This window comes from Anomalospiza imberbis, chromosome 3, assembly GCF_031753505.1.
Source record: "Anomalospiza imberbis isolate Cuckoo-Finch-1a 21T00152 chromosome 3, ASM3175350v1, whole genome shotgun sequence".
Lineage (NCBI taxonomy): Eukaryota > Metazoa > Chordata > Aves > Passeriformes > Viduidae > Anomalospiza > Anomalospiza imberbis.
In genome coordinates, this window is record NC_089683.1 from 55,458,957 (window position 1) to 55,589,450 (window position 130,494).

The 130,494-nt window shown below is 38.3% G+C and overlaps 2 protein-coding genes across 4 annotated transcripts; one reads left to right on the forward strand and one right to left on the reverse strand.

The window, feature by feature from the left end:
- Nucleotides 1-29,360: 29,360 nt before the first annotated feature.
- MED23 (mediator complex subunit 23) lies at nucleotides 29,361-67,055 on the reverse strand. Of its 2 annotated transcripts, XM_068184485.1 has the most exons (30): nucleotides 66,919-67,055; nucleotides 64,154-64,185; nucleotides 63,962-64,049; nucleotides 63,046-63,170; nucleotides 62,794-62,905; nucleotides 61,909-62,007; nucleotides 61,262-61,363; nucleotides 60,246-60,315; nucleotides 58,379-58,491; nucleotides 57,119-57,214; nucleotides 56,558-56,575; nucleotides 49,476-49,676; nucleotides 47,969-48,112; nucleotides 46,458-46,603; nucleotides 45,645-45,890; nucleotides 45,303-45,445; nucleotides 44,595-44,769; nucleotides 43,380-43,543; nucleotides 42,145-42,269; nucleotides 41,446-41,651; nucleotides 40,341-40,521; nucleotides 38,658-38,828; nucleotides 37,216-37,432; nucleotides 36,169-36,405; nucleotides 34,887-35,052; nucleotides 33,893-33,965; nucleotides 32,569-32,783; nucleotides 31,938-32,058; nucleotides 31,155-31,286; nucleotides 29,361-30,467 (listed from the first exon to the last, which is right to left on the reverse strand). In XM_068184485.1, the coding sequence occupies exons 1-30, from the start codon at nucleotides 66,976-66,978 to the stop codon at nucleotides 30,294-30,296; spliced, it is 4,152 nt and encodes a 1,383-aa protein (XP_068040586.1). In that variant the 5' UTR covers nucleotides 66,979-67,055; the 3' UTR covers nucleotides 29,361-30,293. The 2 variants fall into 2 exon arrangements, with proteins under 2 accessions (XP_068040586.1, XP_068040587.1); XM_068184486.1 differs by lacking the exon at nucleotides 56,558-56,575.
- A 6,943-nt stretch (nucleotides 67,056-73,998) lies between these two features.
- Nucleotides 73,999-111,100, forward strand: ENPP3 (ectonucleotide pyrophosphatase/phosphodiesterase 3). 2 transcript variants are annotated; one of them, XM_068184490.1, is made up of 26 exons: nucleotides 73,999-74,090; nucleotides 75,395-75,713; nucleotides 78,744-78,822; nucleotides 80,912-81,034; nucleotides 82,328-82,453; nucleotides 83,531-83,591; nucleotides 84,785-84,882; nucleotides 87,366-87,445; nucleotides 87,997-88,116; nucleotides 89,497-89,606; nucleotides 90,947-91,012; nucleotides 91,907-91,979; nucleotides 92,438-92,546; nucleotides 92,700-92,828; nucleotides 94,223-94,254; nucleotides 96,984-97,111; nucleotides 98,036-98,102; nucleotides 99,542-99,629; nucleotides 100,376-100,545; nucleotides 100,655-100,712; nucleotides 101,458-101,612; nucleotides 105,076-105,211; nucleotides 105,723-105,800; nucleotides 107,171-107,303; nucleotides 108,842-108,998; nucleotides 110,516-111,100. In XM_068184490.1, exons 2-26 carry the CDS (start codon nucleotides 75,597-75,599, stop codon nucleotides 110,687-110,689), a joined length of 2,667 nt encoding a protein of 888 aa, XP_068040591.1. In that variant the 5' UTR covers nucleotides 73,999-74,090; nucleotides 75,395-75,596; the 3' UTR covers nucleotides 110,690-111,100. The 2 variants fall into 2 exon arrangements, with proteins under 2 accessions (XP_068040591.1, XP_068040592.1); XM_068184491.1 differs by lacking the exon at nucleotides 73,999-74,090 and having other exon boundaries at nucleotides 75,142-75,713.
- Nucleotides 111,101-130,494: the final 19,394 nt, after the last annotated feature.

Sequence of the window (130,494 nt, forward strand, 5' to 3'; positions counted from 1 at the left end):
GCACCTAACTGCTAATGTTACCACTCTTCTTAAAGGTGATTGCCAAAAACAAGTCAGTGAAATGAATAAATTGGTTACTGTGTAAAGAAAATTAACACCTTTGGAGCCAAAGTCTGAAAAATGAGGGAATGCCTTCACTATTATATCTCTGTGGAAGAGGCAGAAATTAATCTGTGTGGACAGAAGTGTATACTAAGTGAGAAAAGAAGTAGTAAGAGCATCTATTACCCTCTATTACCACTAAGGGTATTGATAGGTACAATAGATACTTTGCTTTAGCAAAGTCTCTCCTTGTGACATGGAGAGATTTTAAAAATAAAATAAAATAAAATGAAAAAAACATATAGAAATATGCATTTCAAAATGACATTGTGTACAACTGAAGTTGGTAGTTCAGTTACCCAGGAACTTGACATTAATCTGTTTTCTAGTGCAGTATGGAGATCTATCTCAACACTATCTTTTATTGTTCATGAAACATATCATTATGGGTGAGCTGGATGCTACTATTCAGTGAAGAATACTTGCTCTAAAGTACTGATTTCTTCTTCTTGTGTTTCATCAAGTGTAAAACTCAAGCTGTTTTTTTAGAACAAAAGTCTTAACAAAATTGAAGGATTTGCTCCTTTAAATGTCCATTGACATGAGTGAGTCTTTTGCACCTTCCACAGTACAGCACTCAGCAGGTCTTTGCTTTCCTTTCTGCCAATCCCTCTAACTAAGGGTGTTAGAAGCCTAAAATATGGATCCAAAAATCCATTGTAGAACAGACTTTGAACAGCAACTCTTTCATACAAACCATTAACAGACATGGGTGATTGAATAGCAATCTCCACCCAGCAGCAGGAGCATTAAAGCTGCAACAGAACTTGTGACCTTTGAACAAGTCACCCCCAAATGATTAAACAAACATTCCTCCTTTCCTTCTATATTGGGAGCATTACCTCCTGATGGAATAATGATCCTAATTGTGATAACAGCTGTGACAGTTACAGAAAATGGAGGTCACAATGCATAATTGCTAATTCTGATGCAGTGTCTGTACTCTCGGTTGGAGGTTTCCCTTCATTTCAGAAGCTGAGCATCACCCAATGAATAATTACAGCTTTACAACTATTCCCTACACAGTGAAATGATTTAAACTGAAATCCCTGTGATCATTGTTTCATTTCAGGCTTTTGAACAAATGTCATCTGAAAGGTCTAGGCAAAAATCCTGGTTACCAAAGGTAACATTTGAATGAAGCAAAATGTCATTGTATATACAGAAGAGTTCCTTCAGATGTCATTGTCAGCTAACTATGTTTTAAATAATGTCCTCAGAGCACTTAGAGTCAAGCTGCTTTTTGAAAACTCCCTTTGCTATTCTATCAAATGAATTTTACATCTTGGAAATGAGTCAGATTTCTACTTATCTGGAAATAATGTGCCAGAGGTCAACATACTTGAATTAATGTATAAGATTTCCACTTATTGCCTCTGACCTCTGAAGCCCTTTTCAGTTCCTTTTGGTGCACCTGCCCAATCAGATTATTTTTAGTCACTGGGGTTTTGGCAAGCATCAGCCTGGCTGGATCTGGGCTGTCCCTGCAGGTGTCTCTGTGGGTTTCTGGGAAGGGACAGGCTACTTGTTTATTTCACAGCTGCACAGACTAGTGCAGAACATGTTCCTTTGGCTAATACAGTCTGTTGTAAGAGATTTTCGACCCCATTCTTTGCCTCCAAGATTTCTGCTGAGAAATGCATGCTTTCTCTCTTCCATGCTCTGTGAGCATCACTATTTTTGGAAACACAGCTCTGGAGATGAAGCTCAGATCTCCATGCTGTGTGCTGTGGCAGGGCAACGCAGCCCACATAAAATAGCGTCATTGTTGGGGAAAGAAATGTCCACCTCCAGAACACACCATTTGAACTGTCATCTAATTGGATGCATTCTCAGCCAAAGAGCACTGGACCTGAAAACTCTTAGAAATCTTGAGGACTGTAGGATAATAAAATTCATTAGACACTTAGACATTAACTTATACTTCAGCTAAATCCCTCTGGTCTTGACTCCTCTCTCTCTTACCACTACACTTGATTGGTTGTCCATCAATACATAAGGTCTGATGATGGGATCGTTGTTCACACAACCGGCAATTTACTTGTGTCACATCTGGGGACTTTTCACTTGAGCAGGACAAGAAATACCCCAATGTAACCTCAGTAGATTGGAGCTCAAAAGTGCAGCTCATGCTAATGTGACTCCCCATGTCCCTCTCCTTGCCTGTAAGATGTCTATGAGTGGCATCCTTGCTACACTGAGAGTAGCCCAAAATCCTAGCTGTACTTGAAGCAGATGATGCCAGGAAATTTTTTTGTACCTAGAAAATTGCAATCCAAGAGTCAGAAAAGGTTCTGTAGAATGTGACAAGACTCATGGTGGCTGCAGTCAGAAGCAGGGATAGGAGGTATTTCAGCTGATGCCAAGAGATGAAAACATGGTTTGTTTGGGCAGGGAAAATAGGCTGCAGAGTGGGGAAGACAGGCACCCTTGCTTGAAGAATCACCACAACTGTGTGCCACGTAGACATATCTACTGCTGTTCTTGGATCTACCTCTAGGTTTTGGCCTTCTGGCAAGATGGATCCCATTGAGAAAAGAAAGTAGCCAACAGCTGAGGAGAAGGGAAATGGATGGGAATGAGGAATGTCTTTTTCACAATTTCCCCACTGCTGTTTTTAAGCTGTGCAAATGACTTTATCATTAAGCTAGTGTCCCCCCAAGAAGTCTCTGGCCTCATCTATAGCAGAAATGTCCTAGTTGCAGATTTCAGAGGTCTCTGGCTGAGCAACAACTGTTTAACAGACATAAAGAGGAGAACAGGCTGAAATAATTAAAACTAAACTTAAAACTAAAATACTAATACTAAATAAAATACTAAAATAACTAATACTTAAAACTAAATGCACTGACATTTTTGTGAAGTGAAGTCTTGGAGTTATTGACCAGTCAACATAAAAAGGCTTAAAAATGTCACTAAATCTATACAGAAAAGCAGAACAGGATGTGTGTTGGACATTTGCATTGCACAGAAGAAGCCTGGGTTCTCTTATCACAAGACTGACTTGTATCTCTAATTTAAATCAGAAAAACACTGAATCATAAAATAACTTAATTTGGAAGTAATCTGTTCCAAATTTCCACTCAGAAAAAGGCTATCTTTAAAGCTAGAGCAGATATCTCAGGGTTGCATCCATCTGAGTTTCACTACTTGTGAGGATGCACAGCTTCACTGGAATCTGTCCCAGGGCCTGACCAAACTTCCTGTGAAACATCTTTCTTCCTATGTTAAATCATATTTTTTCTTGTTGCAGCTTGTGTTGGTTGTCTCCTGTCCTTTCAGTGTGCACCTCTAAGAGGAGCATTTCTGTGAGGTATAACACTACCCATAATGTGGTTTGTTGAAGGAAACAGCTCCCTTCAAAGCCATCTCTTCTCCTGGCTGAACAAGCCCATCTCTCTCAGCCTCTCCTCCTATGTCACATGCTCATGCATTCCTGACCCAAACCAAAAACGTATATTCCTGTTCCAAACCAAGAACCTTTATCAAGCTCATGTGTGAGAGCATCTCTCTGTGGTGTGAGCATAAAGGCAATATCAAGAAGGTACTAAAGATGTGAACAAAGGCAGAACAGAAAGAGAAGAATCGCTTCATTGTATTCATCCTTGTTAAGGACCCTTATCACCGCCACTACTCCCCTGCAGTAGGTATACCTGGAACTAGGAACAAATACCTTCAGTAGAGTCAAACCTGCTTTTTAAATTGCCACTCACCCTATTTTGTACTATATGTTGGCAATTCATATATGAACTTACATTTTTCCTCCATATTTTGGTTAAGTAAATTATAATTTTAATTCTAATTTAATTCTGAAATACCTTTAGAAGCTTTACCAAGAGTGACACTCCATTTACCATATATCAAACACAACCATCTAAAAATAGTCCTTATTAAATTTACAAGTACTTCAAGCAGCTGCAGGACCTCAGTCTGTAGGAGGGTTTTGTCTCTGTGCAAAAAGGAAACTAATGCATTTGTTTCACATCAATACCTTACGTCAATACACGCCATATCCACAGTCTAGTGAAACCAAAAGCCTGAGGCTGTTGGGTGTGGTGGTCTCTGTGGTGGATTGGGCCTCCAGCTACTGAAGTCTGAGTAATCTGTTGGAAAAGAGAACATCTGAGCCCTCTGAAAGCCGCTTTAATCAAGTCTTTTAATAATCAAACCATCAATACCACCACTTTCTACTTTCTACTTGACATCTGCACTTCTCATCACCATGACAACATAGCAATGTGACCTATCGTAGACCCTTCTAAAATTTAGAGCAAAGTATTTTACCAGCTTGCTAATGCTGATCTAAACCTTTCTAAACAAAGGGAACAGCAAGGCTTCTGTTTGCTAAACTAAAGTGTAAATACACAGGATTTCCAGGGTTCCTGGTAACCAGAAGTCTGCAACACTTTCAGAAAAAAATGTTAATCAATATGAACTACTCTCCTGTTCAGTGTAGAACATCAGAGAAGTGATGGTGTTTCTTTTTCTTTCACTCTCTCAAATAATTTATTTCAGTGTTTGAGACTGAGGTGTTTGGTATAAAAAATACTAAGAAACGACAACATTTTGGAAAACATCCACCAGTTTAAAAGACAAGCTTGGATTTTAAATATGATTTAACTAAAATTATGCAAGATTTAAAGACTGTGAAATAGATTCTTTTCTTCCCTGAAGTCCTATGTGCTATGTAGTATAATTTAAGAAAAATATTCTGTTTATTTATCTATTGATTTATATAATAAACAGGGTCAATTCCAAACAAGGAGACAGATTTCATAGATGGATTAACTGCCTGCTAAAATGTATATGATCTTCAAAACCTTGATCACTGCAACCTTCCAAGTGTCAGCCATTCCCGGGTTTTGACACTCCCTCTAAAAATCTCCTTGAATTCCTGCCTGGGGAATCAAATCCTCACAAATCCCCTTTCTCAGTCAGATCCCTTCCCTCTTTGCTCCTGCTGTGGCACCTGCTGGGGTTCGTATAATCACTCTGTCACATCTGGTGAACAAGAGCAATTGCACAGCTGGGATCCTGTCCTATTTTCTGCCTTAATCACTTATTAGAAGTCTCACCTGAGATGGGAAGAACAGGATTATTCTCTTTGTTGTTTGCATCATGTTAGACCCACATCTCCTATGTAGTTGTGGATAACAGTTGTGAGATACTCTACCAGAGAGCTCCTCAAGCCTTCTGGTTTGAACTGCACCATTTTGCATGGACAGAGGAATTGCAAACATCACTCATTAGCTATTTTACATATTCCTTGCCATACTATCTTGAACTAGGTCTTAGATATTCAATCAGCCCAGTGAATTCAATCAGGATTTTAATGGCCTAGAGAGAAACATGACTAAAACTGAGATATTGCAATGTCCTGTTGTCCAGGAATACTATAGGTACCAACTTCCACCTGGGTTCTTACATAGAGCTGTTCTTAAAAGCATGATATTGCTGCTTTCCAAAAGGCCCCAAGAGGGCCACTTGTACCTGAATGTTGGATCAGACACGAAAGCCTCAAGAACTTCAGGGAAGGTTAGACCTAAAACATTCCTTCAACATCCTTGAATCATCAGCCTTTGCAATACCAAGTTATGGAAAACCTCAGAGGGAGGGGAAAAGTCTTAACATTTAATCTGGCACTTCACAGAATCACAGTAAAATTTAGGGTGGAGGTCACCTAGTCCAATCTCCTACACTAAATTTAGTTAGTTGTCATGAAACTGCAACACTTGCACTGAGAACAAGATCCTAAGGCAAGCTTATTCTATGCAGTGAAGCCTGGAGGTTTCTCAGTGGCTTCCATACTCACATGGACCAGACATCCAGTTCAGCTGTGAGGGCCCAGATGGTCTTGGATGGTCTGTCATTCTAGCATCAGCAATGCTGCTCAAGGGCCCCATCTGGGGAGTCTGCATGAATCCTATTGGCCATGTTACTCTACTGCCTTTGAAAACCAAGACTACACAGGCTCTAAAAAGACCTCTGCCCAGACTCACCTGCAAATCTCCTTGCAATCGGTATTAAAGTATTAAACTTAGGTCAAAGGTTGGACTTGATGGTCTTGTAGGTCTTTTCCAATCTTAGATTCTATGATTCTATAATAGTAAGTAAAAAAATGTATTTCTATTGAGGATAAATGGGGAAATAGTTGGCTATCCAACCTTTTATTTTCAGCTGCTGTTTAGTAGAGAAACATAAAATAAAGAATGGGTTCCACAGACGGAAGCCTCCATCTACCCTTTGTTGTTCCCATTTTTCTCTCATTTTGATTTTTTATTGTATCCTCAAATAATACTGTAATATCTCAGTGCTGAGATTTCAACATGTCTGGATTCACATAGTACGGTGGTCAATATACAGAGATTTTTGGCTTCTTAAGTCTGGACCTAGTGCTGGGCTCAAATCCTACTTCTGTTCAGACGGGCCTTTCTGCAGACATTAACCCTGTGTGCACAGGAGTGGAACACCTTCAGACAGGTGGATGCAGAGTGACAATGGCAGGCACAGCTTTTCTGTGCCTGTCTCAGTGGCTGCCATGCTTTCCTGTGGGTAGAGTGTGGTATGCAAGCAACTAGATTAAAAATCATGATTCCCTTAAAATAGCATTTTTGAGAGAGATAGGGTACCTGGTACAAACAGAGGAGAAAAGTGGGTAGAAATGAGTAATGTCACAGTCTGGCTACCCACAGCAAGGGACTTTGCCTGATACTAGGAAAAAGTGCAGATCTGTAGGAGTCAAGTGCACTGTACTTCTTTAAGAGCCTATGAAGAAGAGAAGGCTCAAGGGAGGTGTTCTGGCTGTCTGCCACTGCCTGATCTGAGAAGACAGAAGACATGCGAAATTCCTATTAGATATCAGTAAAACATTTTTTTGGCATGAAGGTGGTCCAATACTAGAACAGGGCCCAGGGACGTTAGAGACCCTCCATCCTTGGATGACCTGACTGGACACAACCCTTGGAAAAGGTAATCTGACTAGATCCCAAGCAGAAGGTCGGAGTAAAAGGGACCTTAGGAGACGCCTTTACACCTAAATTATTCTGTGATTTTTCTGAGTCTGTGTTTCAAGACACACAGAGCCTGTCAGGGATAAACCTTCATTCTTCGGTCATGAATTGTTTTGATCCCTTTCTGAGTTACCTGGTCTAGTTGGTCTCCCTGCCCATGGCAGAGGAGTTGAAACTAGGTGATCTTCAAGGTCCTGTCCAACCCAAACCATTCCATGATTCTATGATTCCTTGATGTGTTGAACACACGTCACTTTCAGCGTCCACACATATAAGTGGACGATCTAGACAAGGTCATGCTTTATTTTCTTTTAATATTTTCAGTGGAATCAATTAGAAAAAAATTAATTTCTGAACTTCTGTGCAGTACTACTGCAGATAATAGTGGAATGTTGATCCAGACTTTTTGAAGGTTAAAAAAATTAAACTAGATCCCAAGTCTAGATTTCCAAGATGAGACTTGGAGCCTGATGGAGCCTCAATAATTCCGAAACATGAGTTTATTGTAGTTTTCAATGACTTTTTGACTGAGGAATTTGTGGAGGTAATTTCCTCACAGATATACTAAATTTGTTGTTGGAACATTAGTACATTATGGATGAACTCCTGTTTATACTCCAATGCCCATTGCCCTTTACATGCAGAGGTGTAGGATTTTGCCTCTTTTGCATGTTACTTGTAGGTTCTTATTGGAAGCCTACAGAAAATAAATTATACTGAACATGACTAAATAGTCACACTGTTGAAGTCTGTCCATTGTTCATACAGGCGTGCTGCAAAAATCTGATACAGAAGTTGGTATCAGTTCAGAAGAGGCTGATATTAATTTCTCCCACAGCCTGTACCATGAAGGAACATTTGCCCCTGAAAGCTTGTGTTTGCTGGTGGTCTCTCTTCAAGCTTGTGAGCTGTGCCTGAGCTGATGCAGACACACAAAGCTTCATGTTCTCATCTGTTCCCATTCTAAACTAATAAAGCCTTAATTATACCAGCAGAGGAACAGAAACTATTTTTGAACTAATTAAAATACTCGATCATGTGCTTTGTGCTTTTTCCTAAGCAATTGGGTTTTTTTTCCCTCTTCATTAATGCTTTTCACTGACGATGCTAATGACTCACTCAGCAGCAATGCCTTTGCTTTTAGTTAATCAGTGAGTTAACAGCCTCTGTCGGTGTCAAAAGGAAACCAACCTCCCTGTCTTCCATTGAGTACAATTCACACTGTGAATGTTAAGCAGTGGAAACATCCACAACAAAAGTTGTGTCGTAAGGTAGCTTTTACCAGATACTTTTCTGTTGCAACCATCAAGCCAAACTAATCTCGAACTATTAATATTTGTTCTCAGTAAGAATAAATTCCTCTGCATTTTCCTCTCATCTGTAGAGGGAAATATTTATACAAACAGAAAGGAGTCAATCCCTTTATAAAATGGAAATAAATAGTTTTCAGTTGAATAGTTTATCTAAAGATTATTTAATGCATACAAGGAAACGGGCAACAGTAGAAACTTTTGAAGAATTGTGCATTTACATATTGGTATTGTCAAACTTTGACAGCTGGAACTAGGGATAGAGAACTTCACAGAATCACAGAATCACTGGGTTGGAAGAGACCTTTAAGATCATCAAGTTCAACCCATGCCCTAACACCTCAACTAAACCATGGCACTGTTATGTGTATTTTAGATAATTCATGCTTGTGAGAAATAGATGTATGAAATATATTATGTTGATAAGAAATATTCCTGTAAGTTCTTTTTTAAGCACTCAAACCGGGGATGGAAGGTTGTTTCACAATACTTCGAAACCGCAGCTGGCAGCAGGGAGAAAAGGACCTAATTTGCAAACAAATGGCTCGGAGATGGGTGCTTCTCCAAGGTAATCCGAGGAACACCCAGGCGATGAATACTTGATAAATATCTCAGATTGAGGTAGCCAGAGCCATCAAGAAGACACATCTCAGTGTCGAGATTTCTGATTGGCATACATCGCTTCCCAGACACAGTTTTGTTCAACTCAGCGCAGAGAAAAGAGAATCTATGAATATATGAGACTTTGAATGGAAAGAAAAGCCCAATCGCTAAAATCCCTGCCCCAAGTGAAATAAAATGTATAAAAACTGCTTGAGCAGGATGGCCAGTGCGAACATAGGGGACCCTATGCTGTAGTGGTCAAACCTGTGTCTCGCTCAGCGCCGATCCCAGGCTCGGCACTGACCCTTTTTTTTTTTTTTTTTTGATAGTGGCTTTTCGTTGTTATTCTCTAAATTTATATTTGGACCATTTAATAAATTTTCTTTAATTAATAAATTGGAGGGTTCATTTGTAACAGCACTGAGTGCCACATCCAATCTTTTTTTAAACACATCCACTACCTCCCCGGGCAGACTATTCCAGTACTTTATCACTCTTTCCATAAAAAAACTTTTTCCTGATATCCAACCTATATTTCCCTTGGCGCAGCTCAACACTGTCCTGTCATTTTGTCAGTTGCTGCCTGGAGAAAGACACCAACCCCCACCTGACTACAACCACCTTTCAGGGAGTTGTAGAGAGCGATAAGGTCATCTCTGAGTCTCCTTTTCTCCAGGCTAAACACCGCCAGCTCCCTCAGCCATTCCTCACAGGGCTTGTGTTCCAAGCCCCTCACCGGCCTCGTTGCCTCCTCTGGACACGCTCAAGTGTCTCAACGTCCTTTCCAAACTGAGGGGCCCAGAACTGGACACAGCACTCAAGGTGTGGCTTCACCAGTGCCAGGTACAGAGGAAAGATGACCTCCCTGCTCCTGCTGGCCACACTATTCCTGATACAGGATGCTGCTGGCCTTCTTGGCCACCAGGGCACACTGCTGGCTCATGTTCAGCCAGCTGTCAGTCTGGTCAGGTCCCTTTCTGCCTGGCCATGAAGCGATATGTGGAATAAATAAATAGACTCCATAACCTCGTTATGAAGTGGGTATGTATGTCAGTGCCCAGCACAAGTGAGATAGCTCTCCAAAAACTTGTGCCCCCAGCCTCAGTCTGACCCACACCTTTATTCCCAAAGGTGTTCCATATGCAACACATTACACAACTTTTCCATGCATATTCAATCCCCGTCAGAGCCTGTCCTCGCTTCTCATGCCAAATAGGTCCACATCCTTCTAGGCATGCGTGGTTTGCTGTGGTGGTCCTGTGGGGTGGGGGTTCTCTCAGGTGTCTTTGAGGCTGAAGATCGTGGCCTTCCTCATGAGTGAACTTTTGAACTTTTCCTCTCTGCGTGTGTGCTTTTGGTCCTTTGGTGTTTATCTGAGTAGTCTGTCAGTCTTTATAGGCTTGGAGACAGAGGAGCTTTTTTATCTGGGTTCTTTGCATCCCTTAGTATTGTTCTTTATGCAAGAAATTTGCATTTTCCTATGCCCTTTCTACCAGGCAGAGGTTTCTTAAGTAAAAGGTTAAAATTCAACACATAACTCTTCAAGCTAAAATATAAATGCTAAATTCATTTTGTTAACTTAAGTGAACTCCAAAAATCTCTATTTCAGCCACTGTCCAGCCACACCGCTCCCAGCCTATAACACTGCAGGGGGTTATTGTGGTCAAAATGCAGGACTCAGCACCTGGACTTATGAAACTTCATCCTACTGGACTCTGCCCATCCATCCAACCATTCCAAGTCTCTCTGCAGAGCCCTCCTACCTTCCAACAGATTGACACATGCTCCCAGCTTAGTGTCGTCTGCAAATTTACTAATGAAAGACTCAATCCCCTCATCCATGTCATCAGTAAAAGTATTGAACAGAACAGGGCCCAGCACAGACCCCTGAGGGACACCACTGGTGACTGGCCCCAGCTGGATGCAGCACTGCTCACCACCACTCCCTGGGCCCGGCCATCCAGCCAGATCTGAATCCAGCAAAGAGTGCTCCTGTCCAAGCCGTGGGCTGCCAGATTTTCCAGGAGTGTGCTGTGGGAGACAGTGTCACAGGCCTTGCTGAAGCCCAAATAGACAACATCCACAGCCTTTCCTGCATCCACCAGGTGGGTCACCTGGTCATAAAAGGAGATCAGGTTGGTCAAACATGACCTACCCCTCCTAAACACATGGTGGCTGGGTCTGACACCCTGCCCATCCTGTAAGTGCTGTGTGACTCAGTATAAACTGATCCATAACCTTACTGGGTACTGAGGTCAGGCTAACTGGCCCATAATTACCAGGATCCTCCTTCCTGCCCTTTTTGTGAATGGTGTCACATTGGACAGCTTCCAGTCATCTGGAACCTCACCAGTGAGCCAGGACTGTTGGCAAATGATGGAGAGCAGCTTTGCAAGCTCATCTGCCAGATCCTTCACTACTCTGGGATGGATCCCATCTGGGCCCATCAATTTATGAATATCCAAGTGGCTCAGCAGTCCTCTGACTGCCTCCTCTTGGATAACAGGAGCCATTCTGCTCCCTGACAACATCTACTTGATACTCTCAGTTTTTTATTATGGTTTAGGTACCCATTTTTACAATAATTTATCTTTAATAAAGATGAGAAGAATACTGATTTCAGATTAAAAAAGGCCTGGGTAACACTGGCAGAATATGGTGAGGACAATTAGCAATACTGACCCCTTGTCTCACTATCAAGGCAGACAGAGAATATGAAAAAAAAACATGAATCATTGAGGAGTGAACTGAATTTTACCATTTGGTTCTCTTGTTAATACTTCTACAGGTAGATTGGCAAGAAATCATTGATAGCAGGACTCCCATTCAATGCTGAAAGTAGGGAGACACCCTGCATCAGGGAGAAAATGAAATTAAGTGCTAGCCATAACACTTCTTGTGTCCCCCAGGCTCCGTGCTGTGCCTCTTCAAGGGAAAGGATTAGATGGAGGGGAAGGAAGAGGGATATTTGGGAGGTTCAGGGCAGGAATAATGGTCTTTGCAATCCCAGACCTCAGAGGTGCCTCAGAGGAAGGACTCCAAGTTGTTGTTCCTCAGGAGGGAGGGCATAAACACAACCTGAGAAACACACCCATGCATAGTTACACTCACAACACACAAAAAGAGCTTTCGTTCTTGTGAGAAAGACATGCAGAAGAATTTAAGACAAGTGTGTTTGCGGTGTGCTCACAAAGCATACCAGATATAAATGCTGACTGGTGGTGCTCTCCTTTTCTTGTGTTTTCTGAGTCATTTAAAACTGAACCCTAAAATTAGAAAAGTATTTATAGCTTGAAAAGTCAACCTTGCATCTTATGCCAGGCTGGATTAAATTCAGAGTCTTCTACTTTGCCCTCATGAATTTGCCATTCTGAGTGCTGAGTACTGCTCATTAGCGGCTTCTTATTTCAGATTTTATTTTAGATTTTACCCTATATTGCTGTAATTTGGACACTTTGTGCCAGACTTTTCACACATGTCTTCTTCCATTAAAATCCCCTTCTCTGGCACCAGGCTGAGGCATCCAGACAGATTGCCCATGAGTAAGGACTAGACTGAAGGGTACAGAAACTTTTGAGGATGTTTTTAATTCCAATTATTATCTCCTACCAGAGCCAGTGGAAAGACTCCCATGAACCAGGGGCAACAGACAATTAAAGTTCATCAGTAAAGAAGGCAATTTACAACTGATCTCAAGGGTACTGAGTAACCAAATATATTTGTAGTTATTATTTGTAAGACAACCCTATTTATTACTCAGTTCTGTCTGAATTTCCACTGAAAATCTTTTTTGCAATTAGCCTTTGTTCTTATTGAAACTTGCAAAACAAAAAAAAAAAAAATAAAGCAACCAAGGGGATTGTTGACAGAGCATTCACTTGAACAAGCAGAGCCTTTTGAGCAGTCTTTAAAAATACATATATGCCTCTTGGAACAAGGCAAGTCTTATACATTATTGGGTACCTTTAGAATAGTCAAAAGTATCTATTTAGAAAGAGGAGCTATTATGAGGATTGTGTGGGACACATTTGTCATCAGTTCCTTTTTCTTTATTCAGATGCAGTGTCTATGGGAGCATTTGGGCCTCCAAAGCTTTATCTCCCTAACATGTATCATGTTTCCACACTCACACTTTCAAAGACACCTGCCTTTGCTGGACTTTATAAACAAATAGGTGGAATTTTGCCCCTCTGTAGCTTTGCATGAAATGATTGCATGTTCCAGCTCAAACAGGAATTACACCATCAGAGCATTTGTTGCCATCTCCCAAGCAGCCATAAAAGCCTCATAGCTTTCCTCCACCATCAGACTGTGGTGCAGTTGGTCAGTCAGGCAACCTCTCTCTTTTTCTCTCTCTCACTCAAGACACAAGCTGTGAGTATTAGAACCATAACATAAAAGGTTTCTCCCTGACTTTGGCTTCTGGCGACATGACTGTTGATGAATACAAACTAGAAAATTCACTGCCAATTAACTCACTAGGTAGCTGCTTGTTACATAATTTGCTTTATTTGTGATCAAAATTATTTAAGGGTAAAAATAAGGCTGTTGTTTTTTACAATTTTTTTAAAGCTGGATTGGCAGCAGTGCTGCTGTTCTACTTCTTCATATAAAAAACCAAAGACCCTACTGAAAAAATGTTTCATCCTAGAGGACGTTTTTTGGTAAAATGATCTCACCAGGCAGATTTAGGAGGGGCTGGTCCTGATGAGGGGAAAATACACAAAAACCACTGTTAAAAAGTGAGTTTTGTGCAAACAAATGTACTCAAATAAACCCTTCAGTGTGCTCTCAAGCTGCATAGATAGCAACCACTGATTAGCCCAAGGACACTTGATGCATTTTTAATGGTCCATTAGTAAAGGGCTGGTTAGAGGAAAGACTCATGGGGAAGCATGGCAGAGTCAAAGCGCCGGGACAAGCCACAGGGAAGTATTGAGGCCCAGGAGACCCAAACCAGGCTTTTTTGGAATTTTTCAGAAAGGACAAAGAGTGAGGGTGGGTCAGGTGTACAAACGTCAGGTGTATAAATGTAGGTCCCATGTGAACTGCAGAGACTACTGTCTGCCCCCACTCTTTGTAACAAACATCTTTAAATACACTTTGGTGTATTTAAAGTATTTCCCTCTCAGATGAAAACACCCTAAACAAGTTGACGATTCATTAACAAAATGACAATAAATAAAATAAAATATGTTGTGCACAATTAAACTCCTTGCAATTTTGTTTTTCATTTTGCTTCCTTTCTATATCAAAAACTGTTGCTTTGAATGAAACAAACCATTGTAGTTCCACAGCATTAAAATTAAATACTTTGGCATTTTCATACCAATATTTTGTTTCCATATTCCCCTTTTTTTATGTTGAGGGAATTTACAGGTCTATGTTGCGAGTAGAGCGAGTACAAGCAGAACTGACATATATATATATATATATATATATATATATATATATATACACACACATGAGTTTTCTGAGATACTAGTATGCTATAGCACTGAAGGCTACATAAAATTGTATATGCGTGATGTACAAATAGATTTAGAGGAATTAGACAAAAATTCATTAATCATTCCAGTACAGGACCCTATAAACACCACTTTCAGCAGCAAATTCTTAAATGCAGATTATGTTTTTATAGATGTATTAAATTATTACATTCATTAAGGTATTAAATAGTGCATATTAAATATGCAATTATTGAATTATTTAAATACAAATAGAAAATATTTTAACAGGGTTTCAGTTCTATTAAGTTCTTGATTTTTTCCCCAATCTGATAGGAGCCTACATTAAAAACTCTGACTTTGGCCCATCTGTTGGTAGAGGAAAAAAAAAAATCTTTCCAGAAATGACTTTTACAATTCTGGCATTGACCTGCTATATTACCACATGGTCCAGAAATTTCTTTTGCCCTCCAATAGCTTTTCCATAATCTGCCTTCCACAGTTTTTCTATTGACAAGGGGAGTGAAGTGTTTACAGAAATGGGAAATGTGCAGTGGCAGTGTAGCAGAAAAGGCTCCTGGTAAAGCCACATCGCATTTGTCAGAGCAAAAGGTGAATGTTCCTTGTCTGTATGAGGAAGATGTAAAAGGTGTGCTGGTCTCTCACAGTTTGACCACACTGAGCATGGCACTGTGACCTCCCTGCTGGGCAGGACTGGGCAATGTGCCCTGTGGTCTCTGACCAGCCTGAAATGTGGCAGGTCACGGGGACGTGACTGGACATGCCCACAGTGTTTGCTGCATTGCAGGTTTGCCCTCCCTGCTCTGCCACTTGTGACACCGTGTTTAGGCTGCAAGGAGCAGCAGCGCAGGCCACTAGCACCAGTCTTGGCTCTTTTTTGGCCTCATCCCAGTTCTCCTGGAGCCATCTCACCATGCTTGTCTTACCTGGGGAGACTGGTGGGCATTGCGTGTCCCTCTACCTGTGGCATTCAAGAGACAAGGTCCTGCCCACTAACAGCCCGTTCAGCCTGAGAAACCCTTTAGGCAGACCAGCCAGTGTTCAGGTGACAACAGACAATCTCCAGTGCTCTGTGGGGTTTGCTGTCCTGACCCCCAGCCACCGCAGGAAAACTCTCTGCCGAGCAGGAAAACACAGCAGTACATCTTATCTTCCTTTCTGTTTTGTTTTAAATCACACTGAAAAAGAACCACCTTCTGCTTTCCTTTTCATTTCCTTGCAATTCTAAGTCCTAATCAAAGCACTCGTGAATCCCCCACTGTGCTATCACAGTGTTTATGAGTTGGAAAAATTGTAATAGTCTTTCCTTAGCTGAGAAATAATGAAGGAACATCTCTGATCTTTATTGCTAAAATAAACCCAAGAAAAGAAACTGATGAGTATAAAATCTTGCATGTCATATACTTCCTTACCTTAATGTGGGATTTGCATTTGTGTCACAATTTGACTGCTGTTCAACACGTGTCTGACTTTCCTCCTTTCTGAAGGAAAACTGTGAGAACTGTGCTGTTTGAATAAACTCCAGGTTTTCATTTGCAACTTTTGTGAATTTCTAAAAAAAATTACTGTAATGCACATATTTATGATTCTGCATGTTACCGAATACTTGCAACATTTTTACTTTGCTAAAACAAATTCCACATGGTTTTAAAGCAGTATGACATCAAGATTTTTTATGTCCACAGCACTACTTCATATAAAGGCCAACACCCAAGACTGGATGAATGGAATACATTAAATGAAAACATGACTAAGCTGACATCTATAATTTGCTGGGAGTTTATACGACAAGGATATAACACCTTGAAAGAGCATGCTTTCTGAAATGGAGCATGTACCCAGTTTCATTCTTCAAAAATATTCTTAGTGAGGCAAAATCCAGTTCCCCTGGAAATCAGGATTTTTATTGAAGTGGCAGCATTATCATTCTGATGAAGGTTGCTATGCAAGCATAAATACCTGGATTTAGTTCCCCCTCTTCAGAAAGCTATAAAAGATCCTTCTAAATTACAATTTATTTACTTGGTTTCAAGGTTCTTTGTCAAAAGCATGAACAGCAGAGGACTATTTAATAGCATTCTCAGTAAGGCAAGCAAAGCTTTTGAGAAGTACTGTGCAGACATCTCAAGAAAAGGGAAATGTCAGAATCTGCATATTTCTACATCTTTGAAGGTCTCGGGTTTTCAAGCACCTAATGCTACAGTATAGCTGTGCCTAAAAGCCCTGCTGAGAGGAATTAAAGCTCTGCTTTACAAGTTACTGAGAACAGATGCAATAAGAAAGAGAATTTCTGTCCCAGGGAACTTTAGACCTCATATGTGATGAGACACAATGGACAAACACACTAAATATCTAGGGAATTTGGCTAATGTAAAATGATCATTTAATATGAGCATCATTTGCAGTTGAAAGATAGTTTAATATCTCACTTGTAAACTGAGGGGAATACTAAAGCTGAGCATAATATTTCCATGTGACTACTGGGACACCTAAAGCATCTTAAAAGCAGTATGTTATCTGTCTTCCCTCACACACTCCTGAACCTCCACACAGTATTCGTATGACACCACTCAAAACTTTTTCCCCGCCACTACCTGCTGATATAAGCAGCTGCTGTTTTGGAAGCTGCAACTTTGGCAAGGCTCTACAGTACTCTGCAAACAAACTCTTCCGAATGTTCAGAAAAGTAATGGAAATATCTTTATTATGAAATGGAGAGGAGGAAAGGGGGAGGAGGAGAGCTGGTAGATTAGAAAGTTTCTCTGCACCAGGGTTTTTGACAACAAATTCCCACTGGTACCTGTTTATAAACAAATGGTAACAGTGAGATGACAGAATCTGGGGAAATCAAGACTCAGCTCTTCATGTGATCAGAAGTGATGCTTCTCAAGTCACTGTAGTCTTGCATAACTACATGTGGGAAAACATGAGCTCTACCTGTGTAAGGGGTAAGAGGAAGGAAAAAGGGAAGATAAACGTCTTAATCCCATCTTTCACTTGAAAGGGTAATTAAGTGTTAGGCTTGGCTTTTTTTTTTTTTTCCCAGGGCACAGCTAGGAAATTCCTGGCCAGAAAAAATGCTGGTTTGAGGAAGAGGAACAGTGCAACCTAAAGCATGATCCCTGCTACCTCTTAGGCTCAGGTGGAGAAATCCCACCCAAATTGCTTCTTCACCATGAGAAAACAAACACTATTATTATCATCCATGAAAAAAATCCATGTTATTGTGTTGAAAGTATAGTAGATATCCATGCTGTCTAGTCATGACTCGCTTGGCAGCAGCCAGAGCCATCACACTGTCCCTAGCCTGACACCAGGCAGGGACTACAGAGTGATGTTAAGTCACAGTCTGGCCATGCTTCCACGTCATATCAGCCTGCTTGTTCATCCTGTTCACTGGACTCCTAGTAGTAACACAGAAGTGCTGTTCACAGGAAAAGCAGCTCAATACAGAACCGAGAAAATTATGTGTCCAATTTTTCCTCATTTGTACCTGTGCTGCTGCTTTACCACTCTGTAAACAAGAAGGTTAAAGAAGCTTAAAAGCACCTTGGCACAGCACATAGAAGGACAAGGAAAGTGGAAGAACAAGGACAGCAACCTCACTGCAAGGTGGAAGAGCTTAACAAGGGGCATCATATATCATCCACTACATGAGCTATGGAGTTGCACCACTCTAACACACCAGCCTGGCTGAGCAGCACAAGTTCTGCTATAAACAAGATCTTAGTTCTGTTCTGGACAAATTCTTTCTGACAGTTTCAAATGGAGGGGCTTGACTAAGTTAATGCAGGGATAAATTTAATTGTTTGGTTGTAGAGAAGTTGTCAACAGTCTTCCCATTAAATACTGTCATTAATTTTTTTTTGTCTTTTCTCTGTCACCTGGCTTCAGGATGAAAAGCTCAAGAGTGAGGGGGCCATCATGCATCTCCTCTGGCTAAGTGGGGTTCCTTGTCATGGCCTGAGGCTGGAGAGGGTGGGACATGTCCTGGGGGTGATAAATAGGATTGTGGACAGTGATTTCAGTTGGAAATGTCACTCAATTTGATGTCTGAAAAATACATAGAAGAAATATGATCCTGTCCTTTGAATGCTTATGTCCCTATCTGAAACTTCTTTTTCTACCTTCCTTCCTCAGAGGAAAACAAAACCCACTTCCATCTTTATGGCCATTTTAGATTTTGACCTACCTGAATTGTGGTAGATTTGCTGTGGGGCACTTAAGGATGATTTCAGATACTACAGAAAACTGAAAATTTTCTCTAACAGGCAGAACCAGGGTAGCAGCTGACAGTGGCAGTGGTGACAGCACAGGAGCGCAAGTTTGAGAACCTCTGCAGAAGCCAAAGAGGACAGTACCAGGCTCAAGGGGAAGGATGCACCTAGCAGTTCATGGTTTTTCCTGTTATTTCCCTATGGCCATCGCATGGCCCAAATTACTGCTATGTACATGAATACTTTACAGCCTCCATGGCCCAACCGGGAGGTAGGGAAGCATTGTCTGCCAAGTTTTAATGTGAATTCCAAAGCTTTGTCTAAGATAATTTGGGAAGGCTGTATCAGAGAAGGAGAACAAACCTGCAGCTCCTTCCCATACCTGAGCCATGAGCCTTGGTAGTCAGCATTTTATACTTCAATTTCTAAAATACTTCCACTCTGTAGTGTTTCACCCTAATGCTTTTTTAATGCTGTCCTACTTATCTGTCTTTTAGTTTGTCTAATTTCAGGGGGAAATATAGACAACTGATGTCAAGGAAACCTATAAATCACTTTATATAATTTGTAACACTACTGAAAAATCTGTTTGAGATTTATGTCACTGCAAATGAAATGTGCCATTTGCAAGCTGCCTTTTATAATTTATTAAGCAAGCTGAAATGTTTGCTAAAACAAGCTTTGTTAGCCTGTCATCTACTGGAGTAGAAGAAATATTTTGCTGACAGATCATAGAAACTGGATTTTTATTGTCCCCCATTGACTTCAAAGGGTTTTATTTTTCTCTGACAGGGTTGACACAGGATGCTACTTCAGAAGCATTGCATGTGTTCTAGGGGACCATCTCTGTTTTTAATTCATACAACAACCCATCCTGCATTTTCCTTGAGTTAGCTGAATACTCTATGTTCCAACACCTTAATCTGGAAAAAATAGGTATCTAGAAACACAGGTTAAATGTTTAAGGCTGATGTAATGCACACTTGGAAAGTTTTAAATCGATAATTTATGCCACATAACCTGCTTTGGGCCCTCATTCAATTGCAGGTAGCTGCTGAGCAACCCCAGCAGGCAAACCTGGCGACTGAGCTGTGTGTGCCAGTCTGAGAAGGGCAAATCCCAGATCCAGATCCCAGTGAAGTGATGACAGGATTTCCCTGGGCTTCACCAAAGCTTGACAGAGGACCCAAAGGAACAGACATCTGATCAATCTCTTCACTTCAAGACTTTCTTTCTCGAGCCCAAACACTGGGGAGGTCCCTAGAGCAAGGACTATCCTAGGGGCTGTGCTGTTGTTTTGGAATACAACATTAGAAAAGCCTCCTGTGTAGGACAACTTGAACATCCTGCATACAGTTACCAGTGCAAGGCCCAGAGCAGGAATGTTCATAAATAAATGTGTTTCACAGCTTGCAGTGCTGCAGCTTCTGCTTGCACACTGGCTGGAAATGTGCTCAAGCCAACATCTTCTCCAGTGTTAATTCCACACACTGAGAGAAAAATTACAGCACTCTGTTATTTTCATTTTGTTAAAGAGTGCTCATTTTGAAGAGAAGAAAGAGGTGCCCCAAACTGCCTCTGAAAGAGGTGAGAACACTATCAATGTGCTCAATAAAACTCTTTGCAGGCTGGAGTTTGGACCACTGCCACAGTTCGTGGGATGGCACATCTCTCAGAAAGCTATGGAAAATTAAATAGTGACATTGCTTTCCAGGTGGCAAATATCCTGATCCTACTCACATGTTATGGTGACTGAGAGAGGGAAAAAAAACAAATAAATAAATAATTTCTTTTAAAGTTCCATGGCAAAAAATGGGTCACTGCATTTTCCCAGAATTCTCAAGGGATTTTTGTACTTTCTCTGAAAATAGTAATGATAAATTATAATTACTGCATCTATTATTTTCTTGATTGTTATAATTTCTCTTGTCCTCTTCTAAAGACAGGAAGTTCCAAGTCTTCACCAAAGGATTGCTACTATTTGCAATATGTATACTCAGCTCTTGGCTGATTCCCATGCTCACAGGGGTGAGCAGCTCAGAGCTGGGGGAGGTTGAATACAGTGGAAGTTGTGGTTGCTGGCCACTGAGGCTCTGCAGAGGAAAGCTGTGATGACAGCAGTGAGAGTGGGAGCACGGAAAAGTGAAAGAAATGGGATAATGCCAGCATGGAAGCTGCGGAAAAGCAAGAGACTGCATTGCAGTGGCTCACGCATGACAGGGCCACCCTTCATGGGCTGGTCTGGAATCTCCCCACTTGCTCACTGGGTGAGAGAGGAGAATGCTCAGGGGTGCAAGATCCGAATGCAGGGGAGCCTGGGAAGGGAGGCATGGAAAGGTGTCCCTGCTCTGCAGAGCCCTCCCCAGGTGTGCTTGCCCAGTTGTGCCCCACATCTGGGGCAGAGCTTCTTGCAAACACTGAAGCACAGGAAATTTTCTCTGACATGTAGCAATGCTGTGGGGAATCATGGAAGTCCTCCGGCCTTGATTTTGTGAATCTTTTCCCACAGAAAATGCTGAGTGAAAAAAAAAAAAAGATAGGAAAATCCCCAAGGAAATCTCAAAGGGAATCTGAAAGAGTTGCTCGAGTGCAGGGGTGACAGACTTGTTATCTGTCAAGAGTTATCCATCTTATTAAAGCAAACACCGAAATCTACTGTAAAATGGAGCTGTTGAGGAGGAAAAAGAATAAAGAAATGAGAAAAAAAAAATAAAACAAAAAACCTTGACCTAAATTATAAATAGCAACATGAATCACAATTTGTGAATGCATTTTCCGTTCGAAGATACTCAAGAGGTGCTGCCCAGCACTGTATATCATGGAAACACATATTTCTTAAAATCTGCTAAAGTGGCATTTCAGTCATATGACAGATTGCAAAAAGACAATCTAAGAAAACAGTAGAACAATTGCTGCCCTGCAAAAAAGCTTAAGGACAAGAAAGCAGTAACCGCTGCTGCTGGGCTTGTGCTTTTGTTTTTCCTGTGGATGGAAAAAAACCTACATTCCTTCTTATAGCAACTTCACCTCAGTTGCAGGTGTCAAAATGAGTGTCAAGTTGAAGCAGTGAGCTGGAGTAATTGGTGCTCCTCTTTCCAAGGGACAGGCAAACAGCATCTCTGGCTTCTGTCAGACCAACCTAGAAACACTTTTACTCAGAGTGTGTGAGGCTGCAAATGATTGAGTTGCCACTGGCTGTGACCTTTCTTCAAGGCTGTTCATTCCTTTTGTACAAAAAAACCCCAGAGCTTAATGGAAAATACAGAAAACTCTCAGCCGCATTTTTTATAGTGGGAGGATAAGGAGTTTTTGTAAATATTTCTTTCAGGATTGACATTTTTTTTGAACTTTCACTATTGTCTTTGCTTTGATCTTAACACAGGGGTTGATTGGGGAAATGGGGGCAGGGGAATGGGGAAAATGACAAGTTAGTTTTGCCCAGTGTTCAAGACAATTGGGCCCCTCTGCAGTATCTCATCTCACTCCTCTCTTTTGGCTTGTTTCTCCAAACCTCAAACCGGTCAAAAGCAGCTATTAAAATATGTAAAACTGACTCTAAATATTTGAGAATGCATTTTTATTAAGAAAAAAGGGGAAGATAAAATGAAATTACTATGGTGGCTGTTCTCTTCCATCTGTAGTGTGGGAGTTTTACTTATCCTAGTGAATAAAGAGAGTTTAACATTCTCCACTTGAAGAATGGAGATAGACAGCTGTGTACCATAACATAATAAAATAATCTGATTTGAGGTTGCTTCTTCAGCTAAGTACAGCACATACAGTGCTTCTGACATATAAAATTTGAGGTCCACAGGACTCCAGACAACATCTGGGTGCTGTTCAGGTTTCTCTTAGTTGCTCCTTTAATTCTAGAGGTGGGAGGCTCAGAAAGGCTTTGCAGTGCACTGTCAAAACACAGCTTGACCTGCAACATGTGAGCCCTCAGCACCCTCTTGCCTGCACCTACAGCCAGGCTCCTCTGAGGGACAAGCAGGGCATGGGCCAACAGCCAGGAGGTAGCAGGAGAGGTGAAATCCATCCTGTCCTGTACTTGGGAAGGCCATGATATTTCCAAGGCATCACAAGTTTCAATCTGAGATCACAGGTATGAAAGAAACGATACTCTGTTTCCTGCTTCTCCTAGAATTTCTCTGGAAAAATCTGATTCACCAGGCAAGCTCTCATAAGGAAAACAGGCACAAAGCCATCAAAGAAGAGGAGGTGACATGGCTGATGTGCGACCTGCACTTCCAAAGCGTGGGCGCATGCAGGCTGAGGGACCCATTACCAGTGTGGGCTTGGTCCTCTGCAATTCCAGCACCAGTCTGTGCTGTGGCTTAGTTAGACCAGCAATGCACCCACACTTCCTTTCCAACCTCACAGGGCTTCCCCTGTCCCTTCTAAAGCTACTAAGTACCCAAACATTCCCAGTCCACACTCAGGATGTAGTCTTCCAGCAGCACCTTCATCACATGTTGCACTCCTGCAGCATGGAGGCTGGGAGATGCTCGTGAGGCTGAGAGAAGCTCATGATGCTGTTCTTCCTCCAGGCCCTGGTGCTCAGCCAGCCTCTCCCACGCCAGATCCCAGACAGGATTCACTCCCAAAAGAGAAAAGCAATTTCAATTTTCGCAGGATAGTTCTGCAATTAGGGAGGAGAGGAGTCACTGGGGGCACAAATAGAATAGGTGGGAAGGGAGAAGCAGAAGATAGTGGTACTGCTGAACTCTTTTTATCATGTAGTTTAACATGGTTTCACCTACAGAGCAATGCTAGTTCTGCAGTGATAGAGAGGATACATTCTCTGACTTTCCTCTTTCTATCCGTAGTCAGAGCACTGCTGCTGCTTAAGACGCTCAGTGCCTGCTGAAGGCAGATGACAATCTGCTCTGCTATCATGCATGGAGTCAATCTACACTCCTCTAATCATTTTATCTAACCTTTTAAAGAAAGGCAGCAAAAGAAAATGGGAATTGCCCCTGTAAGGGCCATTAAAGGCTGGTTCAGCAGGAGCTTGATAATATGAACACATAACAGAAAAGATAATGATGTGATAAGCTACAGCCAGGACTCCTTTCTTCTAAATTACATCTTAGCAGAAACAGAATCAAGGAAGGAAAGAACCTATGAGGATTTTTCTTAGGGAATTTAACCGCACAACCCTTCGGAGAACATTACAGTTTTCCATTCCCACATTAATCTCATCCTCACCTCTTAAGGCCTTTCATCATTTGCCAAACACCTCCATAAATTCATTCAAAAGTATCACACATAGATACTGCTTTTGCAGCACTCACAGGAAAATTGACATTATAATAGGAAAATCCAACAATTTTTTTCTTCCTCAAGTATATGATTTTTCTCTTTCTGCACACTGTCATTTATAGGTTGAAAGTTCCCCAGGGCAGGGACTGGCTCATTCAGGACTTTGTTTTGTGCTCTTGACTTTGACATATTTACTAAATAATTGCGTGCCTTGGGTTATAGCTGCAGTGGGAATTGCCACTGAATTTCTCAATGCCTCTCAAATCATACAGAGAATGCTATCTGTTCTGTGTTATTTCTCACAGAACATGCTAAGTTTATTTTATACAACTTTCAGTAGAACTTCACTAATTTTAAATATATCTGCTGTTGATGTCATGACAGATGTAGTCTTCAAATCAGCGTGGAAGAGGCCACCCTAGCACAAATGTTAAACAGGACTGTCAGACTGCTTTCTGTCTGCTCTTTTTTCACTGTTTGTAGCCACCTGTCATCTGTTTATAATGATGTGAGACATAACTCATAGACACTTGCTTGTCCTCTCCTTGCTTGTTTTGCAGTATTTAACATGCCCTACAGCTCACTAGATATTATATCCCATCAACAGGACCATAAAAATATGAAGCATATGAAAGTTGTTTTGTACATGTGAGGAAGGACTTGCACCTGGGACACAGTAACTATGACAATGGCTCTTCTAGATGTGCAGTCTGATATCACTGTAGGCTGAGCTGAGCTAAATCAATAATGGAATCCTACCTTAAATCTGGAATATCAAAGTTTCAATTTCTTTTTAGAATAACATGATCAGAGCCTTACACAACATGTAAATTGTATACCTAGGAACTATTTAATAATAGTTTAATAATAGTGAGTTTTTTCCTTTGCCTGCATAGCCTCCCTCAGTCTTTCCTCCGTCATGCAGCATTTTGAAGTTTTTTGATTCAAAGGTACCTGGGTTGCTTAAGAATTTCCCATGTAGCAGTGATGTGGGGGCAATTAGATGCAGGTACTTTTCAGCTTTTTAATTAAAAATTAAACTGTAAAGCAGCTTGGGCCTGTTCAAAGCTGAAGCAGGGTTGGGACAGAACTACAGATCCTCTGCCTTTGATGGCTGACAGGAGCTGACTGCACTCCTCTCACCAGGACACAGGATTCCCTCACATTTCAGGAAAAAATATTAGAAGTTGCCCACTTTGAAACAATTCACTCCTATTGAATATGACATCAGATGCACACACCAAGTCCTAGAGCGGTCTCTGTGTGAAACACAAACAAGGTGAAGGACCAGACCTGAACAGCAACACAGCTCACAAGAGCTTATACACAACAGATATATAGGGGAGGGAGAGGAGGAAAAAAAAAATAATTAAAAAAAAACCACGACCAAACTCACCCCCTCTAACAAAGATCTTTCTTTTAATTGAAATAATTATAAGAATGATTACATTATAAGAATGATTATATCAATGTAAGAGATTCTTCCTTTCAAGAAAGGGAATGAAATCTTGAAATTGGAGGTCAGAGTTGAACAAACACTCCAGAAAGGAGATATGGTCCATCAAAAACGAAATTGCAATGTCCTGAAAATTAGAAATGGAGTGACTACAACCAATTGTACTGAGATGAAATACGGTGCAGGGAAAAGGACCAAAACTTGCCCAAATTATCCCCTTTGAAATGCCTAAAATCAGGAATGAAAGGGAAACAAAAACACAGAAGAGAAAAAGAAGGATTGAAATTTCAAAAGGAAAAAACTGCAAATCCTGCTAAGTGGGGAAAACAAGAAAATCCAATGGGATGACCTGAAGTGCAGGAATATGGCCTGAAGCATGCCCAATTGATCCTCACAGAAATAGCAGGATTTAATTCCTTTTCCTGAAAGGAAAAATCTTCCTTGTTTTGTATTTCAAATTGCAGGCAGCCAGTATGGAAGAGACATAATAGCACCAGACTTCCTCCATCCCACCTGACTCTCACAGAGTATTGATTAAGTAGGACTTGAAAGTCTATCAAAATGTGACTGGCTGAGTCAAGAGATTACTAAACCTAAAAAAAAAAAAAAAAAAAAAAATTAGGTCAGGAAAAATTTGAATTCCCTTTTTAGCCACCAGAGGGATATTTCTTCAAAAAATATAATCTGGTCTTCAACTGTTTCTGAGTATAATGGTATATTCTGAACACTCAGATCTTCCTTGGATCTACCAATATTTTTATCTAAGATTTATCAACATATAGGTGACATTACACTGTTGCCCTTGATATTTGAAATATGTATTATTTATCTTCCTCAAAAGCCTGCTGGAAGACCCAAGTGAACTATGGGATTTGCAAAGTCTTCCAAACAAATACAAAGATTTTTAGTCATTCAGAATTGTCTCCGATTTTTTTTTATAAAAGCCAATCACTTGATTTATGCAACAGCTACCAGATTTGACGACCGACTTTTGTCTTGATTACAAAAAAAGCAGTAGATAAAAACCACGTATTTGGTTTTTAGCATTAAGGCTTTTTAGGAAATAAATGCATACCTGTGGCTTGGCAGGCTGTCCCTGAAATCATGCAGCCTTTTCTAAAGGTGAACCAAACAAGGGTAACGTCTCTGCAGCTCTAAAAGACGGTGAATATTTTTTGCCTTCCCTGGGCTTTTGTTCCTTCAGCAAATACAAGCACAGTAGGGACTCTTTCTGGTTCAGGATCCAGAAATCCAACATGGAGAGGTTCCCATCCAACCCCACTATTTATTCACTTGTGCACCTGCTGTTAGCCATAATCAGAGAGATACCACTATGCTTCTCCATTCATTCTTATAATCATTATAAGGTTTATCATTATAATCATAGTATCATTCTTAATCATGATTTCTTTATTGATTATAAAAGTCAAACCCTGAACCTCAGACTTATATGACTCCTCACTGCTCTCAACCACTCTGAGTTCAGCAGACAGACAAATTTTGCCTGACGTATTTTGAATTTTAAAACCCAGCCATATGACAGCCATAATCATTAACAAACATATGTCTGAAACTACACTAGAATTTTTTCTTGCTGTGCTAGGACTTTAGAAATTGGTTAGCTGGACTTTAAAGGGCAAGATGCTTAACTCAAATAACAAGTGTCAATAAGAATTGATTTTTAGACCAGTACTGCTGCTGAAAATGCAAATGTAGATTATTGCAGAAGAGATACCTTATTCCAACTAGTGAGGGTTAACACCTTCAGAAACTTGGTGAGTTTTGCAGAGAAAAAGTGTGCATGTTGGGAAGAACAGATGGTCTTCCTTTGCATTTTGCAACAGATAGAACATGTAAATCCCTAATCCAACTAGGTGAGCAAGGGTCCCAATTCACAGCACTGGGATGCATAGCCTTTAAGCTTTGGGACAAAAGTTAAAATCGAGTCCAGTACTGATGAAACCCAGGTTTTTCATTGATTTGCCAGTGCCAGTCCAGTTGAAGCAAATCCCACCCCTCTAGTGCCAGACCAGTGTTCCAAATTTAGCTTAACATGTGGCAAAGACAAAGAGCACAATGAGGGAACTTTTAGAGAATTCCAACAGCTTTCAGGATTTGCTGCTGATGACAGTTACCCAACTTCCTCAGTACACCCTCTGAAATCCCTGTGACTGAAAACAGGTGCTAGTTTAAATATTAAAAGGGATACTCTGGGTGCCACATAAAGCACAAAAACTATTCCAATATGAAATAAGATAATTCCAGAAGATGCCCAGAAGAACAGTTAGAATGCAGAATAGCAACGAAACACTATTTCTACAGGCTTTTCTATTCATGTGCTGCAAAAAGCACTGAAGGAAGAGAAGTCTCACTGCCAACAAAAGTCTGCAAATCCAGAACCAAAATTTTGCTTCTTGGATTTGCCCAGAAAGCCTTTGGGAAGGCCTGCACAGAACAGTTCAGTGAATTTTTGGAGACCAACTATTTGACCAATTATTATTTGTCTGTCTTGTTATCAAAATGGAGCCCAGTAGCACTAGAATGACTTGACTTTGGAATGGAATACAAGATGTTTAAAAACAAACATAGAATCATAGAATTATTAAGGGCTGAAAAGACCTTTAATATCACCAACCTTTGACCAAGCACCTCTGTGTTCACTGCTAAACCACATCCCCAAGTGCCACATCCTTGAGCTTATTAAAACACTTCCAGAGATGGTGACTCCACTTCAGCAGTGTATTTCAGTGCATGAACAACCCTCCAGTGAAAGAATTTTTCCTAATATCAAATCTGAAACTTGAAACCTCTCCTGGCACAACTTGAGACCCTTTCCTCTTGTCTTGTCACTTGTAAATTGGGAGAAGAGACCCACCCCCACCACACTACAGCCTCCTTTCTGGCAGTTGTAGAGAGGCATGAGGTCTCCTCTGAGCCTCCTCTTGTCCAAGTTAACAACCCCAGCTCCCTCAGCTGCTCTTTGCAAGACTCCAGACCCTTCTCCAGCTCCATTGTCCCTCTCTGGACATGCTGCAGCACCTCTGTGTCTGTCTTGTAGTGAGGGGCCCAGAACTAAACAGGATTTGAGGCGTGGCCTCCCCAGTGCCGAGTACTGTTGACACTGTAGTATCTCCCAGTATCCTGCTGAGTCCTGGGCAGGATACACTATTCCAGATCCAGGCCATGATGCCATTGGCCTCCTTGGCTACCTGGGCACAGCTGGCTCATGTTCAGCTGCTGTCACCAGCACACCCAGGTCCTCTTCTGCAGAGCTGCTTTCCAGCCACTCTGCCCCCAGCCTGTAGCAGCCATTCTTGTGACCCAAGTGCAGGATGTGGCACTTGGCCTTCCTGAACCTCAGTGGGCTTCAGACCATGGATCCAGCCAGTCCAGATCCCCCTGCAGAGCCTTCCTGCCCTCCAGAAGGTCAACATTCCTCCCTAACTTGGGTGTCATCTGTGACCTGACTCAGGATGGCCTTGATCTTTGTCCTGATTACTGATACAGATGCCAAGCAGGACTGGCCCCAACAATGAGCCCTGGGGAACGCCACTTGTGACCAGCAAGGACCAGCATAAATGTGGTTTTCTGTCAGACTACAAGTTCATTAAAGAGCACTCACAGCTCTGTTACTCAAATTACACTTGGTAGAATTTAGGATCCAAGTACAAGAACAGCAAAAAAGCAGACTAAAGAACTTGCACCTACTGAGTTCACCAACCTCTTTCCATAACTGTCACATTTTTAGAGAGATATAAATCAGATGAGATCTGAGTTTATTAATCTGGACTCTATATGTAACATGTTAAAACTGTCATTAATTCAAAGCTGATAAAGAACTTGGGACATGGAATTATCCTTGCTATGGTCAATCCTTATTTTTAAGGTAATGAGTATGCATAAGAAATAAATTTACCAATACTAATATGGACTTTTAAACTGTGGGGGTTTTTTAATTACAAATTTGCCCAAAAAGATGATTATTTACAAAATATTGAGCCTTTCAATTCTGTCATCAAAACTTGCTGAGCGCAGTACAGATAAACTCTAAAGCAGAATATTATACAAATCCAAAATATAGTAAAATCAGTAAAATTGATGTGATTGATTTAATAAAAACTACACCATTTCCCAAATAGGAAATATCAAATATGAACCATCACAGCTTGAAGTGAATAAGCAGACTTCCAATAGACTCATTGGAGACAGCCTCCAGGGTGTAACCCAACAGTCTAGTAACTGACACTACATCAAACCCACTGAGGTGTGTTTAATGAAATCTGTACACACAAAATTTACAAATATTTTCAAAGGTTCATTCTTAGTCTTTGGAAAGAGGTCATAATTAACTCATTAAAACTGATGTAATCTCTCTGTCTAGGAGTGTTTCTGTATAAGGGCTTAAACTGTCTGCCCAAAAGACAAAAAGGATTTAAATTCTTCTGTTGGATGAAAAAATAGAAATTTTTAATAAAGCAGAACCCAAATTTTAAAAGGCTGTTTTACCCACAATGAGAGTCTTTTCATAACACAGGCAGAAAAAAGGAAAAATCCAGATGACTCAACCCAGGATAGGGAGCAAAATATGGTAAACTCTTCAGAAATCCATGTATTTGTTTGCAGAGGATCTTTACTCAGTGCTTTCAGAGAAAGGCAACACATCCGTTATCTAGTGTCTAGCATAAATAGCTAAGAAGACTGGCATGCACAGAGCAAGGCAGCTTCATGATGCAAAAGAAATCAAAGCAGAAGTCTGTGTGTGGTTCTCTATCCTTTTATAAAGCATCCAGATTTCAGATTAGATGCTGCTTCCTTTGGTCAGCGAGGAAGCCCTCATACCAAGGTCAGCCCAGAAACTCATTTCACTGGGTTACTGGCAAGGCCACGTTGACGGGCACTTGGCTGGGCTGTTGTGCTGGGGACCCACTGCTGAGAGGCTGCTGTGAAACAGCAGCTGGTTCCATTTTGCTGATGTGTGTTATGAAGCGCAGCCGAAGTTTCAAAGCTGGTCTTAAATTACAAATTATCTTCTCAACCTGTTTAAAAAAAAATGCAATCAGTAAAAAACAGGTGTATTTTTACATGCCACTACTGTACACAAGCATCACATTAGCACAACAGAAAATGGGAAAAGTTATAGTAAATAGAGGTATTTACATAAATATTTAATTAAAAATGATAACTTTTGGACCTCTTCTGATAACCAATCTTAAAAAAACCCTTCCTGTTGTAAGAGTTGTGCACCAAAGCTTTGTAACACAAATCACACAACTGACACTTTTAAAAGTTCATACTGTTATTAACTAGAGACAAATTGAGTGAATAATTTTTCACTGAACATGAATGAAGTCTTCCTTTTGTCACATGTCAAGCTACACTACTGAATAAGAAATTAAGTAAAACTTTAAAGAAATAGATTTAAATGAATAAAAGTTATTAAATATTCAATAGCTTTATTTCTAGCAATAGCTCTAATAATAGTACTTAAAGCACCCTGAAGCTGTATCTTACATTTCAGACTACATAAATTAATCTTAAATCTGAGATATCCAATCTACTCCATATGAAGCTTTTCCTGCACCAATTTCTTACTTTGTATATGGAGACTAATCAACTGTTAAGCAATTCGTTGTACTGCTACCTATGACAAATAGTTCACAAAAAGATTAAATTATTATATGGGAAGAAAGATAACTGAAGTATCATATCTACTGTTTACTTACTTGGTCTTTCACACTGTCACCTGTAAACATATATTTCATATGATACAAGAAATCACAGATGGGATCCATGTAGTTCAGGTGGGAGCTGTACCGATCTGCATTCAGGAGCATTTCATAAAATGCCACTCCAATCTGTTTACACAGACACAATGAGCAACCCCAATGAAAACAGGTTTTAAAATGCTTTAGATTAACAATATAATAACTATGTACTGCTTTTTAAGTAGCTGAGATTCCTAACAATTTACTTTCTTACACAGATGAATGGACAGGTCCAAGTCATCCCAATTATGCTTCACTATATGATTCTGAAGTTAAGCTCTTCTTTCTAGCAGGGTCTCTGACTAATCTGTCTACTGGTGAGCTCTATCTCTTTTTTCCTCCCCTAACCTTATCCACAATGACGTGAATGTAAGAAACAGCTCATGTTCCTCCATCCTCACAATTCACCTCTTGCATACTCCCAGGCAGTAAGACTGATGTATATTTTGCAAGTAGTTTGAGAGCCAAAGTAAACATCTATTATTGCTTGATATTTCTGGGGGTTTATTTCTTTTCTTGCTAATAAAGGAATGTACTAGGTGTTTTATCCAACAAGATTTCATTTAACAGGGTAAGGTGAATACCAACTCAGCAACTCAGATCCTTGCAATTACTGTTTAATCTGTATAGAATTTAATTCTGAATATTTATTACAGATTTCCATCCGATTCTGATTCATGAGTTAATTGCAAAGGTAAAATAATCCATACAGTATAAAACAAAACATGAGCCAGACATTACCTCTATCATGCACCGTGTCCTCTCCTGCTGGAATCGTTGCAGGAAAGGGCCAACAAGGTGGTAAACATAGAGCAACTGGAACTCTGTTTTCACAATGGGTATCAAAGCTTCTGTGAGGAACCTGCAGTAGTCAAGACACGTACTACATCAACTGTTTGGTTATTTGGGGTTATTTCTTTCACCTCTACCAAATTCTAGCCAAAACATCAAAGTCCCTCTCACAGATTTAGACCTTTATTTCAGGAAAAAACAGCGTGCCTCTGGAAATATGAACTATTTGAAATAGGGCAGCTCTAGAATTAAGAATAATATTTACTGTTACAGTTACAGATGCTTTAGGAACGTGCTACAGTCCATGCTCTAAGAAAAAATTTAAATTAATAAAAACTAATCTAGATTTAAAAAGGCTTATTAAAGGCAGTCACACCACATGACAGCCCTGAAGCCTACAGACAACCAGAGTTATGTCAATGGAAGAGGGAGCTGGAAAAAACCTTGCCATCTGGCAAGTCTTGGAGCTCCCTTGTACTTATTTCTTCACTGGTATAAGTGCTATAGGTGGAACTCTGTTATCTACATTACGTGTGGAATTTAAAAGACAAATTACATTATCAAATACCATTGCACCTACTTAGGAATGAGAGAAAGTTGTCCAATGCTGGAATGATGCCAGACTGCATGTGCCAAAGCCAAAGTGTAGCTACAACTCATCTCGGAGTAAGACTGGTGACATGCTGTGAAGTCAAACAGCTGGAATGGGTAACCAACCCACTCTGTCTCTGATGTCAAGCTGGGACTGTTGATGACATTCACAATGCAATCATGGAGAACAATCCAGTATGGCTCCTGGGGGAAAAAAAACAAACCAACAGAACAAACCTAAAAATTCAGAATTGTTTATAAAAAGAACATCACCTAAGACGACGCTTCCTCAGCTCTTTCGGCTATTATGGCATTTCTAAAAAGTGTATATACACATATATATATATATACACAACTGTTGTAAGTGACATATGGTATACAAATGGTAGTTCATAATCATGTCTGATGAAGATGAAAATTAAAGACGCACGATACAGAAAGCATCTATGTTAGTGGGTATGGCACGCTCAAGAGTGTGGCATTATCAAGACATATCTCATGAATTAATTATTTAGTCACCTGATATAAAGGTCTTGAAAAGAAGCAAAGACAAGGCAAAAAGATTTAGTGAAAGAGGTCTGAGAATTACATAGTTTTCTGAGTGCAGGCACAAACAGACCAAAAAATCAAGATGGCAACAGGAAATAAAAAAAGGTACAAAAGACAAAGAATATAGATGAAGCTATGAGGAGATTAAACAGGAAGAGTAAGTAGCATTATTATAAAAACAATAAGGATTAAATTCATGTTGGCTTCCCTCCAAGAAGAGGAACCATTTTATTGGGGAAGAGAGGTCACAAGGGAAGGACAGCTGTGACACACACAAGCAACACACTGGCAAGATCATTGGCAATATTACTCGGGCAATCTTTGTCAAGTACCAAAAGTCATGATATTCAGAAAATCAAAGTTTCTACTGATACACAAACTGCAGTACTGCAGACATTTCATTTTGCAATCTTAGCCACATCTCATTTACATGGTTTAAGAACTACAGGATGTGAAAGCACAAGCAATAATCAAAAAATAACTTTTCTCAATACTACACATATGGCATTTAACTATATATTTAAACAAGAGTGATTTACTTCTTTTCATCCTAGCCTCAAAACATAAAAGAAAAAAAAACCACCTGGTCAATTTTTCTATGCTGGAGGAGTAGACTTTTCTCAAACATGCACACAGCCTTGTAAATAGCCTGCTATGGAATCTACAGATGTTGGCTGTAAGTTTTTACAATGTACTCTAGAAATATGATAAATGTTTCATGGAAGAGTAGTTTTTTTATTTTAAAATACTACATAGTGACTCACTGGTAAGGCTGTGATAATCAGTCCAATTGCATTCATCCAAGCCGTGATGTTCTCTCTTGGCACCAGGGGCTGACTAGAGACAAAGAAAAAGAAAACTAAAGCTCCAAAGTACACAACTGCAATTTATGCTTCTCATGCATCTACAGACCAGGTCTACTTACACCAAGAATGTCTGTCAAGTTGAGAGAACTACAAAAACACTTGCAGGTATTTACAGAGACAAAAGGTGGTATAAATGCTATTGGGATGTTGTGTGCAAAACTTTATGCAGGGGTGTTTTGCATTAGCAGCGGGTTTCCTTCAAAGGCTTCAAACTTCTTTCCTTAAGCTTTGGTGCCTAAGGGCTGTTTGTCTCTTTACCGACTCCTTACCTTCATATGTCCCAAACAGAGCTAACAATAATATATTACTAAGCCAAATGAGGGTATGCCCAAGCAATTCCAGTTTGTCATTGCTCAGTGATGTCAACTGAATGGCTACAAGAATACCAGGTCCTGTCTCTCACTGCAGGTTTTTCAGTGGTTGCTTAAGAATCAGCTATGGGTCAAATTTAATGCATCGTGACAAAAGGTCAGCCTTGGCACACCACTCTTTCAAAGTACCTCTGATCTACATCCTTGCATTCAAAGATGCTGTGGTATCGATTGACCTCCTCTCAGCACAGCTCAAAGAACAACAGATTTTCTCCAGGCTTTCCTGCTGAACCCAATGGATAAGATCTTGGCCTGTGTGATATCTTCCCTCTAACTTTTATGGGCATCATGCCATGTCAACTGTTCCTGAAGCACACAATCCACTACACCACAGCAATCTAACACATGATGTTTCTGCTTGATCCCTGTCACCTTGCTTGTCGTCCAAAAATACTTTATATATAAAATGTTGCCTATATCCATATTTTTTTTAAATAAGAAATTTAGTATCAGAGACTACCTTAGCAATCTCTAATTATGTATGATATACTGCAGAAAACCATTTCAGAAATCCAACATACCTCTTCAGCACAACATTCAGCAGAGCATTGCCCACCTCCTTCCCTGGAACAGCCAGAGCCATGAGCTCAACACAGGTAACGTGCAGAGCATGGGCAGCTGGGTTAGGAAACTCATTGAATCTCCAGTCACAGTTTGGAAATGGACCAGGTGATTTGCCTGCCATAGGTGGCAATGGTTAAGGAAAAAAAGCTGCCCCAACACAGACAAGTATAAGCAGCACAGTGATTAAAAACAGATGCATATACCACATACTAAACTGAACTGAAAATTATTGAAAATAAGTAGAACAATCACATTTTCAAATTATTGAAAACAAGTAGAACAATCACATATATCAGCATCTTATATTCATACAGAAGTATGAATATAAGATGCTGATAATCATTGAAGGACTGCATGAATACATAAGATATAAATATATTACACACACAAAGGATAAACTCCCCTGATTAAGAGGTGGAAAAAACACCAACCGTCTCATTCACTGTCTGCTTCCAAGAGGAGAAAAAACAAATTAACAGGAAATTTCTATACTCATACTAAGAAACCATTAATTTGCCTCTCTGTAAGACCTTCTAGCAGACTTCTAGGGTAACAGTTTATGCAAAAGGAGTATCTGCTTAGTCTCTGAAAATATTCCACTTTCCCAAACAAGACTTACTTATCTGAAATACAGAAAAGTTCTCCAGAGTTAATATTTGCATAAAAGCATGGGTTGATATAATTTTAGCTTTCTTTGGAGATACTGAATAGACTTCTTTGAAATTACACATTTAAGAAAGGGAAGTTCAGGAGAAGGAATGAAAGAATTTTTAACACCCTGAAGACTGGTCAACTCTTGTAAAGCTCCACCAGAAAGAAGCCGAAGTCCCAGAAGATTCCTATTCTCTTATTTGCCAGCTATTTCCACATCTTAAATATGGCACTGCTCTTAATATTTTATTCTCAGTAATACTAATAAATGTCATTAGAAAACACTAATAGTAAACTCATTTTTGAAAAATTCTTTAAAACTCACACTTTGCATCCAGCTTATTTTTTTTGACAATCAAAATTCAATTCAGAAAGCATAAACATCAGTAATTGCATTTCTAAGTGATGCTTAAACAGTGAAATATTTATCCAGCTGTACTGTACTTCACTTTCACCATATCTTTTAAGATGTCTACTAGGGCAGCACATCCCTGATATAATAATAAAGAAATGGAATTTCATATTTTGATGAAATGAAGCTGTGAGACATTGTCACAGCTTACTTAAAGCAAACTTTTAGAAGGATATTGTCTACTAGTCTTCCAATGAGCTTGCAATAGTAAGCATCATCAGGAACCCATGGATTTTCTTCTCGGGGATTCATGGCACATTTGAGGTAAGTATCACTCAGACACCAGCCTAGTGGACGATTATCTTTGAGGGAGCCAATTATGGCATGAACAAGTTTTCTCTTGAGGTTTGTGCGCTCTCTCAGATGCCCCTCATAATAGTGAAGAGTGTTGTACAGGTAGGTCACTGGTCGGTCTGCCAAGAAGAAAGAGAAAACAATAAAAGCCAGAAATAACTTCCAGCATCATTATCTGTGGCAAACAAAACTAAAATCAAGAGCTCTGCAAGACTAAGTTGCATTTATTAAAAAAACAGCACATATGGAATTGATTCACATTCTTTATTTCAATATACTCTACAAAACTGATTTTCCTTTGTCTTGTACATACTTCAGTGTTTGTGCAGAACAAAATAAGTGGAACAAAAGATCAGTATTACTAACAGTTCACACCTTAATATTAATATATTTGTAAGTAAACTGACTAAACATATCTCTTCATATACAAGGTATTAGGTAAGAAGAATCCAGGTATGAAGTCACAATAAAGAAAGAGTATTGTGAATTGTCTGAGCATAACATAGCAATGACACCTATAAAAGCATTAATATAAAAGTGCATTTCTAAAAGTATTCAAGTATCAGGTCAAGTTATTTGAATCTTAAGTAAGGATAGAGAGAAACTGATTTTCAATTGTTTCAGTCTTGGTAACAGAAAGTTTGTTAGGACAAAGGTGCAAGTATTTACTACTAGAAGGAAATGGAAGGGAAAGGTGTGAAGGAAGCATCAATTAGCAAGAGATAGCTGAATAAAAACAAGTTCCCTGTTAGTAAGCTGAAATTGACTAAACAGGAAATGCACTTCTCTGTGTAAATGTGCACAGGGTTTAGAGAACAGTAAGGGAATAAGGCACTGCTGTGCTAACACACGAACATTATGAATGAAAGGTGAAGAGGACATAATGATCACAACAGAAATATATCTGACTGTATTAATGGATAACTTACCATGGAATTTGTATAAACCTCCCAGATGATCCAATAAAGTTTCTAGTGATTTGGACACTGGAAGCAATTCCAGAAATCTATGAATTACAATGTCAAACACTGGAAGAAAGCGCAGGCATACATTTCCAAAATAAATTGGCAAGTACTGAGGCTGGATCTGAACTGGGGGATTCACTTGCTCTGCCAAGCCTTCAAAATACAGCTTTTCAGGGTATTTCTGGAAGGAAAGAAACCCACCTAAATCAAAATCTCTTTCTTCATAAGTAATGGATCAAACATTCAGCATCTACAATGCTTTAAAAAGACACTTCAGAATCTTCTTTATCACATTTGAATTCAGTGAAGCTTACTGTAAACTCACTGAAGAAAACTGAACTCTGACTTAAATGGATTATTAAAATAGCAGATAACATCTTCAAAAAACAAAACAAAACAAAAAAAAACCACAACCCAGAACAAAGTGTCACTCAAAATGGGCAAAAATTGAACATTAAGAACATTAAGCAAAGCTGAAAGCAGCCAGTGCTAAAGTGTCCTTTGTCATGTACTTGAAGAGAAAACCTAGGGGAAATCAGCACTACTGGAAGTTTCTGCATCATATGCTAAATTAGAACACTAGAAATAGCATGAATGAAATATTTCCCTTGGAAAGAACTGTAGTGTACTCAAATAACATATGAGTACTGCTGAGGGCTGAACTTATGTTTTACCTGTGACTGAAATTTCTATATGCCAGGTTGGATGCAGCCATGTCAGAGCACTTCCCAGGCTCATTTGCTTCCCTGCAACACTTACACTTTTAGTCAGGCACTGTCAAAACACTGTACAGCCAAATTAGAGGGCTAATATAGACCAAACAGCTCCTGCACCAAACTAGATGGCATGTATTGAGCTATATGACAGCTTGTTTGTATCTGTTCCATCTCACTGTTTATTTTTTGACAGAACAGCTCATTGGCACATCCTTTTCTAGCTAGCAGGAACCAGTATGTTTACGGGAGCATTAAAGTCTCAGCAACTCTCTTACCTAACATATCAGGCTATCATGTTCCTGTCACACAGAAGACAGAAGTTTTAATAATTAGAAGAAAATGTACATTTAACTACTGGTATAGTATTAAAACACCAGAAAAAAACACCTTCTCCCTGATGCACAAAAACTGTTTTAAGTGAATTTCTGTGTAAACAAGATTTTAAAATTATTTGGTTTAGATGAGCAAGAATAAACATCCACCCAATTCTTAAGCTACTCCTATCTTTTAATATTAATGCATTATAATTTCAAAGTCATTACATACAGTGATTTATTATTTTCATACTAGCCCAAACAAATTACAGCTTATTAGGCAAGTCCAAATATTGATAAAGCTGCCCTGTAAATCATGGCTGATATCAATTCCACAGAAATTATTGCAATAAAACAATATTATTAGCTGCGATACCTTGTGGTAACTCATATGCTTTGTGTGCCAGTCATTCTGCAGCCAGTGTTCTGGAGAATTCTCCTTCACAAAGTCACTCACTCTGTTTCTGAAATCATTAGGCTTCAGTAAGAGTAATTGGATTATGAAGTAACAAACTTGAGCTTCATTTCCTTCATGACTACGCATAGCCTTAAGTGAAACAGATCAGATAACATGAAATTACAGTTGACACTGCTGTCTGCTCTATAGCCCCAAAACATGGTAGCCAAATTTACTACATCTGCACAGAAATTCACACTGAATATATGGTCTTTCAACTCTGTTTTTCAAGTGAAGCCATAAAAAAGAGGCAGGTTCAATCCCTATCCCATTTTCTGTTCCATGGGCAGAAGGTTTTACAAATTTCCCAGTGACAGCACTTTCTGAAGGAATTCTAGCTCACTTTTATCTATCAGTTGTCTTATTGAAAATAACCAATTAAGTGACAATGAAGTTAAGATGGCTTTTAATCTCTGGCCACTCTGACATGATTAGACTTCAGCCTGAAAATCAAATTAGAATTCAAACAACCAGCTTTACATTAGGATGAGATTTAAAATTAAATATAAAGGACAATTACTTAATGCAAATGTAGCTCTCTCTAGGTGAATACTGCTTTATTTTACAGGATAATATGAAAAGCAAGAGAATGCCATTTCTGTCTTACTATGATGAAAGAGGCTGATTTCTAAGGGAAAAAAAGCATACTCAAATGGGTACAAGATTTTCCATATGCTTGTGAATGAATGAATAACATGCTATATCTTATCTACCTTTTAAGGCTGCAGGAATCACACAACCATAGAATCATTTAGGGTAGGAAAGACCTTTAAGATCATTAAGTCCTACCATTAATTAAGCAGTGCCACTAAACCATATCCTGAAGTGCCACACCTACACATCTTTCAAGTATCTCCAGGGATGGTGACTCAACCACATCCCTGGGCAGCCTGCCCCAACACTTGACAACCTTTCAGTGGGGGTATTTTTCTTAACATCCAATCCAGCACAACCTGATGCTGTTTCCTCTGGTCCTATTGCCTGTCACTTCTCATGGAGAAGACGCCGGCCCCCACCTGGCTATACCCTCCTTTCAGGCAGCTGTAGTGAACGATAAGGTCTCCCCGGAGCCTCCTTTTCTCCAGGTTAAACATCCCCAGTTCCCTCAGCTGCTCCTCACAGGACTTGTGCTCCAGACCCTTCAGAAGCCCTTCTCTGGACATGCTCAATGTCTGCCTTGTAGTGAGGGGCCCAGAATTGCCCAGCCTGTAGCACTGCACGGGGTTGTGACTCAAGTGTGACCTGGCCTTGCTGAACTTCAGACGACTGGCCTCAGCCCATTGATCCAGCCTGTCCACATCCCTCTGCAGAGCCTAAATAACTGCACGGCTCCGAGGACAGAGACTCAAACCACCAATCACAACATTTAATAAAACCAGTTCAATGGCTGCCATTGAATAACCAAGAAATGCTTCCCTGAAGACTCAGACAACTGTAAGAGTTGGAATTTTATGTCACTTAAAGAAATAATCTACTATTTTCTTGATTATTAACTTAGCAAATAGTCACTATTTAAGACCAATCTCTTTTTAAAAGAATCCTCCTAAAAAATGAGTCATAAAGAAGACTGCATGAACTGTCATCTTCTGAAGTGATACTTACCAAACAGAGTATCAACCTATCCAGTGTTACAATATTGTATTTCCACACCATGTCATTGAGAATCTCAATACATTTGTTGAGCTGCTGTCCTCCTGCAGATGTAGAGAATTCATACACCAAAAAATCTGCAAATGTCCTGACATGTGCCACCAGTGCTCTGGCCCCAATTCTTTCTAACACTCTAGCAGAGAAGAAAAAAAAAAAGCAACAAGAAATTGTTACAGTTCCTAACACATTCCTAACTGGTCTATTTGATATGAGTAAGCAGTTTTTAACACAACTGTCTTAAAAAAAACCCACAAAATTTCCTCCCTTTTATTAAATTACTGAAGTAAATGCCAAAGCAAAGCAAAAAAACCCAACTTTAGAGCAAGATAATTCCTAAGTCAAAATACTATTCAGGAGAAATCCTTCAAGTTCACCAATTTCTTCTGTAGTATTCTGCTCAGAACTCATGCTTTACTTATGTAATTGTAGTTATACACTGCTGAGGACAACCTTCTGCAAGTCAGCTTTATTCTCCTATGCTATGCACAACCATGGCATTATAAACTATTTCCTCGCTGCACACAAGAGTAACACATGCTATCATAAATACTGTTTCAGCAGACCTAGGAAGGACTGAAAAGAAATAAATCTCTTTTTCACATGTGGAACTGATGCTATTTTGACCAGGAACAAATTTTTAAAAATCAGATAATTACTACTTCTGTAATGAATTTTCATCTTAATCCAACATTTGATTTTTAAAGAAATATTTATCCCTTATTCATGTATAAAGGCTAAGTAAATGAATGCTCTTTATTTTGTGTTCTCATTCAGATTGCTTGAAACACTGCTATTACAAGTAAACTGCTTAATTCAAACACCTCACATCCTTGTTTCTCATCAGGAAAAACACGCACTGCAGACCACTGCATGGTGGAACCAATCCTAAACACTGCACAATGATTATGGCATGCTGGCTATTACCTAGTTCCACTCTCTTTTTCCATGCTATGCATGCTCCAAATTAATTAAAAGAACAAGCTGTTAATTACGAATTATGTCCTCAGAGCTGAGAAGGCTGCTGTAATAACTTTGAAATGGCACTTTTTAAGCTCACCTGTACCCAATTTGATTAATGTGATCAGTGTCTAACAACATCTTCCACAGGAGACAAAGGAAAAGCGGGGATGAACCTTGTGCAGAGAAGTGTGTGATTATTTCATTCTCACTGGTCATCGACTTCCACTTCCGGTATTCTTCTTCTACATTCTTCTTCAGATTAAAACGGCTTTCCTGAGGAACGTTGTTCTGCTTGAAGAACACCTGAAAAAAGTAGGCTTTTCTGTGACTGAGAGCCTACAGTAAAACATTTGAACAAGAAAATGTTGCCTGATTTAGTACTGTATGGGTTCCTACTTGCTTGTACCATACAGCCTACTAGGGCAGGTTGTTATATTTCACTGTGATGCCACAGTGACTGTTTTATCACTAACAAAGCTACATAACAAACTGCCATAAGAAAAAAATGGCTTTTCCGACTTTTTATTTTAGTTTTTAATTTTTAAACCATCTGGTCTGCCTTGCACCAGAAGTATCAGTTGACCAAATCTGACTTTAGAATACTCCAGGGGAATGTAGCTAACACATTTCTAAAGAAATAGCAATGTTATAATCATGCTGCATTCTTTAGGGACTTGAGATTAATGCCGTTAAGACAGGGGAAGAATCTCACCAACCCACAAAAGGCAAAGGATGTGGTTAAGAGAACAAATGCACTGTATTGCCAATTGTAAAGTCTTCAGGTTTAAACTATTACCTGCAGAGGAGCTGGAAAACAGCTTAGTGTATGTGATGCCCAGTTATGAGGAGTGAAACTCATGATAGTCTGCAGTATGTCCTTGCACCAAGTTCCCTGAATTGAATCAGAGCCTGTGAAAAAGTCTAGAAAATGGATTGATGGTATTAGAATTTCTCCTTTTGTCATCATATGCATCAAGGCTTTTCTAGTCCAACACAGTTTCCTGGTTTTGTCAAACTTATCCCAGCCCTTTTCTTTGACTTTATTTGCTCTATAAAAGATGTTGGATATTAACTTTTTTATACTATTAACAATAAGAAAATTATTTATAAGGTTTGAGCTAGAAATAAAGCAATCATTATTTTAACATTTTGTATTTAATTTCCTGTAATGTCACTAAAACAAGCTTTGGCTGATTAACTGATTAGACTTTTAGAAAAAAATCCTGAGGAAGATAATGATGGTGAAATTGCCAGATGCCATTTTATTTTGCTTCAGAAAGGCTGTTCAGAAGTACCTGCCCCAATTAAGCTGTAGAAATGAAAGCCTCATTACCCCAAACCTTGGGCTGATTTCATCAAAGGCTGAGAAATGGTTAAGAAATAAAAAAGAAACCAACACATAGAAGTTCTTTCCCTTTCAAATCACCTCCACCTCCAGTCTTTGTGAATCAGTTGTTCTCACTCTCCAGTGTGTCTGCAGACTAGAACCATAAAAAAGGAGAGAGAAAACATCTCCCTCAAAGCTAACAAAATCCTGATCCATGTCACTGCACACTGTTAAAACTTTAAAAGACACAATGAAAGATTCAGTTTTTCTCTTCCCAAAAAAAAAAGAAACTCGAAATTCAGACTAAGTTTTCTTAAATGCAAGCTACAGAGGGGGTGGTTTCCACATGAGCAATAGAGTTGCTGTGAGTATTTCATGCTATTTAAATAGCATGTATCAGTAATCAATCCAAACGTTTAGATTTACAAAAATGAAACTCAAAATAAGACATTACAATACCTCTAAACCCCAGTCACAGTGTACCTCTGAATACATTTTTAGAGAATGTCTCATTGTCTCTTCAATAATAAATACAAGTAGTATTTTTGCCTAAATACAAGTAGTTGGAAATTAAAATTACACTTTTTGTTCAAAACCAAAAGTGCATGGGGTATGTTTTATAGGTCATTCCCACAACACTCTTTTGAACAGTACTTCAGAGAAATAGTTTGACTACAGCTTTTACTGGGATGTACTGCTATTACCTGTCACATGTGTTGCCCTTGCCAGAGTTAAAATCAAAGCCCTGTTGAGTTCTTCTGATTCTGCTGAAAGAACTGTTTTGGGATCATTGAGGAATCGTGTGAATTGCGGTTGGACTTCCGAGCTGCCCAAAGCTGTGATCAGCCTTAGAGCAGTACTCTCAACACTGAAAGATGGAAACAGTCCAGTTAGCAAGTAATACTTATGCTGATGCTTCTAACATTCCAAAAATACCTATTTTTTTCCTCCATTTACTGCTTCAAATAATATAGAAACGTTTTGTTTTAAAAATTGTTCTTAAACCTTTTGAAAAAGTTCACTTTTTCTACTGTTTATTAAATTTATCAACTAGTTCAGTACCTTATTTTCAAATAAAGCACTCAAAAGTAGATTTAGCAAAAATTCCAAGTGCAGAGACCCTAATAAAGAGCCCCAAGTACCTCCAATTTAGTCCCCCCTTATTATTTCTTGCACATCTTCATCTAAAGAAGGTAATATAAATAAATATATGCAAAACCAAAAATAAAAAGGCATGAATAATACATAGGAAACTTCAAAGCTAAATACTATCTTCAAGTAGTCAGTACTAAATTGTCCTTATTAAAGAAATTAGGAAGCTGAGGAAGTATAACTTTTGATTAAAAGCACTTTAATTTCCATTGCTTTAGTTGGAAGCACTTTTCACACCAGGTAGTTTGAAGTCATTGGAAAGATTTTTATAACATTGTGTCTTTGAAATGCCAAAGCCATAGTTTAGTTTATTCTATTTGCATGCAGTGCTCATTAAAACTGACTAACATCTGTATTTTACAGACTAAATGACAAAACAAGACTGAGGTCAATAAAGACATCAAGGCCTTGAATTTAAGGAGAAACTTGTTTTAACCTGTTTTCTTTATGCTTGGTAATGGATAAGCAATTTGAATTTGGACTATGAAATTGAGAAGTACTTATTGGACATGACAGTTCTGTCCAAGAACTGTCCTGTGTGCTGACTTATGACACTGCTGCCATGTGTGTGCAGACACTGTCTCATGTGTCTCCGCAGAGCACTACTGCTAACATCCAACAGTACTGCTGAAGCATGCCCTGCTGAGACACCCCAAAACAAGACAGTCACAGAAGTAAGACTAGGAAGTGCCATTTAAACAGTTCTCATACAGCTTTCGACAAGAAAGAGTCTGAGATTATGGACAAATATGGCAAACGCCACTCACCAGAGATGAAGCTGGTTCTGATTAGTCTGTGGCACAGCAGCCAAGGAATGAAGATGGCTGAGGAGCTGGACTCTGTAATGAGGCTGGATGTGATGCATCCGATAGCTAAACATTTCCAGCAGAGTATGCAAAATTCCCCATGCATGAGATTTGAACACTGTTGGCAGGAGTTGACCTTATGGAAAAACGTTTGAAAGGTAAGTTTTACAACTGATCACACCGTGAAATACAACTACAGAGTACACCGGTTTTATTAGGCTGTAAGTCACAGACATTTGATTTGAAAAGTGTATTACTTCCAAAGAGCATATGTGCAAGTGCTGTCTGAAGATGCTGTAAATGTATACAGCTTGCTAATCTTTTGAACGAACAGCACACATACCGTAGACATGCAAATTATTTTAACAAGAGCAATTAAATATCCCATGTGTCTCAAAGTAACTTTGCTTATGCTTTTCCATTAAGCATGTTTTTACAGAACACAGCACGACTGGAAAGGTCCTGGATGTACAAGATGTAAAGGGACAGCAGCACTACTAGTCTGGAATTTACTGCAGCACTAGGACAACCTTCACACTTTCTTTTATATTAAACTAATTTAGACATGCTGCATCATTATATTTTCAGTTTTACTATGGTCTCCAGTTGCCATTAAACAAAAATACTACTTAACAGAAAGAAAGGGGGGAGAAAGGTTTTCTTTCTTACTGATGAAGCCTTTGATGCCCAAGGATTCTATTTCCATATAAACCAATAGGCGACTATAGGTTTCCACAAGAGCAGGAGCCAAGGCCACACTAGATTTTGCATGAGCCAGCTTAATGACCCTTGTAGCTATGCTGTGAATCAGACTGAGGAAAAACAGAAAGTGTTTTTGAATCAAAAACATGGACTTGAAATTTCAACACATTTTTAAATCATGCTTTAATTTTTAAAGTAAATTAATAGATCTATATATGACATGTCCAGCCACAGGAAGCCTTTCTGATGATAATTAGCTACACACAGATTGACAGGTTAAAAAGAAAAAGCTAGCTGCATATACTATACCTCATTTTGGCATGAACTGTGAGTGAGTCCAAGAGGTTCATTGGCAATGGAGTGATAGACCCTGATGCCATGCAATTAGTGCCTGGAAGAGGTGTTCTCATGTTGCCGTTTCCATAAATAGTCTCTACTAGCACACCCATTGGCAAAGTGAAACACTCTGAATTGGTTGAGTAAGCATTGCACAACAGGGCAATTTTGTAGTCATTCATCTGTAAACTCTTATTCCTTAAGCTCTGTTGCAAAAACCTGTGTGGCAGAAAGATTAAACATTAAGCAGAAAGAAGAATACACATGCATTAAAGGAATACAGCTACAACAATCTCAGTCATAAAACCCATTATAAAATAGTAGAAAAAATCAAAATAGTTATTAATTGCACTACATCAAAACAATTACTTCTTATGGACAGTTTCAACATGTTATGATTTTTCTACATTGGAGAAATAGCTCAGGAAAAAAACACAGTTAAAAATCACCTTTCCAAATAAAAACTGAACCCAACTGCTTATCCAGGCTTTCCAAACCACAGAGTAACAAAGCAAAATTGTTCATTTATTTTCATATGCTCTATCAGTAATATAGACTGATTATTCTGAGATAAAATATATCATTTCTGCTAGCTGGATAACAACATTTCACTTTTTATGAAATATTTTGAATTGGAGCTCTGTCTTTTTGAATTACTTGAAGTCACTCTATTGATAACCTTTATACAGCATCCCATTACACAACACATTTTGAATACAGACTTGGAACTGCCAATTTCATTATTCCTAAACATAAATCAAAACATAACAAAACCCCCACACTCACTCATGGTGAAGTTTAAGAGAATGAGGAATGGGAATCTGCAACTTGGAGTTGTCACTATGGGCCTTCCGGTTCAGATGAATCCAAATGCAGGTCATTGCAAAAGCATGAGTTGACTGGGGTTTGTTAATGTCAGGGACAGGAATATACTAAAGAAAGAACACATGAATGTGACAAACCACATGGATTAATGTGCAGAAAAACCAACTTAGATAGCCAGTATTCACAAGATCAGGTTTTCAGTAATTTTAACAAATTATCTAAGGCCTTGGCAAAAGGAAATTCATGCTTAAGAGTATACAGTTCCCAGACATATATAGTTACAAAGCAAATGCTTTTTCTCTCAGCCTCACACTTACACATTATTCAGAAAGTAGTTATAGTATCTGCTTCCATAGTAGGTACTCAGTGGTTCAACAGTATTTTCTGAAAATTCTGAATTATTCAGCGTCACAGTCAATCCTTAAACATTAATACACTTCTCATGAAAAGGTACAGATACAACACAAAATTTAAAAGTTTTGGATCCAGACATAGCTACAGTACTGCCATTGGAAAAGGAACTCTGGCTCTCCCCTTTTGTCAACATCCAAAATTTCTTTCCCTTTGGTACAGTTACTGCTGCAGAAACACCGCTGACAGTGCAAATGAGACAGCACCAATACATCATCAACACGATAGCAAGGCAGATCCTTTTAAGAGCAATGTCCAGAGATAACACTTTAAGTGCTTGTGAAACTGAATCTTAAAAAAATGCTTCCTAGGATTCAGTTTCACAAGCACTTAAAATGTAGCACTTAAAAAGCACAAGTCAAACAAAGACTTTGAGTAAGTGTAACTTGGAGCCATCACTACAGCTGACCTAAGTCGTCCTATTGCTCTTCCAGTATCTGATGCTGACAAAAGCAATTGAAATCTGGCAAAATTGTACTGAAGAATTTCTTTGAGTCAAAACTAACGTAGCAGGGGAAAAAATTGTTACATATGAGTTTGATACATCACACACCTGTAATTTTCTATCCATTTACCCAAAGTAAAAAGCACTGTGATAAGAGTAAGCAACCAGGACTTCACACTGACAGTGCTGCCAGAATAAAAGTTTAAGAACTTCATAAAGTCCCCCTTCCTCAGGAACTTTAATTCGAGAGGAATGTACAAAGCACAGATATGATTTGATCCGCCCCTACAGAATGAATTTAAAGTACTACTCTGTTTCAGCCCAGATGTAACAATACAATCACACATTTTTCCTTTACAGTCTCCTCAGTGCTTTAATAAACACCTCAAAACCTTAGTCAAACCAAAGCCAAGGAAGAGAGGACTTAAAACAAGTCTTTCTTGCCCCTAAAACAAACGTGGTTACATGGATATGAAATCCTCAAAAAAACTTATGAAACATCTCCCTCCAACTACGCAGCACACTGTTCTAAGAGTGACTCAAGAAGGATAGTAGTATTGACATATGAAGGTCCCACGTTGAATTAAAAATAAAACTTTTAATATCAGAGACTTACTTCTTTCTCAGGATACAGGAGGTCAAACAGCTTCATAACTGGGAGGAAGTCAGCCAGTGCATTCTTCTGGATGCTGCCAGAGATGAACTGGAGTAGCACCCACATCAGGTGGTCTCTCCCTTTAATGAGACCACGGCCTGCCAACTGTCAAGAACACTCAGTAACAGACAAATACTGCATGCAGAAGAAAAATCATTGCAAAGATTCTTATGAAGCTAGAAGGGCAGACTAAAACAGTTTCAGCAGAGAATTTTATAGCAGGACTTAGGCAGAAACATACATCATTTTCAGAAAGAAGGGAAATAGGTACATTAGTTGTGACACATGAATGGACTCTGTGAGGGCCACAACAATTAATGCTAAGACTTAAAATGCATGTAACTCCTGAGGATCACTGCTTTGAAGAACTAGCAATACTTAAATATTGGACTTTAATTGTCACCTTGTAAACCTGTAGTGAAGTACAGTATTGCCACTACTAGCATCAGGCCACAGGTTTTATAAACTCCTACATAGGAAATCCCAGACCCAGAACAACTTTGGTTTGCTTCATCTGGACTCACTTGGGATTTTTTTTTTTGTTAATTAACTTCTTTATCTGTAACAGCAACTTCCTAATAACTAATATACTACTCTTATCTTGCTTGCTGTAATTTTATACTAGATTTGTACAATTGTGTTGTATAATGCCTATTGTTTCATTAACAGTATTTACAGGAATACAGCCCTGGTAAAATTAATTTCAAACAAAGACAGCAGAGAATTACAATCCATCACAAGTGTAACACAACATGTATAGAAAATTTTTATGTAACACGGAACTGTAGACAAATGAAGATGGAGCAATGTGTTGTGCATGTTGGAAACTGCATCTAATGAGCAAGGACATCCCTACCCTACCATCAACAACATACAGCTCTCCCAGCAAAGAGCTCTGGAGGACTGGCATCACCACCCTTAGAGCTATAACCCTAAGCACCAGAGAAAAGGGTGTTCTAGTATCAGTTCAAATGCAATTAATACTAGGAAGTAATAACATCTTGGGACTGTGATTGCCAGTATCATCATAATTGGACAAATTACCTTTGATTGCTTGAGTAGATTGATTAGACAAACAGCAAGTTCCTACATCCATTTCCATTGCATTTTTTTTTTAGTCCACAAGCAGAACAGGGCATTCACTCTGTTCAAAATTTGTTTGTAAACTGGATACAACAGCACAGTACTTAGATCTTCTGAATTATGCCATTTTATCTCTTTATTCTAGTTATTAGCCCACTTTGAATCCAAATAAAATGCAATATCCCGTAACTGAAAACACTAAAAACACACCTAGTTCACAGCACCACAACTTGAGAATTTGACTTCTAGAGAGAACAGTGATTAAAAATTTAATTAATTCTTACACATAAGGTACTTCTTGCAGGGATGAATGACACTTTAAAAAAAATACTGGTTTTGCTTTTTAAATCCCTCTTACAATGTGGGAGCGATACAAACAATTTACCTTTTGATGGAGTGACAGGACCATATGAGGAAAACTTGCAAACTGAAAGAGCACAAAGAAAATGAGCTGGCTGGAGAGATGCTGCCACAGAAGCTGACTGGTTCCACCATCATCAAACTTCTCTTCAGTCTCAGACCGTTCCATGGCATACACCACAAGATCCACCAGCTGGTCCTCCAGCACAGGGCAACGTTGCTTATGCTGTAAGGCAGAGATCAGACACAGTATTCCAAAAGCCTTGCCATTAACTCCAGAACTTGCACAGTTGCAGTTACAGTACAGTATTTTGAGAGAAGGCTGGGAAGCATGAGATGAAGTCTGAACTTAAGTTAAGGATAAGCCAGTATATTAAAGCTGCACTATGTTACAGGTCACAATCATTTTTATATTTTATCATATATTCCAGAATTCCCCTACTCAGTTCCAAAACACAGCTCATCAGTGCACAGATAATATCTGGGTTTGTGTTGTTTCTTTTTTCTTTTTTTTCCTTTTTTTTTTTTGCTGTTTTATAGCATATTCAGGCAAAATGTTACTTCTCTGATCTCACACTCACAGAAAACAAAGCCCATTCTTTAAACACACAGGTGGAGGTTCTTTTATTTGGTTTGGGTTTTTTTGCTGGCTTGTTTTTGCTGGCTTTTCTCCATTAAGTCAATTTAAAAAGTAGGGATCACCATAAAAAATGTATCAATAATACCATCAAATTCAGAGAAAACATCCCAATACGTGATGAAGTTATTTGAAGACTATTCTCTTTTTCACTCTCATACTGGATTCACCTACCACCTGCAACTAGCAGTAGAATTAACATCTGGTTAATACCCCTATAAATAAATGCTGTCCTATTGACATAGCACCACAGGTTACAACATCAAAAAGGCTTGAAAATTAATCAGTGCTGTGTTCTACATACTGTAAATAGAACACAAATTACACATCAGAGTGAGAAATCCCTCGGATGTTAGACTGCCACGGTGAGCTATGCAAACCCAGAAATAATTTTAAATACACACCACCCCTAATGATTTTTAATAATGAACAAGTAAGGAATGCATTATATATTCAGATATATTCTGTTAGTACAGAATATATAAAATAGAAATATAAAATGTTAGTATATAAAATAAGTCCACTACCAGTAATTTGGAACTCATATTATAAAGCCACAGTTCAAGACTAGTATAATGTCACATGTTGTTGATGTCGGCGAACCCAATGGGAAGAATGATGATGTCTGACTCAGTTCAGAAGGCTGAATGATTTCTTATAATTATGCTATAATACATTAATATACTATATAAAAAAGGATACTCAAAACTACATGCTACTCTCTCTATCATATCTAATTAACTCACAACTCGTGACCCTGTGTGCCAGAGTCCAGACACGGGCGGATCCAATTGGCCATCAGGCCCAAACAATCCACCATGATCCAACCAAGCGATCACTCCAGATAAACAATTCTCCAAACACATTCCACAAGAGAAAAACAAGGAGCAGAAACAGAAATTGTTTTCTCTTTCATTTCTCTCTGTGTACCTTTATGAAAAATCCTGAGAAAGATAGAAATGTGCTTGTCACAGTCACATGTTACAAGATCTTCAGTGCAACAACTTTTTGTTATTATCCTGCATTTGTATTGTAACACTCATATAATGTACTATAACTAAGGGAAAAAAAAACACGGAGATTTTAACTTATCTCAGAAAGTGCTAGCACTTTGGAAATAATCAAACCTGTTTGTTTCAATGCAGTCTTTACTCAGGAATGGTTACATTTATTCATTTTTTTTATTTGGCCTGATGCCTGTAACATAATGCAGCCTTAAAGAAAAAATTATTACTTTATGATAGAAAAGAAAAGGAACTGAGCTGCTCAAACACTAATCAAGAAAATGCATTATCCCTTTCTAGAGGCAAAAAGGTGTATGTAAAAAAATTTTAAAAGATCACCCCACTACTCATAAAACATTTCAGGGATGCCTTAGATGAATTCTTTGACTTACTAGCCAGGCAGCCTAACAAAAGGCTATATATAAAGATATAACAAAAGTAAAGAGAGATGCTGAAAGGAGATGCTTGTTCTACCTTCATTGATGGTACTCTTTAGCTATGAAAAAAAAGAGATTCTCTTCAATTAAAAATAGAATGCAAGAATTGGAAAAGTTGACAAAATACAGTGAACAGCATCCCCTGTTGCATGCTCTTTGCCAGCTCAAAACTGCAGAAAGCTACAATTCCAGCTGTGCTTTCTTGAAGCATGCTTAACACAAACCTCTAGCTAAGACAGAAAGCACCGATGATACCTCTTCTCCCAGTACGCAACGTCATTATCACAGACCAACCACGGTACAGGTTACAGAGAGCAGTATTGGCACCATCATTTCAGAACGCTTTGGGACTTTTGTGGCTCATTTTTCTCCCCCTCCCAAAGCAACTACTTATGAAGCAGAGCAGGGTGCAACAGACAACACTACAGACTAGTTCATAATCCAGCATGCAAAACTACTATGTACAGGGCTTGAAATTTAATAGTTTGCTAAGCACTGGGTTAATGTCCAAAAACCTAATCATGTTAGGCTATATTAATTTGGAATAAAGTTATTCAAAGAATACAACAGGAAAAATATTACTGTTAAAAAGAGAACCAGAATTTCCAGTAGAAATTTTTGCTATTCTGAATAATTCTAAGATTGGGAAAAGTTTAAGGGGCAGGAAATTAAAAAAAATGAATTCAAGCTTTTATTCTAAAAACCACACTTTCATTGCTTTAAAAACAGTTTTCCATGTGAAAAATAGCAGTACATCACATTCTATCCTCATTAAATTAATTTTCTGGCAATTTTTCTTCTCTGTATTTTCAGTGAATATACATTTTTGCAAAGATTTTGTATCTAGAGTTTCAGAACTCTTGGAAATAAAATACCATGCTGCACAGGAACTCGCAGGATTGGGCCCTTGTTTTATAAATTGCTCGTAAGTGGAAGAAAAGCTCAGTATAAACTGAGATGAAAATTACAGGTGAGAGCTGATTACCCTCAAAAATAAGTAGGAATTCATGTTTTGGCATGGCTTAGCTTAAATAAAACAAAAACAAACAAAAAACCTGCAAACACTGTTTTGGATTATGTATGAAAAAATGTAGAATTCAAAAATCTCTGTGCTTTTCCCTTAAACATGACTCTAATTTTTAAAGTTTGGTTGTACAAACACATTCTACATTTTATTCTGAGAATAACATTTAAAGATCTGAAAATACATAATTTCATTGAAAACATTATTAAACTATGACAAAATACGGGGAGGGGGAAGTGCTTTCACGACAACTTGACACTAAAATTTCTCAAGGCCAGCACTCTAACGGACTAGTGGTATTTCTTTAAGTGGATCAGAGCTTCAGTTGGATGGTGGCTTGTTGTTCTAATTTGGGTTTGAATTTTTAATTCCTTCTGGGGTGTCGAGACAGGGTAGGTATCAAAGGGTGGGGCAGGGGCATGGCTAGTATTAAAAGTATTTCCTTTAAGAAAAATACTTTAAGGAGTCAGTAAGGCTGGCTGATGGCTATGATAGCTTTTCAGTATTTTAAGCAAACAACATTTGGTAAATATCTGCATTTAAAAAAAGGACTCAGAAGACCAAATCACAGAGGCCAAGATCCCTACAAGAGTAAATGGTGTCTCCAAAAGTCCTATTCAAAATGCCTAAAATAGTTAAAACATGGCAGAACTACTCCCACACTTCCATTTTCAAAAACTGTATGCTATGAGGATACAAAACCTTAAAGCTTATTGTTTATATTATACCTGATTCTATCATCTCTTCCAAGTTTGGCAGCCATTCTCAAGTTTCCCTCATTAAAAAAATGAGTAAGTTTCAACAAGGAACATATACTTGAGTGTTCTCAATGCACACCCTTACAATCAGAAATCTATAAAAAATAATCACAGCTCTTAAACTAAGTACTTTGCCATGTTATCACCAGTAAAATTGGACAGTAAGATCCCAGCATCAACTGAAAATTTAAAAATAAAAGTGAAAGTCAATTTTTAAATACTGCATTATGTCATTCCTTTCACTTAACAGCTCAGCTTACAACAGCTTACCCATGCTAATTATCCTGGTTTGTAGCTAGCAGAGAACACAACTACACATTCACCTGCACAGAGTAAGGCACAGGTAAGCTACAGATCACCACTGCTGGTTTAAAAGGTGACTAGCCAAATACACTATTTAAACAGCAAAATCATTAATTCAATAGCTGCTAATTAAACACTTTTACATTACAGAAACAAAACACCTGAAAATTACCTCCTCTCTCAAATATTCCCCAAAATAACAGCTTTTGATTGATTAGAGGACTGCAACAAGAGCCTAACAGCAACTATGCGAGCAAAAATGGCACTTTATCCTTTATGCAAGTCTGTACATACAGAGAAGGTAAAGATGTAAACCAAAACCTCCAAAGAGAGTTCATGTACTTAAGACAATACTTTAGCTCCATTTTAAGAAACAACCGTAAGATCCCTAAACCAAATCTTAATGTGGTATCAGTGCACTATGACACTCTGAACTGTTAATCATTTTCCAAAAAAAACAAGTTGTTATATGGTTCAAAAAATTATTTCAAAAAATAACTAAGAATCGAAATTGACACCTCAGCTAGCAGGAGAAAATAAATTTACATAGAATTGTTGAGTCATTTAGGTTGCATAAAGACCCTTAGGATAAGATTTCAACTGCAAACCATGATAATATACAGGATAAAATACAATTTAAATCTCTACTTCCTATAGACCAATTCAAATATATACAAGAGTATGTCCACACAGAAGTACACAGTAGCAAAAACTCCGAGTCCCCAGGCACCAACAGAAGAAACATTTTGAAGTCCATATTATTACATTTGGACTTAAAACCATCTTCTTGATAAGGTTATTGGAAAACCTTACCCCACAAGAAAACTTAGAATCCTGAAAGGAACATATGAATCTATAAACATACGATATTTTACCTTCATTTTTCTCCCTGCAAGGTTAACAGGACAGCTGGATTTGTGTATTTTTTACACAACTCAGAGATGGCTTGAATGAATGGTTTTCTAACACAGATCTGCTTAGTTAAGACTGAACCACAAAATTTCGTTGTTCATCTTCAAGAACTAGGACAAATCTGGCTGAACCATACCTAGATTGTGATGCCAAAAGATTCAAATGAAGGCTCCAATCCTGCAACTGGATCTGTGTAAATAGTTGACAGGCATACAAGCAACTCCACACAAATAATTAATGATCATAAATAAATAATGATCATTGCGTTGAGGTGTTTCTGAATTTATTCTGACACAAACTTGGCACTATTTGCATTTCTAAGTGTCTTCTATTATAGCGACAGTTCAATTTCTGCAGGTTATTTCTCTAATAATAAAATACAACATTATCAGCCATTTTACTGAAAGCATTGATATAGTTACACAACTTCTGAAAAGCATGCTACTATTTTTGTCAGGCGGCTACATTAACAAATTGAAATGTGACACAAAGGTAATTCGTACCTAAAAACAAGTAAAATTTTAATGTTTTCCACAGTTTAATGCAGAGTATATTAACGTTTAAATGGAACATATTTCCTGTTCTATACCACTGTACCACCCACCTCTATACCTGCATTTTCAACTCACATATTTTCAACTCACAAATTTTCAACATCTTTATGATGGTGTAACTGTAGTAGCACAGCTATAGTTCATGTTCTGTCAGCATTTCCTTTATAAGCTACATTCTTCACGTTTGTTCCTTGGCCATAAAAGTTCATGCCAGGATGAAACTTTGTGTAGGAATTCCTATACTAGCAAACAAATTTTAGAAGTACAATTTAATACATTTTATTTCTTCAATTACTTTTAGAGGACGGTGAAGTAGGAGTTAAAACCCAGCATTAACATAAATGGGTTTTTGTACATGAAAGGACAGACCATCCATAGTTAAAAGAATAAAATGGGTTCAACATAATTTTTGTCTGTATCTTGTATTATTTACCAACTGCAAGACGGATAGAGGAATAGTCTCATTTATCAAGTCAATGCAGACACAGAAAGACACACAAATACTACTAATTTAAACAGTAAACCTAGCAGCTCAATTCCAAGGTTTAACATTTCAGCTGCTTTAAGTCTCAGGTACAAAAGATCATAATATACAACACAGAGTACTGTCAGCCAAGATGTAGGAATCTGTGCATTCAAAAACATTGTCCCAGTTCAGAAAATGAACTGGTATATTCCATTACATTGGGAAATGTACACAAGGTTTCAGGATCATGTAAATTTTATAGTCAAGTTACAAACCTGAAAAAAGTTTCTTAAATGGAAACACTGACACAACCTTCACTATAGTATTGCAAACAGCAACGCTATTTTATAAATCTTAAACGCTGTTTTTTTTAAAGTAGGCGTGGCAATTATTAGTGTAATGAGGAATAAACTATAACACCCATGATTTAAAATTTCAAGCAGAAGTCCATTTGGTTGACTTGCTCAGGTGTTTATTCATTTAAACAAGTAGTCAAAATTTTAAAGAACTACTTTTTGTGTGGTATTCTGCACTACTCTTCTTTCACCTAGATTGGAGAATATTATAATTGCCTATTGGGAAGTTCTTTACAGAGGCTTCCTAATGATAAGAAAATTGCACTAGTAAACCTTTATTTTTTCAATTATGTATTTACACCCTTATATTTTTACAATTAAGTCCAGTGGATGGTTTTTCCACTGGATTAAGGAAAGAAATTTTGAACTAAAAATCTCTCCTCATCTGAAAATTCCAGCAAAGTTAACGTTATAACTGGTAAGGGAAATAGTAGCAGTCCATTCCAACGAAAATTTTAGTATCAAAGGACCACTGACTGTCAGCATCATGCTGTATCTCTCATATCTCTAGAGATTTCTAGTGAGAATTTGCCCTTGACTAATGGTCCTGCCAATTTCAAGCCCTGACTGTACATGTATTTTCTACCTGGAATCAGTGGCTACAAAGCGGCCAGCGTATCGTTAGTCACAATACAACAGTAAGGTTGTGAACATACCTGAGCAATGTTCAAGGTCTAGAGCATTGGAGGATGGGCAGGACAAGACAGGACAGAACAAAAATAAAGGAAGAAAAAAAGAAAAGACAAAACAGTGACTATGAGGCCAGCCTCAAGGATCCCCAAGTCAGACTAAGCCCCCCCATTCTAAGGTTTCAAAAGAAAAAATGTAACAAAACAAAGCCCAGCTCCCAACTATTCTAGTACTATAACATTCCAATATAACAGAGTAGAACAATGCTTTAAAAACCAAACGAACAATAACCAGTCTCCTACTGTCTGTCAAAGGTGTACTTGAGGCTGGCCTTATAGGAAAAAAAAGCAATGCAAAAAAAAAATCATATTTTAAATCTCTACTTTTCAATTTAACATTCGTAAAGCAATATACAAATGATAGGAATAACAGTGTCCAATTAACCTAATATGATCTCATAAAAAAAAAAAAAAATCACTCTCTGTACCTAAACTGTTTTGCTTAGTTAGCTATAGCAAAGAAAAGAGAAAAAGAATAGTGCAGATTCTATGCAGAATTGAATCACGTGTTACAGCACAGTACAGTACCTGCTTATTCAGACCTAGCATATTGCAGACCATATCCCTGGAATACGGTTGTTCCAACACATATCTCAACAAAGCAGTCTGTGGCTCAAACAGATCCTTGAAAAAGAAACAAGCAATCACATACAAACATATATTGCCTCAAGATAATATTTAATACTGAGCTTACATTTAACTGAATAAACAATATAAGAATGAATGTTTAATTTATGCAGGTATGTACTATCTGGGAAACTGTCTTGCTCTCTGGTAACTAAAAGAAATGAGGCGATAATAATACTTAAGAAGTGGCATATTTTTATGAGGTCCAAGTAGAAGAACCTTCTTCATCCAACAGAAGGATGGCACACTTCTTGGAAAAGCCTTGAACTCGAAGGAAACAAGGTAAGACAACTAAGGAAATGCACCAAAATGCATAAAAATCAAGACTGATGTGAAGAAATCAGATATGAAACAACTGCTCACTGCATCTTCCTGCAGCCTGAATCACTTTAAATAAAAATGTTATCTGGAGTTGGGTTCAAAACAAACAGAAGGAACTGATTCCTCAGGCAACATGAAGCTGAAATGCGGCACTCCTTGTCAAAGGAATGTTGTGGATACTAAAAGCTTACAGGGGCTCAAGAAGAGTCTGAAAAAGTATTTGGGATATGAAGGTTTACTAAATACAGAGAAACCACATCTGTATCAGGAAACACACAAAATGATAAAGGCTGCAGATTGTGAGCACTGTACATGTCACTAGACATACTGTACTTCCTTTCTTAGACATCTAGGGTATGGGGAATGGAATGCAGGAGAACATGGACTTTTGTCCTGATCCTTTTAATTCTTTCAGTACACCACTACTTTATATTCAGAGTTTTAAGTTTAAATATGCAAACTTTAAGTCTGAATTGTAAATTACCTCTCCTGTGGAATAATAACGAGCACATAAAAGAAGAAATTATTTTACCATTCTCTTCCATCTAGCCAATTTTCCAATCAATTCTCTGCTCTCACTTGCTCTCTCACATGCACACATCCACAAAGCATATTAAATTATGTCTCATGTTCTTCAACAATCTGGACAGCAGTTATACCAAACACTGCTTTCCAGGTCCTCTATATATAGCTTGAAATCATTGAAATATAAAACATCCACACATTCAAAGTTAGCCTAACTGGAACGGATATTCACGGTTGAAATTTTTCCCCGCTTTAATGACACAAAAGTTTTGTTTTACTGAATATAACAGGTTTAAGAAGTTTAATAAGGCATACCTTATCATATGGTAAGAGACCTTTCAAAGGAAAACGAAGCGTAGTAGGATCCAGCTTCCATGAATTACACATGGCACCAGAATTATTTACCACAGGAAGGAGACTACAGCGACCTATATGCAATGAAACATAAATTCTCAACCAGTGAAACTGGCCCATTGCCTAATCGTTTTGATGCAAAAACTGGCCTTAGCCACTTTTATGCTCTCCTTAAATTTCCACTGTTTAAAGGTTTTACCACAAGGATTGCTTCAAACTGATTTTATTTTTCTTACCAACTTTCAACTAATAAAATATCTACTCAGTAAAGTCCCCATTTATTCACACTGGGTACCCCAAAAATAAAAAGTGTTTGCAAATATCAATCTCTAAGTACCCTTAGATATTACCCTTAGATATTACCCTTAGATTTACCACAAGGATTGCTTCAAATTGATTTTATTTTTCTAACCAACTTTCAACTAATAAAATATCTACACAGTAAAGTCCCCATTTATTCACACTGGGTACCCCAAAAATAAAAAGTGTTTGCAAATATCAATCTATAAGTACCCTTAGATATTACCAGAATACTGTTCCCCTGCCATTGCTTGACCTAGGGATTTGATTTTGGCAGACTGAACCTTTCCACAAAGAAAAAAGCCTTATAAACCCAAGTATAATATAGTCTTTCAATTTCCCTTCATTGACCCAGTGGGCAAGACTGTGTTCAGTAAAACAGCTGAACACAAGCGTGTGTATTCCAATTAAAGTCAATGAAGATCCAGTCATTTAGTCAGTGTAGCCTAGTGAGACCAAAACACATTAAGTGTGTTTGGTAGGCTGAATTTACACTTGTTAGTCAGTGTAGATTAGACAACTAGCCTTTATTTTAGTTCTTAAACATAAGCATCTGAACTGAGCCCCAAGGAAACCTCTATATCAGCATGTAAATTTAGGTGCCTCAATTTTTACCTCACTCAGTTCAAATTCCATGACTTCTATTATCCAAACTGGTCATATTATTATCAGATAAAACAAGATGTAAATAAATATGTATTTCTTCCCTTCAATTTTATCTATACAGGTCATTTACACATACAACACTTGCAAAAACAAAATGTGATCCCTGTCAACCATATAAATAAAAGCTATGCCACACTTTCAATACTTCTGATGCTTCTGAAACAAAATGCTTTGGGAGCATTACAGATGAATTTACATTTTTAATTTCTGCACTAAAGAAGCTCTGTCACAATAAACCTTGCTCATAACTAATGCAGCTCTTATTAAACTACTCAAAGCAAACAGAAGACATTTTTTTTTGAAGAAAAATGCAGCAGGAATCATAGTAAAACAAAGCCAAATTTTGATCATCTGATTTCTAACAATAAATGAAGACAAGCATTTCTTTCACAGAAAAGTAGAACGAGTACTCATCTGAACTAGGAAATGTTCACCCAGAAGCCAGCAACAAGAGAGAAGAGGCTGAGCAGCTACAAAAGCTCCAGTGGAAACTGAAGTCAAAACATTCCAAGACTAACATTCCAGTGGATATGCATTAACTTGGGCACACAAAACCTACAATTTCCCTATCTACTAGTGACCTGTAGTTACAAACCATATGACCATGTAACAACTAGCACACTTCCACTACCAGCAGGTAGCAAAGAATTATTTTGATCTCATCAGTAAATTTTCCCTGTCAAAACAAAAACTGAAAGGAAACAAGTCTTAGAACAAACTGACAAGGGCAGAGGTACTAGATGAAACATAAGACTTTAATTATTTTGCTTAGATGATATAGGTCCCAAAAGGCTCTAAAAAAAAAATAGTTCAAAATTAAAATGAATTCATTTTAAAGTCATTCATTAAGTCATTGTCTTACCACAAATAGAATTTATTCTTGCTGTAGGTCTGAAGGTATCCACAAAGTCTGACACTAAATTACCTAGTAACTGGGTGAGAAGAGGAGAAAAAAATTAGTGTTTAAGTTCCAGGCATTGATAAGGAATATTTAAGACTTAAAAATATAAACGTGTATGGATTTTAATAAAATATGCAGAAATCTACTAAAATAACTGGCTTCCTATTTCAAAAAGTTGGAAAAATCATCTGGAACATAAAACCGGAAAATGAAAACTGTGGCATTAGAAAGGAGGTGCAGGAAGCACTCTTCCCCATTTGCACTCAAGTAGGTGTTTTATGTAAGAACTGTTTCCTATGCAAACTATCTTATTTGAATGCATAACACTTTGAAACAGATTATTTAAAATAAACTATAATTTCTGCTCATAACAAATCTCTGCCACTCAATAACAACTCCAGATAGAAGAATTACCCAAATGAGTACAATCTACTTTAAATCTTCTCTCAAAACACAGTAACAATTTTCCCAGTAATACAGGGGAGTTGGGATTTTACGTTTTTCCAAACACCTAGTTATTTTAATAGAATACAAAATTAAAAACTGGATTGGTATTACTTTTTTTTTTGAAACAATGACAATTTTCATTCCACTAGAGCCCCAAATATCTCTACATAACTGAGTTTAAACATAGAAAACATTGGTCAGTTATTTAAAGTGATTTTTCTTATCCTGAAGCTACAGAGAAAGCACACAGTGGTAGGTATGCATGACCTGCACTTCCAAACATATTCAATAAAACCAACTCAGTGCTTCAAGAGTTTTGAACATCAGACCATAGGTCAAAATTATAAGTTTCATGCAAGAACAAAGGGAGCTGCTGCTGCAATCACATCAAGCCTGTATCTTCATTTACGTGACTAAACACAGAGCTTACTGTTGAGCAGATTTTAAATTTTCACATGAACTTTGTTTTAAAATATAGGTATTGTGTGCAACAAAATTCCAGGGTACATTATTTTATATCATATCATTACCCAGTGGGGAAGTTTTCCTTCAGGATATAGTTTTCTGATTTCTGTAACTGCAAAGTAGGCAGGCAGCAAACAAGCATTTCTTTCCAAGATGTAGGCTACCACCTATAAATAAAAAAAATACATCAGTGTAAAACACCCTGGAGAAGGTAAATGAATGTGTAATCTGTCTAATAGTCTGAGACAGCCCACTAAAACAGATACAAGGATTAAAATACTTTTTCTTAAGTTGTATTCTGATAGCAATACTTCAATAATTCTCAAACCTGTTTTTAATTGTACAAGCCTAAGTTAGATTGTTTGAGCCTTAGTAAGACCATGCCTCTATGTCTGCCCATAAAATACTGAAAAAAACCCTATTTTTATTCACTAATAAAAAACTATTCATCATTATTATATCCTATACATCTTGCCTTAGTCAAGTCCAGCATTGGGCCTGACTCTCTTATTAGGGATTTTAACACTTAAAATATCCCACAAAAGCACTTTGTTTACTGCATAAACTGCAATAGCAGTAAAGAATTTGAAGACAAAGAGTAAGACTTTCCTGTTGAACTACAATCAGAGCTATCCCAACCATCAGAAACTCACAAATAACAACAGAATAAGGCCTATCTTCCTCTATAGTGGTATAAAATCCATATAGTTACCTCTCTTGCTGCTAAAAGCTGCTGTACAACAGCTGAGCTCACAGTGTTTGGAATTGTTAGGATTTTCTCTAGGATGACTTTCAGCAGATCACGCACACCCTGAAAGATAGCATATGAAATTAATGTTCCTAGATATTCTTTATTTCTGGCAGAAAGATTACACAATCAATACGGTCAGACAATATTTTGACAGAAAAATTAGTTCTTGCAGCTAAACATCAGAAAACAAACTGCTACTGAGAATATTAATAATGATTACATTAAATTTTAACACCAATTACATTATATTCCTTATGGAATGTCTCAGTCTTAGGAGGCTCCAGAAGAGAAAGTAACTGCTGGTATTTTGATGCGCATGCAGAGACATCCAACCTACAAAGCCTTTTGCAGCCTGACCAGAGCACAGTGCTGTATTTTGTGTTTTCTGCTATATCATCATCATCAATGCAGTGAGGTGATTCTCTGCAAGACATGCATGGTCTCCTACTCCTTCTGTTGGAGCTGTACCATGCCAAGGACTCAGCTTTCAGGAGCTTTTTTGCTGTGTAGCAACAAAGGTAACACAGATGACAGAATTCCAGCCTTAATGCTTGATAGTTTTTGTTTTCCAGTGTTCACCACTTCTGCACCTGCATTAGGGTTATTTAGCTTGTAACTGAAAATGGAGGAAAGGGACTGAAACAGAAATTGTATGAAGAAGTGTTACACTGTAAACACAAAATTATCTCTTAGGGTAAAGTTCAAGAAGCACTGAAAGTGCTCACTAAATTTTCTTTTGTAAGAAAAGCAGACTTTGAAAAATTGGATGTCTCTCAGATAAAATCACATAAACAAAGGTAGCAAATAACATGTCTTTGCAAAGAGAAAGGATTGAGTGGAAGATACCTTGTAGTCTACACCTCCAATAATCTTCCGAACCAATTTGAATGTTAATGCCCACAGCTGAGTCCTTTCCCACTCAAGTGTATCAGAGTTTATCAGAGATTCACAAACCATCCTAGCAGAAGGAGACAATGCAAGAATGAACAGCAGATAATAAGTACATGTTTTCCAGCAGTAACTGTACAATGTCATTGCAAAAATATCTCCAGTATAACATCTTCCATGTAGCTAATCAATTACTCCAACATGGCTCACCTGGGTGGCAAAAGTCCAGTTTCTACTGCCATTGCTAGGCAGTCATAAAGAAAAGAAATTCTTTTAGGACTATGTTGGCTATGTATGAATCTTACAATCCACTGGACACACTGCTCATGGGACTCCTGAAAAAACAACAGAGGGGAGAAAGAATGTATTTACAGGCAGCGAAACAAACTATAAAATTAGTATAGTATCCTACTATGAAAAAATGAAACACAAGAACAAGACTATAAATTGGTAGAAGTGATCCAGCTGCCCAACCTATAGTTTCTCCTACAGGTCTTCTTATCTTATTTTGAAGAAACTCACTTGTCCAGCATAAGCTGAGGTCAGTTGTCCAGCAGAGGAAACATTTCCTAGCTTAACCACTCATTTCTATAGTCTACTTTGGTTTTCACAAGTAAGCACAGTTAGCACAGACTAAAGTAAAATAGAACTGTTCTACATTATTTTTTCCCTTTCATAGTTATTATCAAATTCAGTGAAAATAAAGATGAACAGGCCTCCAATTATGGAGCAGTGTCTGGAGGTATCTAGCTTTTGAAAGGTGATTTTTTAACTTAACCATCTTATTTTATTTTTTCTCTTTTACCTATTTATTCACTTCTACCAAAAATTCTGTAACAAACTACATTTTATTGTTTATTTCTTTACTGTTACACTTCTAGTTGCTTATCGTTATTTGCACTGCACACCAACCTCTGCTGAACAACTGTGTAACTTTACAAATCTCAAAACTACCTTTTTTTTCTTGCAAAGTCTTCCTATATTCTTTACTATGCCATGTCTAAAATCAGATTCTGAATGACTGGACACAGACCTTACAGCTTAAGTGTTTGTCTACTAGAAAAGATATCTTTATATTAAAAATTATATAAAGTACAAAGATGTAAGCAACAAATCAAATGTTAACCTGGGAAAGACTGCTCCAGAACTGTCTAAAAGCTCCCAGGCAGCTGATCAGTTTGGTTCTCTCATCTTCAGGAGTGTCCATAAACATCCTAATGCAAACAAGAATATTAGTTATTAGCAGTACCCAGTGAAACAAGTAGAAAAATACATTTACACATAAAACCTTGCACAAATAAAGCAGTATTACACTTACCCAGGAAAAGCTTCTTCAATTACTTCTGTTTTCTGTAAGAGAAAAACCCCAAGTGAGCTACTGTTAGAAGGTTTTCTATGACTATCATGGCCCCAGGATGAAGCACAAAAGACAAAGTCAATTGTTATGGGACTCTACCAGAGAACGACAGGTGTCTTCTGCAAAATCACACTATTCCAAAGATGAGATTGCTTTGTTTTCATACAGACATATTAAAGTTGTGGATCCAGATGAAGGCTTTGTTTCTTTGTTTTGGGTTGTTCTTTTTTACTTTTTTGTCTTCTAAACACCTAGAGATCAATTCACTTCCCAAACCTGGAGAAGTTGTTTGATTGTATTATTACTGCTCTCTTCTCATCATTTGAAAAATGAGTATTTTTGAATTCCATTAAGTTTTTGCCCCTCTTATGTTCCATGACATTCAGCTACACAAATCAATTAAATACAATTACTTTCTCATCCAAATTTAGATCCATTGCTTTTTAAATTTGATTGAATGATGTAATGGTCTTGTACTAGATAAAAAAACAAACATGAATAGTCAATTTATCTTCTGTAAGACCTTCCTTTACTCCCTCCCCCTCTTTTTCAACTTCATTTTGCTCAAAGGCTTCTACATCATTATTCTAGAACTTCAGCAAATAGGTTCTGGAAAATATTATCCTAAAGCCTTTCCTACCTTTTCTAAGAACTTCATATTATACTCAGGTGTGATCTATCACTGACCATTATGTATTTTCATTGTCATATTACAGACATAAAAGCATGTAACAAAATCAACTTGCTGGTGCGCCCTTTCCATAATTTTGCCCAGAATTGTCTGTCACTGCTACTCAAGAAGCAAAGCAGAAGCTGACACTCATCTGATCTGCACAGAAAGCAAGGTAAAGTTTGCTGCTGTCCACCAAGTCCATACCAGCAGCAGGGAAAGCAGTTAAGTTGCTATTTTATCAGTTATGGCTCCAAAAATACAGAGAAATTTTCTCAGAAACTATTTTGTTGTTGTTCCTTTTGAATCTTAGGCAAATAACAGTACATAAAAACAGGTAGTGTGACAACACAGGCAAATGAAAACATTAAAAATGTGAAAATAATCTGAATGGCAACACCAAAATGAGGAATCAGTCACGTGTAGGCAATTAATATGCTACAAGCAACTTAACACCACACAAAGAAAAGTACATCACGCACTTTATAATGCCAACTTAAAACAGAATGGTTGGGCTTTTCTTTCCTCTACTGAAATTCATCACATAGAAATAATTTTCAATTGCTCTGAGACCTACAGATTCCTTCCACTTCAGACATTTCAATCAGCTTATTTTTTGTCTGAAATGTCAGTCAGGCTCCCATTCAGGATCAGCTCCTGTCACCCCAGTGTTTCCAACTGCGAATGTCTCATATCTACCAAGAAGTTAGTTCACTTGTGCTCCATACAAGTGTGATTAATGACCCACTGACTCGGCTTCACAAAGGGAAAGTCCTGTTTAACTAATTTCTTTCCATCATAAGGACACCCACCTAGAGGGGACAAAGAAAAGGCAGTGGAAGTACTTTTTCTGGATAATGCTTTTAATACTACCCCTCACAGCATCCTTCTGGACAAGCTGTTGAACTGTGGGACAAGCAGGTTCAGAGTGTGCTGGGTGAAGAAGTGGCTGAAGGGCAGAGCTCCCCAGAGTGACTGGGGTGCAGTCAGTGGGGCTGCATCTGCCTGGTGATGGGTCACCACTGGTGTTCCTCTGGGCTCATTTCTAGAGTTCAATATATTTATATAATGGTGCAGGAGGTAAATGCACCATTAGTAAATCTCCTGATACTAAACTGGCAGGTGCTGTTGAATCTCTTGAGGGATGACAGGCCTTACAAAAGGATGTGGATAGACTGGAGCACTGAGCAATCAGTGGCATGAAATTTAGCACATGCCAGAGTCTGTGCCTGGGACAGAGTACAAACAAGTACTCTGGGCACAAGAGTAAACTGCTGGGCACAAGTATAAACTGGGACAGGAGTGGCTGGAGATCAGCCCTGCAGAAATGGATCTGGGAGTGCTGGTCAGCAGCAGCTCAGTGTGAGCCAGCAGGGAGAGCCTGGGCAGCCAGGAGGGCAAACCCCATCCTGGGATGCATCAAACCCTGCGTTCAACCATTCAGACAAAAGAGGTGATTATCCTGCTGCACTCAGCTTTGGTATGGCCACACCTCGAGTACTGGGAGCGGTTCTGGGGCCTTGAATGCATCCACGGGCAGGCAGCAAAGCTGGGTAAAGTGTTGGAAGGAATACCGTATGGAAAATGGAGGAGACCTTTGGGCTCACTGTGCTTCGCTTTGCAGGCAGTACCATGCGTGTGCATTCCCACAATCTGATCATGCCATTATGCTGGCTCGCCCACTCGGGTCATCCATCTTCTCCTAGTCTCCTTCAAAACTCCTTAAACTGCTCATTTTACAGCAAATTCAGCGCTCTGTAATTCGGTATTGGCTAAGCAAGCCGCTTTACGGCCAGTCCTCTGTCCCAGCTTTCCTATGAAGCCCAGCGGGGGCCGACGACAGCCCTGAAGGGCCCTTCCCGGCCGGGAACAGCGCCCAACATGGTGGGGGACGGCGGCGGGGCTCCACCGCACCGACAGTGCCATGAAAACCAATAGCACCTCTCCCACCTGCTTTTCATCTCCTTCAGGACGGCCCCACCCCGGAGGGAGCACTGCGGGCCGCGGCGACCCGGACGCGGCCCCGGCAGCGGCGGCGCTCTGGGGACGGACTCACCACCACCTCCTCGAAGATGCTCTGCAGCTGCGTCTCCATGGGCACCATGGGGATCGCCATGGGGCCGGGCCGGGCCCGCCGGGCCCTTTGTCAGGCGCAGGCGGCGGCGCCCGCCCCTCCTCCTCCTCCTCCTCCCGCGCCGCCGGAAGTTCCGTCCCGGCTCCCGCTCCCCGGGAAGCGGCTGCTCGGCCCGGCCGTTCCGGGCGGCGCCGCCCGCCCCGGCCTGCCCGCAACGTTGGGAAAGCAACAGCGTCTTAAAACTTGGTTTTGTTTTTCTTTTTGCAAAAATATTCGCTTAGGCTTCTTTGGTTTTTGAATAATCTTTTATTTGAATAATTTTTTATGAGAATATTTTGGCGAGATGCTGCTTCTGATTCTTAGGGCAAGGAGCCGTATTGAGGTATAAGGATCTCATTATTATGAGATCCCTCTCTGCAGGGCTGATCTCCAGCCGCTACTCTCCCTATTTCTACTTGAGCCCAGTTTGGTGTAATTACTGTGGAGTTACTAATTCCTGTAGTAAGTCATAGAACAATCTGAAAATGCGTTTATCTAAAGACATCCGGGAATACAGAATCACAGCACTGCAGAATGGGTCGGGTTGGAAGGAATCACAGTGGATCATCTGTTCCAGCCTCCCTGCTCAAGCAGGGTCATCCCAGAGCACATGGCTCAAAATTGTATCCAGGTAGTTCTTGAGTATGTCCAGTGAGGGAGACTCCAGAACCTCTCTGGACAATCTATTCTGGTGCTTGATCTCCCACACGGTGAAGTTCTTCCTCGTGTTCGGCTGGAACTTCCTGAGCATCAGTTCTGCCCGTGTCGTCTTGTCCTATTGCTTGGCGCCACTGAGAAGAGCCTAACTCCATCTTCTTGGCACCCTCCCTTCAGATACCATAGACATTGATGCGGTCCCCTCTCAGTCATCTCCTCTTGAAGCTGAAAAGGCTCCCTCAGCCTTTCCTCATGAGAGAGGTGCTCCAGTCCCCCCGTCATCCTCTTAGGCCTCCACTGGATCCACTCCAGCAGCACCGTGTCGCTCTTGGCAGAACTGGCCACACTAAAATGCAATAGTATTACCTTTAAAAATGAGTACAAAAGTATTATGTTAGAATCACAGAATCATTAAGTTGTGAAAAGACCTCTAAGAACGTCAAATTCAACTGCCAAGCCCATCTCCAAACCATGTCCTCAAGGGCTACATCTACCCATTTTTTCAACACTTCCAGGGATGGTGATTCTACCGCTTTCCTGAGCAGTCTGTTTCAATGCCTAAATGCCCTTCCAGTGACGATTTTTCTCCCAATATCCAATCTAAACCTCCCCTGGTGCTACTTGAGGTCATTTCCTTTTGTCCTATAGCTTGCTACCTGAGAGATGTGGCTGACCTCCACCTGTGCACAGCCTCCTATCTGGCAGAGAGCATTATATATATATTATATATATATATATATATATATATATATATATGCAGATGTTTTTATACTAGAAAGAAATGTAAAATGCCAAATTAAGACAGTTCTAAAATTTTTTGTGTGTTTGATGCTGACACTATTTTCTGAGCCGTCTGTGGATGTTTGACTGCAAACATCCAGCTAGTGCTGGTAAACAGGTACAAACTTATGTCTTCAACAGAAAAATAAAGCTGATCAACTCCCTGTCTGATCAACTATCAAGCTGATAACTAGAGGCCTCAGAGCAGTGAAAAATTAACATTTTCAGGCTTGGAGTTGAGTGGAAAATAGCAGAGTGGGGGAAACGCTCACATGGAATTGGATAGACAACCACTTGTTTTAAAGGTAAACAGCTTTTGTGTAAATAAGCCTGGAAGAATACATGACATAAACAATGAGAAATGTTATAAGTAAATTTAAGGAGTACAACAGAGAACAGTGATACATGGGACATCAGTACTTGCACAGCTAGCAGAGATGTATGTTGTAGCCAACAGGCACAGGATGCTTTGAAGTCAGTCCTTTCTTTTCAGCAATGGGAAATACCTGGTTAGGAAACAAATAATGCTTACATGTGTATTATTTACCTAAATATACATAACAGATGATCATTGAAAACAGTGGGGATGCAATTGAAGGTCTGCTTGTGCTTGCTTGTCTTGCTCTTAGAATTGGGTTGCCCTCAGTCTTAACATGAAGTTATTTATTCTGTAAGAATTGTTCTTTATACTCTTCATTATGTATTTATTTAAAGAGTGTTTCACAACAATCTGAAATGCCCATGCGCATCTCATCAAGACCCAGTGTCAGTACTTGTCCATCCAGGACAGACCACCTCATATATTATTAAAATGACAATGCACAGGTTAAGTGTCTACTCAAATTCTGTGCCAAGCTCCTCTCTAATCCATTCCCACAGTGACTCATAAGAGGACTAGAAATGAGCCAAAAAGGAGTTGTTTTACTCATAATAATGTCTTATTATTATTTTGAGGACCAGTCTACTATTCTTACTTTTTTTCTGCCTTACTGCTCTATTACACTTCTGGGCTAACAGCCATTCCTATCCAACCCTAATATGTACAACATACAATCTGTCCGCTACTTTGGTTTAAAAAATCAAGGTAAAGTTCTATTAAGCAACTAATACAACTTGTATTAGTTGCCTAATACAACTTTGCCTTGATTTTAAGTCATTAGCCAACATACATTCTAAATAGAACTTAGCATGCAAGCCTAAATCTAGATGGTCATATTTAGTAGACAGACTTGGTCTAATCCTAGTTAGGGTCCTGGTTCACCACTTGTCCCAAATACTATACCAAATTTCGAATTTTAAAACTGAAGCACTCAACCATGTAATAGCCTTGAACCCTCAAAGAGGTTCAAATGGTGATTTCTGTCCTGAATGAACATCTTGTCTAACCAGATCTCATTTTAACAAAACTGCAGTACCTATAATCCTATCTTTGTGTAGAAGAGTAGTAGAAAGAAGGCTCTTGTTCAGGCACAAGAAGTATGACACATTATGTAGATTATTATGATTAGATTTATTGTTAATACAGTATCTAAATATTGCCAAAGCAATATACAATATAAGCATGTAATATTATATTAACGTACTATAACCAGCTTATATCATAACCAGCTAGAAATATACAAGTTTACAGTCTTTGGCCTTACAGAATTCACAATGGCAAAGCATCAAAGCACCTGTGGAGATGCTTTAGGGTTTTATCTCTTTACCTGACTGGATTTTGGTGCTTTTACTCACCTGCCCAAAAGTGAGTGTTCGTACCTTTGGGCTGGATGTACCCTGCAGTCATCCCTTCCAGGACAGGGGGATCTGCCTGGAAGCTGTCTGTAGCCTGGGAGACCAGTTTGCCCAGTTGGCCCAGTCTCCAGCAGTATTTCAAACGCTTTTGCAGACTGATGTGTGCCAAAGTCAGTCGAAATCATTAGACCTCCCTGTCTCTGAAATTTGTCATCCCGGGAATATCCAGACTGTTCCTCCTGGAATGATCACTGGATGTTCTTATCTTAGCACCATTCTCACTTGGTTTTCTTATTTTAGGACAAATCATATTTCCCATTGGACACAATTGTAAAGGAGAGGGGTGTGTGTACGGGGAAGGGCACACTTGAGGACCTGATGAACTTATCTCAGTCACACTTTAGCAGAGAATCTCAATGGGATGGAACTGGGAGCAAGGGGTGCTGGGGCAGGTCAGGATTAAGCAAAGCTCATCCTGCTTTGCCTGAGGTAGCCAAGTATCCAGGAGGAGAAACAGTACTGCTATTAACCCTGGAGCGACTGCACCTTGGTCCATCTGCCAAGTCATGAACCACTATGAGACCCTGTACTGAGTAACAGAGCCACACACCCCACTAAGCAAGGCAGAAGGGGTGAGGATGAAATGACCCTCTTCACCCAGACACAGAAAAAGAAATGCACTTTTCAAAATGATTTTAAATATCATATTACTCTAGCAAAAACACCTTCATCAAAATGACCATTTTAATGCTTGTGGGTGACAAGAAACACTTACGAGAAAAATGGTTAAACTTTGAAATGTTTTTTCCTGTATGAGTACCATTCATTTTAGAAGATAGATGACAAATGAGTACAAAAGCATCTTAGAATGCATGGTGTGTAGGGTCTGTCTAGTTCTTCATGGCCTTAGAGGACTTTTGGCTTCTTAGCAGTGAAAATTGAAAGTGTCTACAACACAGTGCTATTCAGAAATTATCCTCCCCATTTTCCTGACATGCTTGTTAACATGTATATGGCAGAGATGTCCTGCCTGTGTTCTTTGAAAACATCTTCTTCCTGAAAGTGTCAGATGAACTGAGGACTGCGGTGTAACTGTGGGGGAATGGGTTTTTTTATACCCTCACCCTGCATTGGTATAGTGTCAGTCTGTATGCAGAAAGGTCACTCAAAGTTATGATTTAGTAATTGAGAGCAGAAAGGATAATTATATCCTTCTTCTTTTTTTTTTTTTTTTTTTTTAAGTCCTATGTATTGATCATGTTGATTGTTTGTTTTTTTAATGTGAATTTTCTTTTGGTAGGGATGAAAATAAGTATTTTTAACATATGAGGCCCTTGATTTTGAAACAGAAGTTTGGATTCTTGGTTAATATTTATTAAGTTTAATAATTGAATTTTATTGGTGAAAAATGTTCTAGAATATTGTAATTCATCATGAAGACAGTAAAGTATGTCAAGTTGGAGCAATGATTGGTTAAAAGTAGCAAAATCAGGTATATGGGATCACATTCTGTTCATTTTAGTTGCTGAGGAGTGCTTAAACAGACTGAAAGCCTTCTGTCTGAGTAGCATGGGATGCACAAGTGGCTGGGACGGGTCACAGCTGGGACATCAGACCCCAGGTGACCAGTCAGATACCTCACATCATCTGAGGTGATATAAATCACCTCAGCAATAAAACTTTGGGGAAATAAAAAAAGGAAGGCATAGGGAATGGTCAGAGTGAGAATGGTGTCTGCCTCTCCAAGTAATCACGACATGTGGAACTCTGTCTTCCTGAAAGTGGCTGAACATCTGCCTGCTGATGTGAAGTAGTCATGAAGTGATTTTGCTTTGTTTATGTGAGTGTCTTTGCTTTACCTATTAAACTGTCTTTGTCTCAACTCACAAGTTTTCTCATTTTTACCCTTTCTGTTCTTCCCTGCTTCCCTCAGCAGGGGACAGCATGAATGGCTGTGTGGAGCTGAGCTGCCTGCTCAGATTAACCCACAAATGTGCTTTTTGGTACCCAGTGTGGGGCCAGAGGGGTTGAAGATTATGACAGATTTGATAGGAATGTGCTCTACTGGATTTACAGCTGTTACAGCTGTTTGAGCTATTTATTGGCAGGCTGCTGTTCTCAACAAAGGACCTTCTTGCTTTGCTCTACATTAGAATGGAGTGATTTTTGTTGCCATATGCTGTAGTGCTTATCATCTCACTTTCCTGTGCCTAGGAACATTTTGATAACAGCACTGGCCACGTGCCTGGGCTGACAGATGGCCTGGTCATTGCTGCTGTTCCTGTACTGCTGTAGGCATGTTGTAACTGTAGCCTGAACTCAGGTTGAAGGTGCTGTGAGCTCTCAATAACACCAGGCTGGAGCAGGTATACCCCAAAGTATCTGAGGCTGTGGATATGTCCATTGTGGAGCAGTTACACCCCTGAATAATAGAATCGTAGAATCATTTAGGATGGAAAAGACTGCTAAGCCCAACACTAAATCATGTCCCTAAGCACCACATGTACGTGTCTTAAATACCTGCAAGGATGGTGACTCAGCCATGCTCCAATACTTGAAAATACTTTTGAGGAAGAAAATTTTCCTAAGAGTAACTTGAGGCCTTGTAGAGAGCGCGGGACTCCAGGACGGTTTGGATGGATGAGAGATCTCTGAAGTCAGGTCTTAGAAGATGTGGTTTATTAAAAGGGGTGAAAGGCCCTGCTTGGAGTTGCCAGGCGCAACTCGTGGCAGGCCTAGGGAGAGAGGGAGAGAGAGGGAGCGAGGGTTCCAGGTGAGGGTCCCAGGGGAAGGTCCAAGAGAGCGTCTGGTCCCTCGGGCACACCTTATCAGGGGGCTTCAAGGTGGGCTGGAACAGGACTTGGGCCAGTGGGGTCACAGATACCTGATACTTCAGGGGAGGGTTACAGGTGTGGGATGAACCATACACTGGGGGTGAGACAGAGCATTCCATTTGACCTTTGGACCTATCTGCAGGTAAAGGGCATTGTTTATTCAGAAGGCAGGATTGCTTTCAGCCTGGCTATACTATTGTTTTCTAGCTATTCAGTAGTCAAGGTTTGTTATTTCAAATCTAGTTCTCATCTCAATGTCTGTATTTTCCAAATCTTTTGCCAGGCAATCATATTTATAAGATTTTCCTATTTCATCTTCCCCAACATCGCCTTTTTCTCTTGTCCTGTTACTTGTTACCTAGAAGAGGCCCACCTGGCTACAGCCTCCTTTCAGTAGTTACAGAGTGGTAAATTTCCTTCCTAAGCCTCCTTCTCTCCAAGTTAACACCTCCAGCTCCCTTAGCCATTTCTCATAAGACTTGTGTTCCAGACCCTTCCCCAGTTCCATGGCCCTTCTCTGGACACGCTCCAGCACCTCGATGTCTTTCTTGTAGTGAGGGGCCCAAAACTGGACACGGCACAGGAGGTGTGGCCTCACCAGTGCTGAGTACAGGGGGACGGTCACTGCCCTGCTCCTGCTGGCCATTCTATTGCTGATCCTGGCCAGGATGCCACTGGCCTTCTTGGCTACCTGGGCACACGCTGGCTCATGTCCAGCTGCTGTTGACCAGCACCCTAAGGTCCTCTTCTGCAGAGCAGCTTTCCAACCAAGGGAAAGTCTGCAACCTGGGTGTAAGTCCATACCAGCATGGTAAGAGGAGGAGTTAATTAAAGAACTTTATAGCCTCCTTCAAGGGCCCCAGGTGCGGAAATTGAAGTGGATACGATGTTTAAGTGTTGTAACTCATTGCTTGAGTTGCATGTTGTATGGAAAGCACTATAACAGAAGCCACCTGAGCAGAGGGAAAGCCTCACAAGAATCCCTACAGGTTTGACCCAACCTGATTAGGTTTTGGCTACCAGTAGCTCCACACAACACGCCTGAGCAATCACTACAAGAGATGGAACCCTGGTCATGGAAGAAGGGAACTCAATGGGCATTTTATTGGGGTAAAATGTCTCGTAGAGTAAGGGAGTGATATCTATCTGTAAATTAAAGGATGATGATGATGTCGATGTCTCTCTGTGTGTGTGTGTGTGTGTGTGTGTGTGTGTGATTAATGGGGATGTGCTGGATAATGTGGGACTTAAGCATGACTCAAATTGTATAGAATAAGGAGATTGTACTAATTTGGGTTGCAGCGGAGTTAATTTTCTTCATACCAGCTGGTATAGTATAATGCTTAGGATTTTTAAAATATAATTATAATCATTATAAATTTAATTATTATAAGTTGCAGCTCATGTGATGCTCAAATTTAGAATCAGGTCAACATCTTGTTATAAATGAATCAGTCAATTTAATAATTAAAGGAATTTATTAAAATAATTCAAAGTAAAATTGGAAAAGCCACAAGCAAATCAGCACTGAGCCAGGTGACCAGTGGGTGAACTGGGTGGGTGCTGGGTGAACTGGGTCCAGACTAATGCAGCACCGTACTCTAGCAGTTCACAAAGTACTGATTTCACAGGGTCTTTTTTATACTGTTTCCACACTTAGCGGGATTCTGGGGGCATCCTCCTGTTTCTTTTTGTCCTTTTTCACATATTCATATATGTGAAAAGGAATAATCCTTCAGAATAACCATCTTTTGAGACTGGAATTCATCCTGTGTATATTTGGTTCCATTAAAAAGGATACTGTTTTTTTTTAGTCCTGAGCACGAATTTATTCTAAATCATATATTACAATCTGAATAGTTATAAATTCATCATAGTCCTAGTAGGCTATGAAGGTACATTTTCATAGCAGCCAATCCTTCCAGTAACCACCAAGTTGAAAAACAAATAGATTTTAATTGTAACAAAACCTTTAACAAACAAAACCTTTTAAACAAAACCTTTTATTTTTTAATTTAATTTGATTTGGCTGTATACAATTTGTTTTTAATAAGCACAGTTATAAGTACTGCAAAAAAGAAAACGGTGTAAGAAGGGGAAAGAAGTTGAGACAAAAATGGATTGAAACTAACAGGGAGGAATCCTCTGATGCTAAATAAGGAAAGGGATCTGAATACATAGGCGTGACACAGAACACAAAATAAGAAACCGTCTCCTCTCATACTGGTTTCTTATACTTAACACTTTCTTTGAGGATAAATTCTCTGCATGACAAGCTTTTAACCAAATAGTTGAGTACTTAAGCATTTTATTGCTTAGCAACACTTTAATTCTAATCTTCACTTAAGTGTTTGCCTAATGCCGTTCTTATCTTGAACAGTCAGGTTCCCAGAACACAGATAAATGTTTTTCAGCCTTTGACCTTTCAGAGTAGTTTTCCTGCTTGCTTTAGCTTCCTGCAAACCTAACACGGATGCAAGAGCTGAGATCTCATTAAAAGATCTATGAGCAAAGTACTAGAACTCTTGAAGAAGGAGTAGCATCTCACTCGCAGCAAACACAGCTGGGGAGGCTGAAGAAGGCAGAAGACTCAGACGAGTGGCAGATCTTGACAAAATGGAGCTTGAGGATGATAAAACCAAGGATCACAGAGGATATTCAGAGGAGATGTCTTTAAAATCAGAAGAGTATGTGAAGAAAAAAACCGTCTTGAAATACAAAGTCATCTGTGCTGTAAGTAGGGGCTGCTTTTCAGGGCTGATACTTTTACAATTCTCAAATCTGAAGGATTTTTTGAAGTTTCATTGTATAATCATTCAGGGTAGCTTAGTAATTAGTTAAAATTTTACTGCATGAGTGTGTCACTGAAACTGCGCTAGCTTCCCTGGCACATTCCTAAAGTTCTTCTGGTACCTTCTTCAAAAAAAAATGAAGCAATTTTTTTTACTGGCAGTTTTGGTTGTACTTCATTAACCTGACAGTTCTTTTGCACAGTGAAGACATTGCTTCTATACCTTTAGATATTGTCTCAAAACAGATATGTTTGTGGCAGCCACACTTTCTTTTTCCTTACTTTTGTATCTTTATATTTGTCATTAACAAAACAGAACCTATAGGCAAGTCGTTGGCAAAAAACACTCAGGAAGTAAGGCATGAGGAAAGCTTAATGAAACGTTTTGTACAGTATTGTCTGTCCCACATCTCAAATATTGTGTCAGCTCTTTACCTCTTCCCTGAGGTTTTAAGAGCTATGCAGCTGCCTTGTAAATAATAAAGTATAGGCTTTTTGTTAAGTTTTTAAAATCTTTTCTTGTATCTTCTGATGGTGACCACAATAGAAATAAACATTACATATGTGTATATGTTTACACAAGCTCTTGCATTTGCAAATTGAAATTTAGAGAAAACCATAGGTACTGATTTTAGAAAAACTTGAAACTTAATTTTGAAAATAGCCCTATAAAAAAGAGAGTCAAGCTACTATACTTTTCAGCTCTATGTAATCAGAACAATTTCACATAGTACAATTTCCTATTTAATGCTGCATTGTGCAAGGACTGCATAAAATGTGAGGGAAATACTGGAAATTGTGAAAAAAGAAGATGAAATAACAGACATATTTTTTTCTAAAGTCATCAGTTAAAAATGAGTCATGAGAAAGAATGTGGGAAAACTGCATAACTATAAAGAAAGGCAAATTATACCTTCAAGAGGTACATGGAAGGGTAAAGTGAGACATTTAAGTCTACGAAAACATATTCATTCTTTCAGATGCACTAGTTTTCAGATGCCTGCCTATACAAAACTCACAATCTACATATTGGAGGAGTAAACTGTTAATATTCCACACAATTTATGTTTTTGCTAAATCTAATGCATGAAATACTTTCTTGGCAACTTCTTCCTGAAAGTTTAGGCAGAGAATAGGAGTCACACTGTTAGTAAGTCCTCCAGCAAACAGAGCACATGCACTAGGAACAACTTGTCTAAGAATAAGTAGTTGTAATTCTGAATTTAGTCATAGAAGTTAACTGTGGAAAGCCTGAGGATTTGAATAGGTGCTACCAATGTTATTTCACCTTAAGAATGAATGTCTCAAAATCAAGGGTGTTTGTGTAAATGTTATAATAAATGGATCATCTTATCTGTATACCTGATAGGAATTTTTCTTTTTTACTTCAGCTGTCTTATTACTTGAAGAAGTGGGAATGTTTGTTGCTGTAGTAGCTGTATTTTAATTTGTACTTCAGTTTAGTAGGATCGACTTATTTCCATTACAAATGTGAGTTTTAATCAAAATGAAGGGTAAAACCATAGTATCTTTAAGGTGAAAAGTACATGCCCTGGTGATTAGGCTTATCTGTGCTCAGTGAAACACCTGGCAGTGTTATCCTCCCTGCCCAGAAAGAGTGGCTGCTGGTCTAGCCCAAAGGAAAACCCTAACACCCTTATTCTCAGAGCCTGCTGACTGGATGTATGATTAAACTGCTGCCTTCACACCTACAGTCTCTCTTCAGGGGGCTTCAGCATTTCTGCCAGTTTGAGCAATCCTTCCACACATCCTTACTCCATCTGTCTCCCTCATCCAGTTCTCTCACCAATCCCATTTCCACTCCTTTTGAGGTATATCTGTACAAAAAGCTGTGAGTAAGTAGCAGAAAGAAAGTAAAGTTGAGAAGGAGAAAGTATGAAGGAAGTAACTATGGCATTGCTAGTGTTCAGTGTTGCCAGATAAATAAATCAGTTGTACACCCACATCTGAGAACTGAACAGCCCTCCCTGCTGCCACACTTCTGCTCAGCACCTGCAAGGCAGGACAGGCAGCCACAAAGATCAGGGGATGCACGTGCAGTTGTTCTCAGTTCCTTAAGATTGCTGTAGTCTCAGATAAGAGGCTCCATTACAGTTATACCGAGCTTGAGAGTAATCCTCTCTCATTTCTACTTTATTTTTAACCTTAGTACTTCCAGGAATCAGCTGACTGAATCCTGGAAATGGCAGAAGACAAAAGAAAACTCTGAGGCAAGCATGGGACGTAAACTGGGCTGTTTCATGGTGATTTTTTGTGTGATATGCATCTTCTTTCCCATGATTATCTTAGTGAACAGGGAAGTGCATATATCACAAAATACTCTGAGAAGGTTGGCCCTTTTCACTGCACCTTTCAGACGGCATGAATTGCCATTTGTCTTTGGTCTATTGAGCTTTGTGTCTATTGAGCTGATAGAGGCTTCCTCAGCTCTCCCCCAGTCTCCCGAAAGTTATGCTGCTTTATGTTAGGGAGTTTCCTTGGGCTGTTAGTCTCCTTCCAATTTCCTCTAACCTTCCTCTAACCTTCCTCTAACAGAGTGACTTATTATAAGAAACTGGCATGTGGGTGAAAATTTTACACTTTACTACCTCAATCCAGCTAAATTTCTTAAGAAATCCTTGTGATCATATCAGGTAAATACAGAAGTTAAATAAAAGTAATTGCCTTTATTTGTACAGGCAAAGCCTATGCAAAACAGATAAATATACTGATTACTTCCTACTATCTTTTCTCCAGCAAAAATTTCCCCAATTACAACATCACAACTGGCCATAAGGTTATAACTATTGTGCCTCTCCTATCTTCAGGTTCAATTTTTTGATGAAGAACTTCAGAGAAATTATTAGTTCTTAAGAAATCATGCATTCATAGAAATATTAATGAGTTAATTTCTAATAAACATAACAATTTACCACAGTTGTGAACGCTGGTTCCCTGTGTCTGTGTGACAGGTTCTTCTGTGTGCTTTGGTGGTTGTAGCCCTCGGACTAGGTTTAGGACTAGGACTCAACCGTGGAAACCAGGAGCAAGGTATGTTTATGATACTTTCAGTATAATTGCCAATGATCTGGATCTGGCAAAGGCTTTCAGCAAAGGCTTTTTAATAGTGTAATGTAAATGATCTGTGAAAAGTCAGCACTTGAGAAAATAAAGTTCTTGCATTTCTCCAGTTTGATTGTATAAAAATTAAACACTCACAATCTATACTTGAAAAACATATCCTAAACCACTAAGTGTCTTGCTGAATCTTTCCAAAAGTGTGAAACCTAGTTCATGGCACATTGGAAGTTTTATTGCACTAACACTTCCAGAAAATTTGAGATATGTTATCCTATTATATATAGTTAAAAAATATTTTGTGAAAGAAATATCATTGGATTATCTTCAGTATATTTCGCATAGTTCAGGAGGCTGATGCTAAAAGTGATTATGAATATTCTTTGAAAACTTGAGTTTCTGTAAAGCTACAGCAAAAAGGGGGTAGTGGCTTGATTCAGTGGAATGGTATTTTTTAGTTAGAAAAACAAAGTAATGTTTTGATGTCAGGGGGAACAAGTCAGTCTAGGTGAGAACAAACAAACGCAATATGCTGTGAATTAAATAAAACACTTCCTTTAGAATCAAAACAATAGTAACCCCTTCTGGAGGAGTTCAAAGAAGCACATTCTCATTGCACATTTCTCGTTGCTAATCAACACATACTGTAATTGTTTACCTACTAGCTCATCAAGTCTTAGATCCTTCTGAAGACTTTCAATAGCAAATAAGATGAAATAGAACCGTAATTGGTTTTTTGTAATTTGAAAATAATTTTAGCTCTGCATAGGCTCTACAAAGAAGATATTAAAGCCAAATTTGTAGGCAGTGCATCCTGCAAAAGCATGAACCTTGTGGTAATTATAATAGAATTGCCCTATCAAACCTGAGTAGATAGTTATACCTATTCCTGTTTAACTGTGTGACTGGAGAAGAAAGCTGGAAATGCAGGAGCTCAGCAGGGTTCAGTAAGTATTTCTGGAGTACAGAGAATGTGCATTCAAGGCTTGTCCATGTGGAGGCTGGTGTGGAACTGCGAGTGATCTTTGGAGATTTGGGATTGTCTTCAGGTGTCCTCAGGAGACCCAGAGCTGTCCCTTCACCCTGCTTGAAGGTGTCAGAGCTGTGCTGAGGAACACTTGTCTCAACTTTCAATGCCAGGCCCGTCATTTAGATCCTTTTCTTTGTTTTAATTAAAACAGCCCAACCTACAGATTTTTAAGGGACATGGTAACGATAATGTAGCAGAGATATTGCCAGAGTCCTGAGTGCTCCAATAAACTTTGTGAATTGTGTCCAGATGGCTTTTGAATGTCTCCAGGAAAGGAGATTCCCCCAGGCTGTCCCCACCCTACCCAGGGCCCAGAAGCCACTGCCCCTGTCCCAGCACTGACCCAGCAGGGATGGCCTCTGGCTCGCACCAGCCTTGCCCTGCCCAGATGTGGGTCCTGCTAGGCCAGACACACCCACAGGCCAACAACCTGGCCATGACCTGTCCCTGTTGTCAGAGAAGTACCAGTTCCTGGTGTGGGGCTGCCCTGGTGCTGCCTCAGCTGCCCTGCTCCAGGATGGAGTGTTGGGATGGCTCCTGATTGCTGGTCCCTGCCCAGCTGCCTCTGGGGACCCCTATGGCTCGGTACCCTGCCCAGAGGGAGCTTCTGTCCCATGCAGATGTCTTACAGAACATCCAAAGTGGGAATCACTCTTCCTCTTTTATTTCAGACTGAGAAATGAGCAGGAGAGATGCCAGTCTCCCCTTTCTCATGCTGGCAGAGTGGGACACCCTGGCTTTGCCTCCCATGCCAGTGGTCCTGCAGGGACCTGTTGCAGAAACAGCTCTGCCCCAGGCTGTGGGCCAGCATGGTGCCAGCAGCTGTCAGACCTTCAGCTCCCAGAGGGATTCCTATAGCCTTGCTTCCACTGTGTTGGCCCGCGTGCTAGTGACGATATTGGAACATGGCTAGGGAATCAGATTTGGGAAATTATTCAGCACATCTCTCCCTGCAGCCCATATCCATGATCTGTTTAACTGACCTGGCACAGGGTTATCTGAGCATTCAGCCTCGCTGCCTTCTCCCTACAGTCAGCTGCAGACACAAGTGCAATGAGCCACACAGGAAAGATGTGCCTGGCTGCCAGTGCGACGGCGGCTGCAAGGAGCGTCAGGACTGCTGCTGGGACTATGAGGACACCTGTGTGGAGCCAAGTAAGTTCTCCTCCAGGCAGTGCTCACTGCTGTCCATTTTATTTTGAATTTTTTTCTTCACGTGACTGTAATAGAAAATGGGTAATTGTCATGTTTATGCAGATACACAGAAGTCATGTCACATTTCCTAGGGAGGGAAATGTGGCAAAAAATCACAAAATCACGGAATAGTTATAAGGTTGGAATGGACCACTGGAGGTCATCTAGTCAAGCCTGCCTGCTCAAGCAAGATCCTAGAGCACACTCCTGAAGCTTGTGTCCCGGTGGCTTTTAAATGTCTCCAGGAAAGAAGATTCCACAGCCTCTCTGGGCAACCTTTCCAGTGCTCCATCACCCTCACAGTAAAGTTATTCTTCCTGTTCAGGTGGATGTGGCAGAGTCAAGCTGCCTCTGTAATCAGGTGGCTAGAGAGCTGTAAGTTGGTGACCTGGCAGGACACAAAATCTTCCTGCATCTTTCTCAAATCAGACTCCTGTATTTTTGTCCCTTATGGATAACCAAAGCATTTGCCATGCATATTTCATGGCACATAGAAAGCTGATGATGAGCATGAGCGGGAATAATGGGTTATCTTTAAGCAGGGCCCTTGAAGCAACCCTGTTCTGTCAGTACCTCTTGCACATTTGAAAATGAGGGGGTGTTTCCCAGTCAGTTGTGCTCGCCAGCCTCATGCAGACCTCGGTGGGTGCTTGGGACTGGAGGAGTCCACTTGTCTTCCGGTGGACAGCCTGGTTCTGCATTGAGGCCAGGCTCCTCTCCAGTTACTGTCTCTGCTTTCCCAGCAGCTGCTCATGCATTTCTTCATCCTTATTGCTTTTTCTGCCCACTTCAGTACTTACTTCTCTTTTTTTTTTTTTTTTTTTTTGCTCTCTGCTGGAACTCATGTGCCAGAGCATAAAAAAGATCAGTTTGCTTCTCTTTCTCCACTGTAAAAAAATATGGAGTTGGTTTTTTTTTTTTTTTTTTTTTTTTTTTTTTTGTTTGTTTGTTTTGTTTGTGTTTTTCTTTAGATCTTTTTGGAAAGATGGAAGGCTTTGAGGGAGATGACTTTGGAGATACCTTTGTAAAATAAATTTTTTTATGACTCTGTGTTACTGTTGAATGGCCAAAGAAATAGGGGTTTTGCATTAAAATAAATCTTGAGTTTTCTTTCCAGAGCAAACTTCTAAAGCAGCTCAAACAGTACATATAAATAACATTTTTTTTCTTTGCCTGTTTGAAGGATTTCCATGCAAAGAAATTCACATGAGGTTCTGTGAACTGAATCACATTTTTTTCCCTTCAAATTTTCAGCCCGATCTTGGAAGTGCACTAATTTCCGTTGTGGTGAGACAAGAGTACCTGGAAGTTACTGTTCTTGCTCTGATGACTGCTTGCAGAGAAAAGACTGCTGTGTAAATTACTACAGCATTTGTAAAGGTAAATCAAAATCAAAATGTTTTACATATAAATTTTTGTATGAAATAGATGGGCAAACATTAAAAATATAAAGGCAGATGAATTTGCTTCTCAAGACCAGAGTCTGACTGGCATTTTGAAAAATTAATATGCTTTGAGGTGAAGCTTTTGGTATTTTTGACTGTGAAAAGCTCTTTTTCTGCAGAACACTGTGAATTGTGTAATTTATGAGAAAGACAGAATGATTTGGATATTACAGAAGTATACCATGTGGGGGCTTTGGATTGTTTCCTTTTTTTTCTTTCTTTCCCCCCTTTTACCCCCAGAAATAGATTGAGAGAATCTGAAGTATATATTGTAGTAGTCATCTCTAATTTAAAATTTCCCATCCTTTTTATTGCAAATCTGGTTTTAGCCTGGATTTCTTATGTTTTACTTATTTTTGAATATCTTTGTTGATGGCTAATTTTTTCATACTGGCTTCAGCTAAACACATTAAAGAATAGTGCAGGTATAATTCAGTTACAGGAATGACACTTGAGGAGTATGATGGTGACATGATATCTATTATCAGAATTCTTTTGTTTTGTGGAAGGGGATAAATCAAAGGCAACTCCTGCACAATTGTATTTGTTAACTAAATGCAGATTAAAGCTAAAAGGAGTTAAACCACAACATACAGAAAGAAAAGAAGTACAAAAGAGAGCCCTGGGCTTTTCTCTACGTGTGTCAGTGGTACCCAGAAAAGAAAAAATTAATAAGTAGCCCAGTGTGGACAGGATACACTTTGAATATTTTTAATTTAAAATTCAATAAAATGCTAAGCTTTTTGTAGTGTTTTCTTCTTCATTTTGTTTCTTTGCTTTTCTGTGTAGCATATGTTCTTTGTTTTTGACTTGTGAGCACTAGTCCTTTCAGGGTTTGAGGGCCTAATAGGTTGCACCAAATTGTTTCTAAAGAAAAGGTGTCTTTAGCCCTAGATTTCTGTTGAAGCAGAAAACGTTACAGGAAGAGCTTTAAAAAGATCATCTATGCAGCTGCTTTTTTGGTGGTGGTGGTGGAGTTCAGTGCTAACTCAGTATTTTTTTTTCCTTTTAGGTGAAACATCTTGGGTAGAAGAACCATGTGTGTCAACTGAAACTCCTCAGTGTCCAGATGGGTAGGATAAAGGAATTTGTCTTCTTAGCAAATAAAATCTTTGTGACGGTCAGAAATATTCCAGTGTTCTGAAACAGGTTTTCATATTTATGGAGAGTAAAGTCCCTTCCCTGAGGAATATTCTGTAGAAATAGTTTGTGACTAGGAATGTTTGTTCTTTTTAAAACCTTTGTCATTCATTGATCATTTACAATTTAGAGCAGTTCATAGTCCATTTTAGTCCAGCATTGTTCATAGTCCATTTTATGTTACCATATTGTATCTTTGACAATTCAGATAAGTCACCTTATGCAGTCTGTAATAACAGCTAGAATCTGTGATTGCAATTCTTTAGGCAACAGGGTTGTTTGGGGTTTTTTTGGTCCAATTATTTGCAGGAAGAAAGGTGTATTTAAAAGATAGCTATGAAGTAGCTGTATATATACAAATGCTGAAAAAATTTTGCTATATGTGCAGGATTTCAGAACCACAGTTAGAGACTAGGCAGAAACACCATTTAAAAGTCATCCTCAAAGAAAGATTAATTTATTTCTTGTTCAGTTGTGGTATTTGTGACATTATCCATGATTTTATTTTATTTTACTGCCAATTTAGTTTAATTATAACAGTAAGACCATTAGCATTGTGAATTCTTTGTGGGTTCCTGCATGTACCTCCCAAAATAAGTATCAAAGTACACTTTTTAGGTTAACAAATAACTTGCTGAGTTAACTGAGTTTCATAGGCTAAAGCTTGGAAAGTAGAGGAGGGGGCTTCTTTAAGTGCTATACACTGCATTGCAATATAAAGATCCATTTAATTTCAGATTCAAATCAGCAAGCTGTTTTATGCTGACTGGTTTTATACAAACTATTGATGCTAGTGTGCTTCTGTGTTTTGGAAAGACCACTGTTAATAAGAATAAACAAGGATAGTGATTACTGCCTGATGTCAATATGTAACTTTTTAAAAATATTATGCCTGAAGTGATTACTTGTATTTTATTCCTCCTCTGGCTTCTTACCAGAAGGAGCATTATTATTATTTGCTCTCAATATTGAACTATTTCTTTATCTCACACTGTGTTATTAATTGTGGGACAGACATGAATACTCCAGATCCTGCTTATAAAAGCCAAATTTATATTGTTGGAAACCTTAATAAGTCACCAACTCTCCAAACTTCTTTATGACATAAACTTATATTTTCTTGTAGATTTACTCTCCCACCACTTATCCTTTTTTCAATGGATGGGTTTAGAGCAGAATATTTGGAAACTTGGAGTTCTTTGCTGCCAAATATTGAAAAACTCAGTAAGTTACCAAGGGTGCTTTGACTGTTTTCTTTAAGAGTCTGCATGCAACCTCTCTGGTCCCTTTTGCTACTGTCATGCATATGTGTTGCTCAGCAATAAAAATCAAAAATCAGGCCTCTCTCATCAGCTGAATCTTTTCATTATTATATATATTCTGCATTGCTTCATGTATTTGCACAGCAAACATGACTTTTTTTTTTTTTTTATGAGGCCTCTAATATTGGTCAGCAGCTTTTTATTAAGTGCACAGTTTGAAATATACATTAAAATACAGTTTAAAACCGATAAAGAGTTCCAGATAAGCATTTCCTGCACCTTCAGTACTGCGTTAAAAAAATAGCTAAATAGCTGATAAGGCGTTGAACATTACAGTATAATACCTTGAGTTATTTGGGAAATTTTTCTTTTTTTTTTTTTTTCAAATCAGATATTTTAAGATGTTAGTATGTTGATATTATTGCAGTAAGGCTCAAGAAACCATTTCCCAGCATTTCTGAATATTGTGAGGAAGAGCAGGTTGAAGATCTTTAGCTTGTGCTTTAAAGCGCTCTAAAAAGTGAGACCATTAGTGCACACTTGGTTAAAATTCCTGAATATTTTAGAGCTCAGATCTGCAGAGACTTTGTATCTGGACAAAATGTCTCCATATTTAGTAATTTCATCTCAGCAGCAATAGTCTGAATTGACAGTATTTGTATCACTCCTGAGTATGTTACATTATGTTTCTATTGCGCTCATTTGAAAATTTCACATGGATGTTATGAAGTACTACATTTTATGGAATAGTTAACAGTCTTGTTTGTGGATAAGGAGAGTCTCCAGAAACCTGAACTTGAACTAATGTGCATACCTGACTTCTTGGGCTAATTGTTTATTCTCTGATGTCACTCTGACTGGAAAGAACTTAAATCAGTGAAGGAGTCATGAATGCTGAAGTCAGTAGTCAGTTCCAGTCTTTTGAAACAAGGTGAAAAGGGAATGCCAAACTGGCAAAAGGAATGAATACCATTCTATGTCTATGTTTCCAAGAAATCTTTTGAAACATGAACAAATCTAATTCAGCATTGCTCATATTTGTGGTCAACTTGAGCAATTGTTTATGCACACACATGCTTATATTTCTCAGAAATCTACAGGAAAGGATTTTTTTTGCAAAAGAAAAAATGTAATGTTGATTTGTAGCATAAAATCTTTCCTCTCTATTAACTCCTTTAACCTAGAACTTTCAGTAAAGGTAATCAAGCTTATAGAATATGTACACTATGAATACAGATCCTTTACAGTGCAAGAGAAATCCATAGAAAATTTTGTTGATTTTCTCATATCTTTCAATTATTCAATTATTCAGCCGTTCTTCAAATACTCTTTAAGCCTTTTTTTTCTGTATCACATTGGAACAGTTTTGTTGGGAAATTTCATACATTGTTTTGGTTGCTTAGTTAAAATCAGCTTCTGTTCTTTGACTGAAACGCTCTACATCAATAAATAAATTGTGTTTGAGCATGAATGAAATAATCATCTGGTTACAGCTTAATATAGAATTTTGTCCGTGTGAGTTAGATGTAAAAATGTCATTAAGACATCTTCCAATCTTCATGTATTTCTTTTGTGGGTAGGTAAGTTGAATCTTACAGTGGATTTAGACATTACAGATGTTTGTATGCCGAGAACCTTTGATTGATGAAAAATAATGCAATGTTTGGAGATACAGGTAGGACACCTGGGATGGGATTCACTCCAGGGCAGAACACTTGCATTTAGACATATTCTTGGAGATGTCTGCATGTGAGATGATTATATGCTCATTGAATCAGTGCCTTTATGTTTAATATAGTTTGCACAGTGCAATGTAAGAGCCTAGAGGACAAGTCAGCTCAATTGACAGTGCCACAGGACAAATGGTTGCCCTAATCTGTGTTTTTGGTATACTTCAGAGTGCCATGGCCTTCAGCAGCTGTGTCAGGAGAACACAGATCTTGAAGTGATTTGCATCAAAACTGTCAACTTTCATGCAGTGTCTTGGACATCAGAGAGTTTCTCAAATGGCACCTGGTCCTGCCTGTCACCAATCAGCTCTGCAGCTCTTGTTTGGTCTGACCTGAGGCTTCAGTCTCATTGCATAAATATGTATAGCTAGGCCATTTTAGATCTCAGAAGTATCTGAGAAATTTATTTGGATTGGCAGACAGGATGGAGGAGGAGCATCTGAAAGCCAGACAGGATCATTAAAGATTTCTCAAATGACCTTAGGCCTCTAGGCTTTAGGCAGCTGAATTGGGCATCCAGGTCCACTGACTGCAAGGGGACAGTAAGCTTGGCTCATAAAGAGACACCAGGATTGTATGTCTTGTTTTGGAGTGACATTTCTCCATCTAAATCTGCAGCAACTGATAGTAGTGATTTTTGTTTGTTTTTAAGACTGTTAGTTTTCAATTTAAAAAAAGATAAGAAAATGCATATTAATACCTTGATCTATTGCAGAAACATGTGGCACACATTCAAAATACATGAGAGCTGTTTACCCCACAAAAACCTTTCCAAACCACTATACTATTGTCACAGTAAGTGAGAATTTTTGTTTTTCCTTTTCATTGTCTGGGTAACACAGAAAGGATTTAGTGGTGCCTGTCTTTTTGTGGGATACAGGAACTCATGCTATAGATAACAGAGAGAGATAGAGATGCTGAGATGGTACATGCAGGCATGATCATCTGTGTGGCTATACATCTTGTGCTATCTGTCCCTGGCCTGTGAGCTGGTTATTCCTGATCCTTGTCAGTTTAATTGGATATGGGTGAGCATGGGTGAGGACACAGCCTTTTGATGATAGCGTTTGTTAGGGTGGGCTTGGCAGCTGACATACAGGGTACTTAATCTATAGCACATCAGGTGTTAATTGGGCTGGGAAGGAAATATGGAAAAGGGAATTTGATGGGCACGCTGAATTCATTGGCACGAAGATGATCTGTGTGAATTAGGAAAGTGTTCTGTTTCTACGATTAAAAAAGTTCTTTAAAAATTGCAGCACAGTAGCAGTGTGCATTAAAACATAGTTTAGGGTCCATTTGATTTCAGGACTAAGCATTTTATTTTGTTTATTCTCATTTTACAGGGATTGTATCCAGAATCTCATGGTATCATTGATAACAACATGTATGATGTAGGCTTGAATGCGCATTTCTCACTTTCAGGGGAGGAAAAATTCAAACCTGCATGGTGGAAAGGGCAACCAGTAGGTTTGTTCATCATACAGTATTTATGTCCAGAATGGTTTGTGTCATATCATAAAACAACACAGAAAGGGAATAAAATTAAAAACAATATATTTGCAGAAAGTACTGGATAACCTGTAGGCTTCATATTATAGGCTGCCTACAAAGTAGTTTGCTTGTTATGAAAGAAAAAGAACTTTTAAAATGTTAATTCTGAGACTCAAAATTTTCACTTAATGCGGTAGTTAGTAAAAAAAGACTGAAATATTTAATCTAGTACTGGAATGGATTTCTTGCCACAGGGAGCCCCAGTAAATTTTCAGTATGATTTGATTTTGGGGTACTTTTTTGCTTGGCTTTTGATGACTTGCTACAAAATGAAATTGGTTTCCAAATTACATCTATTTACACATATCTATTTGCAAATATCTAGGCATTTAAAAGCAAGGAAGGGAATAGCAAAGAGCTTAACTTCTGAAAAAATGTCAATTATATATAACATATGGCACACTTCATAACAACCCTGAATTGTACCTATGGTTATGACTAATATTATTAATTTCCTTGAAAGATCAAGCTCTAATAATGGTGCTGAAAAAGACCCTAAACATATGCAATATGGGGAATACTTACTTAATACACATTTATATTTGTGTGTCTGTGTGTCTGTATGGTAGTATTTATAATATACTCAAATACACAGATTTTGGTGCTGGTTTTTTTCCTGAAGGATTCCGTCAGGTTTGTAACACAACCAGAGCTGCACTTTTTAGGATTAATAGAAATATGACCTCTTATAATAAAATAATATAATTAGAATCTATATCTGAGATAGAAATAGGTATAAACCAAAATGAAACTAATACAATAGAATATTTCAGTTGGAATGGACTCACAGCTATCATCTAGTCCAGCTGCCTGACCAACTCTGGGCTGCCCAAACATTAGATCACATTTTTAAGGGTGTTGTCCAAATGCCTCTTAAACACTGACAGGCACAGGGCAGCAACAACCAGCTTTAGGAAGCCTGTTCCAGTGTTGCATGTGTAATAAAATGTTTCCTAATGCCAATTCTGAATATCCCTAAGGCAGCTTCTTCAAGCTTCTTGATCCTGGGGTTTGCTACAGGAATAAGAATCACTGCCCATTGCCATTTATGGAAATCCCTATGTGTTTTTTTCTCTGCTGAGACTATCCAGGCAATTTCAACGTCATGGTTTCCATGCTACTAGTTTTTCTTCAGAATGTGCATGTAGGAAACAAAACTTCAGATCAGATATGGTCATTAGGTAACTGAAAGGAGAAGGAAAAATGCGTGCTTGCAGCACATATTTCGACTTTTGTGATCTGAAGTCCTTCAGTGGTGACAAAAAATCATTTGTTTGTATCTTTACCCAAAGGTCTGGCTGACAGCAATGTCCCAAAATTTGAAAGCGGGCACCTTCTTTTGGCCAGGCTCTGATGTTCCAATTGGGGGAACATACCCCACCTTGTACACCATATACAACGGGTAAGATCTGATATGGCTTGTACTAAACTCCTGCACATTACTCCAAAAACCCAAACTGCTATTTGACAGTTGAAGGAAATGAAAGACAAGATTTTTAAACAAGTCTGACAGATTAGTGCCATGTCACATTGTCCTGGTTTTGCCATGGAATTACCAAAAATACTTGAATTTTCAAAACCATTCACAATGAGAAAGTCAAAGGGTACTGTATATTCTGCTCTCCTAGACAGTTTAGTAGTCCCAGCCAAATGCAAAACACTAGGAGAGCATCCTGGAAATGATTAGTAGCCACTGCTAAGCTGCACCAATGATTGCCATATTTTCATGCATAAAATCAACAGATAATATACAGCACTCTAAAAATACTTGCACTTGAGAATAAGCTTACAGATAACCTATACCCTGAGACAACAAACACAATCTAGGAAGCCATAGCAAGAGGCTATGGGAGACAGAAATTATTGAAGAGAGACTGCTGGATAGGGAAGCTCCTGAAAGAAGAAGGGCTCTAAATTTCCTCGGTCTTGCTTGCATGTTTGATAATATGCACACAGCTGTTGAATCATAGTTCTTGTATGGTTTTTTCTAGTTCATTCAAAGGTTACACCTGTGAAGTACCAATTACCTTCGTAGTTTTTGTGGCATTATTTTTTTTTTTTTTTTTTTTTTGTGTGTTTCTTGGAGTTTGTTTGTTTGTTTTGCTATGGAAGGCATTGCCATTAGTAAATTATTTAGAGAGATTATCTAAAGCAAGCATAGAACCATAAGTATCTATAGATAACAGACTCTGCAGTGATGTGTAGGCATGGTACTTGGAAAACACCTGGGTACTGTAAGTAACTAACATAGAACTTGTGTATGACTTTGAGGGAAAGCAGAGCTATTTAATGGGTGAATTCTTTCATAGGAAACAAAGCATGATCTCACAAAGACTTTGATGGGATTATTACTTACTTTTAAAATATAGAAGTCCAAGGCTTATACATGCTGAAAAGAATAAAAATTATTCTACTTTGTATTTCAGATTTATTTCCTGAACTTAAAATATCTTTTTTGCATGTATTTTAAAATATATGAGTAGTCCCACCAACACAGGCTTGTGTTTGCAAAATCAGGGTCTGTCTAATTTGCCACTTAAAGTGATTTATATTCAATTAAAAATGAGAGCAATAAATTTAATTGCTATACCTTGTTAAAATACATCATTCTTAGTTCCAGATCTGTGATTTTGATATATGACTAGAGTATGGACACTTTCTCTGTATCTAGGAAATAGAAATGCTAGTCAGAAAGTCTTGTTAACATCATATCTTTTTTTAATTTACTTTTTTTCTTTTCAGTTCATTTCCATATGAAGAGAGAATTTCAGGAATACTGAAATGGCTTGATAATGCCCAATCTGAGAGGTAACACCTTGGAATATCTACCTGCTTTGTGAGACTATAGCTTAGAAAGGTTTTAATGCTTAGCAATTGAAATTTATGTCGGTGTTTATGAAACATGAAATCTTCCTCACCATTTTAAAAGATTATTTGCTGAACTTAAGCCTGTTCTGTATCTTATCATAGCTATGATAAGACTGTAGGTACAAAAGATTAAAAAGCGAACAGGATGTACTGTTTTATGAGTTTTATTTGATTTTTGTGTCTTTTTTCTTGGTGTGTGTCCTGTAGAAAACATTGAACATTCAGTTTCTAGTCTAAGTGTATGGATGAAAGATATTCTATGAAGGCTATTACACAAGAAAGGTTAAATACATGAAAGTAATTTCAGTAAGTAATTCAGGATGAAAAGTAAATGTCAGTGCTGATCGTGGTGTTAACTTTGTGATGTGTAAAGAAATGAAATATTTTATATGACAGTTTGCTAATAAAATCCTAATGTATTTGCAGCTAGGAGATGCTCTCTAGTGTCTCACTGCTTAGTCAGGAAGAGCTCTTTCAGATGGTAGTTCCATTTACATCTCAAAAAGGATTGCTTGCTCTGGTGTCTGAGGTCATGAATTTTTCCAGAGTGATTTCTGGTTACCTGTTAAAGACACTGGATATTGTTCCTGAAATTGTAACTTCAAAGAGCCTGTGTTGATTAATTACAAAACTCAGAGGAAGTTGAATGATTATATTTGCTGTATGGACTGTTATCAAGGTTTAAAGAAGTCATTTATAATTCCTTTTAAAATGTCATTTAATACTGTTTTTTTTTTTTTCTTTTCTTTTTTTTCTTTTTAAATCAAAGTGTTCTCTTTAGGTACTGCCTCTAAATTCTCATAATGTTCCATTTTTATTTATTTCTAACTCAAGGCCTGATATATACACTTTATATATTGAAGAACCAGATTCTTCTGGACATTCATTTGGACCAGTTAGTGCTGGTGTAAGTAGTTTCCATATTTTTCTTATACTTAATTGCACTAAAAATGGTATTGTACCATGAATTTAAGCAATTTATAGACCTGAAAAGGATAGTAGATGAATAATGGCCGTGACTCTTTTATGACTTTTTGTTAAGAACTTTTGCTTGTGATTGAGCCTAATGTTATGATTCCCACATTATGTGTGAATCAAAAGAACCATAAACCATCAGACTGAAATTTCATATCACACTAATAGAAAAAGTATTAATATTTATATTTAGACTGAACTTTAATGATATTATTGTGTCATATTTAGAAGCACATGGCCTGGCAAATCCTCAGAGCTGTCTTTTATTTATTCGTATGCTGTACTTCAATGTTGGCTAATTTATAAACCAAAAGTATTACATTTTTTACTTGCATGAAGGCAAAAAGTTCAACCTTTAAGGATCTTAGATGTAACTGGTTTATCCCACAGGTAATCAAAGCCTTACAGGCAGCAGATAAAGCAGTGGGGATGCTCATGGATGGCCTTAAACAAAGAAATCTGCACAAGTGTGTAAACCTCATTGTTTTAGCTGATCATGGTAATGTATATACTTCTTTTTTCAAGTTAATTTTACTGGGTCACTGTTTTCTTCCTGTGTGAAATATGTGGGCTTAATAGTGTTAGTCCATTTTATAAATCACTTTATCTTCCTTGCCATATGAAAAAGTACTGTTTCTGTGTTGCCCTTTAGGGATGGAGAGGACCTACTGCAAACAGTTAGAATATATGACTAATTACTTCAAAAAGGTGGATTTCTACCTCTATGCTGGGCCTGCTGCTCGCATTCGGGCAAAGAATGTTCCAAAGGACTATTTTACCTGTAAGTGTGGACCAATCCTGGGATTGAGCAATCAATATAGCAGGAAACAAACGAACAAACAAACGAATGAATAAATAAGGAAATGGATAATCTGTAGTAATCAGCAGTGTAAGCAGCTTTTCTATTTCCCTTAACTTGGCTTCAAGATCCATGGAAGTTGTTTGGGATATTTTTTTTTTCAAGAATGAGCACTTTAGATGAATTTGAAGGTTAGAAAAAAATGTTGCAGAGTCTAATTTGTATTTTCTTGGCATGGAAAGATGAAGTAAAGGTAGTATGTTTTTAAACTGGAATTCATGTCTTTAATAAGTGCATTGTTCTTCACAAATTTCTCGTGCAACATTGGCAGAGTCAGTCTTTTTGAAGTAATGAATATTTCTGTGTGTACAAAGTTAAAGAATCTGGACCTTAGCACAGTATAATCTAAGCCTTGGTTAAGCCCTTTAGCTAGTATCACAAAAGAACAGAAAATTGAAACCATTTGAGCTAACTCTGACTTGAAATAGATACCATGCTACCAGACTGGAAAAAAAATCCCAGAACTTTCTGTATCAGGGAAAAGAATGGAGATAAAATAATGGAAAAGCTCTATGTATTGACTTCAAAGAATTCGTAAGGTATTGTAAAAGTCATAGTTATTGCAGGTCACAAATAAGAGTTGGGATCCCATTGTATTTTTTATTCATGTTTTATGATTTTACTTATATTTGAAGGCACAATATTTATATGACATAAAGCAGACTTTCATTGATCTAAGTCAGATAAAAGCAGAGTAATGAGCTGAGGAAAGAATACTCATGGTTTTTCTGTGTCTCAAACTCAATAAAGTTGTTGACTCATTTCCTCTAATAGTCCTAGATTTTCTGTAGGAATTTTTCTTCCACGAAGTGCTCAGATTTACTTTTTAGAAAGTTAATGTCAAATGGTTAAACTATTCTTTCAAAATGTGCAAGGTGAAAATATCACGATAGACTGAAATTTCCTCTGTGACTATTGCTGGAAGCAAAATTCAAGACAAGTTCTCCAGGTCCTGTTCAATGTAAAAAAGGTTATACTTCAAACAGGGGCTAGATAAGAGAAAAAAACCTCTGAGGATCTGAGGTCTGAGGATCTGTCAGCTTCAGGTGTAGGGAGTCATCACCACTGCAGTTTTCTACAGTCTGTCCTGATGTACCCAAAGTTCTAGTGTTCTCGTGACTTCCACAGGCACACTTACAGGCAGTTACCATTGGAAACATAACATTCCTACCTGTGAAAGGCTATAGTTGCCACTATCTTCACAAGCTAATAAAGAAAACCAACTTTATAAACAAAAAGCATGTTTAAGTTTTTCTCGTGAGGCTTTGTCCTTCGGCCATTCGAATGTACATTAATTCATCTTTTCTTTTTAACAGTTGACTCAGAAGGAATCGTTAAAAACCTCACAGTGAGTAAATATTCTCATAACTTTTACTCATAGCTACTCTTAATAGGAATCTGAAGAAAAAACACAATTTGTAAAAAAATGGGACTATGGTGCTAGTTTACAATGGTGGAGTACACTAGTTTAAATAGTGTACTGACTCCAGTGTACCTTGGGAGGCAGTTCTGGAAGTTGTTCAAAGATGATACACAAAGGTTTGCCATAGGGGATCTCTGTTCAGAGAAAATTGTTCTATTTCACTTTGAAAGAGAAGAAGCTGACTTCAGGGGAAGAAACTAGAGTATATCTTCATGATAGAAGAGAATGCAGCACAGATATGCTTTAGACAATGGGCATCTGTTTGCACTGGATCACAAGTGCTGCACTCAGGCTAGGCTAAAGTAACTTTTCCACACAAGAGATAATGACATTGTAGAGCACATTGACACAAAGTGTTGTAGAGGCTGGAAATACAGGTAAAAGGGGGGGATTTTAGATGTGTTAATGCAGGACAGCCCTGTAAAGGCTTTTAGACCTGATCCACAAGGAGTATCTGACTTAAAAAGTCCCTGAAGCCTAGAAGAAACTAAGCAGGTATGAGAAAGAAACTTCATTCAATACTTGGTGTGTTCTTATCTCTAAGTTTCTGATTCTGGAAATTTTGGAGATCTGATTTGAAACAGAGTACTAGGCAAGATGGGCCTTTGGCATCAGGCAGTATGACTCTCTTAGGATCTTTTGATATATCTCTGCAATAGTTGCAGTGCTTTTATGTATGCTACACCACGATAGGGCCCCATGTACTGGTAGTTGTGCTTGGAACTGAGCCGTGCTGAATGGATGTAGCACTTGAGGGCAGGTCCAAGCTTGTCTGTGTCTCCCATGTGGGTATGCTTTGACAGCTGAGTTCTGAAGGACACAAACAAAGAAGTGCAGAGCAGAGTGCAAACCTAAGGAAGACCAAACCTATTTCTTTTACTAAAGGGTGATGTGACAGTGCATGGTTCTTTCCTTATACTTTTTGAGACAGATAATTCTGGTTTTTTTTGGTAGTGTTCAAGATACACATTAATATATGTGGGATGAATGTGCTGTACAAACTAAAAAAATTGTAGGACAGTTGTCTTTCTGTATTTCTTTCCTTTTACAATTTACAGTGAGTTAAACATTTAATCTACTTGCTCTCAGTGTGCTGTCAAAACTTCCCCTTCTTTTCTTCATTGCCAGTTTGTTTTCTATTCTGTGGCTTGCCCTGTGCTAAGTAGTGGACAGGTACGGTACATTTAGAAAAAATTCTGTCAGTTTGTCAAAATCCTGGGCTCCCAAGTGGATCTGTTTCCGATAAATCTCCACTAGAGGTCTCCCGTTAACCTGTCGAACACGTAGGAGTAGGATCAATGGCTGGAAATAGCTGAAGGAGCTTTCTCTGTGCTACATCCCCCACCTCCTGTATGATGTGGAGTCTGTCACATCAAGAGCATCGATATGAGGGGAATATCACAATCTGCATGTTCTCAACCTCAGATGAAACTGCTACTGCTAATAGTTACATCTTGTGCCTTATGGGAATAGCCTGGTACCAGGATGTGTCCTCTTTCCTTTTCTCTTGATAAATGGTTGGTGTATTTTGTCCCTGTCAAGTTATTAGATTGAGGGGTTTTTGAAGAGAAGGGAGTTGTATGTTCTATATTAATTACTAATGAATAGACATAAGTCATATGCTGATTTCCTCTATTTTTTCTTTTAATTAGACCTCTTCTTCCAGGCTAGCAAACACATTGAATCCTTATTTTTCATGTTCCTGGGTTCCTCTGTTCTTCTTTGATGACTGCTGAGGCACAGTTACTTCATGTCACATGTTAAAGTCTGTATCCTGTGCAGAGCATACAATTCTAGTACTTAGAAGTGAAGATGTCAGACCAGACTCCAAGCATTGCATCATTTGCACAGCCTGTGTGGTAAAACAGATCCACTTCTGCAGCCTACCCAGCTTTCTAGCAGCTCTTCCTTTAGCATTTTAGATATTCTGGGTTATCCTAGTGCTGGATTTGTGATCAGGAACAACACTGCTGAAACTTTGCCTTGATGCTTGCAGCCAGCTGGAATGGCTTCTAATGTCCATATATAGTTAAGTCTTTGCAGTATGTCATATGGTTATCATTAGGCTCACAATTCCAAGCTCTTCCATGGCATGCCTGCTAATGCAGGAGTTATATGAACACACTAAATGTGGGTGTAAAAGCTAAGACCTTTAGCTAATAGCTGAGCAATGGGCATTTACATGTTCAGGCTTGCACTAGACTGTCTACATTGTGTATACTTGGCTTGCTTTGTTATTTATTGAATGGTAAAGTGACAGAAGGTGGCAGAAATAAACTGCCAGGGAGCTTTCTCTTGTGAAGTGTAATCTTACCAATTAGATACCAATGGCAGTAGTTCAGAAATATAGACTAAACAATTCTATTGAGTGTCTTTAAGCCTTAGATGTACTTTTACCATCTTTGTGGGTATTTGTGGACTCGATATACAAATTGTATGTAGTCTATTTTCAAAGAGCTCCAAAAAATTGTTGCTTTTCCTTGTGTTGCTTCCGGGGCCAAAAATGACATCTGCAGGTCATCTGAGAAGCTATCTGTGAATAATGGGCTTTGTGCTTGTGTTCCTATCACTAAGATATTTGTGATAATTTTGAATGATGGGTGGTTTTTTGAAACTGAGCAAAACTTGTGACTGGACTCTTTCCTCTCGCACAGTGCAGAAGATCCCCTCAGCACTTCAAGCCCTACCTGACCCCTGACTTGCCCAAACGATTCCACTATGCTAACAACATTCGTATTGATAAAGTTCATCTTTTGGTGGATCGACAGTGGCTGGCTGTGAGGTGAGGTAACATAATTTGTGTGATTGTTATTCTATTTTTTCCATCCCACTATCATCCCTTTAATTTCCTTCACAGGTGTTTAATTTCCTGTTTTGCTTTAGACTTGTTACATTTCCATGTTTGTTACAGTTAAAATCGTACTGTGTGTAAAAAGGAAACATGGTTGTTTTGGTGAAACCAAATGACTGTCCAGGACATACAAAAAGAAATGTGCACTGAAAAAAAAAATCTTATAATCACCCTATTTTAAAGTGTGTTCAAATGTTCTTGGGCCTCTGAAAACAGGATACCTGCACTTGACAACTGTGCATTGAATTGGTATGGGGTGACTATCTTCATTTTTCCATGTGTCTTAGCAATGGGTAGATAAAAGTAAGTATTAGTCACTATGTCAGAGTATTCAGTTGTGTTCTTAATTCTATAGCCCATCCCCACATTTTCCACGTCTCTTCACCCTTCAGAATCCATAATGAAAATGCACTGTCTTGTAAAGCAAAACCCCTTGCAGTCTTATTTATATTATTCCATAGAGGCCAACAGCAGAGCTCTCCTATTTTAAGTTTTCTGTTTAAATGCCAAAGAATATAACTAGGAATTCTTCCAAAACAGATTACGCTTATTCTGCAACCTGTAGCTAGGTAAAGGCCTCAATTCAAAAATAGCCATTTTTTCAATTTGCTTTGAAAATATCCTTTCACTGTACACTCATAACCAGCTAGGATAATTTATTACTGTCCATAGCAATTTCTGTTAAAGGAGAAAGAGGTCTTCATAGAAATGAACACTATGATGAACTGTAAGTACTACAACATGATGGCAGAGACAGTTCTCAAGGAATGATTGAGTCTGTGAGCCACAATGACTGTTACTAAGTGCTTCTATTTGTGTCATTCTTATTTACATTCTGTGATGATTTCTCCTTAGGGATACAAGTTACAAATCTTGTGATGGAGGTAACCATGGCTATAACAACGAATTTAAAAGTATGGAGGTAAGATGATGTCTATTCTATTCTATTCTTGCACTTTCTTATATACAAAATCATGATGTGACATGTAAATCACCAGAATACTGAACAATGACAGTTTTTGCAGTGTGCTTTTTCTTTTCTGGCCACAAGACATGTAAACTGTAAACACATACTAGGTCTAAATATTTGTATTGCCGTTCATTGATGTGTACAAGGCCTGTTTTTTTGGGGTCCCAAAGTAGTAAAACAAGTTTGGGCTTACCTCACCTGCTTGGAGACAGGTAGAGTGCAGTAAACCAAGTGCACCGCGTTTCGCTACTGAATTCTTTCGTTCTTTCATTCTTCCACTGAGGCAATGACCGAAAAATCTCCATAGGCCCTGGGAGTTCATCTGAGCATCTGAAAGCCTGTATGCTCAAATAAACTAAATCTCATTGTCTCTGCTTATCTTACAACAGTTAGTCATATGACCAGAACAAAAAACTGATTAGCTATACTGTGTGTTAGTATAGCCTGCGTTGCAATTTCATCTCATTTTCACTTCTGGTTACAGTGAAAATATTTTGAGGTCTTGAGCTTTTAGTGTTTCATGTACTTTCTGTAATGTGAACCTTTAACTGAGGTCAAGCATGCCTCTTTAACTCCCATATTCTGTGCCTAAGAATCAGATCCTTCCAGATCTTTATAATTATGTTAAAATCAAATGTCAGTGATCAGAATTATGCTGAATGTTTGTATGGAAAGAAAAGGTAAATTCTGGTTACCATGGAAACCTTAATAATAGATAACCTTGCACAGGTGCCACAACTGATACTTTTTTTTATTTTTAAAGAAAGGAGCAACATGTAAGCTTTCTATAACAAATTGAAAATTCCTTTTCTGTTATGGGCACATAATATTATTTTAGAGCAGATCATTGTCCTGCTAGTCCTGTTTCCTGTATCTCCTGGCAGGCAGTTCAGCAGGCTCATAAAGCAGTAGAAACTCCTGTGAGATTGTACATAGCATCAGTGTTCTGCAACAAGCCTTGCAGTCTCCAGAAGGGCTGCCCAGCGCTGCATTGTGCCATTGGTGGTATAGGTGCAGGTCTCTGTTGAGCTTGCAATGGACCTCTGCCGTTCCCTGCTCCTTGCTTTAACCATGGCCATAGACTCTTAAGTGATCCAAAGACTTCAGAGTGCAACAGGTATTAAAAAAACCACCCCAAAACCAAATAAGATTCATTATATAGTTTAAAATATGAATTTTTGCTTTGCATTTTTTCTTTAAATTATGTGCAATGGCAGAAATTTTCCTTCCTTACCAGAACAAATCCTGTACTTTTAACTTCTGTGACTGTGAAAAGACTGTATTTTGTACATTATCCCAGTTTTCATAAAGTGCAGCTGAATTGGTTTTGACTTTGGATTCCTTCTGGTAACTATTTTTTAAAAATTATTATTATTACTATTACAATCTAGGCTATATTCTTAGCATATGGCCCCAGCTTTAAAGAGAAAACAGAAGTGGATGCTTTTGAAAATATTGAGGTTTACAACCTTATGTGTGGTAAGTAGAAACAACCCACTACTTTAGATTATAAAGTTCTAGCATTTTCAAATACCAGTGTTGTAAGAGCTAAAAGAAGCATAGCTAAAAATGGAGTGAATTAATTCAAAGCCAAAACACTGAAGCCATGCTCTTAGGCCTTCTTTACACTGCTAAGAAACTGACTTCCGGAAATTGTTCTGCTTTGAAGGATTTTTCTGACTGCAGAAGAATTCCTTAAGAATCAAAGGGAACCACACCTGCCACGTGGGTTTGCTGTCAAACTGATGCCTGTGGAATTGTGTATAAGAATCTTACAGAGAGTACCTGCTTTTGGTCATAACTTAGGATGGACCATTGCAGTTCCAGTAGTGCAGAATTAGGAAGCATGAGCCTCAGAAAATATGGATTAAAGCATCACACAAAAATGCAATAGGCTACTAAGTTTCAAAATGTGATGCACTTGCAATGACGTTTATATTTTGCATTAAACTGTCTAATCTTGTGAATGTTGTGACAAATGTACCAACAGTACTCAAATCTATAGTTACTAAATCTTGATGCAGTGGAAGATAGCAAAGAACCTTCAGACCTAGAAAATTACAAGTTGGTGGGAGTACTTACTGTAATAATTTAAATAATGGAATAAGCTATTTCTTCTACCTTTAAAAAATGACTAGGAAACGAGTAGATTTGGAAAGAGAATAACTTTTTAAAATACTGTTTTAGTCTTAAAATATGATTACAAATTTCAAATGTTTCAACAGATTTGCTGCATATAGTACCAGCAGAAAACAATGGAACACATGGCAGCTTGAATCACCTCCTAAAGAAACCTTTTTACAATCCTTCACATCCAAAGGAAGTCTCATCTCCCTCTTCATGTCCAGTTTCCAGTCTGACTTCTGTAGATGACCAGGGATGCAAATGCAAACAAGTAAATAGGGGTTTCTGGCATCTTTTAATCATCTTTGTCAAGTGTGTTCTGCTTTCTTAGTTTTTCCTAACAATGGAATAATTTTGAACAATTCTCTTATTTTTTGCAGATTTTAGTTGAGTCACTAGAAGAGGTAAATGAGAGGTTAAATCTCACCAAAGAAGAAAGTAAGTAGCAAAATCTGAAAAAAGCAGCAGTATTTTTAAATCTACACCTAGTTTATATTTTATGTTACTGGTTTCAATGGGATTTTTTGCAATTTAATTACAATTGAAGGTGAAGTAGCAAAATCAGGTCAGAAGCATTTTAAAAAATTTATTCCTTTTCATTTCTTTAAAAAATGCTAAGGGACTCTGTTATAGCAACATGTATATGTAGGAATAGAATCTGAACTCCATTAAATTTTTGGAAAAAACCATAAAGATTTCAATGGTCTTGAAGAAAATCTGAGCACTGTCAGGCTGTGTGAGATAATGCTTGTTCTTTGCCCTGTGTCCATAACTTTACCTTTCTCTGATCAAAAATTCCCATAGATACTTCTTTCTACTTTTCTTATGGGGTTTCTGGAAGTTTTGGGATATATTGTAATGCCTCCTAGTCAAATAAGATGTAAATTTCACTCCACTGGCAAGATAAATTCAAAATATTTGCATTGCTATGAAATTTCAAAGAAACAAGAATTTGCAAATCTGATATATTATATTGACTTTTGTACATTAAACATAATATGAAAATTATTTTCTACATTTTTATTCTACTTATAAGCCTAAAGAACCACATGACTAGGTTTACTGTTGGATCTATTTGCATTTGGTGAAGTCTAAATTAACTATTTTTGTCTGCTCTCTTAACCCCTTGTGCCGTCCAAAACATTATAGAAGAATGAATCAATAATTATTATTTAAATTTTAGTAATGAAGGCAAGCTCATCTCATTTGCCATATGGAAGACCCAAAGTTCTTCAGAAGGAAAAGGTCTATTGCCTCCTTTCCCATCATCATTATGTGAGTGGATACAGCTATGATATCTGGATGCCACTGTGGACTGCGTACACTGTGGATAAGCCTGTAGGTTATCAAATGTCTCTACTACTCTTAAATATGGGGTCTAATGGATTTAAAATGTGGTCCATTCATCAGGAGCCCTGTTTAAGGGCTGGTGGATGTGATGTGACTAAGACACTTGTGTCAGAAGAAGTGTCTTTGATATCATTTAAAATTCAGCTATCTTAAAATAAAGTTTTGAGAAGTGAGAATGACCATTTGTTAGGGACACAGAAGATATAGGAGAGTAGAGGTGCTGGTGAGCTGGTTCTATTAAGCCTGTTCTGTAAAAGGGATATACTGTCAAGACAATTCTCCATCTCGCCTTTCAGTTCCTGTGGAAAAACAGGCTGTGATTTCCCAAATCAGAAGTTTTAAGCTTTCCAATGAGTACCGTGATCTTTTTCCTATTAAATACCCTCTATGCAACTCTACATTCAGTTTGCACTAGTGCATAATTCTGTGTGTTCTTTGCTCTGTGTTACATGACATAATTTCTGGAAAATGTAATTATAGTTGAATGAACCTCTGAGTGTTCAAGGGTATGCGGATCCAGAATAAATTGTTTGAGTTTTCAGGGTCAGTAAACTAATGGACAGTCATGGACTTATTTGCCCTTATAATTTGACCCTTTTTCTAAGTTGCCTTGAGGAAATAGTTTCTATGTTGATTCTTCTGTCTGAAGAGGACTTTATTGATGTCTATGTGATTTCTTATTTCATCAGTACAAATATGAAGAAATGATTTTAATCAAATGAATGCTGCTAAAATGATAGTATTTCAGGAAGTTTCACTCCATACTTTCTACTGATTCTTCACTATCTTGGTTGAAAGATGATGAATCCAATCCTAAGAAGGCTAAAAGTAATTTAAACAAATGTCCATTTCAACAAGGACTTTTTATACTTCACGTTTGAAGATCTGCCCTTAAACCTTGCAATGAAAGTGCACGACCCAATTGAAAACTAGTTAATTGTGAGCATATTTTTGTCTGATTTTGCTTTAAAAAATTGAAAAGTCCCATCAGAGCTGCAGTCTTCTTAATATTGAGCTTAAATAAAGCTCAAAAACCCAAATAATTTTTCAGACATTTTCCTTTGTTGAAAAACAAAATCTCAGTTAGCAGAGAATCATAGAATCATAGAACTTTATAGGGTTGAAATGGACCTTAAAGATCATTTAATCCCAATCCAGCCCTGCCATGGGCAGGGACACCTCCCACTAGGCCAGATTGCTCAAGGCCAACCTGGCTTTGAACACTGCCAGGGCTGGGCCATGCACAGCCTCCCTGGGCAACTTGTTCCAGTGTCTCACAACCTTCATGTGATAAAAATTCTTCCTAATTTCTAACCTAAATTTCCCCTCTTTCACTTTGTACCCATTGCTCCTTGTCTTATCACTACAGTTCTTGACAAAGTGTCCCTCTCTGGCTTTCCTGTAGGTCCCCTTCAGATACTGGAAGTGTATAAAGAAAACTCTTGCTCAAATTAACAACTAAATTAAGAGAAATACATATTTTTCAGGAGTTTCTTATAGCAGTTTATGCAACATTGTGGGAACCAGTGAATGACTGAGACTGAAGTATTGGAGGATATAGGTCACAGCAGACTAATACAATGATCTATGTTTTCAATAAAAAGAATAGGAAATAATAAATCCCATCTGTAATAATGTCAGAAACACAACAGTGAAAGGCTCTGAGTGTAAGAGCTCACACACTCTTACATAAGTGTCAGTAAGCTGACATTATGATTTTTTATTATATGTGCTAATCGAGAGAAATTTGCTTTGTAAATTATAACATCTATGGAAGGACAGAGGGACAGAACTAATGCCTTTCATTGTAAGATTTGGCTGCAATACTTGGGAATGACAGAAAGTTACCCTTTCTACAGAATTTTTATTGTATCCTGGGTTAATTATGTTTGAATACAGCCTGTGCAGTGCTTTACACAATTTGTAAACTGGGGTATATCTCATCATTATGTAGCTATAAAAAAGGTGTTCAATATTAAACTAGGTAATGCAGGCTGGGATTTTGCTGGTTTTGTGTGATTTGGAGGTTTTGAAACTGGATGAATAGTATACACTTGCAGATCTTATATAAAAGATGTCAGCATTTTCATTACTTAGTATTCACAGGAATAAGGAAAATTTAAGATTAAAGGACATTTGTTTTCTCAAGGTTTTATACTCATCTGCCAGGGAGAAAGGCACATTTTCTTGCAAAAAGAAAAACACACATGAAGGAGGCTGGATTTGACATAAGAGACCACAGCAGATGCTTAAATTCTGTTATATAATGCAAATAACTCTCGCTTCTTGACATTAATTACTGGCTGATCAAAAAGTAATAAATCGCATCAAAAAGGACAATTCATGATGTGATAGGTACAGCCAGTTTTTAGTTTTAACTGCTTTCTTCAGGAGACATTATGGTTCTTTGACCTGAAATAGAAGGAGCAAAATTGGTGATGAATGTTTTTTGGTTTTTTTGGTTGTTTGGTTGTTTTTTTTTGACACATGATCTGCTCAGGAGTCAAAGGAAGACTTTTGTCTTTTATATTTCATTCCATGTGGTATATATATTTTCCATTAATATACAACCTGACCATAGTATGGCATCTACTTGAATTCTGATAAAAGTAACTGCAGAAATTAAATCAAGGAGTACAAAGAGGCACAAGAAGAACATATCAGTTCTTTATTTTTCTTGATTTTATTTGATCAAAACAAACAATGTACTGAAAATCAAATTAGATATTTAACTTCTGTTTATAAAGGTATAATGCAAAATATAGTCCAGTCTTGCCAAAATGAAAATGTTACATGTAAATGAGGACGAAGAAAAAGTTAAACACAAAAACGCATATTCAGATGATTTAATGTTATTGTAAAATTATGAAAAAGTGTGTAGAAAAGGTTATAGGAAAAAAAAGTGAAGGTTATAGAAAGAGTTATAGTCATTAGAGTGACTTTTGGCCAGATCTTAGCATGTTAACGTATTTTGGTAAACTTACTAAGGCCAGTGAAATGTTCTAAATTTACTGTGGATTTCTTTATCTGTAACTCTTCATTAGCACAGCTTCTCATGGAGACTGCATCCTTAGATGCCAAGATGAGGTGATAGTGTCATTTTTATATACTAACTGCTTTCCAGGAGGATGTGACATTCGAGTTTGTGTTTCCAGAAATATGTAAAAGTGACGAATGAGTCAAGTGTGAAATCTCTTTTTGCCTAAGGTGTAACCTTATTTTGCCACTACAGTTTTACACAGTGCATACGGATTTCCCTGAATTACCTAAAAACAGAAGTAGAAGAAAAACACTATCCAGAAAACACTAGTGTCCATTACTTGCGTTGGTCTGATTCACTATGAAAATAGGAGAAGATTCAATGAAGTCCATTCTAGAAAGTTAAAACCATACAAAGCATTGGCTTAGCCACAGCTGTGGGTGTAAGATTTTTTTTTTTCCCTTTTCACAGGAAAACACATCTTCTCTTCCTCCCACTGTTTCAGACTGTCTGCGGCCTGATGTTAGAATCCCTGCTGCTTGGAGCCAAAATTGTTCTGACTACCCAGAAGGGCTGACCTTGACCCACAGTTTCCTCTATCCTCCCAGTGAGCATGGTTCTTTTTATAGAGACCTTAGAAAGTCTTAATCAGCTGGATGTGGGTTTATGTTTAAACATATACCCAAACACCAAAACAAACTTCTTTGGATCAGCATGCTGGGCAGAAAAAGATTCCAGTGTTTGCAGACTGACCAAAAGTAGGGCAGCTGCTACTTGTATCTAAATATTTTTGGTTTAGAATATTTAAGGGTTTTTTTAAGACATGGAACAACTTGAATGTGATGAAAACCAGTTAGAATGATGTAAAGGGTTGGAAGGAAAGGCTGTCTCTCTTCCTCTGCGTAAATATTAATTTCCTATTTTCATATTTGATCGTTATTATTTATTGATAGATTTCTTGAACAAATTTGGAGATATGTTTGCAGTAGGATCATACACTCATGTTCAAATGTAACATGTAATTGAATTGCATGTACCTAGAGTTTATAGTGACATATGAATCAATTCGTCTCCGTATTTATCTTTCTTTTTACTTATATTTTGGTCTTTTTATATAGACTACAGTTCATCTGATCTTGAACAGTATGATGCCTTACTCACCAGCAATATTGTTCCCATGTATAAAGCTTTCAAAGGTAGGTGGCAAAATTTTGATCAATTATGATTAATTTTCTATAATTATTGTTCTGGATTGATAAAGCTATCACAAAATTTTAAAACATTAATGCATGGCCTGCTGTATACCCAGATGCTGTGAAAATATACTTAAAACATTTTAGGAGTAGATGTTTGAAAATTTATAACACAATTATATGGTTTTTGTTTGTTTGTTTGCTTGTTTGTATAGTCCCGTCTGATTTCTGCTTATCTCTGCTTACCTGTTTGCTTTTCAATTTGCTCTTCATCTCCTCTGGGCTGTCCTAACATGAAATGCTAGCTATGAAACTGTCATAAAAATTTTCCTTGGGAATATGCTCAAGGTGAATAAAAATGGCACATTTTCTTTTCTCAAAATCTGAGGTGAAGGCCTCAACAATATTAATCTAGCAATACTATTTCTATAATAGATGTTTTTATTATGCAAGAGTGGTAAGCTCGTACCATCCAGCCTGACTCACAATTGTTTGTAATCATTGAAAAGAAATTTTCTATAACTGCTTATGATCCTGTTTTACTCTTACACCTAGGCTCATTTTCTTAGAAAATGCATAAAAAGAGAAATTTTTAAAGGAAAAAGTTGGGAAAAACCCAAATATTTAACTACCTTTCTAACACATTCAGACCTCATTTATTCATTAACTCGTATATAAAAACAGAGATCCAGAAGACCTAAGGTGTCTTTAATCTTCCAAGTAAATCACAGACTGTGAAAAATCCAATTTTTTAAGGAAAACAACAAGAAATTTCTATAGACCATAAACAACAGGTAAATCAATAGGAGATGTCCTCAATGCTCCAAACCTGTCAGGTTTTTTTCCCATGCCAGTTGTAAATATTTGAGTAATCTTACTATCTTACATCCTACAAATTGTGTTTTCTTGATTGACATCTGTGAAATAAGCCAAATTGTCTAGTGATGTTTGGTACGAGTTCTTTACAGTTAAATTAACACTCAGGTGATGAGTATTCCTCTCACAAAACCATTATGTCAGTTCCTACTATTTGTAACACTGCAGGTACAGGCAGATCAACCAGAAATTAATGACATCTCAGCTGTAGGTTTGTAGCTTCAGCTTTAGATCAAATCAGTATCAACTCCAGTAGTGCAATTTGCCTTGCAGGACTACAATAGCATTTACTGCACCTCTTTCAAAGGCAAGTGGGAGTATGTCCATTTTGATGAAATCCAAATTTTGTGTAACAAAGAGTTGATTTTACTGGCAGTTTAGTTCTGAACTTTTTTTTAAATTAATCTATAGTGAAAACACTAATACACTATTTTTCTTCAGTGGTGAAATTACTTTAAATTTATATTAATTTTGCTTTTATTTTCTTTTTATGACAGACATATGGGACTATTTCCATAATGTGCTTGTTCAGAAGTATGCTAGAGAAAGGAATGGGGTAAACATTATCAGTGGACCAGTGTTCGATTACAATTATGATGGCCATTTTGATAGCCCTGATGAAATTAAACAGTAAGTACATAGAAAAGCCAGAAGTCAAACTCTATATGACTTCCACTGTGTTTCCACACAAAAAAACCCCCTATTATTTTAAAAGACTAAGAAACAAGTATAATAGAGAACGCAGTATTCTCTTTATGATCCTACATCCACTATTACTCATACAACAGGAAATGCTCTTGCAAAGAGATACAGTACCATGGAAGTTGACATTTAAGTAAAGAGTAAAAAAGCCGTGCAGTTACATGTGTATATATACATACACAGGTACAGACTAGTAATTAGTTTCCCAAGATGATGCCTAAATTTTAGATTTTGGGTCTCTGCATCAGAAATGCTGAGAGAATATATGACATTTTAACATGCAGAAGACATGCTTAAGCATGATTTTCTCACTTTGATGTTGTGCTCACTCACCTGTTTGTTGTTTCTTCCTGTTGTCTCAAACTGATGTATTTCATCAAAGGTCAGATTTGTGTGTTTGCCTTCAATGAATCACATAACTGGAAAGGCAAAATGTAACATTCCTGAGAGGTACCTGTGAATAACTGCGGCTAACACAGCTTACTGCAATATCTGACATGTTTACGTGTAAATTATAAAGACCAATTATTTATGTCAGTGAATAAGGATACAAGGGAATAAAAACAGAATTAGAAAAACTTAGATTAGGGAAAATACCTTGTGGGAGTAAGAGCATTTATGGAGTAGAAAGGTGCTGGGAAGTCTGCACAGCTGAATCTCTCACTGGAGATGTTTTGTTCAGGCTAGACTTGACCACATCTGTTAAAAATGGTTTGAGAATGGGAAAATCATCCTGCCACGTAGTAGGAGGGTGGAAGGGAGAAGAGACTACAACTTCCTTCCAAGCAGAATGCTGTAATACCCAGTTGACCACATAATGCTGCCTCCAGTTTGGAATAAGCATGTTTTAGTCAGCATGGTTAGGCAGTCATACAAAGCAGTATAATAATTTCAGTGATAGCATTTTGTTCAATACTGAACAAAAAAGCCTGGGAAAATCCAGCTCTTTATACACAAAAGTGACCATGTTTGCAGAATAGTCAGAAAACAGCAGAAAAGAGGTTTTCAGCTGAGTATCCTAAACTGGTTTCTACAGCACACAACCACAAATCACTGTTCTGGCATTTCTCAATGGCAAGGAGTCAGAAGTTAATTTTCTCATCGCTCTCCTCCAATTCACGTGGTTGAAGTTCTTCGTGTAATGAAGGGCAAATATGATGCTCTATTCTGACTCTTCCAGATGTAGAGATCTCTGGCTCTGGCAAAATAGGGTATTTAATGTTAAGCAGTCCTGTTTCAGTGAGACTCCTGTAGCACACAGAGTAATCCATGTATGTTTGACTGTTAATAAAATAAATGGTGAAGCTGTGTATCCCATCAGGTATTTTTTTTCAATTACAAAAGAAATTTAAGTCATATAGTATTGAAAGATATATGCTGAGATAAATTCTATACATTTCTAATTGCATCAGTGGTGTTAATACTTGATATCTCAGTAAATGCCTTAACTAACGTTTGTTTTGTAGGTATGTAAACAATACAAAAATCCCTGTCCCAACCCATTACTATGTGATTCTGACGAGCTGCAAGAACACATCCTATACTCCATTGAACTGTTCAGGGTCCCTGGATGTTTTGTCTTTTATCATTCCTCATCGACCTGACAACACTGAAAGCTGTGCTGTAAGTATAATTCTCCTTTCCTTTGTGCCAATGAACTTTGGGAACTGATTCCCATTGGAATCTAGTCATCCAGAGAATCTTGATCAGTCTGTGAAATTTACTCATTCCCCATGAGCTGGCAATGAGCTCAAGCTCCACCAGAAGCAATCACCAGAAGAGCAAGGAGCTCCAGGACAGGCAGCTGGACACTAATGAGCTGTTAGGAAGCAAGGAAGAAGAAAGGAAGGTAAGATAAGAGGACTGGGAAGTGCTGTCACCTGAGAAGGGCTGAGAACAGCAGCACAGGCAACAGTGAGGTGAGATATGGAAGACTGCAGGATAAACTTCAGAGGTATCAGAGGACTTTGAGTGTTATTCCCTTCAGTTGCTAGAAAATACCTTCAGTTGCTTATTCCACCTCTATGAGAAATTAGACAGCAGGCATTTGGATGCATGGTTCTGCAGTTAAAATTCATACTTGAATTAAGTTAAATCTCTGCTTACCACTAACACTGTGAATCTTATGCCTTGTAGCAAACAAAATATGTAATCTGAGTGTTATACATATTGTTGAGGCAGCTGAGTGCCTATTCCACAAACTCTGGGTTGCAGAAGGTTCCTAAACTCAATGTATATATATTGCACAAGTACAGCTGTACAGACTTGAACTTGTCTTCACAGACAGTTTTTAGTTTATTTATAACGTTGAACTCATAACTCCAGACAGGTGCGAGCTTGCCCTATGTGGAAACAACTTCTGTGTCTCCCCATTTGTAGTGTGGATAATCCTCAACTTCCCAGTGAGATCTTTTTAGTAGTTGAGGATTGACTAATTATTAGAATGAATTAGTTGTTATACTTTAGAAATTATTTGACTGTAATTTCTAAAGTTTAGCAATAAACCCCAAATCTTCTCACTTTATATTAACCATGTTTGGCAGTAACATAAATTTAATGAATCATTTGCCTCAGAAGCAGATATTGTTAATGAAAAAGCAAATTACCAGCTGTTTGCAAGAAAATCCTTGTAGTAAAAGAACAGAAAGTAACATTTTGGATTGATTAGTGGTTACATTTCCATTGTTTTCCCTGTCTAACCAGCAACTATTCTTGCTGTCCAGCAATCAAGACTGAGCTGCTGTAAGGACTTTTTGTGAGTTGTCAGGTGCCTGTTGCTTGACTGGCCTGAGCAGTGCAGCTAATTTGCACTGTAACTAAAACTATCCTTACCTGTGTGTTTGAAACGTGATTCATGCATTCTGTAGTTAAAAGTCGCCATTGCCATTTCAGCTTAATTCTTCTTCTCTGTCACTTTGGAAGTGGAGAGGTGGGTAGAAGAGTCATCCACTTGATTCTGTTTAAATGAGATCCCTAAGAGCAAGGCTGTAAAGATGCCCAGGAAAGCCTGAAAGAAGTTTTACCAACTGGAGGCCTTTAGTCTGTCAGACCATGTCAAACACTGGTAGTTGCCTAACACTGCCACCAAACAACAGAGGGCCTTTTAGATAATTGAACATTGTTCTTGTTTGTTTTGACAGGAAAATAAGACACTTTCTGAATGGGTTGAAGAAAGAGTTCAGGCTCATTCTGCACGTGTTCGGGATGTGGAGTTGCTAACTGGGCTTGACTTTTACCAGGAAAGAAATGAATCCGTCTCCGAGATCTTGCGGCTAAAGACATTTTTGCCAATATTTGAGACTGAAAGTAACTGATTATCTTTGGAAAAGGGGTCAGTGCTTGGAAGAAAGAAAATTTTAGTGATTTCACTTATTTCCTTGCTTAAGTATATGGGAGTGTTTTTCAAATTTGTGTTTTCCGGTCAAGAGCTTTGTGCCAATAAAATTTGAACAAAATGATACATAAACTTTTCTAAAGTGAATTAAATCATCATTGTTGAGCCAGGCTTTCAAAATAGAGAATATATTTTTATTATGTAAAAACGAATATAATATATTACTATAAAAATACATTAAATATAGGTGATATTATATATATAATAGCAGTAGTAATGATTGAAAAAAATGCAAAAGGAACATATTTTATACTACAGAGACACCAGAACTGAAAATTGTATATAAAATACTTCTACAATGGAGTTGAAAAATAAAACAGTTTGAGAGGAATGTGTGTGTTTTTTCCCTTGTATTTATCAAAGAGGCTATGTTTCTCTAACACAAGCACATCCTGAAATGTTCTGAATTTCTCTTTCTCAGCTATTAATTCACATGGAAGCATATTCAGACTCACAAAAAGTTTGTATGTAGTGCAAGTGATCATCACCTGTGTTTTCCACTTGGGTTAATTTATTATGCTAGTTACGAGTGAAGTGAAGTGAATGAGCTATATTCTTATACCCTTCAGAAATCTTAAGACATTCTGAACATGAAGAGGTAAAAGAAATGCTCTACACAGAAGAATTTTTTCTTGATATTTACCTGTATTTGCAATGGTTTCCAAATGCCTGGCAATAACAAAATGTTTGTATCTGTTTTTAAATAGTTAAATGTAAGACGAGAGCACAAAATTAGTAGTAACATCCAAAACAAATAGTCAATCTTTCTGTAGGGACTTTGTACACAGATACTGTGTAACACTGCTGTACACAAATTGTTGCTGAGGACAGGTAAGCAGGACAAGACAGTGGAAATTTCCAGATTATGCTAATACAAAAATGTCACCCATAATAGAGTGTTGAGATTAACTACTCCACTACAAATGTTGCTAAGTGCATTTATGAATAATCACAAATGAAAAACAGCAGAAAATTGATTTTATTTGTTCATTTGATTTATAGGCACAGTGGGGGCATTTTAAAGAAACATGTCAAAGTGTGTTTCAATCTATAAAACTAACTGTGGACTAAAGGAGCTATGTCTATTTAAAGAATGAAATTTTAAACCTAAAAACTTTTCAGCACAAAGAATCCAAACCTACCAGAAGACACTATTTTTCCCAAAGTCCCCAGGATGATCAGTGTATGCCTACGCACCAGACAGCGTTTAGCAATATTGATCTTAAAATCATGATGTGGGACCAAGCTGAACATAAAGATTTTGATCTCACTGAAACCATTACACCATCATGGAGTTGCAGTTCACCTCCCTACAATGTTTCGACATCTTAAGTCTGCCCATCTAAATCAGAGACTTCTGCTAAACTGTCCCAATTAAGAACGTGACTGTTTTTTCACTTTGTGGTAAATCATACCCTAACTCAAGTAAAACAATCTACACTCTTACTTTAGAAGAGCTGGACAAAAGAACACTGACTAAATGTATAAAATAGATTTGGTTTATTGTACTCTGAAATGCTGACAAATTCAAAAGTTAAAGTAACAACAAATAGGCTACATAAACACATCATATTTAATTTAAAAACATAATCCTCTGTTGTTAATCATTCTGCTTTGTCCTGGGATTTAAGAAAGTATGCTGTTTCTGAACATTTCAAACTTCTGTTCCCTAGGGAATGTGAGTATAGCTTTCCCAAATTGGTAAACCCTTTGTTTCTGTGTTTTTCAGCCAGTTCTGAAACTCCCAAAGCTGAAGTGGAACAGCCACAAATTAATCTGCTAACTTCAAAAGCAGATGTTGCCAAGTGTCAGCTGTCTGAGCCACCTTCCATGTGAGAATTAAAAATAAAAATTCTGTAAAACATGATTTTCCATAGGCCATTATTGAAGCTAAGACACTGAGTGCTCCAGTAGACATTGAAAAATCTGAACTTTGGAGGATCTTGCTGCTTTCCTCTCTTATGCTTGGGTCCTTTTTAAGTATTAGAGTATTAGAACCAAACCTCTAAGCAAGTGTAGAAACTTGGCACTACCTATATCTAGTCTTTTCTCTGTAGCAAGGCCAAGTAATAACGAAAGAAATTAGGCAAGGGAAGCAGCCTACCCTGCTCCAGGAAAGGCAGAGCAAGGAAAAGCTTAACTGATGTTTTTTTATTAAGTGCTACTGTTTCCATAACACCACACCCTGGCTCGGTGAGACTGTCACCATATAAAACAAACCTTTTTTGTTCACTTAATATTTATTATAGAGACTGCTGGCTTTTTGTCAGTACCTCCCTGAAGTACATTCAAAGCTGAGTGCAGACATTGAAGTGGCACAGAATACCCTTTACCTTGGACATTTTCCTCCAAGGGAAATAGTGTCAATGGATATATATTGAAAGTCTGTTTTTAAAAATTACCTCCTGCACAGGTCCTGCAATATTTGTACATAGGATGATGGGATTTTTCATATGCAACATGTGCACTTGTTTGTAAGTACAGATTTTTTTTTCTATACTTACTGTGCCATTTCTGTGCAGTGAGGGAATTAATACCTCTGGGTGAAAGGCTGTCAATAGGAAAGGAAAGCAAATCTATCATGACTCTGGATCCAAAGTCTTGATAAAAGTGGAGGCTCAGAAGTGACCTCTTAGAGCAGCACTTGCCTGTCCCACCACAATTCCCCTGGAGAGGGAGAAGTGAAGACTACTGGCATGACTTTCCTTACCATAGTCTGAAAGTGGCAGGAAATACAAATCCTTTCCAGACCCTGACGCATGAACCAAAGAGCAGGAGTGTCCTCTGAAGGATGAAAGGTGCTGGGTGGAATTCAAATTGGTATTAGCCAGGGTAAAGTCTTGGGACAGCTTTAGGTTTGACATCAACCAGACTTAAAGCAGGAGAAGTGCCAAGGACACCAATTGCCTCAATGTACATTAAGGAGACTTTGCAACGGACGTGTCCCATAAACCAACCTGCCCACTGTCCAGGAAGATCAGCCACAGCCTGCTTTGCCTGTAATGGTTGGGAGTTGGAAGGAGAGCGAGTGGTTCCTAAGACTGTCTGCAAAGAAGTGCATTTCTCCAGGTCTTACCCTGTGTGAGAGAAGCATGGCTGGGAGGAAGAGTTTGGCTTTCCAGAGGCTTTCCAAGGAATGATAAAATTGCAGAGCTTTGTTTGGTGTCTAGCTTGCCTCTTATCAGTGAGTCAGATTGCTGCCCAACAGATGGAACACCTCCCTAAAGGGATGTGTGGTTTTGCACAAGACAAGGAACTGTACAGAGTGGTGTTACAAGCCAAGAGGCAGGGCAGCCTCATCTGGGCAGGTGGTGGGCACCGTCTTTCCCTCCTGCCAAAGAAGAGGCTTAACTAATCTGATATTTGGCAGTAAGAATGCCATTTCTCTGCCAGGTCACACCTTAACAACAGGTCTCAGAATCACAGTTACACTGGCAGTAGGAGATGATTTAGAAACCACTCTGTCAGGAAGGCCATGGCTGGGCAAGTGTATTTTGACCACTTTGTGACTTCAATGGGATCAACAGTTCACAAACAGATTTGCTAACCATACTAAATCCAGCTGTTCTTGGAAAAGGCTGCTGAGTTTAAAAAATTGCATGACTGTCTGTGGTGCCATATAACTGGAATAAAAATGAGCTCTAGGTCTGGCTCCACATTTTGATGGGGGCATGAGTCAAAGCTAAGTTCTGTGAATTCCTTAAATAAAAATCCTCATTTTTTTCTCCCTCATTCTCTCCTTCAGTAACCTGTTTTCTTCTAAGGCAGCTCCAGAAAGGATATCCACATTAATTCAGGAGGATCTCTGAATGCCTACAAGGTCTGGTTATAGGGTAAGATGGAGGCAAAACCTGAAAAGACCTGTATGTAACTAGAAGGTTAGTCTAGATTAATTTACATGTCACTGCAAACATAGAGATCTTAATACACCAAAGCTTTTTTCTTATGTTTAAGTTGAACCTTTTGTGTTTCAGTTTGTGTCCACTGCCTCTTGTCATGTCACTGGGTGCCACTGAAAATATCCCGACTCTGTCCTTTTTGCACCCTTCCTTCAGGTATTTGTACACCTTGATAAAACCCACCCACCTTGATAAAACCCACCCAAACTTGCTGAGGGTACCCTCTGACCCATCAGATATGTTGGACACTAGTGGAGGCAGTATAGACCACAAGTGACTACTCACCAATGGAAATGTCTCAAAGGTCCAAGGCTAAGATTGTGCTTTTTCAGAATGCTGTTTGAAGCATTTTATATATTGCTCTGATTTTTTTTTTGTTGGTGGCCAAATACAAGCCTGTTATTCTGTAGGCAGGATAAAAGTTTTCTTGTAGTCCTGCAGTTCAGATATGTCAGAGTTTTTTGTATGAGCCACTTAACACTCAGCACAGATGAAACCTGTGTCAGTCAACTGTAAGCATAAAAGACTCAATTTGATCAATCAAAAAAAAAGCCATAACTACTATGGGAATTAACAGTCTTTCTGTCCTTCTCTTCATATCACATACAGGTCATACCACAGAATTCTCTCTCGAATCTCAGGAGTAACCAGCTCTCCCAGGGAAGAAGGAGGATTTATGGGGAATTGCTGAGAAAAAGCATTTTGAAAAAAAAAGCTCTGTTTGCTGTTCAGGCAAGCTAGTGAATATAATTTCCATCTATTCAGCTGTGCTGCTTTGGACTTTTTCCCTCATTCCTATTTGTTATCAGGGGAAAAGCTGATGGAATTTTGTCTAGCTACCAAAAACTACATCTGTGCATACCATTTCTATAATCTCTAGAATATTTGAAGGATACCACCATCAGTCAAGAATGCAAAACATGATTCAGAAATGATAGTAAGTTTTAATTTCTCATTATTAATTTCTCCTTCATTTTAGGCAAAAGAATGCTTTTTCTGTATCTGCAAACACATTTTCATGAAGTAGAATATTCCAAAGAGGTTAGTTTGTCACCCTCCTATCCACTCTGGATATCTCCCTAGCACCATTATGCATTACAAACGAGTCTTCAGTTACAAAGAGGAGGAAGATCAGAAAAAAAAAAGCACTGTCTGAATGGAGAAAAAACAGAATATTGACATTTTTGTTCCTTTGTCTTTTTAAAAGCTTAACTGCAGACCCATGGGAAAGGTGAGTTCAAGCTGTTGCTTACTCTAATTCTTTCCACAGAATGAGAAATCTTGCCTCATTTCCTTTACTCAGTTATGAGTTAGATCACAGTTTATGTGGCATGCAACTCAGTCTTATGAGTAGTACAAAATTTTGGAAACAGTTTAGCTACATCGGTTGAGGAAACACATGATATAAGCTCATATTTGTTTCAGAAAATTTTAATTTGTGAACATTTCCAACAATTGTCAGGTGCTGTTTGGTGTATCAAACTTGCTCTTGGTGGTTTGGCAGCAAATAATTCCCTGTAATCTTGACTCCTAAAGGTAGTGTCAGACATTAACAGCAAACAGGATGCTGTCTGATGGGAAGGGCGATGACAGGGAGGTAAGTTTCTAAAAGAACCTTAGGAAAATATAGGCTGTGGTGGGCACAAGGATTGGTCAGTGACTTCTTTTTGTAGTTGACCTACAATATTGGGTAGAAGAAGAAACCACCTAAGTTCCTGGGGTTTTTTGTGTGGTGTATTACTGGCTATGTCTGCTGTCTAACATCTTTCTCATGGTTCCTGCTCATCATTTTTCTTGCTCCAGTGTGCATCTTTGTCTCTTCCCAGCCCTGGTCATGTTTCTCCCCATCATCTGTGTCTCAGTATGATCTTTGTCTTATCCAGCTGTTGGCACTTGCAAGGAAAGAAGTCTCAACTCCTTTCTCCAACTTGGCCCTTAGCATATGGCTCATGTGCCAATCACATTTCCTAAACCATTAATTTGGAATAAAGCCAGTATGTGAACTAATTTCATGCTCATGCTTTGGAATTGTAATTGCTGCCACCCATGCTTTCTTGGACCAAAAATCATACTGTTTCTGCAACTCAGGATTTTCAGAAAGCTAAGTGTAGAAGTAGTGAATTTAGTCATTAAAATCTCACAGTTTCTGACAAAGGAATAGAATGAGCTATGGGAAACCCAGAAATAAGCATTTTTCCATCACAAAAAACTTTAACATTTTATGATAACTTGTATGACATCATAATTGTTCTCTGAGGTACAGATTTAGTTGAATGTACTTGTATAAAGACCCATAGACAGAAATTTTCTTTGTTTTCAATGACTTGTTGTTTGAGAACTTCTAAGTAAACACCATTGCACGAGAAATGCTGCAAAACTGTATGGGTTACAGAAGTTTATAGATTTTTTTTCTGTTAAGGTCTTCCTCACAAGCAAAATGCTTAAGAGAAATAATTCAGCAGAAATGTTTTCACTGTTTTGCCAACTATTCTATCCATCATTAAAAGCAACCAAATATTACCAAAAAAAGTGTGTAAAAGCAATGTGAAATCTTTATATAGAAAAAAAAATAAAATATTTTTATAATTCGCATAATAAGCAGCATATATTTTGAAGCATCAGGGGAAAATTGCTACCTGTTGTTAGTGCAATTAGGGAAAGTTCCCTATTTCCCAGCTATGAATAACCTAATACAACAATGGGCATAATACTGCAATATTTGACAAATTTGCTAATTGATTGCTGCAAAAAATGGCACCTTTTGAAACACAATTGATTCATGACACAAAATCAAAAGGAAGTCAGAATAATCCAGGAAATTTATGAAACCCATTCTAAAAGAGATTATATTTTTTCATAGGAATTAATTTTCTATTTTCTATTACATGTCTCTCTACTGTGTCAATGCAGAATAATTTCACCGTAAAATAGCACTGAACAAAGTTTGTTCTGGCTGAAGCTTCTGCTTTATGAATCACTGAATCCACAGTCTACTTCTTCTTCAACCAAGCTGCACAGCTATTCTGGACAGCTATAGCATGGGATAATGACATATGGGATATGACACATCAGTGTCCTGTTTATGCTCAAGGTTTTTCCTGTGTGGCATCTTGGTTTGTGTTCTGAGGTTTGAGGTTAAACTGAAGAAAACTGTGATTTCCTCCTTGTCTCTGATAGTCCATATGCTTTTTAACTGCTCAGTGTCCTTTTTGAGCTACTGTCAGCTTGTACTTACTACTTTGAATGCAAATGAGGTGTTCCATGGGTATTGGTGTTTATACAGCCACAGGGGCTTGGCTGCGCTGGGGAGCTGTGATGATGCCCTAATGGCCAAGTAGAGGAGAGAAAATAAAGAATGGTATAATTTCTTCTTCAGATATTAATTCTGAATGGTTTCACATGTAGCTACTTACGGGTTTGGCCAGCTCAGACCAGGGGGCACAAGGATTGTGTGTAGACCCGGGATGACCATCAGTGGCTGTGGAACTTCCAGTAATGTGGTCTTAGTCATCCCAAAGCCTGTACAGAGTGCACACAGGGCTTCAGAAAGCTCTCATGGAAGAGAAAACTTGCTTCAAATTGAATAAGGGTGTGACTGCCATTGGTGAAACCTCCTGTCCTCAATTGTCAGTAACTAAACAGCTTGACAAATAGTGATCCACATGGCTTTCAGAAGTGGTTGTTGGAGGTAGAAACAGAGTAGAGCTCATGTAAGGCTGGCAAATACATACTGATTATACATTTTTGTTTTTTTTAGCACAAGGAAGAGACTCCAAAATGTAAGGAAGCCCTGTAATTCCATATAGGTGTGAGGTGATTTCATTTTGGAGCAAAAGCAAAGGAAGGCTCTGATATCATATGGAAAATTAAATCCCTATATGCCTACCTACTTCAATCTCTTCACAAACAACAAGAGATTTTAAATTTTTTTCTTGCTTAGCAGAGCAAACCCAGAAACTAAGAGGAGGTTAACTACTCTTTCTACTACTGCTAGGAGTGATAATAGTGATGAACAGCAGAGAAAGAAAAAAAAGAAGAGTAGTTTATAATATAGAAAAATGTTAGCACCAAATAATAATAATGATACATAAATTTGCTAGCTGTAGATTTAGCTGGAAATCAGAGGACAGATTCTCACCAGTAGTCCTCTGGAACAGCTCTTCTATGAAAATTGCAAGGGATGAACAAAAATATTTTAAAGCGAAGAGCCTGGTCAACCTGTGAATCAGCCTGAATTACACAGTTACCCACGATAGCAGGCAACTGCCTCAATGACTCACTTCAGCCTGTGTTATTTGCCTCAGTGAATAATGATTAGGTGAAAGAAAAAAAGGCATTTTTACTTTAGAAAGGTAATGCAAGACCTGTTTGATTGAGACAGTGATTAATGATATTTAATAGAGATTAATTAACACCTCAAGTCCTTGCCAACCAGTAACATGAGAAACTTGCCTGGGTTTACTGCAATTTAAATAAAAAGCATCTGTGTGGCCAGGATTTGTATGAGCACTGCTGGTGTTGCTGTTTCATCAGTCCTAGCTCATGTTCTGCTTTGGTTGCTTGTGAATCATATTCCTGAACATGTGGATAGGAAAACCATATTCCCTACTTGCTTTACTTCCAGCTGTGTTTGTGAGGTTGGGAAGAATGACAGGAGATGTCATACTGGCCAGAAAATGTCTGTACAAAGTGCTTTTGACTAGCTAGGAGGAAAAAGGAGGAAAAGGGCATGGATAGAGTTGGTCAAAAAAAACTTAATAAAACTTATTTTGGTTTTGGTGGTTTTTTGGTGTTGGCTTTTTTTATTTTTCTTTCTTTTCCCTTTTTTTTTTTTTTTTTAATGAATTAGTCAGATCCATGAAATTAAATAATTTTGCAGAGTCTGAATTTGCTTTCAGTGGTGTCCCAATACAGTTGTGTCAGCCAGACAATTTTCAGAACAAGGTTAGATGCCAACACATCATCTCCATGACTTTTTCTTTCAAGCTTCTCCAGAGCTGACAAACAACCTGAAGTCACTGAATCCCGACCGACAGCCATATTGCTCCATGGCCTGCTGAGGTGACAAAATCCAGAGCTGGAGCAGCTTGCAAGCATAAACTTGATGCCAGATTTTGTACAACTTGGGTGAATGTCTTAATAACCAGCCTACTACTTGTTTTGTTGTTTTTCTAACTGATGTGTCCCCACATCTGAAAGATGGTTCTGACCTAGTGCAGAATGTGAGAGGTTTTGAAGTCCTAAAAATTCCCTGAGGGCAGGAAATATTTTCCAGTGCAGCATTTGTGCCATGACTTTCCTCTTCAGCACATCCAAAATTCGCGCTGTTGTCCTTGCTTGCTTTGCCAAAATCCTATTCCAACTCCTCATAAGAAAATGATCTATGAATTTTTGTTGGAACATATACAGAGACTGGGCAAGGCAGCATCGCTAAAAGGACAACAGGCACATGATGGAGGATGTGCTCTGCTCAGAAATTTTCACATCAGAGAAGCTGCCTCGCAGGTCATTTCTATTTATATCTACTGAGGGCAGTCAGAAGATAATAGAACAACTGCAGGAGCCCACAGGCAATTATATGTATTAAATTTCCTAGTTGTGTGATATGATGACTGAGTGACTATAAGGTGACTATCATAATAGCTTGGTCCCTATACCTTTTGTTATTTTGGATGCAGGGTGCAGCAGCTCATCACTGTTCATCAGTATCATTATTTGATTAGTGACAGAAGACTACTTAACTCTTATCTTAGGATGCTTGACCTGCCTGTTTTATAATTTATAGAGTTCCAGAGTAGTTGAAAAAAATATTCTACTTTTCTGTCTACTTTTCATTTATCTAGGGGATACACAATGCATAAGACAAACACACATAAGATAATTGCTGATATAGAACCTCAGAAAAAAGATCAGAAGCAAATTTTTTATATGCTTGAGCTGACGCATAATGTAAACTGCTAGAATGGAGCTTTGGATTTTTATACCATAAAGGGGAAGAATGAGCATATTTACTGCCTTGTAGCTTTTAACATTAAAAATGTTGCTCCGAATTTTTTTCATGTAAACCACACAAGGATTCAGTATTTATGTAGTTCACAGACTACAATAAATGCTTACTTGTCTCTTCCTCATATAAAACTTGTAAAAAGATTGATGTGTGGCATGTACTTTGAGGCTTTAAGCTGACATACAGAAGGAAGTATAGTAATATCTTCCTTGTTTCCTCAGAATTAATTCAATTAATATCTAATTTCCAATAATTAGTGGGGAATCTGAAAAATAAAAATACTTGCCAACATGTAGGCTTTTATAAAGAAAGTACAGGCTGGATGGAGTACAAGGGCAACAGCACTGCTGGGACTGACCATCAGTGTTTGGGATTCATCCCACCTTATTACCTGGTGCCACCTGTTTAGCTCTTTTTTGAAACTGATGGTTGTGATAAGAGACCAGGTCACAGTGCGAGCTCCAGGTGTTGGTCTTGTGTGAGTCAGCCTCCCTGTCAGGTCAGTCTTCCTGATTGATCTCAGATTGAGTTGGATTTCCTCCCGATAGACATGGAAAGTGAGAGGCATTGGGCTCCTGTACTATATATTGTGCTAGTAAAGAGGGCTGTGACAAAAGTCAGAGGAAATGTCTCTGTGAGGTATCATGCAAAGAAACTATGACTTGTTGTCTGCATGAAGAAATTGTCTGTGTTGTTTCTGTGGAAAACTCTGCATTTACTGAATCCTCCTAGACACTCCCATTGCTCTCTAAGAATGCCAGGAAGAACGTAGAACTGTGCCCACAGTTTTTCTTGTTTCATAATTCTTTGTACATGATTTGAAAGCCCATGGGCATGGTGGATTGCTAAACCAGAATAAAATGGGCAGTGACTTCTGACTCTCAGTTAAATCATATTGTTACTTCATCTTAAGGAACTGGTTGATCTAACCCTCTTTTCCACAGAGAGCAGTGAAAAATATACTCTTGACCTCTTTCTGAATAGGCTAAATTAAAACCAGATTTTGAAGTCCAAAATACAAATTCTCATCTAGCTCTTTGTTGAGCAGTTCTATCTCTGTGTTACAGGGCATCACCATGAGCCAACTTGCTGTCAGTGAACGCTACCATGATTATCAACACTAAACATTTCTAATGGGGTAACTAACAGGGAAATGCCTTAGCACAAATGATGTACCATGTTCAAAATGTCAGCAGTTACCACTGTTCGTACGCTTCCTCTGCAAATTATTCTGCAGCTCAGAACATAAGAGTAACTTTCAGGGTAACCAAGCTCAACAACCCCATGGTTAGTTAACACCCTGAAAGAGTTACAGAAAGATACCTTCCAAAGACAAGCAATTCTTCAGAGACAAACTGATTTACCAACAACTTATAAATTATGTTTTTAATATATCTGCTATATAGAGCTCTTGGAACTTTCCATGAATAAAAATAAACATGAACTAAAACCACACCATGTTTCTTTCTGGGGTGAGGATAAAATGACTTTTAGACACCACTAACATCCTGGTTGAGTCAATTTAACCTCCCTAAAGTCAAATACATAGTTTGGTTTGGTTGAACATGTTAGTTTTTAAACAGTCTTAAGAGACCTTACAAAAGCTGATGATAAAATCAGTTTGTTTGTTTTCTTCATATCTTCTTACAAAAACATGAAGAAAAAACTTAATGTAAAAATTGGCTTTTAAGCTTTGCTCTGGAGAAGTTGTTCATCAGATAAATTTCATATATCTGCCTTTTGAGATATTTTTCCTTCTTTCCAGCTTCTAAGTCCTGGCAGGAAGAATTCATATGAGAAGGTAACACTATGTCTGCATTACCTACAGTGCATATCCTACAGTGAGTGATGCTTAGCTGAGATTTGCTCTCTCATAAGTGATGGACTACTGAGAAACAGGCGACAAACAAGTTTCACCAAGGGAAGCAAATATGGAACAAGCAAATCTTTCTTTGACATCTCAAAATAATCTGGCTGTGGCATGTCCATGGAGGGGAATTACTGATTTAGTTTAATGTAGACATCTGCAAAAAAAGTTTGTTAACACACTTCACATAAATGATTTAGGAGTTTTATAAGGGATGCTTAACTCTAGTCCTCAGAAGATTCATTTGCAAATTAAGGTGAAACAAAGAGTAAATTGAGTAATGAATAGGCTCAGGAGGCTGCTGCCTGAAATAGCTAGTGCTGTCTTCAGGTCAGCAGAGGATTGGCTGCTGTGTTTATTAATCACCTGATTTTTGTTATTCTGCATCCTGAATTGATGCAGGAGTGTTGCCTTCCACTTCTCCTATGGGCTACAGGAAGATATGAAAGGAGAATAGTAGAAACTGGAATTATTATGTTTTTAGTATTCCTTTGTACTAATTGTGGCATCAGCATTGACTTTGTGTCCCTTCAGGACTGGTTTAGCACAGGTTCCCTAGATGAGGTCTGTCAGCATCGCCTGCAGACTTCAGTTCTCTTTGTCCACCAGCAATATTGTGACTCTTAAAAACAGACTCAAATTCTGCTCTGAAAGCAGAGCAATGGGTTGAGTTTCAATGGCAAGAAGAATATGGGCAATGACTTCTGACTCTCAGTTAAAGCATATTTTTATTTCATTTAAGGAATTGGTTTCCCTACCCCTTGTGAACTTCTTGCCTTCTGAAGATCATGTCTGGGGTACATTGCATAGACCTTGCATCAAACTTGGAAGAATGGACTTCCTGGTATTCTCCGGAGTCAGAAATTGCTGTACTTCCTGACACCTAGCTCCAGTGAATCTCTAGACAGTCTTTTAATGATGCATGGGTCAGGCATAATATGCCCAGGCCATAAAGTAGCAGGGATTCAGCAGTAGGCACCCTGCTAGAGACTTCATGCAGATTCTCCAAAAAATATTAATTTAAGCATGCATTGTTTCCTTTGGTGGGCTTTTTGCCTGGGACATGTCCAGAAATTGGTTTAATTTTACAACTCTGGAGTAGCTTTGCCAGAAACAATTTTCCATCCTTTTGTACTTTAATAAATATTTCTAGTATCTGCTTTGTAAACACAGAGGGAGCAAATAATGAAGCCCAAAAGAATAATGCTAAAATATTCTGCTGGAATTTCCCTGGGTTATTTTTTTGTCACGAGATCCCAAGAGGAAGCAGCACAGTTTAGCTGGGTGACAAAGCAGAGTTGAAGACTCCAGGTTTTGAGGGAGTACTCAGGTGAGTCAGGTGCTCAGGTGAGCTCAGGTGCTGGTCACACCCACTCACACTGTTTGGAGATGGGAGTGTGAACATTTCCTTTTGTAAGACCATGTTTACCTATTTGGTGGATTTTTCTGCATGTGCATCAAGTCAGAAGAAGCAGAAGGGGTGAGCAAGAGATGTGTGCCAGAGAGCAGCTCAGTCATAGACTGACTTGGAAGTCCAAGGACAAGCATTTATTTCTGACAGTTAACAACATGTAAGACTTGAATGTTAAATAATTCCATTGGAAAAATTAGTCTCCCTAAGAAAGCATGATTCTGGTCAGCTTTCTCAGAGATTATTAGCTCTAAAATTCATATTTTATTTAAAATTTATATACAGATGTTATTCTTAAACAGTGTTTAAGCTTTCAAAAGTGTTTGCACAGAGATCTCTCAGGATTGCAAAACCAATTGCAAATTGTCCAGTAAAGGTTGTGATGGTCAAATCTTCAGAAACATGGAGTATTTATTGCTGTCACAGTTCTGAAGAGCAGAAATACCACAATTGTTCAAATTACTTGGAAGTTTTATGGATGTACTTTTTATGGAAAGGAAATTTGATCAAAACCAAAATTTTTTCATTAGGTGTTTTGTTCTATTGAATTGGATCATCTGTTAAAATGCTTGAACACAAGGCACTAAAATTCAGAGGGATGAGAAATAGCACCTACACCACAAAAAAACAAAGATAAAACTTCCCCCTTTCTTTCCATCCAGGTACTCCTCTCTGTCCATCCACTCCTACCTCCCTCTTCGATATCTTTGAGGTTTATCTCTTGAGTTTTCCAGCTGGCCTTAACATTATAATTTTCAAGTGCAACATTAATGTGAATAATATTAATATTGATGTTAATAATGTTAAATTTCCATCTTATGCCTTCTTTTTTTTTTCCTTAAGAACACATGTTTTTTCTCTTATTATCCCTGCATGTAGTATTTTAATTTTGTGTATTGAGTAATATCGTATTTGAAAATTCCAGATGTTTCCTTAAATGTGCAACAAGTTCCTGGATCGTTTGTTTTTTGTTGAAACACCGGAAGAAACAATTTGCATTGTGAAAATCACTTTTTTTTCCATGCTAATTCAGTTCAGCCTGACTTAAAGCATCATTCCTGGTATTTTTTAGAAGTAAAGATTTCTTCCAGAAGCTTGTTTTGATGAAATTTTAGTAGGTTCATATGAAATAGGTTTTCTTCCAGCAGTGAAATATAAACTTGGCACTCTATGCACATGTTTCCAGTAAAAAGGTAGTGAATGCCAATGCCTGTAAGCCATTGAAAAGGAGACACGCAGCACCTGAATGGTAAAGCTACTATACAGGACAGAGAACTTCCTCAAATTACAGTGACCTACATATTTTACATGGTGACAACAATATACCAAAATTTAAGGAAGTATTTCTTCACCAAAAGTTAATATGCAAAATTTTATCCTACAGGGTGGGGTAGATCCTAAAATATGTATGTGTTCAAAAAGTGGCTAGACATGATGAAAAATTATCTTGAACAGTATTTAGCAGGAGTCCTTCCCTCTGGTTTAAAAATCTTCTCAGCTGCAGGTCTTTGACCACTGTCTACCCTAATTAAATAGAGCAGTTGTTATACTTCTAGGGGTGAAATAAAAGTGGATTTCAAAACTGTTTATATGATGTAGAATATAAATTTGTATGGAGCTGCTGGATGCCCATTGCTAAATTCCTTAGTCATTTTTTTCAAATCTCTGCCCCCAACTGACCATCTATTTTCAAAGACTTTTTTCTTCCCATCCTGGTTTGTGTTGAATCTTGTTCACTTCAAGATGTCAAAAATCAGTGAGAGGTAAGAGGAGATCTAGCTTAAATTGTAAGACAACATTTAACTTGTGAAAGAACATTTTATCTTCCTTAAATCACTCTCTAGCTGCAGTGGATGTTGCAGTACCTACACTATTGCTTTGCTCTGGACTCCTCCCAGGCTGATAAGCACTGCTTTCAGTATTACTACAAGCACCACTGCATTAACCTTTCCGATCTTCAAGAAACCACTCGGGTGTTTAATACTGTACTCTCCTCCTCCCCACCCCCCACTTTTTTTTTTTTTTTTGTGAATATCCCACAATTTTTCCACCATAGGTACCAAACCAAAGTATTCTTCCTGATAATAGGCTTGATTGTGCAGACCACTTAGATATGGCTGACAGATTAGGTATTGAAACAGTGTTTGCTAGAGAGATTATGCTGAGAAGAGCATAATAAATGTCTGCTTGGTTAGCATTAAAGTATGCAAACATCTTATAGTCTGCTTCCCAACAAATCCTGCCAATATGTTGTCATCACATCAGGATTTTATAGTTTAAAGGTGTATAGGCATTTTTTCTAAAATAAAATAGAGGTTTTTTTATATAGCTTAGAGAGACAGGAAATCACTGTCAAGCAATTATTTCCTATTGCTAAAGGACTTTTCATATTTCTATTCTACTGTTGCCAGCAATCTATCAACTGTTGTGTTAACAGTTATTAAATTTCCAATAATATATGCCAAACTAAGACTGAAAGGAGGAAAAATTATGCCATTTTTCAATTATACAGGAAATATTAGGTTATCAGTTTATTATCTATAGATTTTTTTGGAGACCAGCAAAACAACCAAAAAATAGGTAATTATTGGCAAAAATTATTTTCTTTCTGCACTTATTAAAAGGGGCGTGTTGGGGAGTAAAATTAACAGATTTTGAAGCAAGGAGTTATAAAGGACTAATTATTTTTCCTGACAAAGAGGCATCTTGATGCTAAGCTCAGAACCTGAGACTTGCAATGTGTGCCTTGAAACTCTACCTTGCCCTTGTGTCTTAGATCTTTGCTTGGTTATGTGCCATCCCTTGATGCAAACTGTTCAGTCCACACAGTTTGATATGCCTATAAATGCCATGGGATTTCTGACTTCATCTTAGGCATTACTTCCAGACATAATAAAACAGTTTTGAGATATACCTCCAGTTTCATTTGTTCCTTTCATTAAGGACTTCTTGCATTTTTGTAAAATGCATTTTGAATACTAAATAAAACTACCCATAAGGATATTTCAGAAACTACCATAATTGCTATTTTTTCAATGATTTCCAGACTAGTTTACAATGCAACACTCATACAACAATGCCAGAGAAGTCCTTAGAGCAGGAGTTGAGAAACAGCTTCAATTAGCTCCTATAAGGTTGAGTCCAGTGTAACACTGAGCAGCAAAGGTCTTTAACAAGAAGCTTCAGATTTTCCTAGGGCTCCTGGTCTTTTTCATGGTTACAGGAATTTTGCTATGGATTAGAGGCAATGCAATAGGAAATACTTGCCACAACCACCAACCACTGGTTTCTATTGCACTGTAAGGATCAAGACTCAGCCAGCCTGGAGCTGATTATCACTGCCAACCTCACAAGATGATGCTCCTCTGCCTGCAAGCTCAGTCTGTTCCCCCTGCTGTGAGAGCAGCAAGGGCCTCCCAACACTGGCTGGTGCAAGTGGATAGTCAATCATGTAACATGGTGCAATTTACAGCCCCCTGTCACTAACCACAGCTCCTAAATGGGCCACAGCCACCTCACACACAGGGGATAGATGAGAGAACTTGGTGTTTGCTCAGGTCTTTCCAAAAACAGATGTTTGGTGGCGATTATGTCGAGGCAGAAAAAAGAAAGGAGAAAACATCACAAGCTGTGATATGCAGCAGCATGGAAAACTTCCTGTTTACCTTTTTCTCCTAGTACATAATTTAAGTTTGTTTATCTTTGTTGCAGCCACTAAAAGCTGAACAGCAAATTAAAACTGATAATCTCTGATGATTCCCTTCACAGATAAGGCCTGCAAACATGAAGCTGGTGTTACTGCTCTTCTCCCTTGACATTTGGTTGGGCAGCTTGATTCAGTTACTGTGGGAGCTGGCAGCTGCCTTCGCTTCCTCAAAAGCTTCCTTGGTCTATGTTGAAATGACTGCAGCCAACTTTCAGAATTTGGATTTGCAACCTCAGTAATCTCTGCTATTAATTTGTTGCACAATGATGTCTTTTGTCACAGATTTGTTAAAATGGTATTGACAGCTATTTAACAACCTCACCCCAAAGAGACCAAGCAGATGTGGATTTTTGAAGGTTTAATACTGGGATGTTTTGCCTCTTCCCCTAGTATTCAATAGATTTATTCAGATACATTTGACGTATTCAGCACCAAAACTTACTCCTTTTGAGTTTTCCAGATTCTCTTGTCTAGAGCACTTTGACACCTTGTCAGTCAGCTGAAATGAGCTTACTTTTTACTGTTGGTTAATTATTTTCCACGCTGGTTAATTATTTTCCATACCTAGCCTGAAGTACCTTAACTATTTGATTTGTCATAGAAAGAAATTACAAAATTTATGTTTCATGAATATTTGTACACAGAAGAGTAAGTGTTAATGAATAGTTAATGGTTAATGAATTAACAACTCGGAAGTTAGCTCCAGATGCAGAATATCTTTTCTTTCTATGGGAAAAAAGATACTTTTTTGTCTGCAGTGTAGTTATACATAATTGTCATTGAATCATCATTATACAACATGTGCTATTCAAATATTTGAGTGGGTGACACTATGGACAAGAAAGATTTCTATTTGACTTAAAATTAATCAAAAAATATCTTTCTACATACAAAACCAAGGAAATGAAAAATGAAACCTTATTTGTAAAAAAAAACCTTGTAAACTTTTTTTTTTTTTTTTTTGTAGAGATAAAGCATTTACTTTCTTGCTGGTGTGACTGGAAATGGAAAAAGAAAGTATTTGAACTTACACACATGATTGCAGTACCTTTTCATTTTTATGAAAAAAAAAAATAAATAGAGGGTCCTACTGCCACTTGTGCTAATTATTAAAGCCACATTCACTGAAAAAAGGGGAACTTAAACAATTTGACTCTGTCAGTTTTTATGGGAGTTTTAAAATTATTGCACAACCAGTATTCAATTTGCAACTTTCACATGACAAAATCTTTGAATGTATAATAAGTCATCTGCTCAGCTGGACAGCTGTTTGAAATGCCACATTAATGGAATAAGGGAGATTTTTAATGTAGGCTCAAGGTCTTAGTTCTCACAGTTTCTGTTGCCTCTGTCTTTCCTTTGCGACCAAGTGAAACATTAGTGTAGAAATTCTCAAGACTGCACCTAAGGAACCCCATTAGATGACAACAGGCACATGGAAGCAGCCTTGCAGTGACTCTCAGCATGCTGTGAGCTGCAGCAGCACTACAGACCAGCAGTAATGTTCATGCTCCATCTCAGCAATTATTTTTAACGGGAAGTTGTACTGACAGCTTGTTCTTGCAACTCAACTGAAATAGAAAGCAGAGCAACAACATTTCAACTGGGATCAAGATCACTTCCAAAGGAAGTGTTTATTTCACTGTAGCTATTTTTTAGAAAATATGGATTTTTGTCAGAAACTATGCAAGGGCCACTCCTTTCTGAGTACATTGACAGTTAAAGTAAATGTGATATAGACTCCTGAAGCCCTAGGAAATCAAATCCACCATCCCATTAGAACTGAAAGACTAAGCCTAAAGTCAATATACATAACTGTATATAGTATAAAAACTTAAAGAATTATGGCGAATGAGATACTTTTAGTAACTTTAAGCTTAGGCATACTTTGCAAGTCTTGATGCTACTCAACACTCACAGATCTATTACAGAAAGGAGGAATGACCCACATCTAGAGCCAGCCCAGCAGTCAGGGCTGTACTTACACACACGGGGTGAACTGCCTTTCCCCATGGACAGTCAGGGTGTATACAAACACCTCTCTCTTGCCTAACAAGCAGGGCTGAATTTAATGGGAATGATTGGGAAGTAACATTGTGGAGCCAGATAGTGCCAGTCTCAATAAAAGGCCCTGAAGGGCATCAAACATGAATTTCACCCCAACAACACCAGCCCTTTGAGCAGGGCCTGGCCTGGGGGCAGTGAATCCAAAGTCACAGAATCAGAGAATATGCTGAGCCAGAAGGGACCCACAAGGATTATCAAGTCCAACTCCTGACCTGGCACAGGACCATCCTCAACAGTCATACTACGTGCCTGAGGGCTTCTTGAGCTCTGTCAGGCTTGGTGCTGTGATTACGTCCCTGGGGAGCCTGGTCCAGTGCCCAACCACCCTCTGCGTGAAGAACCTTTTTCCTGATATCCAATCTAAACCTCCCCTGATACAACTCCCGGCCATTTCCTCGAGTCCTGTCGCTGGTCACCGCAGAGAAGAGATCAGTGCCTGCCTCTCCTCTTCACCTCACGAGAAAGTTGTAAACATGGGATGATGTCTCCCCTCAGCCTCCTCTTCTCCTGGCTGAAAAGACCAAATCACCCCAAAGGAGTCGCAGTGTCCCCTGGGCGGGCGACGAAGCCGCCTGCTGCGCTGCGCCCCCGGAGTGCGGGCACTCGGCTGGCCTGATGCCTCGCGTTGAGGGGGTTTCCGTGGGCATCCCGCAGCCACTTACGGACGGGAGGGGAAAACCTCCTCGGGAAGGGGCGAAGAACTTCAGGCAGGGAGGGAAGGAAGCACCTTGCGAAGGCGACCAGCAGCCCGCGGCGCTCCGGGTGCAA

Coding starts and splice junctions, on each gene's coding strand:
- MED23 (XM_068184485.1), bottom strand. CDS start 66,978: ATGGCGATCCCCATGGTGCCCATGGAGACGCAGCTGCAGAGCATCTTC. Junction 37,433..38,657: donor AGCATATGAGTTACCACAAG/GTATCGCAGCTA, acceptor CTTTCCTTCCAG/AAATACCCTGAAAAGCTGTA. Junction 35,053..36,168: donor CATTGGAAGACTAGTAGACA/ATATCCTTCTAA, acceptor AACCATTGCCAC/CTATGGCAGGCAAATCACCT.
- ENPP3 (XM_068184490.1), top strand. CDS start 75,597: ATGGAGCTTGAGGATGATAAAACCAAGGATCACAGAGGATATTCAGAG. Junction 94,255..96,983: donor GAATCGTTAAAAACCTCACA/GTGAGTAAATAT, acceptor CCTCTCGCACAG/TGCAGAAGATCCCCTCAGCA. Junction 97,112..98,035: donor CGACAGTGGCTGGCTGTGAG/GTGAGGTAACAT, acceptor ATTTCTCCTTAG/GGATACAAGTTACAAATCTT.